This window comes from Lacerta agilis, chromosome 1, assembly GCF_009819535.1.
Source record: "Lacerta agilis isolate rLacAgi1 chromosome 1, rLacAgi1.pri, whole genome shotgun sequence".
Taxonomy (NCBI): domain Eukaryota; kingdom Metazoa; phylum Chordata; class Lepidosauria; order Squamata; family Lacertidae; genus Lacerta; species Lacerta agilis.
Window position 1 is genome coordinate 102,806,679 of NC_046312.1, and position 120,635 is coordinate 102,927,313.

Sequence of the window (120,635 nt, forward strand, 5' to 3'; positions counted from 1 at the left end):
CCCTCCACACCCCACTCCACCTCTTCTGGTACACCCCCGATGTCCGAGATTGTAAACAAAGAGAGAAGCCTCCTCCCTCTCTCCGCCCCGCGGTTGTCACCGACGGAGCTCAGACTGCTGTCAATCCATATCTCCCCTCTCTTCCTCCACTCCCGCCCCTTCGCTGCAACGCGTGTTCATTTTATCTCATAGGAAATCCTAGAAATGTAGAGTTGGAAGGGACCACGAGGGGCATCTAGTCCGACCCGCTGCAAGGCAGGAATCTTTTGCTCAGCGTGGGGCCCCAACCCACGACCCCGAGATTTAAGAGGATCTACTATGTCCATTTCGAGATTTGAGGTGGAAATCGTAGAGGCGACACATGCCTCGGAGGGAATCCCATTGAATTTAGGGGTGGTGGTTTAGGGGTGCCAACTTGGATAAAATATTCATAATCAATCACATGCTGTGGTGCACACACTATTTGAATGGCAATGCCTATCAACCTTGGGGGGGTTTCAAATATTTTATGGTGGGGGGCGAAGGGACCTCGGCCCCTAGGAGCTGGCTCCTAAGGCGGGGTTTAATTTCTGAGTGAACACACACAAAGCTGCTCTCTATCTATCTATCTATCTATCTATCTATTATCTCTGTCCATCCATCTTTAACTGACCCATCTTTCTATCAGAGACTCTGTAGCTTCTCTTATCCCGGATACGCCCTCCCCTCCCCGTGCCGCTTCTTCGAGCGGGGCATTCGACAGGTAAAGAACCAGGAATGCATTGACGCAGCCAGTCCATCCCCTTTTAAAAGCTGAGACAACGCATGCAACAAGTTGCACAATCAGTCCCTAGTCCGATTTACGTCCCGAAGCATCACTCCTTCTAGGCTACTCTTCTTTCTTTTTTTCAGCTTTGCAAAATGTATCATTTCTGAAGAAGTGTGCGCGGGCAAGGGGGCGGGGGCGGGGAGAGAGATGTGGAGAGGAGGAATCCATCGGTCTTTTGGGAAAGTTCATGCTTCAGGAACATGTGGCGTCTTTCCTGCTTACTATACAGATGGGGAACGACAAACACACGACACAATATTGTGCAGAAGAATTTACTCCAGTCCTGCGGGGGAGGGGGAGACCCGGCCGTTTGCAAATATTGCACGCACAGCGGTTGAGTTCAGAGGCAGGGCAAGGATTCACAGGAAGGTGCGTGCTTGCGTGTGTGTTTGGTGAAGGAAAAGTGGGACGACGCTCAGGATCCGGACATGCTTCCTCGGGATCGAGGCTGCAGCCCTAACTAAGCACACCCAGCTTCGCTGAAGGGAGCGCGAGTGAGCCTTACTTCTGAGGAAACACGTCTAAGGTTGCACTGGACGTACCCCAGGGAGGCTTGCTTGTGAGTAAGGGTTTCTCCAAATAGGGACTTGCTGCCTTGAAGGGTTCGGGCTTGCTTGTCACAGTGAGCCACCGGGACGGATGCTCTCCGAGTGGGCAGTGCCAACGCCCAGGGAGCAAGTACAGTATTAGCAGGGGCAGGCAGGGCTGGGGCTGAAGGAGAGGGCACAAACCATCACTTCCTGAGCTGGAAAAGTTGCTCGTCGAGAGAGCCCCGTGCCCACTCCATCTCCTGCTTTCCCAGAGCCCTAAGCAGCCAAAAAAGGGGGGGGGAGGCGTCTCCTCTTTCCTCCCTCCTGCGCCCACGGGCCCACCCACCCCCTCTCCTCAATATTCCAGGCGGAGAAAAATGGCCAAAAAGTGTCAACCCCCACACCTAACACACCCACACGCACTCCCCTACACCCCTAAGAGATAACTCAGTTGGTCATGGGTTCGAGTCCCACCTTGGGCAAAATATTCCTGCACTGCAACTGTACAATTCTATGATTCTACCCTCGTGGGCGAAGCCATGATTTTTGTTAGGGTGGGGTAGGCTTTTGTTAGGGGGCAGAACCTAAAATTCGTATTGGTTTGTATTTATTTGGGGGGGGGCAGCTGCCCTCCCTGCAGCCCCTTGCCTACGCCCATGTCTACCCTTGCCAACGGCGTAACTCCAAGGACTTGCTCCTAAACTGCCATGGATTGACCTGATCTTACACGTGGGGGTGTGTGTGTGACGATGGGGGCTTAGGAGCGCTGTGTGTGAAAACCTGGGACAAACTAAAGAGCGGGGAAGGAGGGAGAGAGTTTGTGGAAATCGGCTACTTAATGGTCACGTCTCAGGAAATATCCTGCGCAGGGTAAAGCGTCGCCTCGAGCAGATCCTCAGCTTTGGTTAAGAAGACTGACGACTTGCTCCTTTTTATTTACCTTGGGGCAATCTGGTCGCCCGATGGCTACTTCGTGCGGTCTTCCCCGCAGTTAAAAAAAATAAGAAGACGGGACATCTCCCCCCCCCCCAAAGTTGGAATTGGAAGGATATCCCCGACGGCCTGAAAATCTCCCCTCCTTGTTTTGCTGAGAGTGGGGGGTGAAGGGTATACGAGCCGAGAGGGATTCCCTTCCGGACGGGCCAAGCCTCCTTCTCCCCCCCCCCCCCACACACCCTTACCCCGTGCTATTTTTAGGAACTCTATAAATAGCACGAGGGAGTTTCGCAGGGAGGCGCGCGGGTAGCGGTGGGGGCTCCGCGGGAAGGAAGTGTGCGTGTGCGTTTGCGGGGGGAGAACGCTGACCGGCCACCTTAAGTTCTCCTCCTCCTTTTGCTGCTGCTGCTGCTACTACTGCTGGCCCGGGCGAGAGGCAGCCAGAGGGCGGGGCGGGGAGGAGGAGGAGCAGGGAGGGGGGAAAGCACGAGCTCATTAGCATGAGCCCAGCCGCGTCAGCCGCCGCCCGTGGGCTGGAGCGAACGAAAGGGAAAAAGTGAGAGTGGGGAGGGGAGAGCAGGCAGAAGGGGGCGGGGCCGCGCGTGACGCAAGGGGACGGTGCCATTGACGCAACAGGGTCGGGATGCGCCAAAAATAGCCGCGGCGGCGGCGGCGGCGGCAACAGCGCCCTGGCAGCTTGGCCCGGCGGTCGCTGATGCTCCATTGCGCGGAGAGAGAGGGGGAAGCAACAGCCTGCCAGTGGGCTGGGCTATTTTAAGGCTCCCCGAATCGGAAACTCGAAAGCAGCCAGAGAACTGGGGTATTTTTATACCTTTTCCTGGCCTCGGCTTTGAGAGACTGAGAAACCCCCCTTTCTTTCTTTTATTTTTATTTCTTTTCGGTGAGACGTTTTGCTCGCCCAAGCCCTCCCCACCCCCAAAAAACACGCGCGTGTGGTGTGTGCGCGCGTGCAAGGAGCTGGTCGCGATGGCTTTGCCCCCTTTTGAGTTAGAGTTTCCATATGGCAGGTGGGACTATAAAGACGGCAGCAGCCCTTGATGTCTGTGTGCCTATCAGCGCGAGCACTGTTTACTTACCGCTTTTGTATCATCAACTTTCTTCCAGATGTGGGGCTCGGCACATTTATCTTGGCAGTAGCAGCAGCTGGCTACCCCGGGCACCCAGGGGTAGGCTGAAGCTCAGGACTTGACCTGAACCTCAGGTCTACAACTTTATGCCTATATGGCCCTAAACTACACCGCGCTCCCTTTGGGGCAACACCTTCTCAAAAACTATGGAGATAGATACCCACCCGTCCTTCCACCTTATGACTTGGGTATCTTGTATTGGGCCAACTCTAGTCGGCGAAAGTTTTATGTTTGTTTATAGTAGAAATTATCGGTACTTGTTTTATCTTCAGCAGCCCTTTTAAAAACAGAAACAGTGTCTTTACAATTGCTTGAAGCACCTAACCCTACTGCGAAGGTTTCACAAATTAAGCATCTTCCTTCCTTCCTTCCTTCCTTCCTTCCTTCCTTCCTTCCTTCCTTCCTTCCTTCCTTCCTTTCTTTCTTTCTTTCTTTCTTGGATAGTCTGATTTTTTTTATAGCATAGGACCACACAGAATGAACCTTTTATTTTTTTTTAAGCGGGGAGGGGGGAGGGTAGTTCACCCGGAACAAACAAAAGGTCGCTAAACCTGTTCTCGCGTTTCCCTCTTAAGCCCTGCTGAAGTTGGCCAATTACAACCATTAGCTACTGCATTTCTGCAATCCTGGCGGTAGAGGGCTCGGCTTAACAATCAATACAAGCAAGTGTATTTGGAACGGCCTAATAAAATCCGAGTGAGGTTTCTAACGTGCCTTGGTAAATCTTGGAATACGTTATCCAGAAGATAAAAGCTCCACTGCATTCCATTCCTATTTTAGGGAAGGCAGTATCAAATGCCTGCATTTTGGGTCACTGAAACAGTTGGTATTATTTCCTTGGATGCTATTGACTTGTAGCTTAATCAGTTTTGGTTGAGAATACTTAATAAAAGTATCACAGAAGCATTTATTATAGTACAAAAGGGCTTGAATGGCAATAAGCGGTTTTGGATTTATGAAAACCTTGTCTACACAAGCATTTTGAAATATTTTACCATGTTATAAAAATTATTTTACTGTGTTATATCATGGAATAACCGACCATTGTCAATATACTTTATGGTATGGTATTAATTTTTAGTTTAAATGATTATTTAAAATGGGGGGGGGGGTGTATATTGCCCTGAGTAACTGTTAAGGAATGGTGTAATATTTGTGTTATAACAACAAATGCTATTATCAGCGTGACTGTGGGATCTGGCGCCTAAACATTTATGCTATCAAGGCTTCCTGTTTCACCACAAAGAAATCGCTACAACATCAGACTATCATGTTTCAGTGTAAAGACACTGCGATAGCATTTTGTGGCAGATTCATAACTATTCACATGCATTGTGGGTAATTACTAATTTTCAACCCCAACCCCGCAAATGAGACCCAGAATCAGACAGCTCATATCTCTTTACTGACAGAAAAAATGCAGTATGGGCAAACTATGGTCATACTAGTTTTTAAAATGTAAATGTACTTCTTTGTGTTGGAGACTGACTGACAATCTAGCACAGGTATTTCGAGTGTGCATGTTACATTCTTAATATTAAATATTAGAAGGAAAAATATTCCCCCATTGTTACAGAATTTACACTCCAATTCCATATATACCAAGCCTCACTGATTTCAGTGGAGCGTAACTTCCTTATCTCACAAGGGTTGTGCCTTTCTTTTATGCTAATTCTTCAGGAAATTCAAAGTGGTTTCTGGGGGGAACTGGGCAGTTTCAACCAAATACTGTGATCCTTCTGTGGCCAGCTTAACTTAAACACCAACCAACATATGCTCTCAGATCAGACCATTTTGTGGTTTTTTGTAATGGTGGATTTGATAAAGTGTGTGGCAGGGAAATTCTATGCATATTTACTCAAGCTGCATTTAATTTAGTGTGTTTACTTCTAAGTGGACTGCAAGATTAGGCAGTTTGGGTTGTATTTGACTGTCTAAGTCAGCAGACCCACTGAAATAAATGGGCTGAAACTGGCCATGGCTATTGATTTCAATGGGTCTACTCTGAGTAAGGCTGGCTGGATACAATCTCAACAAAATGGGCCTCACTGTGGCTTGGCATCCAGCTGCCAACACATTTGCTTACCATCTGAGTAACACATACTTCTTTGTATTAACTTACACTCAGATCTAAGCACCATTATTTGACCTCTGTTGTTCTATTAATTTCACTTAAAATGTAAACACTTTTAGGACTAAGGCATTAATGGGGTTATTTTTCGTACGCTGGGAAATTTCACAATGTGAAAACGAACACAAAGTGACTAGTTATTACAAGAATAAAAAACCATTTATATGCCAAATATAAATGAATCAATATGCAACTTTCCACTTGAAGTTTGTAATACATGTTTTATTTTGAATCATTCAACATAAACAAACAAACAAAAACAAAAACAAACAAACAAACAATACACTCTATTATGCTTTATGTAAAGATTTTTATGTGGTACAGTTGATACACATTACCTTATCTGCATTAGCTGCTAATACTGCATTACAAATTATGCTTTGCCCCGGGGCAGATTATGAAAAAGCAGAATTTCCATGAAGCAGAAATGCATGAGATATACAGTTAACAACACCATTGACAAATGTTAGATTTCGTGCTACTGGACTCTAAAAAAGAAAATCCAACCAAACCCCCAAAACTCTAGTTCTTTGTTATTGACAAAGCTGTATTTTCAAATTATGGTGGCTTTTTCTTTCATCTAAAGCTTTATTTGTGAGAAGCATAAACTGAGACTGATAAAAGCAGATCTTCAGAAGGAAGTTGTGTGCGATGGATGAAAATGCAGAAAGAGCTCCTGCGTCTTTAATAGTTATGTATAAAAGAGAAATTCAGTAAGTGACCCCCACCCTTTACCCCTGCAGAAAATGAGGCACCTGCCAAGATCCCTATTCTGCACATTTGAAGAGCACCATATCCTCCTTTGTATCCAAACACTCCAGGACATGGTGCATTTGCAGGGCTTGCTTCTAAAATGCAAAACTCAACTGCATTTTTTCCTGGTGCCTGGGTCTCAGTAGCACATCAAAGCTAAACACCAACAAAAAGGCAGCTAGTAAAATATCTCAAATTACTGATGCATTATATAAATTATTTAGAAGAGGAATGCTCTGTGTTTCAGTAATCCCACCTCTCTTTCCAATGAATTCCCTACATCCTAAACATCATTACTAATACGTAGGCGCTATTGATTAAATGGTGCTTCCAAGCAAAAGGCATACCTGTGCCTTTATGCTTGTTACATTGGCTATCCTATGCCCTTCTTGTGCATTTTAGAACTTACTTATAGCTGGGCCCTTATAGTGATAAGTCACATACTAATTACCATATCTTTAGAATAGATATAATATAAAATTTCATTGCTCATTTTAAAGTTCTGAAGTTAACAACATAAACTTGAAGTTGGGTAATTAAGTAATCCTTATATAGACACTTATTAAAGTATTTATACATATTATCTTAAATCTACATCTATCATTTTGCCAATTAAAATTAGGACTTTAATTGCAATTAAGTAATTTAATTGCCAATTGAACAGCAAAATTGCTAAGTGACTAATTTTAATGCCTATTTTAATTACCAATCATGACTGGGGAGGGAGCTAATCAAGCAGTATCAGAGTAATGATGTGAAAAAAAGAGGGAGAACAAACATTCATGGCTCCATGCTCAAAAAGAAGCCTATGTTAAATAAATGCAAACAGTTTTATAGATGCAGCAAAATGCTACATTTTGGTATCTAAATACTGGAACACAGGACGCAATTTAAAATATCAGCCATCTGTTGAAAGTATTAACTACTAAGTACAATTTCACATTTTGTGCCGTAGTCCAGAACTTTCCCTCACTAAAAATCCAATAATTCTATATGGGAGAGAGATTGCCTAAGCACTTGTAACGTTACAGGTCATATGTATAATGATGTTTTAGAACAACTTTAGAAGTAAAAACTACATGCAAATATATTCTGTTCTGTTGGGAGGAGGGAGAGAACACTACAACATTAGCATCTTTCACAAATGCAATCACTTATTAAGATAGCTAATATATCAACATGAAAAGCAGGAATGCTGAAATATTAATATATCAGGAAGACAGCAGCTGTGGTTGTAATGAAATCAGAGTAAGGCTTACGGGTGAACCTGTGCATTTAGAGTCCACAATACGCAACGTTCAGATTCTTTCTGGTTTGCTCTGCTTCCCTTCAGGATGAAAGGCATAAGCAATTGTGTCATCAGCATTCCTGTCTGACAGTTTAGCAGATAAAAACCATGAATGATGAAATTTCCTGGGCCAACTGAAGGTCTGTTTTGGAAGGTCCATATTAAAATTCATAACTATTTTTTCTGACGTTTCACTAAGAGCAGTTTCTGCTTCAGCTTGTTAGGATGCTTCCAACCAATAATGGTTTTCTCTTCCTTTAAATGGCTGGTTCTGCAGCCAAACACTTAATGGAGTCCAATCTTATTCTTATTTAAAGAAAAACTTCTCATTAACAAAATTCTTTATCTATGCCAGGACTGCACAACTTTGACCATGAAAGGTAAGTAGGGCTTTTGAGACAAATAATCCTGCATTGTTTGTATACATGATATCAGAGCTCTTCAAAAGGCTTTTATTGGCTCCAATTCAGTTGTAGATGTTTACCCAAAGGGGCTTCTCCACTAAACTGCATATTACACTGCAACCATGTGCAATCTGAGCCCAGTGGCTTCTTCTCCATTGCAAAGCATCCTCACTAGAGAAGGCTGGAGGGGGAGGGGTTCCAAGCCCTCCTCTGCTGCACAATTTCCTCCTGAGGGCATTTTGCAATGGAGAGGAAGCCATCAGGCTGTTGTTACACATGGATTGGGACTTAAACTCTTATGGAGCAAATAGGGAAATGATGTTTAAAGGTGTTGATACAAGTGTTGATGTGAACAGATTATGTGCTTCTAAAACCAGATCTATACTGCTATTTTTAGCAGGACAGGCATTACTATGTCCATTTTTTACACCTGTAGGTGTGAAATAATTATTTGCATAGTTCATTATGTAGGCATTGCAATCAGACTTTGAGTGACTGTAGTTGAGTGGGGCAGTTCCCATAATAGTCCGAAAGAACACCTGATTGCAAACTAAAAGGGCAACTTCATCTACTCGCCTATTGAAGTCACATAGTGGACTTTGAAAATGAAAATGACTTTCCCTTCCTTATTAAGACTAACCATTTTTGATACCAGCAGAATTCAGCATCTATGATTCTCCAAACATACTGGATATTGATTGCAGACAGGTACTGCAGTAAGCTTGAACATCCTATTTGGCAAAGTCTAATACAATACAACGTTGAACAACTTTTTTACTATTCCTTGTAATAAATTACCATGTGGAAAGGAATATAAACAATTATTTCATTTCTATATGTTGGGGCAGGAACTGTATGCATTGAAAATATAAATGGAAGGAAATGTGCAGCAACCTAAGAATAATTATAAATCATGTTAGTCCTAAAATATTCTTCTTCTTCTCTCTTATACAGTCTGTCAGGGAGAAAAATTACAATCAATTGCAGCTTTGGGTAGTATTGCCCCGGCAAGCTCGACAACCTGACTGAGTACAGCTATGCAACTCAGACGTTGAGCTCTGCAAAACCTTCATTTCAAGACTGAATAGTATTTTTCTTCTCACTGTGCGTCAATGCATAGAAGCTGTGGCGGACAAAGGCAACAAAAAACAGATATGTTAGGAATACTGTCCAAGGCAATAGGATTCTAAGGAATGTTATCCTATAAACACTGGGCAATATCCAAATAAGTAAGAGTAAACTAATGAGAATCAACCAACAATTTACTTAAGTCCATTGATTTTGATGGGTTTACTCTGAGTATGGATATCACCACTGACAAGAAATTTTTTGGAAAGGCTTAGCATACTTAATAGGCTGAGATATATTTGCTAATGAAAAAGTCTGGCTCACAAGTCTATAGATTACATACCTTTTATACTTCTATGAGGACAGTTAGCCCCTTTCTGTAAAGTTAAATTTGTATGATTAGATGAGATAAGCATATTTGTCCTTCGTAAACAAAAGATATATGTATTTTTTATTTTTAAAAACACCTTGAAAAAGTAGCTCTAAATGAAAACACAAAAGATTTGCTATCAATTTCATTTTTTAATATCCTGCTCTTGTTCTTTACTACTATTCTTTCTGCTCTTTTCCACTTTCCAGAAAACTGTAAGTGGGAAGAAATACACAGAATAGGATGGCAATAATATTGCATAGATAGTTACATTTAACATAATTATTCTTTGTACTGTCAAATTATTCTATGGAAGAGTAGGCCATGTGACGTATCTGGTAGTTCACAGGATCCCAGCTGACAAATAAGAGATGTTTACAGCATTTGGAGTCTTCCTGCATCTCAGTTCACATCCTTACTAGACAGCCTGCAAGATATGCTTACTGTCTTATAAAGTCTCAGGTCAAGGAATATAAATTGTACCAAGCAATTCATCTTCTTGTTCAGAGTCATTAAATTTCCTCCCAGAATATATTTGATTGATATTCTTGGAGGTGAAAGGCTAAAGGGACCATATGGCAACATGTTGCATTCCATATGTTATCTGCCCATCCGTGCTTAAGCTGCCATTAGCAACATCTGCACCCAGCGGAAATCCAGCTGCGCAGAAAACTATTGTCAAAATTGAACTAACTAAAGAAAAATGAGAGAGAGAGAGAGAAGTAGGAGCAGGTTGAACACTAGCAGAATACAGATAGTGCTTTACTGAGAAATGAGAAAAGGCAGAAGGAGGTGGGGGAGGGGGAGGAGGAAAGAGAACAGGTTTGTGCGCAAATTTAATTGATCCGTGGTGTGCGAAACATCCAGGGAAGAAAAGAGCACGCTCACGCCTTCCGGTGCGCAGTGGATCTTAAACGGATCCTTCGCGTGGCTGCAAAAAGCTCCCCCTCCCCCAAGAGAAAAGGCTTCCTCGATCTAAGAAATAGTGGGCTTGTTTAAGGGTGGGGACAAGGAAAGCAAGCCCCTCCTCCCTTCCTCCCCCCCCCCTTTTTTTTTGCTCTCAGAACTAAGTTCTGGTTGTTGCAACTGAGGACCGCTTCCTGCGCTCGATCTGTGCCTCCTCCGCATGCAACACTCCCCGCTTCCTTACCTGTTTCTGGCGCTTTTCCCTGCTAATTCCCGCTTCCTTCTTGTCAATCAAAGGCGCGCCGACGGGGGAGTGGGACTAAAGCTCTCTTGAGCCCGCCAGAGCCCCTGCGGGGCAAGTGGTCACCTCCAGGGGGCTCTCGCAGTCGCGCGGCGTTTCTGGGGTGCTGCTGGCAGCGAAAAGCGCGCGCGCGCCCTCGAGTGGGGGTGTGTGTATGCATGTCTGTCTGTTTCCTTCCTTCCTTCCTTCCCACCCATCTCACTCTCCTTCCTTCCTTCCTTCCGAGCCCCCTCGTCGCCGCACACAGAGCGTCCATTGTAGCCGCCCCAGCGACGCCGCAAGCCCAACTCCGCCAGCCAAGAGCGTCAGCTCCCCCGTCAGCGAAGCCGCTCTCCGTGACGCCAAGCTGTATAAATAGCCCGGCCCAGCCCGTGGAGCTGGAGGGAGGCGGCGGTGATGGAAGGTTTTTCCATTGACGCCGCCAGGAAAGGAAACAATGGCTTTAGGGCAAGAGCGAGCAAGCAAGCAAGGGCTCCTTCGCTCGCTCGCTCGCTCGCGGCAGCTTCCCCGGCCTCTTGCTTTCCCGCCACAAGCGAAGCTCGCGCTCAGGGCGCTCTTCCTCTCACGCGCGCTCGCCCCCTCTCCGTCCCGCGCAACAAGCCTCTCCTTTTCTCGTGATTTGCAAGGCCTCGTGGATTAAAGAGAAGGGAAGGGCGGAAGGGGGGGGGGGGGAGAGAACATCGAAAACATTGAAACGATCTGCTCCTAATTCCTTACTAGACATCTCTCCAATGTGTTAGAAAAGTTTGGGTAGACACGGCTCTGAACCTATTCCGACGTGCCAGGCTTCAGCACCCTGGAAGACGTGGACTGGAGAAATACAGAAAGTGCATTCAGCTTGCACAAGAGTTTCTTCCCACTTACTTTTTTTAAAAAAGGACTTTATTAGCTTTTATTATTAGAGTTTCGGTTAATCCCGCATCACCAGAGTCCATATTGGGAAGCTACACTGCATTTTTCTGCTTATAAAGGCTGTCCCTTGGGAAGGGTCAATATGGCCTTTACGTCAAACTGCATCGGATAAAAGTTTGGCAAAGACTGGATTCTTTACTTTGACAGCTGCACTGCAACAGGATTTAATAGCTAACGCAAACAAACCACCATTTGATGGTCATGTTATATTACTTCAGTTACTTCTAAATGTGTGTGTGTGGGGGGGGAACCAGCCTTACTGAGTCCCCAGCTTATTTCTGAAGAGAGACCTGAATTGTTGCTTGAAAGTGCTGCCCTCATGACAGTGTGTCACCACTGTGCACCTGAGACTGGGGCAGACAGAACTTTCAGAGATATTGAGCTGTCAGTCATCTCTAAAAATCCGTATTTCGGTTTCTTAAGAATTGTGGCAAACAACTGCATTCTGCAAGAACAGACAGCTTTTTGCTTCCACTGGAAATCCCTCCTCTTTACACCTTTCAATCATGTCTCATGAGTAGCTTGTGTTTGCAGACTTTGCTGGAGCCATTCACTTTCCCATTCTCAGTTGGAGACTATTTTGCACATATGGCCTGACTTGCTCACAGGCTGCTATTATGTGATAGATTTCACCTTCTGACTTTCATATGATGGGGGCAAATTTTTCCTCTAAAAATACTTTCTAGTCATCAAGGTGCTGTGGACTCTTATGGAAGTACTTTAATTCTGAAAAGCTCGTGAGTCAGTGTGTGAGATCAAACATTGTATGTATTTACATTATGAATGAATATTTGAGAGGGGCGTGCACGTGCACACATATATACAGTAGTACCTTGGTTCTCAAATGCCTTGGTACTCAAACAACTTGGAACCCAAACACTGCAAACCCGGAAGTAAGTGTTCCGGTTTGCAAACTTTTTTCAAAAGCCGAACGTGCTCCATTTTGAGTGCCACACTTCCGTTTTGAGTGTTACGCTGAGGTCTGTCTGTTTTTGCTATTTATTTTGCCTTTTTGTAGCGCTCTCTTTTTGTTTTTGTGACTGTGTGGAACCCAGTTCAACTACTGATTGATTGATTGATTGTGTGGCTGCAGTACATTGTTTATTGCTTTCATTTTATGGATTAATGGTCTCATTAGAGAGTAAAATTCATGTTAAATTGCTGTTTTAGGGGTTGTTTTTAAAAGTTTGGAACAGATTAATCCATTTTGAATTACTTTCTATGGGAAAACACGCCTTTGTTTTGGAATGCTTTGGTTTTGGAATGGTCTTCTGGAATGGATTAAGTTTGAGAACCAAGATATTACTGTATATATATATATATATGCTTATTGGTCAAAAGGCAACATTTATTTCCATCATGCAGTGTTATAACAACACCCACAATAATTGTTGTTTGCCTCGAACAAATACAGTATTTACCAAGATAATTATGTAAAGGTTTGGAGATAAATAAAGAGAAATTTGGAAATATGGGAAAGAATGGAATTACCATTACTGGGCGGGATTTCGGCTATTAAAATAAATGTCCTTCCAAAAATGTTATTCTTGTTGCAAAATATCCTAATAATTAACAACACTCAATGCTTCAAAGAGTGGCAGAAAAATATATCAAGGTTTATCTGGCAGGGAAGGAAGCCCAGAATAAAACAAAATCATGATTGATATAAAAGAAAGAGGTGGATTTGCTCTACCAGACTTCCAAATCTACTTTGAGGCATCATGTTTATGGTCGATAAAAGATTGGACATCGTTGGAAAATATCAGAGTGTTAAATTTGGAAGGACATGATATACAATTTAGGTGGCATGCCTGCCTATGGTATGGGAAGGCAAAAATTTATAAAAACCTTTACAAACCATGTCATCAGAAAAATATATATACAGAGTATGGGGAAAGTATAAAAAATCTGTTAGAAAAGAAAATACCAAAGTGGCTATCCAAAACTGAAGCTACTTCAAGGAAAATAACAAATATGGAGAAACAATGGTTAACATATAAAGAAATCCCAGATCTTACAGGACAGGAACCAAAGTTGAAAAACACTGAGGAATTTTTTTAAAATTATTAACGGATTGGTTACAGATATATCAGATTAACAAACTGTTTAAGATAGATGAAAAAAGATCGGATTTGCAGAACAAAAATCCCAATTTACAAGCAATTTATTAGATACAAACATAAAAGTATTATAAAAAAAATGTAATACAAACTGTGCAAGAAAATGAGATCTTCTTGAACCAGAATGGAATGAGACTGCTGGCATGTTTAAAAAAAAAACTGATCTCTGAGGGGAAAGTTGCAAATATTGGATTGGATTCATTAAAAAAGCAAAAAGGTACAATACAATAAATTGTACCTTCAGATATCCACTACTTTTTGGGAAATGCTTGCCCTTAGCCTTTGAAGAAACTCAACAATAAAAGAGAACATTTTTCTAGGGATCCCTATAATATAGCTTGAATAATGGCCTTCTTGAGACATAGGGAAATGGTGGGACACAGAAAAGGAGACAGTCTTTTAGAGCAGAGATGGTGAAAATGTGGCTCCTTTGTTAGATTGCAGCTGCCATCATTTCAACCCTAGTCAGCATAGTCAATGGTCAGGGATGTTTGGAGTGCTAGTCCTATAATATATGGAAAGCCTCAGTTTCCACACCCATGTTCTAGAATTCTATTGGGTTGGAATAATTTAATTGAGCCCCAATAAGCATTGAGGTGGGTGGCACTGTGGGTTAAACCACAGAGCCTAGGGCTTGCTGATCAGAGGTTGGCGGTTCAAATCCCCGTGACGGGGTGAGCTCCCGTTGCTCGGTCCCTGCTCCTGCCCACCTAGCAGTTCAAAAGCACGTAAAAATGCAAGTAGATAAATACGTACCGCTCCGGTGGGAAGGTAAATGGCATTTCCGTGCGCTGCTCTGGTTCGCAAGAAGCGGCTTATGCTGGCCACATGACCCAGAAGCTGTACACCAGCTCCCTCGGCCATTAACGCGAGATGAGCGCCGCAACCCCAGAGTCGGACACGACTGGACCTAATGGTCAGGGGTCCCTTTACCTTTTTAAGCATTGACATCAAGGGGATTAAATATGCTTATTAAAATGACTTCAGGATTAGGGACACAGGCTGGGTGTTTGGGTCCCCCTAAAATCTAGTGGAAATGTAGTCAAGTATATAAGCAATGGCACTTGATTGTGACTCAAGATAAAATGATATAAAGAAGATTATGGCTGGGGGCCTGTCATATATCAGAATTGTGCTGCCAAAGCTAGTTTAGAGAGAACAGACACTATTTGCAGTTAAAGAGCCCAATATCTTCAGCTACTCTTTTCAAGTTCTGTTACCTGTTTTCCATCTTATTTCTTTCCTTCTCCCGCCCTTGTTGATAACATAACCTTGCCGGCAGATTTCTTCAGTTGATGACAAGCAATTCAAACAGCAAATGGACCCTTCAAATTTCCGCAAATGTTTAGCAAGCCAACTGTAATATATCTGAAAGGGGGCATTTTCACATTGCTGATATGTATAGTTCTCTTATCTTGATGCCCCAAAAGCTAGTCATGGAAATGGCATTCTGGTAAACAAATTACAATAATTCTCGAGGTGTTGTCCATTCAGTCAAGAAAATAAAAGGGAAAAGAATCCCATTGTAAGCTGCTTGCAGAAGCTAGCTGCTTTTTCTTCCCAGTTTTCAATTGGGTGGTGGTGAAAGAATTGGGAACTTGTGACTATTCCAAAGGTAACACTACAAGACGGTGATTGTGAACTGAAACAAGAAAACCCAAGTCCAATGTTATTTTATTTTTTATTTTATAATTTTTTATACCTTTTGATTGTTAAAAAAACCCTAAAAGTGGTTTACGAAGAGAGTAAAACAATCAAATTATCAGTAAAACAGTTAAAAACAGCTATTTAAAACATTTTAAAAAAATTAAAACCAACATTTAAACTAAACACAGATTAAAACACAAACCAACTTTCAACACATCTAAGTAGGCTTGTCTAGCAGGTGGCAGAAAGAGTATGGCGAAGGTGCTTGCTTGAGATCAACAGACAGTTCCAAAATGCACTAAAGGAATGATTCCTTACAAATGCGGAACAAGTCTTATGTGGCACCTGTAAGAGTGCCAGTTCCACAGATCGAAGCAGTTGAGTGGGTAAGGCAGTCTCACAGGCAAACTGGTTCCAAGCTATTAAAGACTTTATAGACTACCGGTAATAGTAACACCTTGAACTTGGCCTGGCAGCAAATCGGCAGCCAGTGAAGACCTCGGAGCATGGCTGTGCAGGTCTCACTCCTGTCAGCAATCACGCTGCAGCATTCTGCACTAACTGCAGCTTCCGGATTAAGCATAAGGGAAGCCCCATATAGAGTGCATTGCAGCGATCCAGTCGTGAAGTAATAACCATAGCACGACCTATTGTGGCCAAGCTGTTCTGGTCCAGGAATGGTTGTAACTTTTACCAACTGCAGTTGGTAAAAGATACAGAGGCTACTTGAGTCTCCAGAGAGAGAGAGAGAGAGATGGATTCAGAAGCACCCCTTGCCCCAAACTGTGAACTTGCTCTTTCAGGGGGAGTGCAACCCCACCCAAGGTAGGCAATTGACCAATTTCTTGGATACAGGTGCTGCTCACCCACAATGTCTCTGTCTTACCAGGATTCAAGCTCTGTTTCTCCTCACCTGTCTCACCATGGGGCAGGCCTTTTGTTGGGCGGTGACCAGAACTTCAGTTTGCTATGTATTTTTATTGATGTGGGGGGGGGCATCTGCCCCTCCTTGGCCACTCCTGATTCAGATGTTATGGAGAAACAGAGCTGGGTGTCATCAGCATGCTGATGGCACCTCACCTTGAAACTCCTCATGACCACTCCCACCGGCTTTATATGGAGATTAAATAGCATTGGGAGTACGATAGCACCCTGTGAAACCGCATAACATAGCTGCCCAGGGGTTGGAAGGCACTCTCCTAATGCTATTCTCTGGACTCAGTTCTGAAGGTAGGACTGGAACCATGTAATACAGGGCCCCTAGTTCCCATTCTCCAGAGCTGATCTAGGAGGATAGCATGGGTGATGCTATCAAAAGCTGATGAAAGATCGAGGTCCTCCGTCAGGGTGACCAAGGCCGACTCAGTCCCATGGCCAGGCCTGAACCTAGATTGGAAAGATCTAAGCAATCAGTGGTATTCAAAGCAAAGCAAATTGATGTTTCCTATCAACTTGCAAACTGACAGTATGTGGGGAACACACTCATGTTTACATTTAACTGTATATGTTCTAGTGGAAATAGTACCTCTGATGTGTGGCAATTGGGCACAATATTGATTTCCCCCCTTCCTTTTGTGCATTTCTGCCTCAAATGCAAATAGGCACAAAGCTAAGAAGTTCATGTTGAACTTCTGATTGTCAAGTACTTCCTTTGACAGATTTATTTTTTCACGCATAAGCTTTCCCACACAAATGGCTCTCTCCCTGCAACAAAGGTATGGTGAAGTCAACACACATAGATTTGGTCACTTCAAAAGCAAACAGGTGAATTGGTTGTTATAAGCCTAACTATACATAATGTTAGCATGATTAGCAATCAAAATGTTTGTGTGTTTTTAAATACGTGGCGTGGGGTGTGAAGGAAGTGAACTTCACTGTCCTTGACTGCTTGTATTTGTTTTGTTTTGTTTGTTTGTTTGTTTGTTTGTTTGTTTAGTTACTTCATAAGATTTATATAAAGCTCGATTGTAAAAACCAAGCAACCAACCAACCAACCAACCTCAGAGCAGTTTACAAATGGACTGATGTGTGTTACATAGGAATGTGTTCATTTCATGTTTGTTCACAGGGGACTACAGGTTTAACTTGTAAAGCCTGATCTGTCCTGGGGCTCAAATGTGAAGGCAGTAGAACTCCATTATGCATGTGAGGGTCGGAAAATTAAAAGTTCCAAACTTCCTGGAGCCTGTATCTTAAGGAGTGGAGGATGTGGCTGTCAGGGGGCAGCTACGGTAGGTTGAGTCTATATAAAAAGGCAGCCAGCCTGGAGGAGGGTAGATCATGGTGGATCTTTGTGTGATAAGCAAAAGCTTTGTACGGCAGGGAGAGAGGCAAACAAATAAGAAAAGGCTGCTACTCAATCGTATTTCATTTATTTACATGTATGAAAAGACTGCACAGTGGAAGCAAATAAGTCTCCTATAAGCAGTTAGCACATCTTCTAGTCCTGCTTCATGTTACCGCAGAGAACTGTGCCCCAAGGATACTTCTGCTTCAGTCAACTCATAACTTGCTCTGCCTCTGCTTAAACTCTCTTTTCTCTAAATTTAGACTGCAGACTCACTTCATTTCTTAGAGCCACAAGTTGTGACATTAACGGCATGAAGCAGGAGGGGTGGGTGGGAAGGATGTGGTGGCAACGCGGAAGTGAGCAGGAGGGGACTTGCGCTGTATGCTTGTCTGTTCAGTTCAACTGCAACGGTGTGGCAGGCTTTCTTTATATGTTAATGTCTGTCCCTCAAGAGTGCTATGATACATGGTAATTACAGGGGGGAAAAGACACAAAAATATTAGTTCCTAGAGACCAAGCCTGCACAACCTGTTACTACTAATCTAGCTTGCAGCCCATTAGTTTGGTAGGGTGAGTCACAAGACGTTATAAACTCCCTGGTTTTGTTGTCTGCCTGTGACTGCAGATAAAAGAGAAGTTATTGGCCAAAATGCAATGCTGTGAAACCTTCATCCAGCTTGGTGAGTCATGAGTTGTGCAGGCCAGATGTAGGTCTTGACCAAAAGATATACAGCTGAAGGGTCAAGGTGTGCAGCTACAACACTTGTGTGTCTTTGTATATTTACTTAACATGACAGGTAGCTGCTGGTGTGAGAATGTACAGTACTGGATTGGTCACCTGTTTGAGAAGAATTGGCCAGAATGCGTTGGGGGGGGGGGGAATGCAAGAACAGTGCATGATCATCTCAGATCATGTGTGACTTGGGAAGATTAGATGTTCTGTGTCCAATAAAGCCCCATGCGGAGGCACGGCAAGTAATGTAATTTTGTTTTGACAGCAAATATTGCCACCAACGGGCCATTCTGATGGCTGTACACATTAGGGGGGAAATGTATGCAGAATTAAGCAAGAACTTTATTTCACATCTGTTATACTTCGGCTAATGAGCTCTGGCTATTCAATATGAAAAAAATAGATGAATGATGATATGAAAATTGATTCCTATTTAATATTATTAGTGAAAGCAAACATATTGCTCTTCAGACCAAAGAAGTATAATAAATGAAAAAAATGAATGACACTAAATCAAAACTGCTTGTTACATTCATCAGATAATTCAATAGAAAGCCAACAAAATTAGAGCCTATTGATATGATAAGGAAATGTGAATGCATTAGTTTGCCTATCACAAAATTTCAATACTCGAGATTATTAGAAGGCAAAAATCAAAACTGTTATTTTTTTTTTTTTACAAAAGCCAATTATAATGGGACCATATTATTCCTAATTAGGCTTCTATTAACGTATTGGAAATTAAATTCAAAATTGCATCGCTTGAAACAAAATGCAGTACTAACTGAAAACAAATATATTCAAGTTTTGCTAGCTTATCCAAATCACAGTCCTTTCACAATTGTTTTAGTCAGCAGCTGCCCTAGCAAAGTATAATCCAGATGCCCATCCCAGAATCATCTGCATATTACAGACGATTTGGGGCCCCATTCTCAACTGACACAGGAAGCCAACAAAGATGAAAGCATGGCAGCTTCCCAAGTAAACACGATGCCATTTTTCTTGCCTATAAACTTTTATCTCAGTTTCCTCCTCTATTGCCAAATTTATGGACCCATCTAATAACCTAAAGAGGAAAGGAATGGCCTGGACTACAGGTGATCCTTGGTTTGAGTGAGTCATATTGCCTATATAACTATGTGCAGCTTCCTTTGCAATTTGGCCTAAGCACCCCCAAATCCTCTGTCCCTGTTTTAACCTGCACCCCAACTGTGTATAGATGTAAGGACCTTCTCCTGAAACTTACTGTTTATCTGTGCACACTCATGGCTACTTTCCAAAGAGAGGAGAGCTTGACAGCACCACTCTCAGTGCCATTTCCCATCATACAACAGTTATGGACTTGTAAAGGTATGTGTGTCTTGTGCAAAATAGTGTAGATATAGGTATTTCATTTCAACATATAAAACGGGAGTTTGTTACCTCGTCTCTACGAATTTTTTTGTGCACCAGTGCCTGATTTGTGTACGATTTGTGAAGGATTTACTCCTTAGCCTCCCCCCCAAAAAAAAAGATGTCCCGCAAAGCAGGGGGTACAGATTTTTCCTCAAAGTTTACTCCCAAAGCCTTTCTCATGAATGAGTATAGTTGCAAGGAAGCGGAGGTATAGGACCGGGTTTCCTTCTCCTTGATGGGCTACCTTTCCCAGGTTGATGAATCCCAGCTGCCCCTTCTTTCTCTCTGCAGCACACGCACTAACCGCCTTCTTGACCATTGGACCCATGATTGGACTGGTCCAGTCACTTTGGTGCTGCTATTGCAGCAATAGCAACACGGGAGGCAGCAGTTATGAGTTGCCTGTCTCTGCAGCCAAAATAGGCGCTGTCATTCTCCAGCAGTTTGACTTCACTTTCAGGGGTGCATTTCATTGCCATACCCACCCATCTATCTATCTATCTATCTATCTATCTATCTATCTATCTATCTATCTATCTATCTATCTATCACAGGGGTCAGCAAACTTTTTCAGCAGGGGGCCGGTCCACTGTCCCTCACACCTTCTGGGGGGCCAGGCTATATTTTGTAAAAATAATAATGAACAAATTCCTATGCCCCACAAATAACCCAGAGATGCATCTATATATATAAAAATGTTCCCATTGCATGCGCGGGTGTTACCAACTTGCTCCGTAACCGCTGGACCAAACAGCATCAAATTAGGACACAGCATTCCATGACCATCAGGGAATAACATAGGATAATTAAATTTCAAAAAAAAAACACCACACCTGACATACCTAAAATAAAGAATAAACGCAAAAAAATTAGATGTCACCATCAACAGCACTAACATCACAACCAGCAACCAATAGAAAGGCGCCACTCAACTCCCGAGGCGACAACTTTCAGCCGCCGCCTCAAACGGCTGTCCGCCATTTGCGGCCTAACTTTCAGCCGCCGCCTCAAGGGGCCCGACAACGCATAACAAGCAGGCAGCTGTTCGCAGAGAGGCGGGGGGGGGGGGCGATAGAGCTGCTACTACACAACCAAACCTCAAGAGACAGGAGAGAATCCAGGCTTAGAGGCCAGGCGGCGTTGCGAGGCCAGGTTGCTATGGTAATGCAGGGCAAAAATGGAGGCCACCAACCCCCCAAGAAGCCGTCTGCGTGTGCGTGCGCGCCTTCCCAGGCCACAGCAATCGACAGCCACTTTCCAGAACGCGAGCTCCATTTGCAATTATACAGCAGTAAGCAACAGAGTTTCGGGGTGATCAGGGAAAGTGCGGGGGAGGGCAAGGTAGCAGGCAGAAACGGGGGGGAAAGACGGAGAGGAGGCAGGTGGAAATTCAACGGGAGAAGCTGTGTGGAGGCAGTCAGAAACGGAGGGAAATACGGAGAGGAGGCAGGTGGAAATTCAACGGGAGAAGCTGTGGGCATGGACAGTTTACATTTATATATATATAGATCTTCCTTTTCCATTTCACAAAAAGCCACCGCAATGCGTGGCCAGGCCAGCTGGTTTTCAATAAAAGCACACATTCTACTCATGAAAAAACACGCTGATTCCCGGACTGTCCGTGGGCCAGATTTAGAACGCTATTGGGCCGGATCTGGCCCCCGGGCCTTAGTTTGCCTACCCATGATCTATGAAATTGGTTGACTAGCTCAGTTAGTAAATGGAAAATATTATTTTAAATTGAGATGGTTATTTAAACTTTTGCACATATGCCATGTTGATGAGGTTTTTAAAAAATATGCAGTATATCTTTAAAATACTCCTTGTATAGTGGATATGCCATTTTGGGAAGATATAATTTAAGAATATCAATAAAATGAGCTGAAGGTGTTTTTTATATATAAAAATGATACCTACACATTGCAAATAATTGTATATCTTCCCTAAGATTTGTGTAAAGTGTAGCACCACGTATTTTAATTAGGTATTCTCCAATCAAATATGAAATGTCCTGTTTAACGATCTATCATAATTGGAATGCTGTGTTGACTTCCAAGTAAGCTTCTGTTTTTGCCTTCACATGTGGGATTATAAATTAAAGGCCTGTAAAAAAGCAGTATCATTTAACTGTCTGGAAACTCTTGCTTTATAATCTGTGTAAATCTGTGTAACTATACCAGCCTCTTTATATGTGACTTTTACAGCAATATTTCTGTAGATAGCTAAGACTTCAATGGTAAGAGTATTCTTTTTCATATTATCCTGTAGAGATGAATAATCAAGTTCTTTTCACTGACTTTTTTAATTGCTTTCTCTGGGTGAACTTGCCTCAGATTCTCTTTTCTTAATAGTTGCAATTCCTGATTAGCTGAGGACACTAACGTGCCATAAGAGGGGCTGAAGCATGCCTAGAAAAAGTTGGCTACCATATGAATCCATTCACTCTGCCTTGCTCCTGTCAAGCACTGATCCTTTCCATCTGTTCCACGTCTGGACAGTGAATGACATCATCCCCAATGAAAAATTATGCTTTGGGATTCCCTGATTCAGCCCATACAGATGCATGCATGGGAATCTGCGAAGCACTGTTGTGACAGGGCACTGGAGGAAAGTCGCTCCAGACTGTGGACTTAGCATCCTCCGATGCCACTGGCAAAACAACCAGATGTTGCACTTAACAAGGAAGGAAAGGACAAGAGCAGAAACCATACCCATTAGTGTTACTTGAGGACAACTGATTTTGGGCAGATCCGACAGAAGATGTCTAAGAGCCATGCAGAAGGCAGGGCCCCAAAGTAATGGTGGGGCTCCCACCTTCAAAAGGGGCAGCATGTCCCTTCTATTGATACCAGGAGATGCTGGAAGAAACTGGGGGCTGGGCTGCGGAATTTAGCCCATGCACTATCTGCAAGACAAGGCAGAAGGAATTCTAGGGCAGCTCCATTGCAGAACCAGCCTCAGAAACATCTCTCAACCTGCAGAGAGAGAGGGTTGGGGCCTCAGTGCACCTCTGGGCAAGGATAACCTTTCATGCAAAGGCTATTCCCCACCCCAGTTTGGGCATTTATTTTCTTTGGTTTTCTCCTTATTAACTGTGGGGGCTCCAATATTATAGCTGGGACTAACAGGACACATTGCTACCTGATTTGTTGGATTCAAGTAGATCCCTTCATGTAATGCTCCCTGGCACACCTCCCATGAACCCTCCTATTCCCCCATACAGTGGTACCTTGGGTTAAGAACTTAATTTGTTCTGGAGGTCCGTTCTTAACCTGAAACCGTTCTTAACCTGAGGTACCACTTTAGCTAATAGGGCCTCCCGCCGCCACTGTGCCGCCGCCGCATGATTTCTGTTCTCATCCTGAAGCAAAGTTCTTAACCCAAAGTACTATTTCTGGGTTAGTGGAGTCTGTAACCTGAAGCGTCTGTAACCCGAAGTGTCTGCCCAAGGTACTGTATTTCTTAAAATGCATGGCCCATGGCCCAACCCTCTGCATTTTATTCGCAGATCTCCATGCACTCATAATGTATCTGGAAGATAAAAACTTCACAACTTCTAACCTAGCAGCCAAACTTCAGTCTTGTAAGCACAAGTCCTCAACAGCTTAACTTTCCCAGGCATATATTATGGCAGGGGTAGGCAACTTGGCTCTCTTCATTCAGATGTTGCTGGTCTACAAACTCCCATTATCCATAACTACTGGTTATGCTGGCTGGGGCTGATGGGAGTTGTAGTCCAACAACATCTGAAGGATAACATGTTGGTTACCCCTGTGTTTGATCCTTTTGGTCTTGAGGATTGCAGAGGGAAAATGGGGTTTACAGTACCCAATGGCTTCTTCCTTTATGCCCTTAATGCTGCTCTGTAAACAGTGCTGGCTGCGCTAGCTTCCCAGGTGCAGAAATGCTCTCCTTTACTTCATGGCAGGATTTGTGATGCTCCTTAAAGCCTGCACCGGAGGACTGGATCCAGACCCTGGCCTTTGAGTTGCTAGCCATGATTTTTTTTTTTAAGTCCTACTTTCGAGGAAAACCAATATTCATTGACCATTTGTCAAATATTTTTACGGTGCCAGCCAGGAATGTGTTCATCATAGGAAGGAACTGTAGAGATTACATCTCAGTACAGAGACATAGTTTTCTTCTGATGTCAGTATCAAAACCCAGACACAAAGAGGTCAGTTTTGACCCGTAAGAACACTGTTGAGAAATCTAAATGTTAGGTTTGTGCTGTGGTATACAGAAATGTGTGTGTGTGTGTGTGTGTGTGTGTGTATGAGAGAGTAAATTGCTCATTGCTATAAAACAGTGAATTTCCTGCCAGACATCTGGAAGATGGTGATGTAGTGAGAGATATTCCAGACAATAATGACCTTGCAGCATTTGGGAGTTCTGTGTGTTATGTTAAGGAGCAACAATACTGGATAAGGGTTTCTAAAAAATATATATCTGGAAGCAGATTGAGAAATTCAGGGGTTTTTGAATTGAAAAGAATATGAACTCAGTACAACATCTATATACGTCATACAAGATTGGGTCCATCTGTGACCTTATAATACTTATATGGTTTGCCGAGACTACGGAAATTAGAAGTTTGTTGTTTTGGCCAAGTCAACTACATTTTCCTTTGTTACAAATGAACTAAGTTGAATCAAACATACATAGGAGGGAAATATTGATATAGAAGGGGCAAACCAATTAGAGGGCAGACAGTAGCAGCAGCAAGGAGTATCTGTCTTAGATCAACAAAATAATCCATCACCAAAGCTGAGTAACATGTTGCAGAAAAGAAGGGAATAAAGGAGAGGACAGCCTTATCATTAAACCACTGTAGATGACTGTCAGAGTACTACTACGTAATGGAGCAAGGAGCAAAAGTAGCAAGCTTTTCTTTTCCGGGGTTGAACTTGTGCTGTTCATGAGAAACAAGGGGCGAAAGAAAGATGGAGAGCCTGATGCAAAGAACTGGTAGATAACAAATACAGTGTCCAGTATGCCTGGGATCAAGGTTGAGGCACAGGTGGGTGAGCAGCACCAACCCTTTCAGCATGACACATGATCAGTGTTGACCAACACACAAGTTTACACAGGAAGCTTCCTCATACTGACCTCATGGTTTCCACTGCTGGGGGAGGACCAGGGCGGGAGTCAATCCATGGTTTCTGTAAGTTGGGGGCTAGGAGGATTGGGTGTAGGGCATACGAAAGAACATTGCAAGCAAAGTTTTGCCCAGTAGATTGTGATGGCATCCATAATGGCCTATGATTTCAGCTCCCTTATCCAGCAACATCAGACATTTGCTGTGGGAAATGTGTATGATGGGTCTGAGGCCAAAGGTTACCCTGTCATCTGCCTTACATCAAAACACACCCACACACAAAAGAGTGTGGTGGTCACACCTGTAGGTTTTATGTAATGTATGAATTTTCAGAATACATAACCTATTCATTTACACAAATACAGGTTAGAATGGTTTGGAACATGCTGAAGCAGATATTGCCTACATTAGGGATGAACAAGCTGCATACTGTGGGTCACTTAGCCAATCCATGAAACCATTTCGTTTTCCATTTGTGGCATCCCAGTTTTCAGTCAATTTACGCGGTGGTTACATTCCACGGCACCACGCGTTTAAGTGAAATCGTGTATATTTAAAACACCACCAAAAAAGCCTGCAAACAGCCTATATTGAGCAGTGAGGCAGAAAGTTTCCATTTCAAATCTCACATTATCTACTTGGGAGCCCAAAGGCTAGCTGCTAGACCTCAGTATAGTATACAGTATACAGAAAATAAATAATAATACTTGCAGGTTTGGATTACTCGGATAAAATATATGAAGTACTCTGAACACTCAGAAAGATCAAAAGAAATGCTAAGGGCAAATATCACAACTGGAATTAAGTGGACGCACACACAAGATGGTGGAGGGGGAAATGCTGATTACAGCGATATAAGAATGCAAACCTTAAAAATACCATTCTTATTACTGTACATGTAAGGTTTGGTATTTACAATAATTAATTTTAATTCTACTTTATGCTGAAGTAGAAACAGACCCCATGTCAACAGCGTAGGATAGACCGAATAGAGAGAAACAAGCTGATGTTATTTTGTACAAACAATATACTATACTCAGACAGGTTTTTTTATTTATTTGGTCATTGTTAAATGTCTATATAATTGTGTCTTGAATGATATAAGACTCTCTGTAAGGGGCACAGAGTCATCTAGTAAGAATAAATCTTATTGAAGCTGATTTTTTTTTTGTCATATCTAAATCACATAGTAAACAGACATCCTCTTGTGAGATAAGGCATTACAATGTCAGATCACGCTGCATTATAATGAAGGAGCAGGATGCTTTTTCCAGCTCAACTTCTTCCTGAAGATGTATTAATTTCCTTTTACAACAAAAGGGCTGTGCTACTTGCTTAAATGAAGTCTGCCCCGTAGGCTTTTCCACATGAAGATAACAGGGGGAAATTACGATGCGAAGCAAGGCAAGCTGCCCTCCCCACCCCACCCCCAAAAAACCAGTAATAAAAGTTGAAGAGCTGAAAGGGAAAAAATGTGCTAAGATGACAAATGGGAAAAAACAAAACTACACAGAACACAGTAAAACTGAAAGTGACTTTCATGTGGATAGCAAAAACTATGTTAAGTTACAAATGTAATTTTTTTGTAAATTAAAAAAAATATGCCATCGGTTTTATTTGAAATGGTTATTTATATATTTAAATTTATATTCTATACAAATTCAGCAGCCTTATATGACTTCAAACCAAACCCCACAGCAAACTGGGTTAGGTATTCTTGTTTGAAATCTTTCTGTGTCGATCGAAAAAATTCCTGGGTTGTGTGCGACAGTAGCAAATGTAATTTCAGCCTATGACAGGAGCAGAAGAGGGAGAATGCATTTGCTCAATCTCCCAAGTTTGACGCAGGACCTAACAACTTGGAAGATCCATTGTTCTTCCCCAGAAACTGCATGTTGCTTCTAACCCTGGGAAATTTAGCCATCATGACTAGTGGCCATTGTAGTGATGTGGGAGAGCAATGATGGGATTGCCTGACTTTAAAAAATCAACAACATAAAAAAGTCTGGGGTGGGGGGTGGAAGGCAGTTTTAACCCTTGCCCTCCCTGTACTGCTTTCCCAGTCTAACCCCCCCCCCCCCAACATCCCCAAGAAGCAGCTATTTGTTCCACTTTGGGAAAAGAACACAGGTACTTGTATGTTTTCTCCCAGTGAGACCAATAAAGATCAGGATGGGGAATTGATGTAGAAAATGGCGCAGAAGGATTAATCATCACTTCCCCTCTGCCACTGATCCAATCAAAATGGGAGCTTCCTCAACCTTCTTATTAAAATAAAAATTGTTGAGACAGATCACAGATATGTGGCATCATCATATCTGTTTTGGCTCCAAGTAGCTGATCTTTTAGTGGTGTTTTGTGTCTCCCCATAGCACCATACATTGTCTAACCTTTTGCATTCATAAACTTAAATAGCATCAGCAGCACAGTGCAGACTAGATTTTGAAATTAGGCTGTGCCTGCTCTCCCGTATTTCTGTATATTCATGCAAGCACGGGTGTGCTTCCCACCTGCGCCAATGACAACCTGATTCATATAGTTATTAAATAATAATTCACTTATAAAACATTCTGTGTACATCATAACTACAACCCACGATAATATTGAAAGGTAAAGGTACCCCAACCATCAGGTCCAGTTGTGTCCGACTCTGGGGTTGCAGCGCTCATCTCACTCTATAGGCTGAGGGAGCCAGCGTTTGTAGCTTCTGGGTCATGTGGCCAGCATGACAAAGCCACTTCTGGGGTACCAGAGCAGCGCACGGAAATGCCGTTTACCTTCCCGCTAGAGCGGTCCCTATTTATCTACTTGCACTTTGACGTGCTTTCGAACTGCTAGGTGGGCAGGAGCTGGGACCGAGCAACGGGAGCTCACCCCATCTCGGGGATTCGAACCGCCGAACTTCTGATCAGCAAGCCTTAGACTCTGTGGTTTAACCCACAGCGCCACCTGGGTCCCTTATTGAAAGGTAGGTCTCCCTTTATTTCACTCTTTACAAATGCCACATAGCTAAGTGGAAACCAAAGGGGGGGGGAAGAGGAGGGAAGACTGTGACAATAGAGGTGGGGGTCAATGAAGTGGAGAGGCCAGGGAGAAGTAGGGAGGCCTTAGAAAGGGGAAAGCCCTGAAGTAGAAAGGATGTGAGGCAGCTGACAAAGGGTCAAAGAAAGAAAGGGGCCAACAGAGTATATCTAGCAGGTAGACCATTAACTTGTGAACAGGGAAGCCAAGGTGATGTTTGCTAGCCAGCCGGATTGCAGAGCTATAGGCTGCCTTTAGTGCCATGCTTTCCTAGACCATGGGTCACCAAGTGGCACTGCAGGGGTACATGTGCTCTCGAAAGCCTTTCCTGGCCCCACAGGGTTCCATGACCCTGTCTCCACTGAAAGATGCAGCCAAAAGAAGGCTTTCCCCCAAGCCTAATTGTGCTCTTTGGAGTGATCTCTCTCTCTCTCTCTGGTTTGCAAATGTGCCCACAGGCCCCCTCAGGGTTGGTAACCGCCCTGCCCATGCACAGAACTGTTTCGTGGGTATTCTGGGATGTTCTGAGAGCACTTTGCCTGCTACTGGAAACAATATCTGAGTAGCAGGTGTTTTGAAAGTCTAGCTTAATTATCTGTTGTTTTTGTTTAATTAATTCTCCTGTCTTGACACTTCGATCTGACACACATTACAAAGCTCAAGCAGACAGTTACTAGATAAAATCTTTTAACAAGACGACACAGATGTTATGCAGTGATTAGATTTATTCAAGGCCTCCATTAGAACATTATATTGACACGGTTTCCTGGAAATCACAAATACCAAGCTACACCATAATAACCTCTCTCCCGTACAGGTACACCCATTTCATGTTTAACAGCTCATCAAGAGAGGTAGGCTTTTAAAGGTATCTATCCGTGTAGACAAAAATACAACAAATAGACACTGCAGAGCCCGTAGCAAAGCCTGGTTTTGCAAAGGGAACCGGCAAAACAATTGCAGCAAACGTTTACAGTAAAAATTTATCATGAGGAAAACTTGTCAGTGTGGTTTAAACTTTTTAAGGCCTACCTGTTCTGACGGTGTCCCTTAAAGCACAGTGAGAGCACAGAGGCTTATGAAACAGTTAAAGGTCAGAAACACCCTAGTCCCAGATACACTTCCTTAGGAACAACTCTTGCATTTCAGTGCAATTTAGGGCCAAGTAAGAATGTGTACAATTGCAGTGTTGTATTGCAGAGTGAAACATATTTGTTGTATAAGATGCTTATCTTATAAGTTGTATAAGATGTTTATCTGAAGATTAAGAAGTATGGTGAATGATTGTTAAACTAGTTACAAAGTTACTAAAGTAGATTAGAAATTGAACGCAGAAGAGAGAACGGGGGAAGTCCCCCTAAATAAGATTTGAAATAAGAATTTAATTAATAGATTCCTGTGTTTCTGTGTTGTGGGGTATGTATCAGTTTTTTTTATTTTATTGTTATTAGTATTGTTTATTGTATTTGTTTATATGTTGATTGAATGTTTTTATCTGTTGTTTTTATTTGTTACTTTTTATGTGGAAGCACCAATAAATTTTTAATAAAAGAAGGAAAAAAAAGAAACGTATTTTTTGAAAGTAAATTCTAATGAAATTGTGAAGGTGAAGTCCTACTGAAATCAACGTGCTTTGGGACTGGATACCAGTAATATGTATGTTTTCTGGTGGTATATTTTAACACCTGCCAACAGTGCAGTCCTATCCATGTCTGATCAGTAGTCATCCAAATTGAATTCAATTGGACTTATTCTCAGGGAAATATATATAGAATTGCAGCCTTAGAATGACAGAATGTATAATGTATAATGAATTTTCTCTCACTCTTTGTCGGAGAACTAACAGGTATATACTACTAAAAATTGAAGTTCAAAGAAGAGCCATATCTATACTAATAAAGTGCAAGTGTCTCTGCGTCCAGTCCCTGTGTCCATGGGATTGCGCTACTGCGCATGTGCCCCACGGACAGCCGTTGGGACTTGGAATGCAGAGACTTCAGGCGGCCGGGCGATGCTGTTGAAGCAGGTGCGCGCTCGCGTGGACGTACTTCTAAGCGGCAGCGGCTGTTACAAGTGGCGGCGGGTGAGCAGTCTGTTTTTATAAATGTTTCACCACATATGTTCTAGCGCCCGTTAATTTAACGGGTTTAAAGCACTAGTACATTAATACACTGCTTAAAATGTTACTATTGACATTCTCTATGCAATTGCTTTTGTAGTTCTATCAGGAAAACACACACCAAAGATTCACTGAATGGACACTGGGATTTCCTTATTCTGATTTATTTTTAGCTGCATCGTGCTGTAAAGCTAAAGGTCACGAAAAAGAAATTGTCAAGAAGCATAAAATATTTGTTTTAGGTAGTTTTAGACAGGCTGTGTATTTTTGTGCGTGCTAAAACAACAAATAAAGTCTCTATCAAGACAGCCTAAATTAGGTGCTGATTAATGTTAAATTTCCATGGGTTAGGTTAGGCTATGGTTGTGGTGACCAGAAGGAAAGAAGGCTGGTCTAAAACAGCTAAGTAGGAGAGGGATTTGGGTATGTGCAACTTGTGATGCAGCCATGTGAAAAGGACTGGCAAAATAGCATTTTACATTAAACGATTAAATAACTGCAGCTTCTTTTTATTTTCATCTTGTGATTCTTGGTGCAATTCCTTTTTAAAGGAATTTCCTTTTTAAATGGGTCCATTCTTCAATCAACTCTGTGTTGCAGCACAATCCTAAGATAACACTCAAAGTTAAGTCCTACTGAGATCAATGGGGTTTACTCCCAGGTATATGGACATTGGGTTTCAGTCCTAAGATCTTAAAGTCTATTTCTAAAGCAGCAACAATGGTTTGTACAAACAAGATCTGCATAGCTCAGGTTCATTAGCCAAAAACAGGTCACAAAGCAGGACTGATATAATAAGCACATTCTGCCAGAAGTGCTGCTGCCACTTAAACCAAACAAGGATATTAGAGCTGCTTGTGGAATTTTAGATACGGGGTGCTCTAAACACACTGGTTTGTGGTTGCATGTGGATCTGGGGCTGATAAATTAATATTTACAGTATCATGAAAAATTGTTTCCACAAACTCTTATTGTATAACAAGATGTTGACAGAAGCCAAGCCTCCCATTTCTCTTTCTCGTAATATTTTGTAATACAAAAACATTTCCTGGTTGCTGGCTAGATACCATGTTTTAGTTCAGGGCTGATGGTGAAATAAAAACAAAATGATTATATGGATGGAAAGGGAGGGAATCGTAATTATCACCCCACATATCTGCATTGCTTAATGTCTTGCACACAGACGTAGAGAAATCTGTTAATCTAAGGGTGGAATATCTTGTATACAAATTCCACTGTATATCTGAAGGAGTTCTCCACCCCCCATTGTTCAGCACAGACACTGAGATCCAGCTCTGAGGGCCTTCTGGTGGTTTTCCCTCATTGTGAGAAGTGAGGCTGCAGGGAACCAGGCAGAGGGCCTTCTCAGTAGTTGTGGCTGCCCTGTTGAACTCCCTCTTGTCAGATGTCAAGGAAATAAACAATTATCTGACTTTTAGAAGACATCTGAAGGCAGCCCTGTATAGGGAAGTTTGTAATGTTTGATGTCTTACTGTGTTTTAATTTGTTGGAAGCCACTCAGTGTGGCTGAGGCCATGCTGTCAGATGGGTCAAAAAACAAACAAACAAACAAACAAACAAACAAACAATATAGGAACTTCTGAATGTGGAGCACATCCCTCCTGCTGCCTTTCTGTTATGCTTTCCTGCCTTTTTTGAAATAGGATTGTTGATATTGGGATTATCATGCACCTATGCATGTAAGCCTTACCCAAACTCTGCTCCCGACCATGGTGGCAAGTGCACAGGAAGGTCTATGCTACATTCCATCCAGAAGATGTGAACATTTCTGAATGTTCAAGCTCTATATTGGCTTGAACCAAGCCTCAACTAACTTTTGTTCTGTGACACCATTAGCTGTATCATAAAATGGTGCTATTTTGAGCATATTGGAATTCTTTATCCAAGTTATGTGCTGTTTAGTACAGGGGTCGGCAATTTTTTTAGCCGTGGGCTGGTCCACTATCCCGCAGACCTTGTGGCGGGCCGGAGAAGCGGCACCGCGGGGGGGGGGGGAGCTAGAAGAAGAGGCAAGGGGGGGGAAGTAGTCCTCCTCCTCACCCCCCAGCCCCAGCGCTTACCTTCCCAGGGGCTGCCGCCGCCGCCACTGCTTCTCGTGGGTAGGCAGAGCGAGCTCGTCCGCTCTGCTCTCTGGCCCACAAGAGCACCAGGGCGGCGGTGGAGGGAAGATGAGTGGCGTGAAAGGGTTGGCTCCGGAGAGGGGCTGCTTAAAATGGCACTCAGCCATCTCGGCCCAGCCCCCTTCCTCCTCTAGGCAGGGCGGGGAGAAACCAGGAGGAGGGAGGGAGGAGGCGCCACCACGGTGTGTGTGTGTGTGTGGGAGAATGGAAAGGCACAACCCAAACAGAATCCCCACACCAATCCACGGACAGTCTGTGGGCCGGATCCTGAAGGCAATTGGGCCTGATCCGGCCTGTGGGCCTTAGTTTGCTGACCCTTGGTTTAGTAGCTAGGGATGGGGGAGAAACCTGATTTAATACACATTTAAGGCAAAGCTACATAACTCACACTTTTGGAAACAGCAAGTGCACTGAAACACAGCCATCCTCTGAAATTCACACTTCTCCATTAAGTAAGCTCCCATTTGGGTGGGGCAAGGCTTGTTGATCAGCACTGACTGTGCACTCTGTCAGTATCTTCCTAGTGCAGCTGAACAGGCTCACTGTCTGTGCCCGTCAGCTGATTGGCGATGAGAGCAAGCCCCACTGGACTTTAAATGGGCTCACTGTAACCACTGATCAGCTGACTGGCAGCTCCAGAGACCCAGGTTGAACTCTTGACAGGTGGGCATAGCTGCTCACCTGCCAAAGGTGGTGCATGGAGCTGGGGGCATTAAGGCTCTGTTCCGCCGGTCAGTTCCAGTTCCTCACCCTCCATGTAGTGGATAGCACTTCAGATGTAGGCTTGTGAGGGCCAGGTTCACACCTGTACTAAGCCATGAAGGTCGCTGGCTGAGCTTCGGCCAATCACTCCCTCTTACCCTGATTTAATCCCCTCTCACGATGTTGCAAGGGCAGAATAGGGTAGTACTGATACGAGCACCTCAAGCTCAAGAGCGGCGACTGATTTCAGCACGTCATTTGGTTCAACGTCCTTGAGATCCAGGTCACTGGAGACTTAACGGAATTTCTACAATATAAGGTTATTTTTACAATGTATATGCTGAATGTAAGATGGAAGGCTCATAACACTGGCACTCCCAACAGATTCTGATTCCTTGTTACCGGTAGGTTTCTCTGGAGCCATAGCTTATGATGCTGTGCAGAGAAAAAGCCAGGCCTCTGTGTCTTTTTTTGAGTCCCGGCCCCAAGACTGGCACTTTTTTCCTTCTTACACACTTGAACAACCCCCTCCCCACACACCTTGATGTCATAACCTCTAGCTGGACAAGAGGAGTGGAAGAAAGAAATACTCCCTTATACTGGGCTTTTAGAAATGTCTCCAGCTCTTTAATTCCGGTGAACTCACTACCCCAGCAGCCCTGTTTTTCTGCATAATCTGACCGTACCACTATAAAATCATGGGAGTAGAGGGGATTCCCCAAAAAACATTTAGTCCAACCCCCAAGGGGATTACAATACCCTTGGAGGAAAGGAAGGACACAAATATACTTAGTGTCTAGAAGCTATTTGTTCGTATTTAAATACCGCAGCCCTCCTCAAGAGGTCAAGCCAGTGTGGTGTAGTGGTCAAGAGTGGTAGACTTGTAATCTGGTGAACCGGGTTCGCGTCTCCGCTCCTCCACATGTAGCTGCTGGGTGACCTTGGGCTAGTCACACTTCTTTGAAGTCTCTCAGCCTCACTCACCTCACAGAGTGTTTGTTGTGGGGGAGGAAGGGAAAGGAGAATGTTAGCCGCTTTGAGACTCCTTCGGGTAGTGATAAAGCGGGATATCAAATCCAAACTCTTCTACTTCTTCAAGCCCAAGAACATTTACCTGGTTTAGCTTTGGAGCAGCTCAGAGAGTTTGGAGACAGGTGTGTGTGTGTGTATATATATATAATTTTCTTATGAAAAGAGCTGGTTTGGTTTAGGGACTCCCTGACCTCAAGTCATTGCTCCTGGGACGTGCTATTTATGCGTGCTTTCAGCAGTGCTCCCAGGATACAACCTACACATTATTTTTTTAAAAAGCAAAACAGATTGCTATAGACACATCAGAAGTCTCCAGGGCTTTCCCCCCTGCTCCAAAGGGAACTGGCCTTTTAAAGGTGGCCTTGAATATCCCATGGTATTACCTGCTCTTGGATTTTCTACTGTTCTGAAAAACACTCCATTACTTTCCCCCTCCCCTTCTCTCTAAGAAGGCATGCTGGGGACCGAGGCATGATGTCTTGCCTCCTTTTTTAGGGATGTTATTGAGTAGCTTGCTCATATATAGCAAGTGGCCCATGGGCAGCCACTGAACTGCTTTGGCCAGGGAAGATAGAAGAGTTGATAGAGAATCAGTCTCTTAATCTCAGGATCTGAGCCCTACGCTGGGCAAATATCCCTGCATTGCAGGGGGCTGGACTACATGATGACCCTCATGGTCCCTTCCAACTCTAGTATTCTCTTATGACCTGGTCGTAGTCTGACACTCTAACCACTACTCGACACTGTCCTCGTTCCATTTTCCCATTCTTTCAAACATTAAAAAGAAAAAGGAGTGGGGGGGGGGGATAAACAGAATTGCACATTTAAAGAAAGACACCCTGATCCTTGGTTGGCCGAGGAACCGTTTCTGTGCGTCTCTATCCCCTTGCCAGTGCCTTGCCATTTCTGAAAACCTCCGAGTCCCATCTCTCTCTCTCTCTCTCTCTCTCTCTCTCTCTCTCTCTGGGGGGGGGGGGGGCTAGACTTGGCAGGCGAACCTGTAAGAGGAGAGGCCTCGGAGGAGGGCACGTTTCCAAAAAAGAAGCGCTTCTTCTGGTGTCTCCCTCGGGACTTCCACACGTGTTTGCAAAGGAAGGCGACGTCTGTCCTCTCCTCTCTTTCTCCCGCGCCAAGCCCAGCCGGGACCTTACGGGAACCTGCTTCCTCGCTAGCCGGTTAGTGGAGACACGCCTTAAGGAAGCGGAGAGAGAGGGAGGGAGGGAGAAGCAGCAGCAGCAGAGTAGCAATAGCAGCAGCAGCAGCGAAGGGAGTCAGCCGCTGGGGCCTCTCGTCTCGGCGCCTTGGCAAGAAGACGTCGCCCCGGGGAAAGAGGCGCCGCGCCAGGAAGGCAAACCCATGCGGACTCACTAAACAGGTGCCGGGCTGGAAAATAAGCCAGGTAAGGGCGGCGCGCAGCTCAGGTGGCGGCGGGGGTCGCCCCTGCGGGCAGCGCACGCGAAGCGCGGAGAGGCCCCCGTGCTGCGCGCAGGGAAGGCGGACACTCTGCGCGCAGGCTGGCGGCGCCTGGGCCTAGCGGAGCCGCGGGTTCGCGTGCGGGGTCTGCCCGATGCGAGGCCGTAGCTGAGCAGCGCCGGAGCCGGCGGTGGTTGCGGTGGCGGCGCTTTTTCCCCGCTCGCCATGAGGCTTCCTCCGCCACAGGGCCCGGTGCGCGCCAGGCTGCCTCGGAGCCGAGCGCCTTTCTCCTGGGGCTTCCGCGCTCGGCTGCGGGCTCCTGGGAAGCCCGGGGGCGTCATCGTCGTGCTTGGCAGGGGGAAGGGGGAGCCCGGTCCAGGCCTCGGGGAGGTGCTGCCGCGGGGACTCCTCCTCCTGCTCCACACCGGACGCCTCCCTCTTCAGGCCAGAGATTCCCCGGGAAAGCAGCGCCGGCGTGGCTGAGCCTCGGAGGAGAAGCAGGGTCTCTCTCTCGGCCGAGAAACTGTGAGTCTCCTCCTGGAACTCCTTAGGGCCTCATGGCCCTGATAGGGACCTAAGAGGCAGGGGGCTTTATTAGGGTTCTCTCTCGACCCCCCCACCCACCCCGAGCCTGGTTCAGTCCCAGATCCTGTTGTCGATGCAAGGGGCTCATGTGGTACAGGTGTGAAGAAGGCGAGGCCGCCTCCGATCATGTGCAGAAGGCTTTGTCCTCGTGGTGTGGCTGATGCTGAGCACCCCTCGCATTTTCTTTGTCTGGGAGCTAACCCACAGGTCTCCACTGGCATCTATAGATGGGACTAGTGGGGCAGGAGAAGTACTGGCCCTTCCTCATATGTTGCTGTGTGAGCCACAATCTGTTTTGATACTTGGGGGTCAGCTTACCCGCCACATGTGATGTTGCGGTGAACTCAGAAGTGCTGTGAGCATGGGCTAAGTGCTCTCTCCCCAATTGAATAATCCCAGCATGTCTCAGCATATCTGGGTCAAGGGGAAATTCAGCAAGGGTGAGCCTTAGCACTTCTCCTTTTAGAAATGAGAGGCCCCTTAACAGTATAGCCTTATAGGGAAAATTGTGAAGTGGTTGACTTACTTATTTTATTAATTAACTTTGATTAGGACTCTTTTTTTAAGTGTTCCTTTGGGTCCTTCCCAAATCAGTTGTCTGGGTGTTCTTTCTAGATTCCAGTTTGTAAATAGTAGCTAATTCTCTTCCTCCTCCTCCTCCTCCTCTTCCTCCTCCTTATTATTGATTTAATGCAGGCAGTATAAAATGGGAGTGCTATGGAAGAGTATGAATGGAATGCAGGGCTGGCCCTACTGTTAGGCACAGTGAGGACTACATCTCTGAAAGCACATGTTGTGGTTGCCATGGGAACACTGGCAGCAAAGGTATTTCAGTGACAGTCTGTTTCCTGGTCTGACCATGTACGTTTACTTACGTTGTGAGTTTCTCCACACTCCCTGCCCACCAGCTTTCAGGAACTTGCCACTCAGTGGTTGCAAGTCATAAGGTTAATACTGTAATTGTTTATGCTAGAACCAGCACTTGCATGTGGGTGGGTGTAGGAACTACAGAGAAGCTATTTCCAGTTGTATTCTTGAGGTGAGAGTAACATGTGCTCTGGCCTTGAGTATTTATATCTGCCTGTTGCCAAGGCTGGCCTCTATTGGGGCAACTGAGGCATCCCTCACATCGTTTTATCGTGTTTTTAATATTCTGTTGGGAGCTGCCCAGAGTGGTCGGGGAGGGGCGGGGTATAAGTAGTATATTATTATTATATTTATTATCATCCGTTGCATCTGCCATCCATCCGGAACTCTAGCCTGCTAGTTAAAATTCTGCTGCATCTCCTGTCACCATGGCAATGATGTTTGAGGTCATTGAAGCTGGCATGAAGGAATAATACTGCTATAGCAATGGGACCATGGATCCTTGTTTAACCTCAACAGGAAACCACAGGAGAAGCAATACAGGAAGTGAGAGGATGCAAGGTTTACCTGTAGGTATCTAATGGTCGGCTAGCCAAGCTAGACTTCTGTGTGGTTCCTGGTGCACTCATGGTTGGAACATGTATATGTGCATGTTTGTGCACTCCCACAGAAGGAGCGATTGTTCATCAAGCCTCACTCACCTGAGACCTGGAGCAGCAAGAGGTCAGGTCCTCAGCCTGGAAGCGGTAGTAATAGATATGCTGCTCTTTGAAGATAGATTCGTGACCCTGTGCAGTGGCGTCTTAAAAACCTTTTACCCTGTTCCAGCTCAAACTGTATGTTGAGCCAGCTACATATCAGCCTTTAACCACGTGCTTAGCAGAGTATCATGATATTTTCACAACCCCTTATAGGGGAGCAGAGAGTGAAAGAGTGTTCTGTTTGTTTGTAGCCTGTGTTACAAGTGGCCAGAGTTTTAAGCATTCAAAGGCAGAACTGGCTAGGTTTTTGTATGACTGGTCACCGGATTTTGTATGATTTGTATGACTAGTCATCAAATTTCACCATGTATTTCACAAATAATGATTCATTTTAGTTTTTGCTTTCTAAATCTTGGAATAAGCCCAAAGTATGGTACTGTACATGAGATTCTTTCACATTAGTCATTAAGACCCTTTCCCTTCCCTCTTTTTTTAAACCAGTGCTTAGGATTGAATCTCAACCTATCTACTTTTATAGAAGCAGTCTTTAAGTTATCACTCGAGCAGAAAGTTTTGTGTTACTGCAAACAGATTGGTTAACAGCTGCCTCCTTGTGTCCTTTCCTAGTTCAAACATTCTCTGCACGCTGAGGTTTTTCTGATATACTGATCCTCTTCAAAGAGCTATCAAAAATAAGGTTAAGGTTTCTGGGTGGGTGATTTTTTTTTGCCATTAATGGGTTCTTTTAAGCTCAATGCACTTACTGTATTTGTGTGTGTTGAGAATTGTTAACCAACACATAGAATGAAAACTGCTAATGACGCCTTATGAAGCATTGATCTGGGTTGTTGGATAGGTAGTACTGTACTGTATAGATAAGTACATGTGAATGTTGTGCCCTTGTAGACTCCCTATACCAAAATGGGGGTGGGGTGTAACAGGGCACACTGTTTTGTATGATGCAGCAAGCCAAATGATAGCTAATCAGGCCTGCATGTTCATGCAGTCCTAGTAAACTCATAGTTTGACTTACTGTGTCGTGTGAACCAGATGCTACCTTTAAAAATCCTTAACCTTTCTGTCTTCCATCTAATGGTTCTGTGTCTACAAAACTTGATGCAAAACTTTCTTGATAGGCTTTTTTTTTTAAACTACAGGGAGGTACATTTAGAAAGGATATACCTCCTAATATTCCAAGCTGCTTAGGGACAAAGGTGCAAAATGCCCAAACTTATTTTAGCTACTTAATTAAGTAGTTTGAATTGTGCTGTTTTCTCATATATTATGCTTAAAATCTCAGAAGCAGCTAGACATGTTGCTACTAGTTCGTAATCCTATTTAAGTGCACCCATGATACCTAGAAGCAACTTCTATCTTCATCCTACCGTGCATGCATAGAAGGAGTGGCCTACAAGTGGTTGTGTATTGTTAAACTTGACTTCCTTAGTGGCAGTAAGAGGGATGCAGGTCATCTTCAGCATGTCTAGTCCTGTTTCAGTGTATTGACAAATGTGCTTGGTACTTCTGTAGAGCTTTACAGAAGGCACTTCTTGCAGATACTTGTTAATAATGTTATGCTGTGCCTGATCCCTTTAGATTTAACATGGCTCACTGTAGAAAAAACACAACTTACAAATGCATTGCAATGTCATTGAAGGGATAAAACTGGCAGTGACCAAGAAGTAATAGAAAGTTATATGTCTTGCATTGTTTCTTCAAGTCAGTAGGGAAAAGCATTTTGGTACCTTTGAACAGTGTTCCTTAACCTGTGGTTCCCATCCTGGGTCATGAAGCTTGCCCAGGTGGGTTACAGTCTTTATAAGTAAACCCGAAATAAGCATTGGTTTTAATTTGTAGCTGCATCCTAATTGAATTGCAGCCTGGCAGCAGCACCACCGACCTCTGCCCATTAACCAGTTGCTGGAACCCATGATGCAAACATCCTTGCTGAATGTAAGCACACTCTTGTTTGTTTCAACTTCCTCCTACCCAGCTGGAGAGGCATTGTAATTCCTCAGTGCCAGCCATGGCTTGCATCCACTTTCTTTCCTTGCCGAAGCAACTATGGGAAAGAGAAGCAGAGAAGGCTTTTGAGGAGCTCCTGTGGGAGAGATGGAGGAGGGTGGAGGAAAAAAGGGGATGTTGGGGAGTGATGAAAGGTGTAGCTGTGACAATCTTGTTTAGGATTGCAGTCTGTTAGTGCTGTGAACCTATATAGAGTAACTCTAGTGGAACTCAGTGGAAATTACCACACTGAGCAGGGTGGATTTGATTTAAATCACTAGTCAGTAAGGCTCAGGGCCGATTTAAAAAAAATAAATGGATTTTTTAAAATTTAAATCGGATTTTTAAAATTTAAATTGGCCCTGAGCCTTACTGACTAGTGATTCAAATCGTGATTTAAATCAAATCCACCCTGCCACTGAGTAGATGTTAGCCAGGGCTTGCTGATCAGAAGGTTGGTGGTTTGAATCCCTGTGACGGGGTGAGCTCCCGTTGCTCGGTCCCTGTTCCTGCTCACCTAGCAGTTCAAAAGCATGTCAAGTGCAAGTAGATAAATAGGTACCGCTCCTGCAGGAAGGTAAACGGCATTTCTGAGGGCTGCTCTGGTTCGCCAGAAGCGGCTTAGTCATGCTGGCCACATGACCCGGAAGCTGTACGCCGGCTCCCTTGGCCAGTAAAGCGAGATGAGCGCCGCAACCCCAGAGTCGTCTGCGACTGGACCTAATGGTCAGGGGTAGCTTTACCTTTACCTTTAGATGTTAGTATAGGACTGCCAACCTAAACACCAGTGCAGCCCTAACCATGTCTACACAGAAATAAAGCCTTACTGAATCCAGTGAGGCTCACTTCAAGATAAGTGGGCTTGTTTTCCAGCCTTACTAAGCAATACAGCCTACTAAAAATAATGAGAGTTACTTCTAAGTGAGCATGTTTAAGGTTATGCCTCAAGGATGCAATCCAATGCACAATTACCTGGAAATCAGTCCCTTCAAATCTACTTCGAGTCATAAAACCAAGCTATGGGTGGTGATGCTTAAATATTACTGTTCAATTGATTTGTGGATTTCACCGTTTTATCTGTTGCCCCAGAATAAATAAATTCATGTTGCAAAATGGGAAGGGGGAGAGGTGTTTAGCACCTGGCAGCTCTTTCCACATGTTACATGAGCTGTAATTAAGGTTTGGCACATGGTTTATGGTTTGTGCAGGAGATCGAAACCATGAGCCTGGGGTTTGTATGGCACATTAAGACAAACCATGCTATAGTTTAGCACAGTGCAGCATCAGAACAATTGGGGTAGAGCAGAGCAGCTGCAATCTTCTCTCTAGGTGCCTGTGCATTCACACTAAACTTGTGTATTTGCACTAAGTCATGCAATACATGCTGTTTGGTCTGATTTATCTCTGAAGAAATCCGGGTGCCATAAGGAGGATGGCTTGCTTGACGCATTAATGTGTCTGGGGGAAAATATTGATGCTGAAAAATCCTAGACCCTCTTATCTGGGAGTAATGCCCTTTAAATTTGGTGGGATTCATTTTCAGTAGATGTGTACAAACTTAAACTGTGAACCAGCAGAAAATAAGAAGGAACACAAAACAACCACAACAGATTAGAAAAAAGACACATTGTTTGAACTGTAGAATGCAGTGAATAGTATTAAATGACATATTGATGCAAAAACCTGGGATGCTTGTAAATTTGGGACAGTTTTTCCGTTAAATACTCTACATATTACGACTCGAGAAACATTACCTGCTTATATCTAGCCTTAACCAAAGTGAGGGTGGGAGGGAAGAAAGAAAGAAAAATCTAAAAAGCTTGGTCCTTTTCTTTTTAGAGTCAAATGTCAAGCTGCTTCCCTCCCTGGTGTCCAAATGCAATCTCTTTTTAATTAAAAAGGAGGGGAAAAGCCAATTGCTTGGCTTGCGCCCCTGGTTGATAGCAACGAAGAATACAACTTGACTCCCTGTGAACAACTCAGCTTCAAAAAAATACCAAGCACCACTGCCTTGCAGAACAGACACTGTTACCGTTATTATTGGCCAGTTGTCTTTGTGGTCACCTAACCTGAGTTTTCCTGTAGCCACCAACTAAATATTTTAGTCTTTAAGAAAAGCATACTGGGCATATGCCTCAGTTCTTCCACACGAAGAACCTCTACCATGGTTTAAAATCACCATTTTCCTTTCAGTTTCCTCTATCTCTGCTTTACTCGAACTTCTGATGTTGTCTTAAGCTGCCATTTCCACCTTCTCAGTAACCGTTCTCGTTTCCATGCCATGGCCAACGCCATGATGCAGTCTATCTTCGCTTTTCGCTCTATCCAGCTCTGACTTCATGCAACTCCAGGATTGTGATGCAGCACTACAGATCCTCGAGTGGGGGCTGCATGATGACATTCTTACATTTTTATATAGCGAAATATAATGCTAAGAGAACCTTGTGCAGTATTAACGCCTGCAGCAATCGGATATGGAGGAACCAACCTTGTGCAGTATGGGAAAAAATACAAGTTAAGTGACTAGGAACCTAGGAAGCTGCCTCATACCTTTAGACCAGCTGGGCCCTACAGCTGTTTTTGGCCCTACAGCTGGTTTTGGACTACAACTCCTATCATCCCTAGCTAACAGGACCAGTAGTCAGGGATGATGGGAATCGTAGTCCAAAAACAGCTGGAGGGCCAAGTTTGGCCATGGCTGCTTTAGACCGTAGGTTCATCTATGTCAGTATTGGCTGCAGTGCCTGGATGGCAGTGGGTCTCCAGGGTTTGAAGTGGGTGACTTTCCCAGCCTTACCTGGAGATGCTGGGGATTGAATCTGTGGCTTCCTTCTCTGCTATTGATCTACAGCCCTTCCCCTGGGACTTAACCCAGCTGTTAACTATGTACAGAGTTCACTCTGACTTGATAGTGGCTATAATAGTATAGTTAGTTTTATTATTGTTTTATCTACAGTGGTAATGCTCACAAGACTGCTTCTTTCTGCTGAAACAGTTTTAAGTAGTGCACATGTTCTAGCCAGTTATTCTGATGTCCCAAAGAGTTATATTAAAAGGAGGATGCATGCATACCTAATTTGAAGATTGATATGGGTGTGCTGAGCCACTCTTGCAATCTTGGCAGGCACAGGTCTTCCTGGGAGAAAAATGAAAGCTGCAGTGATCAGTCAGTTAATCAGTTAATCAATTTAAAACATTTTAATTGACTGAAAAGTGTTGCAATTTAATTTTTTTATTAGCTGAGTTTAACAAAAGTTAATGGATTGTATCTACTGGTAAGCCATACTCAGAGCAGGCCCATTGAAATCATTGGTAATGTCTGTAGAAGGCAGCCCTGTTTAGGGAAGTTTCTAATGTGTGACATTTTAATGTATTTTAATCTTTGTTGGAAGCCGCCCAGAGTGGCTGGGAAAACCCAGCCGGATGGGCGGGGTACAAATAATAAATTATTACTATTACTATTATATTATTATTTCAATGGGTCTGCAGTTTCAAACCATTTATTACAATACAAGGCATTGCAAGAACAACCTCCCCCTTTCCTGTTTTACATGAAGAAATGCCTCTTGGAAATAATGTGAGTACAACATTTTTAAAAACGAGGAGCAGGGCTTTTTTCAGCAGGAGCTCACCAGAACTCTCAAGTGGGCACCATAAGAGAACAAGGGAGGTGTTCCTGGTGAGTTCTGGCACCTCTTTTTCTAGAAAAATAGCACTGACAAGGAGTATATTTCCCCCACAAAAAACCTATTGTTTTCTTCTTATTGTTTAAATATCTTGTAAATAATTAAGGCTTACTTGGGTGCAAGCCCAATTGAACAGTGGGATTTTCTCTTCTAAACATTCATAAACTTGTATGATCAGTCAACTGAGATTTCTTATGACAGGCATTGTTTGCTTGTTAGAGTGGGGAACCTGTGGCCCAGGGGCCAAATGCAGCCCTCCAATCTTCTCTGTCTCACCCTTGGGACTCTCTCCACTCTGCACTCCCTCCTGAGCCACACACCCTCTCCCCTTGTCATGTCCTCCTTCACTGGCTCTGCTTTGTTCCTTCCTCAGGTGTTTTTGCCTGGCTAGAATGTGTCCTTGGATAATCCCATTTGCTTTCCTGGCTGGAGAATTGAGTGGTGTGCGTGTGTGCGTAGAACCTACCTAGAAGGTAAAATATTCATTTGTTGCTCTGGCCCTATCCATCACTGCCATGTGGCCCCTGGAAGGTCACTCAGAGAATAATGTGGCCCTTGGGGTGAACAGGATTCCCCAACCATGTGCTAGAAGTTCAGATGTACACTTTAATAGCCACATGACTTGAATGCATGGTCAGAGACTGTTTTTTGGGTTTTTTTGGAGAAGAGTTTTGATTTTGAAAGAAATAACTGGCAGCAGATGGTGTCTCGGAGGTGAACAATAATTTATTTACAGTCGTACCTCGTGTTGCGTTTGCTGCGGGTTACAAACTCGCCAAACCTGGAAGTAACGGAACGGATTACTTCTGGGTTCGGCGGGTCGTGCATGCGCGCCGAATCGCGACCCACGTGTGCGCAGAAGCAGCACTGAGGGTTGTCAACTGCTCAGGATGCGAATGGGGCTCTGAAACAGATCCTGTTCGCATCTAGAGGTACCAGTGTTGGAGTGCACAAACAGGATTTCACTCTAGCTCACCCCATCCCTGGCTCTTACATCTGTTCTGGGAACTTCAGCCTTTGCTTTCATAAAGCTCGTCTCACATGGGTCGGAGCAGCATATGCACCAAGGTTGTAAATAGCTGGCATTACCTGTGGAGCTTTACCTGTGGGTCGCAGGAGTAGTTTCTTGGTGGTCAAGCAGAGACATTTGTGGAAATGGGAAAAGAAGTGTCTCTCTTTTAAAAAGCATGTATTTGTTTTATTTCAGGCCACATGTGAGGCAGCAAGTAGATTGTCTAGTAAAGATTCCTGGATGGTAATCGTTTTTGTAGGTTTATTGGCAAGGCAAGCTGCAGAAAAAGAAAGAAAAGGGGGGGAAAGGCTACATTGTAACAGGCCTGTGCACTTTGGGAAGGGATGGGGGAGGGAATTCCATATGGCTCTTCAATGCCTTTTGAACAAAGCTCATCAAAGAGAGGGTGTAATTATAATTGAATTTGGTGAAAGGCTGAACGCCTTTCCATCTAGCACCTACAAACAATGGGTTATCAGGGTGCAACTGATGATCGCATTTGATAAGCTTGTCTTTCTCATTCCACAGCTAATCTTCTGCTAGCACGCAAAGCCGCACCTGTTGGCAGCTGCTTCTTAATTTACAGACTTTGATACTCATAGTGCTGTGCTGGTACAACCGCCCTTGAAACGAGTGGTTTAAAAAACAAAAGAAAAAAGAAAAAAGAACAGTGGATTGGTTGGTACTGGCAACATAAGGAACAAGAGGATGCACAAAAGGGTTAATGGGATTATGCTTGGGGAGACCATAGTTCAGTGGAAGAGCACATGATTTGCATGGGTGAAATCCTTGGCCTCTCCTATTCAGATGTTGCGGGGAAATTCAGATAGCTGCGTTATCATCAGCATACCAGTGACAGGGGGCACCTTGCCCCAAATCTCCTTTAACAGCTGAATCCTGACAAGATGGGTGGTGGTTTCCAGGCCTGGAAATTGGGTTATGTGCCAGCTCTGAGTAAAGTTGTTCTCCTTCTGAAGGAGCTGTTGTGTAGTGTGGGGACTGGATCCAGGTGATGATAAATCTCATTAGATTACTGCAATGCATGGTATGTGGGGCTACCCTCGTGCCTGGTTCTGAATGCAATTGCTTGAGTGCTCAGCAGGACACTCAACTTCACACATACCATTTTGTTGTTTAGTCGTTTAGTCGTGTCTGACTCTTCGTGACCCCATGGACCAGAGCATGCCAGGCACTCTTATCTTCCACTGCCTCTCGCAGTTTGGTCAAACTCTTGTTGGTAGCTTCGAGAACACTGTCCATCTTGTCCTCTGTCGTCCCCTTCTCCTTGTGCCCTCCATCTTTCCCAACATCAGGGTCTTTTCCAGGGAGTCTTCTCTTCTCATGAGGTGGCCAAAGTATTGGAGCTTCAGCTTCAGGATCTGTCCTTCCAGTGAGCACTCAGGGCTGATTTCCTTCAGAATGGATGCAGTCCATTGGACTCTCAAGAGTCTCCTCCAGCACCATAATTCAAAAGCATCAATTCTTCGGCGCTCAGCCTTCTTTATGGTCATGTTGAAAGCTCTGCGCTGCCTGCCTGTTAGCTACTATGCCAAGTTCAAGCCGAATGTTTTTGACATTTAATGCTCTAAACAACACGGGAGCCAGATACCTCGTAGGCCACCTCCCCTATATAGACCAAGCTGACTCTGCGTGATACTACTATAGTACTGACACATTGGCTTGTTTACATTCCCCTTTGTCTCTGCTGCAAGCACACCGCAAAGTTGTTTAGCAATCCAGGGTTCTTCTTTGCCGCTGAGCTAGCTTCCTCGTATGCTTCCATCTTAAATATTTATTTAATTAAATTTATATCCTATTATCCCCCCCCCCCCCAAGGAGTCCAGGTAGTTTTTAATATAAGTTTATAGGTGTGTGGTTTTCTGGATTTTGAAGCTTGGAAAGGCCACAGCGGATGGGGGGGGGGTAAATGACCAGAGAAGGGAGCTAGTCCTTACTGTTAACAGAGAATTTTGTCCCCATGTCCTTTTCTTCTTTCACTGCCCCCAAAGGTTCAATCACTTGAAAACCAACAACACCTGGCTCATGAAGATGGGGTAAATGAAGGAAAGTCACATCATGTAGCTAATAATAGTAGTTTTTCCTTTTGCAGAGTTTAGTTTTGGGATGGGTAGAAGATGGATGCAACCACGGCTAGTGTTGGAGTTGTTTGGTGGTGCTTTTAACTATTCCTTAGTCTCATCTAGTGTTGCAAGTCTCTCACTTGTTTTCTTTTGATTTTGCTCCTAAAATCTTCCTGTGAACCTCACGAAATCACTATCGGAACTTCCTTCTACCCCGGCAACACCCTCTTTTCTTTCTACAGCGAGTAGCTCTAGGTAGCATTCATTTTTCCTTTGGTATCTCCCTTCTCTTAGTCTTCACTAGTGTCCTTTCTTCTCTTTTTCTCTCTATGGCTTCCTATCTTTGCTACCGGTATGTATACTAGTAGAGCTTGTATACTTTAACCCTTCCATTAGTTAAACATGCTTTGAAATGTGCCTGTTAGTGTGTTTCTTGTGAAAGCCGGCGCCAATTTGATTTTTTGTTTTACTAAATTCGGTAATTCCCTTTTGATACAATGGCATTGTTTGGGATTTTCTCTTTGTTGTCTTTGGGCTACATTAATCCCTAATGTGTTGTTTCCAGGGTGTGTTCGAGTTCAAGGTGAAAAGTTCCCGAAATGGATTGCATGTGAGAACTGCATGCTTGCATGCATGCAGGCTGCATGCTTCTTAACAAGTCTCCCCTACTATGTCCCTTTGCTGCCACTCAGGTGCTTATGCTGGGGGGGTGGTGGTGGTGGGAATTTATAGATCAATGTTCTCTTAGGGCCACCAACAGCTATTGCCTCAGAAGTTGTAAGGGCTGAAAACTGCTGAGACAATTTTTTCAAAGCAGCAAGAGCACTTGATAGATTGGGGAGAGGACTCCCCACAGTACCCCTCTCGTTTGCTACCTGTTGGGGAACCAGAGCCAGGGGTCACATGATCCCATTGACTGGCATTCTGGATCTGTTGTTGTGAGGATAACTACCATCTGCCTGAAAATCTATTTTTATTACTGCAAACTGCTTTGAGAACCACTGTGGCTGAGAAGTTGCATACAGATCACTTTATCATATTTGTATGTATTCTTTCTTCTTCTTCTTCTGAGGACAGCTACTTCCTCAAGTGTTCTTCCCTGACTTAGTACGGTTGTGAACATTCTTGTTTTCTTTCTTTTCTAGGAGTAAAAAATGGCTTTTCGGAGGGTCTTGAAAGGGACTTTACTCATTGGAGGCGGTGCTGTAGCGACTGTGTTTGGCCTCTCCCAGTTTTCTCAGTATAGAAACAAGCATGTAAGTAGAAACTGATTTATGCATTTTAAAAAATTGTGCAGAAGTTTATAAACTGAACCTTTGAAATATGTGACTCCCTCGTTCTAATGGCACACCCCCACCAGCAGCAGGAAAGGAGCAGTAGCTGGGTCAACTGCAAAGCAGGTAGAACTTTTTTTTTATCATCTTCCTGCTTTGCTTTGCTGCTGCTTCCCCCTGAAGGGAGAGGAGAGTTGCTGGACCATCCCTGGAGGACACTGGACCCACCCACCGCAGATTTGCAACAGCTGGCCTTGACCCCAGACTTCTGGGTGGAGGGGAAGATTAAAGGGGGGGGATGTTGTTTCAATGCGAGTGATTTTTGCACTGGGGGAGATTGAGGTTTTGTTCATTTGCTAATTAATGGGTTTATTATTTGTTGTTTGCTACTTTTATACAGCTGGTATGCCCCCCAATGAATGTTACATTACATGAAATATTGATGTATTAGAATGGTAATATGTATTGTATATTTTTCTTCGCTGTAAGTTGCTTGAAAACCATTGGGTGATAAGCAACTAGTAAGATGAATGAATGAATGAGACTATTCACATTGTACTGGGATGGTGCTGTGTTAAGCAAAGTGGGAGAAGCTTCAGTCGAGAATGGACTAAATACCTGCCTCTTTTCTGGCCTTGCAGCCCTCCGTTCTCTTCTTGCAGTTATCACACTGAGGGCTGTGCTCAACTAAATAGTTGCATTAGTGGAAGCCAGCACAATGATTCCTTTTGGAGCATCAGGATTTCCCTGCTCTCCTCTTCCCACACCGTCCCCAAATTTGTTCCAGAGGGTCAGGTGAAACCCAGGACAGTGGGTCATGGGAGGAGAGGGGAGATCATTCAGTCCAGCAAGCAGAGATGCTCGTGCTGTTGGAACAATCTTCATAGCCCTACGTTGAATATACAACTCTGAGATTCCTTTATTTTGTATTTCCCACAGTACAAAATATATAAATTGTGCATCAAATGTGAAGTGCACATTTGTGTATTCTTATCCCCATTTCTTCTTTAAAAACTTGTCTGTGGAGGCCTGTGCTTCTGTGTGCTTTGTACGTCTAAGATACATTCTATACTTGCATACTGACTCTAAATAAATATCATTTGTTCATAGTGGGTTTCTTCTATAGCTGCTTAGAGAAAACCTTATCCATTTCCTTATTCTGCAAGGAGAAGGGGAAATAATACAAAGAGCTCCAGGCTTATAAAGTGTACCTCCCTTGTGGCAGGGACCTGCCCTCTCACTCTTTGTAAAGTACTATGTAGATGGATGGCTTTATATTTGTTTTTATCATTCAGCTGTTGTTGAAGCAGCTGATGTGTTTATGTCTAAAGGTTCATTTGCATAATCAGGGCTTTTTGGAAATGTGCTGGAGATGAGGTTGTTTCTTCCTAGTTACTTTCAGTGCTTTTTTCAAGGGGGTACTCAAGGGCACGCAGTACTGGCACCTCTTTTTCGTGTTGTTAAAAAGTGTAACACTTACTATAACAACTGGCACCTATTTTTCTAGAAAAAAAGCACTGGTTACTTTATCAATGTAATCAATCTACACCCATCCAAAGGGCTCCTTATCTATTTTAGATGCTACTGAGAAGCTTCATACAGGAGTCATGATATATTAGTGTGTGGAAAGTCTCTCTGTCAGTTCCATGCAAACCATGGTTTGTTGTTGCCTTACTGACCTTAACTGTGGCTTAGCATTAGATGCACACTCAGGCACCTCCTTAACTATGCTGTAAATGTGGTATGTTTCAGCATTCCACCCAAATTGTCTCTTGTAGCAGCTTTGCTTTTTCCCATTTTTTGTTTACTACTACAGTGAACTAAGGCAAAATTTTGCTTAGCGTGTTGTCTCAACCAGGGCTTGTGGTTATCTTCCGTTCTCACTAACCAGGAGCTTATGCTTGTTCTTGACTAGAGCTCGTGGCTGGTGATGAGAGAGTTAAACTGTGAGCCCCATTTTGAATGACATGGTAAGACAAACTTTAGCTCAGTGCAGCATGGCATGGCAGTAAAAAAGGACTAGAGCAACTGTGAGCTCCTGGCATTTGAAATTTGCCAGGCACCCAGTTGCCAGCATGGCGCCTAACATCTCCACCATCTGGAGGTGCATGCCTGGGGATCCTTGGATTTTTACTGTTTTCACACACTAGCAGCACATCTTGTAGCACATTATATTTTATCTGCACAATCAGAATGAATTTCAGGAACCATAAAGTCGTATTGAAAGCTATGACTTTTGGGTCGTTTGGCAACTGGGCATTCAGTTTTGGCGACTGTAACCCTGGTTTAAGGAGCCATTTGGCGCCTAGCTTATATACCTGAGTTTCTATCACTGCGAGCTCCTATCTGGGATCCCTCATATTTGCAGAAACCAGGCCACTATCCAGGCCAGGTCCACAGGTTCCTATCTCAAGCAGAAGGGCTGTTGAGGTAGTAGTGCTTCAGTGGAGCTGGAGTTGGTCTGCCTTCTTTTCCAGCCATCGGGCTCTGCCTTGAGCAAGAGAGCTGTGCCAACACCAGAAAGAGAAGTGGAAAGTGTGGATGGGTGCAAGAGAGGGAGGGGGAAAGAAGGTACACTTTCTCTTCCTCCCCTCTCCCACGTGGCTCCATCATAACAACTGATTCTGGAAAGCCACACTGTACATTGTCTGTGAAGGCTTGAGACAAAGGGCCTGACAAGAGAGCAGCATATGATTTTTACGCTTCCACATTATTCTAACTTGCACATCCATTGTGCCGTGCTGTCCCCCTTGCAGCTATTGCCTACATGCACCCGATAAAGGACAGCAGGTGGGATATAACTGGGGGGATTGACGCAAAGGAGGACAGCCCATTTACGGTGTTGACATATCTAAGCTGTGGGCATGTCTGGCAGCCGAACTGTCCTCTTTTTAATAATGCCTGCCAATCACGCAGATGACAGGGCGAAAGACCTCTGTGCCTGCAAGATGCAAGAAGGGATGTTGCCCCAAGACGCGCTCTAATTGGCTACCCGGTGCAGGAGGTCTCTTGGCTTTTTCTAAATGAGTCTTTTCAATGCTCCCCAGCACCGAGAGAAGACATAATTCAATTAGCATGCACACAGATTGTACCGTACATCCCCTAGACGCATCTCATTTCCTTTGTAACAAGACGGCTTTCTGCAAGTGTGCCAGTCGCCCATCTCTTTCGGGCTTGGTATTGTTTGGTTGCCACTGTATTCACTTGAAAATGAAGCCTTTAAAAGCTTTTATCAACACTTTAAAATAATATTAGTAATGAACTCCAGAAGTCAAGGAGTGAACTTCTATGGAGCGATTAGAAGATTTGGTATGAATCTGCTTGGCTAGCTTATTATATTTATATAACTCTTCATGCATCCTAAAGATTCAGTTAAGTTACATAGCTTAATTTTTGGCTCAGGGCACAGGAAGTGGTAATGCATCTGTGCAATGGCGAAGGAGACAATTACCACCCCTCTTAAGATAGGGAGCAATCTGGACTTGCTCTGCCTCATTTACTATGCTGCCACTGGTAAAATGGCCTTGTTACTGCCATTCTCTCCCATATATTTTTAGGTTGGTTTAAGTAACATGAGAAGCAAAATGCTGCTAGCAGAGAGGAGAGATTTTGTGGTGATGTCGCACGTAGACACAGGCAGCCGTTGTGAGTAGGTAGTTAACAGGAAATTGTTTGTCCTGTCAAGATTTTGGGATTAGGTTACAGGACTACCATCCTATTTTGAAGGTAATGATGTTTCATACCATATGCCTGGATGATGTTGGGATATACAGTGGTACCTCGGGTTAAATATGCTTCAGATTAAGTACACTTCACGTTAAGAACTCCGCTTAAGAACAGAAATCGTGCTCTGGCGGCACAGCGGCAGCAGGAGGTCCCATTAGCTAAAGTGGTGCTTCAGGTTAAGTATGCTTCAGGTTAAGAACGGACCGCCGGAACGAATTAGGCATTTAACCCGAGGTACCACTGTAATGCTCTGATATTTCATAAGATGGAAACAGGAAGATTTTCTGGTGTGGTTCTCCCCCACCTCCACATTTAACACATTCTAGTTGGTGGGTCTAGAAGAAGCCTGGATGAGCACCTTTTTTTTAAGAGCTAAGAGCCTGGCCCAGTTTATGCACTAATCATTCCCAGGGACGCAGCACCATAAAAGGCATAATGCCTGGCCAGAGCTACTGTGTTGATGGGTAAACAGCATGGTGGGCAATAAAACTGAGCCCTTGTACTCAGGCACATCTTTGCTGCAAGACTTCAACATTACACAGCTTAGCTCAGTTGGTTAGAGCATGCTGCTAAAGATTGCAGGTTCGATCCCCATATGGGACAGCTGCATATTCCTGCATTGCAGGGGGTTTGGACTAGATGATCATTAGAGTCCCTTCCAACTCTATAATCCTGATCCTGATTCTGACTGCAGTTTCCATGTCCATTCCATTATTTTCTCCATACCCCCCCCCCCCAATCTCAGGCTGACATTCAGCATGGAGGATTTAATAGTTACTAAACCAGCCCCTAGTCTTGGGAATATTCTTCAGGGCTCATTTGTGGTGCATGTAAAGAAAAATGATGCTGTGATACATCACCTGTAAAAGTAGGGTGGGCTCCCATTACTATTCCCAGGTGTTGCAGTTCCAGAAGAATATGTAGGAGCGTCTACCTTGCCCAGATAACATGAGACTCTTAATCTCAGGGTGGCGGGTTTGAGTCTCACATTGGGCAAAAAGTTTCCTGCATTGAAGAGGGTTGGAGTTGATGACCCTCGTGGTCCCTTCCAACTCTACAATTCTGTGATTTGTTATATAGATTTAGGTGCCAGGTAGAAACATTCCTCTTCTACTATCCTTTTGTCTAATTGAACAATCTATGGCCTTTTAAACTGTGTGTGGGAGACAGGGTGTTGTTTTTGTTTGTTACTATGTTATGTATTTTGTGTTTTTATATTGTAAACAACCTTGTGATCCTTGGATGAAGAAGTGAGTCACATTGCATTTGATGAGACTTACTTCCAGGTAAATATTGCATCCCCCATCAGATTTCTTTTATCTGTTCCCTTTCATGGCTAGAAGCAGAGAATAGGAGTTTGTATAAGCGAATAATATAACATTGCAAAATATCAAAAATGTCTTGAATATCACTGATGTGAGTTGAAGCTTGGTCAATGGATTGATTCAAAGCAGCTGAAATGTGCATGTGGTTTGCCACCTGTCCCCCATGTCTGCCTTTTAATATCATCTTCCGTACAAATAGTAAGCAAGGTATCATATTCAGTCTACACAGTTGAAAATGCAGTCGTGACTTTTTGGGAGTTGCTCATCTCTTTGGCTTGGCGTACAGCCACTAATGCTGCAGCTTCCAAACATGAAGTCAGCTTTATGAAAATATATTGTAGAGCACATTTTAATAGGATTTAAGCCTTCCTATTTACTTCTACCACTGTGGAGAAGCATGGCAAAATGGAATTCAAATTGGCCCATATTCACCACTACAAGATAAATAGAATAGGGGAGGAGGTGAAAATGTAGAATATGACCAACGGATTCTTGAGGATCACACTTGCTTTTTTGTGAAAGAGACAGTTATGGTTTGCTCTCCTGCTCCGAAAACAAGAGCTTGGAAAGTTTAAAGGAATTTAAATAAGTTTTATTGTAATAGGGATGGGGGAGAAATTCAGTTCACATTTAAGGGTGACCCTATCTAGTTCTCGCTTTACGAGACAGTATGAGAACCGAAACGCAGCCATCTTTCAAAATTCACACTTCTCTGTATTTTGCAATACAGAACTCAAGCCAAGTAATGTGTATACTAGGGTAAAATATGCATAAAATGCATATATTTGTGAATCGTACAAAAACAAATTATATTAGAGAAAATTGTTTTGCAATAATGTGTATGTGAAGAGAAAATTTCATGAGGACTTAAAAAAAAAATCACAACTGCTTATGGAAGCCTGGCCATTAAAGTGTGCATGTGCTAATCCAATTGACGGTATCACATGTGTATTTTACAGCAGCTTCTAAAAAGTGAAGTATGAGTTGCTTCGCTGTTAGTATGCTGGACAACCTTCGTAAATTTATAGTAATCTGATTGACAGTCTTAATTCCCCCAGTTAGTTCAGATTAATATTAATAACACCTGGCATTATATAGCACTGTTTAAGCGTACGAAACAAATGCACACATGAATTTAACTGACATTACAACAAGCCTAGTGATGTTATACCTATATTGTTGGCAGAGGGCCGAGGCTCCAAAGTTAGTAGGTTGCAATAAACTACCTGGTGAGTTTGTGGTACACGAGGGATTTGAACTAGCGGCTTCAGTTTAAAATCCCAGCATTGTGCTATTCCAGGGCTTGCTCCAATTGTGACCGCTTTGCTTTCTTACCTTTGCAGGGTGCTCTAGCATCTGTCGAAGCTTTGGACTGTCGGCCCTTGCATATGCTCAGCACCCTTCCCTGCAGAGAAAGTCAGCTGGAGGCCCTGCGAGAAACCTGCGAATTTGACATTCTTATCATAGGCGGAGGTGCTACGGGAAGTGGTTGTGCTTTAGATGCTGTTACGAGAGGTGAGTCCTGCACACCGAGGTCAGCTGTGCCACGCGTGGGCATCCCTTTATCCCCGAGACCTGAACAAGCGTTTTGAATGTACTTAAAGCCATCCAGCAAATGTCAGGGTGTTGTTGTCAGAGGGTGTGGGAAACTCGGAGGCAGGAATCTGCAGAAATAATAATCCGCATGCAGAATATGCTTTGTCGAGGTGGAGTTTCGTGACCCGGATTCTTCCCACCCCCACAGCCACAAGTAGGCCGTGTTAGCTAGTTGTGATAAAAATATATGCCTTACAAAAATGAAAAAGGTCCCAGCCAAAAAAGAATGGTAACTTAAGAATATGTGCAGCTTGCAGACTTTAATGTATAGAATAAGAGAACAAGAAGAACATACGTTTAGAGAAGATTGGAAAACGTTTATTGAACATCTGGGAAATAATTGTGGACGGCTGAAAACGCTGGCAGCATTAAGTTAAATTCAACAGTGTAAATAAGTTTTGATGGATGCAATAATTATGGAATGCTGAATGGTATAGTCTTTGTAAAATATGCAGGGATTTATGGTATGTAAAATGAACCACAGAAAGAAAAGAAGGGAAGTCATTGATATCTTAAGGATGTAAAAATGAGTACTTCGAAGTGTAAAACAGAAAATTATATATATTACATTAAAGATAGAACAGAATAACCTCCCAACTGGCAGTTGCCAACTGCCACCTTCTTTTCCCAACTCTATTTATTCTTTGTGAAATACATTTCCAATGAAATTACATTACAGATACTAGCAGACCACTGTTCTTTCCAGAACCCCCCTTGTCTTTCCGGCATGGTGTAAATCCTGGGATGGGATGGTCTGTAATTAACCCAGGACCTTTTGAAATACTGGCTTTGGCCAAGGAATAGATCTGTCACAACCAGCACAGTGACCAGACTTAAAATGGGCCCATGACTTCTTGGTACCCCCACAAATGCATGTCATAGACGTGGAGGATGTAGCAAAGTGCCCATTGTTAAAGGGTCAGAAAATAATAAGATTGGGGAGTTAGTTCGGTTATGAAGCAGGTGTGGGGAACTTGTTCTCCAGATGTTGTTGTGTTACAGCACCAGTTATCCCTGATCATCGGCTGCGTTAATGGGCTGATGGGTTCATTTTCTGTTGCAAAGATAACCCCAGTAACATTTTCCCCCCCAGAGAAAAGAATTAAACAAAATTCTGGTTGCCACGTGCTACTAGTCTATTGACAGGAACCATTAATTGCCTTTGACAAGAGTCAGTGGTTCAGCCACAAGTCGTTAATTCTGGCTTTTGCTGCCAACCTGCCCACATTCCAACACAATACCCAGGTAGTCTGGAAGTGTGGTATCTAAGCCTACTGATAGTATATTAGATTAACCTTAAATGGAGGCAGTTTTCCCTCTCCCCCCCACCACTTGAATCATTTTATTTTATTTTATTTTATTGTAAATCAAGCTTCCCAATGTATTTTAAGATTTGGGGTGTTTCTTTTTGGCCATGTTGGTAGAACTAGATGTGAAAACAACACCGAACTAATCTGTATTTATCCTTTTCCTCCTATATATTTTGATTGTATTGGTAGTTTTCTGAAGTGTGAAATAATCATAGGCATTTGGTTAATGAATTGTGTATTGTTGCTCTTCATTCACGGGATTTGCACTCATATTAAGTTTAATGCTTCACTTAATAAATTCTGCTTTCTCTGTGTTTTGATACGTTTTTGCCAAATTATTCCTGATTGTATCCATTAATCTTCAGTCACATTTGACAAAAATAAATTGCTCTGATCTTCTAAAGTTGCTGGGAATAATTAGTTTTTTTTTTTTTTAAGGACATGAAAGTTTAGGGAGACCAAGAGAGGCTAATGTAGTTGTTATGCTAGACTTTTGCAATAAAGCTCTGCAAAATCCTTAAGGTGATGCTGGTGAAAGGAGAGCTCACAGTGTTGGATCATCTGCATTTCCTCCTTGGATATGCACAGTCATGCTGCTCTCTTCAGCAACCTCTGCAAGAATCTTGTTGTACTTGTTTTCATTCATTCTTCCTTCCTGTTTTCTTTCTTGCGCTCTTTTGAGAAACTGCCACAGGGAAGAGAGAGCACTGACTGTTCAAAAGTTGCAACATCAGCAGAACTTTCTTTTAGTTTTAAAAGGATTGCTATATATAAAAAAAGATCCCTACATCGCTATGATTTACCTCCCCCGGAGACTGCAGTTTCTAGTCCTCTAGGTGCTTATCTTAATTGGATTTATTTTGTGAATTACTACATTTTATGAAACAGGCAAGTAATGGTCTGTGTTTGTCTGCCTGTTGCTGATCGTCATCTCCTGATAATTCATGTATTTCACACTGCAGTTACTAATGGTTCAGCTTTTTCTTTTCTTTTTCCAGGGAGTTAACAATTGGTGTGAATGGTAGTTATGTGCAACTTATTCCTCAGTGTTTATTTAAGTCAACATTATTGGTTTTTGAAAATATACCTGAAAGTTAAACTGATCTTGGCACCAAAGTTACCTGTTAGCAAATTGCCCTTTTGGATCTTGGGGTGCAGTTCATTTCATCCAGTAACCTGTTGTCTGTAATGTATACATTTTCACTTTTAGCTAATCCATGTTAGAATCTGAAGGAGCAACATATCAGTTTCAATGTTGCAATAAACCCCTTAACATTTTTTTCTTTAGACTGTGGAATTTTCTTAGCACCAAACTAAATGATTGGATCTCATGACATCCCCCCTTATTTTTGCTTAAATCAGTTGAAGGACCTGAAGGAACCAGACCTGAAGGAATCAGAGCTACATCATTTGGCGCTGGGGGGTAGTGTTGACTCTTTCCCTCTGCAACATTTTTCTTATTGTACCCAAAAATCCTGAAGCAGGAAAAACACAAGTATGTTGTCTCTCTTCTCCCCCCAGCCACTCCCATGACTAATTGGAGCTTTAGGAGGGGGGAATTTAAATGGGGAAATGGCACCTTCTAAAGTTTCAATTTCCACATCTCCCAGTACAGTGGTCCTGATCATAGCTGTCAACTTTTCCCTTTTCTTGTGAGGAATCTTATTCGGAATAAGGGAATTTCCCTTAAAAAAAGGAAAAAGTTGACAGCTATGGTCCAGATTCAAATAATAATAATAATAATAATAATAATAATAATAGTTTGGATTTGATATCCCACTTTATCACTACCCGAAGGAGTCTCAAAGCGGCTAACGTTCTCCTTTCCCTTCCCCCCCCCAACAAACACTCTGTGAGGTGAGTGTGGCTGAGAGACTTCAGAGAAGTGTGACTAGCCCAAGGTCACCTAGTAGCTGCATGTGGAGGAGCGGGAAAGCGAACCCGGTTCACCAGATTACAAGTTCACCGCTCTTAACCACTACACCACGCTGGCTCACATCTCCCCATGACTGCTTTTAGGGAAAAGATGTCCCATGTCCTTTTAAATTGATTTTTTTTATTTTCAATAGTTATATCCCGCCCTTTAAGACCCCAGGGTGGCATACAATAAACAATAAAACCATCGGCAACAATTTCATGAAATTGGCCTTTGAGTTTTATTCATAAATCTCAGCTACTGCTAATGGTCACTTCCGCTTATAACTGGTTTTCTTACTTGTGATTGTCCACTGTCGTGTTTTCCTCTGGAAGTAGGAATGAGGTGATTAGCCTTTTTTATTTATGCACTGTAAGCAAGCCTTCAATCATTGCCCAATTTGTAGTGTACTATGTAAGCTGCTGGTTCGCTCAGATTCTTGGAAATAATATAATTGGACCGTAAACTAGCAGGGCACTTGGGCAAGAATGTGTAGTCGGGATTCTGTGGCATAAAGTATGTCTATTGCAAAGCTTTCCATACTTTTTATGTTGGCGGCACACTTTTCAGACATGCATCATTTGGCGACACAGTAATTCAGTTTCACTAGCTCAATAATTCATCGGCTCAATAATTTCTGTTTGCACAACAGATCTCCCACCCCCTTCTCCCTGGGTGTCCCCTGTACTGTACCCAAATCTGCTCTGGAAAGTTAGGGCAGTCCTCAGAATGGATTTAGGGTGGTGCTGTGGTCTAAACCACTGAGCCTATGGCTTGCTGATCAGAAGGTCGGTGGTTTGAATCCCCGCGACGGGGTGAGCTCCCATTGCTTGGTCCCTGCTCCTGCCAACCTAGCAGTTTGAAAGCACGTCAAAGTGAAAGTAGATAAATAGGTACCGCTCCGGCGGGAAGGTAAACACAGTTTCCGTGCGCTGCTCTGGCTTTGCCAGAAGTGGCTTAGTCATGCTGGCCACATGACCCGGAAGCTGTACCCTGGCTCCCTCAGCCAGTAAAGCAAGATGAGTGCCACAACCCCAGAGTTGTCCGCGACTGGACCTAATGGTCAGGGGTCCCATTACCTTTTAGAGGGAGGAAAGTTCTACTGTGCAAGTGGAAATTCTTGCGCTGACAGAACAAGTTAGCTGAATACCCTTGTTCTGCAGATTGAGCATATGTTTCTCCACTACTAGAAAAGGAAAAAAAAAGTAGGCTGCATAGGTCTGAAATCAGCCCACCTCTGACCTTAAATATTCAGGATAACCCTCTTCTCCTTAAAGTGGAATCCATTCCTCCTCCATGTGTGTATGGCAGGAAAAAAAGAGAGGAACCCTGGTTTTGCCTTCATCTTTTTCTTTTCATTCACTTTTGCTACTTTTATTGTGTATACAAAAAGGTAGATGAGGTGCATTGCAGGATAACTAATCTCTGTGATAATAACTGTCGAGTGATAGTAGGATTTTTATTGATTAATCCATTGGATTTTAAATTATAAAGATGTAAATAACATATTTCATGTTACTGAAACTTTTAAACAGGTGCCTTTTTGATATATTGAAGGAAGAGTAAAATAGATGTTTGTTAACTTCATTGTATTAATTTAATAATCACTCATTGCTAAAAGGAAAGGCCACCATTAAAATCTGTCATTTCCATTCCTTCTTGCAGTAAAGCAAATAATCCAAGCAGCCTAAAAACAAACAAATAACTCTTGTCCTTAATTTTGATATCTTAAAATTTGGCCTCAACTAAAGCTGAAGTTGATTGGTTATTTCAGCTAATTAAATCTAGCTGCCCTCATAGTTAGCGGTTTTAAGTATGCGAACATAATGATAAACTGGGGTCCTGGCTGGACTGCTGTGCACAGTCCAACTTTAATCTTATTTAGAGTGCAGTCCTGTGAGCACCTGCTCAGAAGTAAGCCCTACTGAGTTCAGTGGGACTTACTTCTAGGGAAATGCCTACAGCAGTGGTTTTCAACCAGTGTGCCATGGCACCCTGGGGCGTCTTGAATGATGGTCAGGGGTGCCACGGGCAACACCAGCCTCTGTCCCTCTTTCCTTCCCTCCCTCCTCTGATGCCCTCTGGCATCATTGCCTTCCAAAGGCTTGTGTGGCTCTTTGTTACAGCAGCCCTGGCTTTAAGCTCCCCAGGCGAATGGTGCCTCTGGAGCTGGCCAGGGGAGAGAAGAGAAGAGGAGGCTGAGGGAACACTCTACAAGGGAGGGTGTCCGAAAAGTGGCGAGGGGCTGCTCGCTCTGAAGGCAAGGGGTGATAAAATTGTGCTTCTGAGGCTCGGAGCGTGTTTCCCCATGGGGAGCCGCAGAAAGAATGTACTTGGTCAAGGGAGCTGTGGACTCAAAAAGGTTGAAAACCTCTGGCCTATAGGATTGTAGCCTTAGCATTGTGCTAAGGTGTTTCGGTATTCTTGTGTATTAGGGAAATGAGAAAGAAGAAATTAGGTTTTGGTTTGTTTACAGAACCCTTGGTGCTCTTCACACACTTTCCTCTAACTAATATAGTACTTACTTTCATAAGTACTAATGCAGTACTTATTTTCCTGTATCACTTCTTTTCCCAAAGATTTCCCTGAAGAAGCAGCTACTCTTCATTGCCAAAGAGCTGGCACTATGCACGTTGAATACAAATTCATCCATGTTCAGTGTAATTTTTCTTGCGGTTGTCTCTACCCTAGAGAAGGGTCTTTAATGAATTACATACAAATTGTGTAATTTAAGAAGTTAATTTGGTTTTCTGGTTACGCAGGCCTAACAACAGCCCTTGTAGAAAGAGATGATTTCTCATCGGGGACCAGCAGCAGAAGCACTAAATTGATCCATGGCGGAGTGAGATATCTTCAGACGGCCATCATGAAGTTGGATTTTGACCAGGTAATTGTTTTATGGTGGTAGCTGTAAAGCAAAGACCTGTCTAGCTGATTTCCCTCCTCCTCTTCTAATTAAATTTGTTCTCACATTTATGGTTTTTAATATTCCTCGGGTTTTGAATACATTCTTCTGTTGCTTGCCACAGACATTAGGCAAAGCATTCTGTATGCAGGGTGGATTCAGAATAAAAATGCCAGCACTTAATATCTAATTTATGGCAAATCTAAATGGGACTATTTCTCTTAAAACACGGGGGAACCAAACTATACATTTTTTAAAAATGCATTTTTGGTGGTCTTTGTAGAGTTTGCAGTTACCTCCAGTCAGAATCTAAAGATAAATGGAGACATTTACACGCTGAGATTTCTATAATGAAAAAGAATATATTGGTGTAAAATCTCAATATGAATGAAGAATATTTTCTTTTGGGCTTTTGTAACTGTAGCAAACCTGTCTTTATAAGCAGAGAACACACAGCTGGAATTGCAGAGCTGGGGGAGCAATACATGGGGGTGGGGGGGAAGGTGAGAAAATCATCATCGTCGTCTTAAACTAGAGCAACAAACTTTTAGAATCATCTACAGTAAAATTCAGGTCCCCCAGCCTAGCCCATAGTTCATAGTGCATTTGAAATGAGTGTCTAGTATTCCTGGAAGTGATGGTACATTTAGAATCCTTCTTCTCATCAGAGTAGCTTTCTGCATGCAAGAAATGTTTTGGCAGTTTTGCGTAATCTAAGAAATAATTCATCTTCTGCATTCTGAAGTGCTACAGTTCTAGTAGGAATGTACTGGTACATTTAGGTTCCCACAGACTATGCAGATCAAGGCACGGTGATTACTTTGACGATTTAAAATAATTTCATCTTGATTACTTTGGTAGGATTGTAAAGGGGCAGAGAAAAGTTTCTAAGGCCTTCATCATTGGAACTATAGACACGGTGCATTTATTTGTTTCAGGGGAATCAGTTGATATGCAGCACATCTAATCCCCTTCGACCTATCTGTGCAATGGGCTCTATCCTGCATGCTTCCTATACCCATCCGTATGGCTGACATCGATTATTGAGGGATCAATACGTGTTACAATTCCACGATTCGTACTTGCCATTGCGGTATATGTCTAAAGGGGTATCTTCACAACAGAATAGGTGTTGTGTAGCTCAAGCAGAAGGCGACAGAGGAGTTAGCTGAGAACCCTCAGTTCCTCGGTGGGTGTCCTGTCCAAAAACAGGAAGCCATAAGACTTCACATTTTGTGCTGCTCCTCAATGCGCCTCTATCATTCATGTCAGGGATCACCAGCCAGCAGACTGAAACAACTCTTTTGTCGCTGGTGGTCCCTTACCAAATTGTCATCAGTGGGTAGTAAAAAATGTTTGATCAGTTTTTCCTGTGCAGAAATGAACCCACACGTGTATTTGGCTGCCAGTTTGCCCCTTGAGGGAACCTGCCAGGAAGCCCAGTTATTCTCAGACTCCCTACCCGCCCTAGTTGACATGCACCTACCATCTGAGTGCACATGCTCCATATCTGTGAAGTTGTTGCCGTTTGCCAACTTTATTTATAGAACCTGAGCATCTGTAAGGAGAGGTCAGATTGCTCCTTTCCTGAAGAATCAGGTGGCTGCTATCTTTTGATACACATGCTAGGGTTAAGGTCAGTGGTGTAGGATGGGCACAGACAGGCCTCAAGCTTGGGACAAGCGTGCACTATGCTTCCCTGTCAAAATGGGGATTGACAGATTTTAATTTTAAGCACCGTGTCATTGATTTGTTTGAGCTATATGCTTTTGAGCACAGGAGACTAAAAGACACTTCCTTTTAGCATCTCGTTTTCAGTGCCAATAATGTTTTTAGGTCCTCTATATCATCATGCAGGGTATGATAATCGCTGATAGGTTTCCTTGTTGGTTGGGGTAGCTGGGAACACTTGGGTAACATAACTTGCTCTTTACACCCCAGAGAAAGATTTTCCTAATGTTATCTCAGGTGTTCTAAATTTTTACAGATTGCAAGTTCAGAATGCAAAGAAGGGCTCTCCCTACAGTATAACATTGGTTTGCTGAATCGTTGCTGTTTTTTTAAAAAAAAAAAATTAAAAATTGTTTCCACAATTTTTACACTAATATCCCATGTCACATTTTTACTATTTAACTTAGATCACCAGACTTCCCTCTCTCCCTTCATGGGTTTCTATTTTAATAAAAATTGACTGCATACTTTTGTATTACCAACTCCTAATTATTCAGAAATAAAAGAAAAAGCATATAATAAACATTTCACATTACAAGCTCTTCACATTCTTGCCAGTAATTTTAAGTGTTTACAGTGGTCTTTTAGATAATATAAAAATTTATTCCAATCTTTTTCAAATACATGGTCTTCCTGGTTTCTGATCTTTGCTGTCAATTTTGCCATCTCTGCACAATCCATCAGTTTCATCTGCCATTCTTCTTTCGAAGGTAATTCTTGCTGTATCATTGCTGTTAATTTGCTCGCCTGCTTAGGTAATATCTCTCTGAACACATCTGCAAACTACTTCATTGTGTTAAGGGAATAAGCCCTTCCGGGACACAAACAACAGGGGGAATTAGCTTAAATGTTTGATTATATTCAATCAATCAATCACTTTATTTCAGCTTTAAGCTCATATAAAACAATACTAAGACAATACACACATTAAATTTAAAAATTAATGACAATAAAAGCCTTAATATATGATTACATTGTTGTAGCCCATCCTGGATCCTTTCTTCCAGTTTGCTAGATCCTTACTAGTTTACGTTCCTAGAGAAAATGTAGTCTTGAGCTAAGGTGCTTGTGAGAGGATAGACAGAATTGCCGTGGAAGAATGCTCTCTGGCAACATGATCAAGAATGGATTCTGTGTTGTTATTATTTTAGTACAGAATGGTTAAAGAAGCTCTCCATGAACGTGCCAACCTGCTTGAGATCGCACCTCATTTATCTTCTCCTCTGCCTATAATGCTTCCTGTTTACAAGTAAGTCACTTGATGTTTGTTCTGAATTTGCTTCATTTAGGGTGGTTGTTCAGTCTGGGTCACTGGGAATGAATTTTAACATGTTTCCCCCTTAATTATGTTCTTCGGTTTGTGACAGGCTTGCATCCTTGATTGTGGAGGTAAAAAATTCACCATTGCAGATGTCTCACCTTTTAAGAATACAAATTCCAGAGGGAAGTTTTTTAAAAGGACCTTTGTCCAATTTTGCAGGACAGAGGGGATGGAGATGTAACTGGGGAGACCCTCTCAGTCAGAGGAAGGTAGAAGGGCCATTAAGTCTGAGAGGGACATGAGAGGGGATGCTGAAACTCTGTTCCTGAATTGGGCAGCTGGTGTCCTTCTTCATGTCTTACTTTGGCTAGTGCAAGGGGACCAGGTTTGGGATCATGATGTGAGGCTGAAAGAAAAATGAGTTGCCTAAGGCCACCTAATAAGTGTGTGGTTCATGTGAGAATTGGAGTGGATATATTCTGGTTTATAATTCACAGTCCTGATTTTTTAAAAAAAACCCAGCCACCTTACAGAAGTTCAAGGTGGTTCAGAATAAGGACCAAAACAACCACAAAACCAAACAGAGCAGCAGCCCAAGAAATAAAACGTCCTGCAGTGTCCTCATGTAGTGTTTTGTCCTTGTACTAACCCTCTAAGATACGTTAGGCTTCAGAATTGACCTGAAGAAGTTACACACTTCGCTTCATGGAAGCGGAGAGACGAGAATGGGACTTCTCCCACACACATCAAACCCACTCTGGTTCTTTTGACTCTTGAGAAATATAGTTGTGGTTTGCAGTATCCTTTTTGAAAGATTATTCAGTAGAAACCAGGCATGTGAAATGGTGCTCCTTGATTTATCTCCCTCCCTCTGTCTCCTCTCGTAGGTGGTGGCAGCTGCCGTACTACTGGGTGGGAATTAAACTCTATGACCTTGTAGCAGGAAGCCAGTGTCTGAAAAGCAGCTACGTACTTAGCAAATCAAAAGCCCTGGAACTCTTTCCTATGTTGCGGAAGGACAAACTCGTAGGTGCCATTGTCTACTATGATGGTATGTTCTCTTAACTATCTAACAGCTTTTTTTTTTTTTAAACTAAAACATTAGTCTGAAACAAAGACCGTTGCATCTTCTTTAATTGGTTTGCTTGCTTGCTTCACTTGTGTGCGGCTAGTTCCTATGCAGCTACTCTCCAGCAGCATACCTTCTTCTAGGTTGAGTCACGGGTGGTTGATGGCCCTTCATCATCCACTAGGAAGTGTACCAAGGAATTGGACCAAATGGCTCTTCTAAAGTATTTTATTTCTGTGATTCCATGGCATGTTCATATGTACATGTTCTTAACTCATGGACAGATATACTGTGTATGTTTATAACTGGCATCTGTGGGTGATGGGGCCACCACAGATCTAATATTTCCTGTCAGAACTTTCCATATCTTCCAGCGTCAACTCAAATGCGGTGTGGATGTTCGTAATACTTCCAGCTTCTAGGCATCAAACACAGAGTAACTGCATTTAATTGCATGCATATATGAACCAGCCCTGTGATTCTAATGGAAAGAGGACAGTATGCGTCGCATTTCTACCGCCTGTAGAGTAAAAATGTGCTTTCTGAGTTTTGTGGCTCTCCAAGTCTGCTCCCCTGTGAGTGGACTTCTTTGTGTTTCCATCCACAAAGCCTCCACATCTGCCATAGGTTTTGGAAATATGTTTGTTCGCTATGCATTTGGACACTTCTTTACAATATTGTGACCGCATTTTGTATGATGGTGCCTGAGGTGAAGGGACAGGTTTCCATTTGTTTGGAAACATTTGGACATCATTTTGAGTCAATATGGCAGACTGAACCTTTCGAAACTGCAGTGATTTTAACCCCTGCACCAATTTTTAGGTTTGTCAGAATTCCTGAGCGACGCCACGTATGAGGGCACCAGTAGTAAATGTGTGGCAGTTATGGTAGATGTGTCAGCCCAACAGTCAGGATCAAGGAGGTACAGTTAGCCAGCCGCCAGTGAGTTTCTTGAGCAAAGAACTCTTCAGTAGCTTCTTTCGCTAAACTTGGATGACTCTTCAAGAGCATCCCATCTGCATTTTTGGGCACGAAATGAAATGTTACATGCACATTGAATTGGAGTTGAACCTGCATACATTTTAATAAAGCAATGGGGGGAAGCAGCCTCTACCAAATGTGTTCAGAGATTACTAAAAGCCAAGAAATTGAGTTTGTGATGTTGGAATGCAACTATTTCCACAGCAGGGTGCCCACATAACTACTTTCTTAAAGCTCCCTGTCATTCCTACATACTAAAGGCCAGCCTTGACTGTGAATTTCCTGTCTTTGTAAGACCCACAAAATGCTTTTTTATTATCAGTTTTTCCTCACTGGGTGTTTTTATGGGAACTTCCCCCGCCCCCCCCCTCCGCCACACTGTTAGGGGTAAGAGTGTATAACCTTGCATTTTATTTCTTTTAAAAAGCCCCTCATGTAGCCAGCAAGCCATCTTTGCACTAGCAGGATGTCTCTCCGAATGTTCATGAATAAGATGCACACACATTTAAGCACGAAGGCTGCCTGATGCTTCACTATGCAGCCAGATCCCACTCTCCACAAATCTGGTGCTGTATTGCCAACCTCCTTTCGGGAAGCTTTGCAATGGCACATTCAATGTGGGATGAGCTGTGATTTGGCTGCGTAGTGAAACAGTCATACAATGGCTTCATTGTGGACTGAGCAGAAATGCAAATTGGGTCAATCTGTGCTTCTCCATCTGACTTGAGTTATCCCCAGTTTGCACCTAAACTGTAGAGTAGTTCTGTAATGGATACTATGAATTTTCAGTGAGAAGCATTGCAGCATCAGTTATCTGAAATAAGCAGTGATGTTTCTTGGTTTGTTCTGTTTAAGAGTACCAACCTTTCCCTTGCTTCTCTCTTTCTTACCAGAAAGAACTTGAATTAAGAGCAGTCCCCTTTCCTTTCCTTTTGGGCAATTAAATTTTTCTATTTCCCTATGAAAGAGTTAAGGAAATTGTGGGGGCTCACAGCATGAATTCAAAACTTGAACACTAGTTTTCTCCTAACTAAAATAGCCTGTGCCAAATCTCATTTTATAAACAAGGAGTCTGAAATGCTTATCAAAGTATGAGTCTCTTAAGCCACAAGAACAGCATTGGCTGCTGTGTGCTCTTTGTTTGGGCAGTCAGAGGTCTAATAAGATTGTTGTCATGTCAATAATGAGCAAGCAAAATCCGTTTTGAGGCTAGATTTTTCATCAAATGGTTGGAAGCTCAGTTTGGTTGGTGAGTTGAAGTGATTTACAAGCAGAGCAGAGACCCAGTATTGCATCTCTGTGTGGTTTCATAGCAAATGTCTGATATTACTTAACTATAGAAACTGGGAAGTTAATTTTTTCCCCAGGATTTGATTGCTCATTAAGAGCAAGATAACCTCTAATATTGGGCAGGGGCTATTAGCTCAATGGTAATGAGAAATGCTTTGTCCACAAAAAGTCCCTTGGCATCTCTGGTTAAAATAACCTTAAATACCGTAATAGGCCTAGAAAATCCTGCTCTTTGGTTTTATTATACTTCAATCTGACTTTTGGCCTGATTTTGTTTCCTGGATGGATGACTTTCACTGGGCATCTCCCTGACCACTCAGCATCTTATCACTATCATTAGGAGGTGGCTGTGGTCCTCTCTGATGGGATAAATAGACCAGACAGTGCTGGAAGACTTCTGTTCCATTTTCATGGCCACTACTAGCCTTTGCGGCATCTCAAAAGTCCAAATCATCCATCTTGCTCTTTAATATCTACATAAAATTGCTAGAAGAAGTCATTCAGAGATTTGAACAGAAATGTTGTTGGTATGCAGGCGACACTCGGTTCTTCCTCTTCTTCCATAGAGGCTGTGGAAACCCTGAACAGATGTCTGTTGGCAGTTTTGGGATAGATGAGGGCAAGCAAGCTGTTGCTCTTTCCCCTAAAAGACCAGGTTTTGCAACTGGCTGGATTGCCAGATGTGATCCTTTTTTTAGAGAAAGCATGCGCTGCCTCATATCTTAGTAAGCCAACATTGAACCACAGTTCCAAATTTAGGAGGAGCCAGGATCAAAGTGCTGAAGCCAGGGGACCAGAGGAGAGAAAGGAAGAAGCGTGCTTGGTCCATGCTTGTTCTGACCTTTGTAAACCATGCTTGGATTTTCTGAATTTCTGCCTTGTCTGCTGAACTGGTTGAGTGCTGTAGATGCGCACGTTCCTACAAGCTACACGTAGCTGCTGATCATATGAATCTAGCCACCCCCACACTCACCCCGACCAGCAAAAAATAATGTCTAGATATTGATAGTCGTTATTCTCCTGCACAATGCATGGGATCTTGGCTCTGAAATTTGTTGATCATCTAGGCCTGGACTGTTGCCTCAGGAGGGAATAACTTCTGAATCTTGATTAGTGTGAACCGAGACATTAGCTGCTTATCAGTGGGGCAGCAGCAACTGGTAGGAACCTATGCCTTCCTGCTTTGATGCCCTTTTCTTTTGACCCTAGCTCTAACACCCTTGGACCTTGGTCTATCCCTGTTTCCTCTTTCTGTTTGTCTCGGCTCCCTGTTTATTGCATCCCTCTCTTCTGATCTACCTTCTGCTATCTGTTGCCTTCTGTAAACCTGGACCATGAGTGTATTTCCCAAAGTTTACTATTAACATTCAGAACAGGGGTGGGGACTCTCTACCTGGCCTCTGGTACTGCCCCCGGGCTACATCTCACCAGTTTGGTTCTGTGCCCCTACTTTTTTGCATGGCTGCAGTGTTTCTGCTGTTGGCATTGGTTTCTTCATGAACTTTCGGCTCTGGCCTCACCCACCCAACCACAGGCATGTAGCCCCCAGAAACTTCCCCACTAGACAGTGTGGCCCTTGAGTTGAGAAAATTTCAGGATTGCTCTGTGGGTGGCCAGCCATCCCTTCCCCCCACAGCCTGGCTTGTGAGCATAGGAAGCGGGACATACGAATTGTTTGTGATGCGTGCAAATTGCCACAGCCGTGGGTTGAGTGTGGTGTGCTAAGTGATTCAGCAAACTTATTGGCTCTATGCCCAGGCGGAAACAAATAAATAAAAGAAGCTACTTTTTACTAAAACCACACACCACTTTCGATTTTAGCTATCCTGGAAGGTTTTGTTGAAGATAAAAGAAGATTATTTTAAATAAAAAATAAAGGTCATGCAAACTCGACTCTGTTTGCCCATTGGTTATGCTGGGACAGCGGGAGGGCATTGTGCTGGCACTCTTCAAACCTGGCAGTTGCGTTTAGCATGCCCCAGCCACGTTATCATGATTTGGTACTGAGAGCTAGACGCTTGCTCAAATAAAATGTGGAATTTTAGAAAGTGCAAATGAAGTGAAAAGGTGTTTGGTAACCAGCTTCCCTGGAGGGTTGCTTTGAGAGTGAAGTTAGGAGTGGGCCAAGGCCCTGACTGCTTCCCACACCCTTATATTACCTGGTGTCATAGAATTGTAGAGTTGGAAGGGACCCTGAGGATCATCTGGTCCAATGCGGGAATATGCAGCAGTCCCATACGAGGATCGAACTTGCAACCTTGGCACTATCAGCATCATGCTGTAACCAAGTGAGCTATCCAAGCTGGTGTCCAATACTGTTGCTGCAGATCACACTCCACAGTCTCTCTTGCCCCTCATGGTCACCTAGGGAATCTGCAGGGGCTAGATTTGGTCCAGAGGCCTTCAGTTTCTGATTACCTGAGAGTGGACCCTTCCAGTCTTTATATGGTGATGGACACCTTTGTGCCTCCTCTCTATTCTATTCTCTTCCATCTGTTCCAGCTTCTTAGAAGTTATAAGACACAAGTTATAATTTGTGTTGTTAGTAGCATCTACTGGCTGCAAAGAGAAGTGCCTCGCAGCAGCTATTGCCCCCTTCTTTTACATTGGGTAGATTCAGGCCACTAAAGGGTTTATTCTCCCCCCCCCCCACCCCTGGCCAGATCATTTGCTCAAACACTTTTATGCCTGCCTTTAAAAAACGAACTTAAATGCAAAATTGGGTACCAGATCTCCGTTCCTTCCCCTCCCCCTCTTAATTCCCTAATTATTTATCAAACCAGTGACCTGCCAGGTGTTTCATTTTCTACCATATATTCCCGCTTTGTAGGCTGTTGCTGCTCTAGCCTTCTTTAATTGCATTTTAAATTTGTTTATACAGGCAACAACAACAGCAGCAAAAAAAGCTACATTATAAATGTTGGATGTACCAGCAACAGCAAATCGCAGACTTTACCAGGGGCTATTCTTGGTCTGTAGCAGCATCAGGAAACCTAAGCATATGTTGGATGTTAGCCTGGGTGTACACAATGTGTCCTATTTATTCAAGGTTTCCTTTGAAGCTGCAACTTACAAGTTTGTTTCTTAGGGGTACATGTCAGACTTCATTTAGCATTTGTTGGTATTCAGATACTGCTGAATAGCAAAAAGGCAACATTTTGGGGGAGGAATGCGGCTGCTATCTGAGCAGTGATCTGTCAGTTTCATTTATGTAGCTCAAGGAAAATTAGTAAAGAGGCACTATGGAAAAACCAACACTGAGATTTCTAGAGAAATTTCTAAGCGGTTTTCTTCTTTGAAGCAGAGAGAATTTGATTTCAACGTGGGATGCTAGGGAAACAATGCACAGCTTGGTTATTAGAAATAAAAATTACCTCTTAAAAATAAATGCTAAGCGTTCACACAAAGCACTTGCTGATTTAAATGGCAAGGGTCTTGCTTAGATACTTGATTATGCTTCTATTACAAGACTCCCTTTAAAGATTCTAGTTGAAGCATAGGCATGCATGTTTGAAGACATTAATTTTAGACAATACAGCATGTATATAACATCTTTTAAAATCTTGGGAACGTTTTGTAAACAGTTCTAATTTGCTATACTAAGGCTGCAATTCTATACACACTTACCAGGGAGTAAGTACTAAAGAAACCAATGGGGCTTACTTCTGAGTAGGCACACATATGAACTGTTATATGTGTCTTTTAAGAAATAAGTTCCATTGGGTAAATTCAGTGGTGTTTGTGTGCCAGCGGAACAGACTTCTACTTGGGGGGGCTGTGGGGGGAGGAGAGGAAAACACTGTTGCATGAGAGGATGTCCATTCTGATCACATGCAGACACCATTTTATTTCAGCCAATTCAACTTACTATTATTATTAATCCATGAATCACTTCCCATGAAGCACCCCAAAATGATTTACAATTTAATATAAAATAAATGAAAACAGTTCAAACTCCTTTAGTAAGCTCTTCCCCGCACATTCTTAAAGAAATAAGAATTAGAAGAAGCATATATTTGAGACTTAAGGGGTTTAGTTTAGATATACTAACAAATACAAAACATTTGCATGTATCTGTTTAGAACAGGAGAAAGTTTCTTAATTATTGTCGGGGGGTGGGGAGTGGTCATGTCACTTTTGAAAAGTGAGACTCTCGCTCATTGTAAACCCGACAATATTTTTTTTGATTTTTTTTTTAATGTAGGGGGACAAAAGCACCAAAAATCAATGGAAAAAACCTGAAGAACATTCATTAAGCTGTCAGCGGTGGAATAAGTACTTTCCCCCTTCTAGCCTCCTATGGTTGTCTTTCCAGCGTGCGCTGAATTATGAAAAGTTACAGGTTTATAATTTTACTTTTGACTAATTTATAATTTCGAGGCCATCAAGGTATATAATTGGGGGCGCGCAGCTCAGTAGAGAACTTGCGCAGACCTAAAACTTCATACGCTTAATTTCCAGCATTTTTCTCATTTGGAAACGAAAACAGTGTGACAAGCTGCCATTGAAAAGGTTCCTTGCAGCACGCTCCTCACAATGGAAATATGACAACCTCTTTGGCGGTGCAAATCCACGGGTGGCAAGAAGCAGCAAACCGAGGGAACTGTTATGGGTAGTTAAAGGCAGTGCTGAGACTCAGAATTATTTTGAATATTTCCTATAAACTGGAACTCTTTAGGGGGAAACCTGCACTTACCTGCAGCGAGGATGGCTGTAGATGTGGAGAGCTGATTTCCTGTTTGTGGCGGAATATATGGGAAATGAATCATTTACCCTTGGATTGTGGCATCTTTATTTTTAATTGAAGGGCTCTTACTAATGTGGTTTAGTGTAAATAGTATGTGGAAGAAGGAAGTCTTAAAATTTCAAGTATCCTGATGAATTACGACTGATATTCTGCTTGGTGCAGAGTGTTATGAGATCCCTGTTCTTTGCAGTTGTTGTTTCCAGTACCTTTTTGTGGCATTTCATCCCTAAGAAGAAGAAGAAGAATGAAGATTAATTTAATTTAATTTAATTTAATTTAATTTAATAAAATGGACTTGATGCCCCTCAATCACGAATGCCCTCATAAACACCGTGTAGCCTCCCTTCCGTGTTTGAACTACTTTTCTCTCTCTCACCCTCTCCTTGCCCCCCAAAGTCATAGAGGGCAGCCACACATATAAACATACCTACTGGACTCCTTGTTTTTTATTCCTAACAAAAGGCTGGCTCTACATTCCATAGCACTGAGGTTGCTGGAGGCGCCGTTCCCAAAAGCATGCAGATGATAACTGCATCTCCTGCTGTACCTGTAACAATTTAATTGTATAAGTCAGCCCAGTCAAGCATCCCCAGCACATGACTGGGAGACATGAAATTCATTGTCATTATTGTCCCTGTCATTTTGGATCATTATATCCTGCTGTAGAATTTTCCTCACTTCAGTGCTTTTTTTTTTCCTCCAGGAACCAGGGATTATGGCTGAGGTTGGGGTGGGGGCAGGACTGTGAACTACATTTACCTCAGGGGAGCCACAGATTAAATTGGCTTTGCTCTCTGACTTGCTGGATTCATCTATTTGTATGCTGTGAGTTTAAGGTTGGAAATTTATGTGTACCTAAGTGAATTTCCATGGTCCTGGCTTTATTTTGTTTATGCGTTGTTGTTGTTGTTGTTGTTGTTGTTACTATTATTAGTGGAGAACTGAACAGTAATGCTTGCTCCTCTTCACAAGAATAAAAATGCGGGTTGGTTCTTCTTAACCCAGTTTACCCTTAAAAGATCCCACGTTATTCTATAGGAAAGGGACATTATTTGCACATTACACCACAAATACATCTGTATTCCCCAGCTTGTCATGGCTTTTCAGAGGCAAGATTCCATTGAAGCATGTAATTTATATGTGTGTGTTTTATGCGAACTTAATGGTAGGCCATTAGTTAATATGTATCTTGTTCCATAATGTAAGCATGGTGGTGTCATGGATACTGCTAAGAAAAGAAAAATGCTGTTGTGGGAGGCAGATTTTTATCTTTTTTCTTTTCTTTTTTGGTGCATGAAACTTTGAAAGATTCGTAGCTGTTTCCTATTTTTTTAAAAATACGAATTGAATAAAAGCCAGCTGGGTGACTTTGTTTTCTTTCTTCATTGTGGTACATGGATAAAACTTGATTGGGGTAGGGTAGGGCTGAAATACTGCCTCAAGGCCCCCCAACCCGGATGCCCCTCTGATTTGATTTATTATATTTCTAGGCCACTTTTCATTCAAAAGAACCTCAAAGCGACTTACGAACAATAAATGGCAATAACCTGATGGAACATAATGGAACATCACAAACACAGTGTAAATCAGGCACCCCCAAACTCGGCCCTCCAGCTGTTTTGGGACTACAATTCCCATCATCCCTAGCTAACAGGACCAGTGGTTAGGGATGATGGGAACTGTAGTCCAACAACAGCTGGAGGGCCGAGTTTGGGGATGCCTGGCGTAAATAATATAGAATAATTAACAAATCACCAGTGAAACAATTACCAATCTATAAAACACTGTTAACAAAGCAAGAAATAAAAAATAAGCTAAAACCTCAGGATTGGAACAAATGTCAATACGATTTAACAAATCAATACAGCATTTAGAATCTATAAAACAATAATAGCAGTATTAAGAAAATAGCTGAAAAATAAACTCTGCACTGTTAAGTTCATACACACCCTCTCCACACCCCATGACTCATAATCTTTCACTCTGTTCAGCTCATTAAGACCCATATACACCTAATGCCCACGGCAGCAACTCCTTTCTGAAGGTTCCTCGGGGTGGAGGGTGGAGCAAGGCGGGTGGAAAAAGGCACTACTCTACTGGCCAACCCAGTGTCTCTCTTCCCTCTCTGCCTCCACCATGTGCCTGGCCAAGTGACTACACTCATCTTTGCCCTGATGAGCAGAGTTGGGGTGGTAGTTGTATCTGTAAGATGCAGGAGTTCCCATTGGTGGTAGAAACTGCTGCCTGCAACAGCTGCCTTTAAAGAGCCAGGTCTGGGTTCTGGAAGTGAGAAATAAAAGGAAGGTGCTGGAATGGCTTCACGTATTGATTGGAACTCCCCTTCCTCAATCCCGCCTTGCCCGGCCTGCATTTTTCCCAGGCATTCCAGTGGAAATTAAGATATCTAATCATCCTGATTTTACCTGATTATATATGTAGCCTTTTTGTGTGTGGGAGAATTCACCCTTCAGGAACATGGCTAGCACTGGCCAGTACCAACACAAATAAAGTTGCTTTGATGTGTATTAGACCTACTTGACCCATAGTGCGGAGGAAGTTAGTATAATAAATGCTCCAGTTGTATATAATCGCTGTTCTCTCTTTTTGATGTGGAATTGGCTCTTGCAGATTTGATGAAAAGCCTGACAGGGAGACCTCCTGTCGGGGACCCTAACTGAAGTGGCTACGAAGAAGGCCAAGACTTTAAAATCTCAGGTGTTTATTGAACTTTGAGCATGAAAGGTTTTGCTGTTTGGGATACCATATGTCAGAAGCCTTTTAAAAACCTCCCCTCCCCATCACCTCAAAAACTGATTGCATTTAATGGTTGCTACTTATTTAAAGTTCAGTCCCCTGCCACGAGTTTATTTTTGAGCAATTGACGTTATTTGACTGTATCTTCTGGGCTGCTGCACACCAGATAGATAAATAGATAGATGTTTATTCGGCATTTGCGCCCATCTTACAATACAAAACAGAACAAACAAAAGAGAATCAAATAAAACAACGGCACCGTACAAGCCGCAAATAAGAACACAACTCACAAGGACCAATATTAATATTTCCAAAAAAGCATATCTCAGAGAAATTTTAAAGTTACAATTTAAGCATCAAACTAAAATCAGTGATTAATTTCATTTTGGAAAACATATTTATAATTTCATTAATCAGCTAACATCCCATTTCGTCTCTTATATGAAATAATGGCTGTTAGGAATCTAGCAACCTCTAGGGTTATGTAAGGGTCCACATCTTATAGAACCCAAGCAAGACGTAGGTCAACTGGCTTATCAGCAATAGACTGAATTATCGGATTTAATATACTGGCACGGATCAAACTGTACATAGGGCAATTGAACATTACATGCTATAGAGATTCAGTTGATTTATTTTCACAGGCACACATGGGGGAAACTTGGCCCTTAGTAAATCTGTGACTCAGCACGTTTGATGGGAAAGCATTAAACCTAGCTTTGATGAAGGCGTATCGATGAGAAGCAACTGTGAGTGATGCTAAATAAGATGGAACTTGGTAAATAGGGGTAATGCCAATATTTAACGGCGAACAAACTCCCCCACCAGTTAAGAGATTTTGATATAGCTCCACATCTTCCAGACTTTGATTTATGCACCTTTTTGCCGCCGTAAGATCCAATTTGAGCAATTCGGAAGGAGAAATCTCATAAGCCAGCAATTTGGCATGGATTTTTCCAGTCCACAAATTTGTGAAATCATCCTGCCACATGCATTGAATAAGATAGTGGTTCGGGAGTTTATGCCAAAGGGTTAGCCAGTAAATCAAAACTCTCCTCCACAAAACTGACTCAACTGAGGGGATCTTCATTTCTAAGCGAATGGCTGCATTACTTACGCATGATGGTAGTTTTAAGAGTTGGCGTAAGAATTGGCTTTGGACTGACTCTAAAGGTGCGAGATTTGCAAAAGCAGCCCATAATGGGGCAGCGTAAGCCATTGTGGCCATCACTTTAATGCTGTACACTTTCAGAGCTGCAGGGACGTATAAGGCCCCCTCAGAAAAGAAAAAACGGAGGAGAGAGTGAGACAGGGCTTTTGTCTTATTGTATAAGTATTCGACTTGTGATTTCCACCCCATATTGTACTGAAAATAAATTCCTAAATATTTGAATTTATACACTTGTTCAATTTTCGTTCCCTCCAGTTTCCATGGATAGAGTTTCCGACTCCTTGAAAATATCAATACTTTAGACTTGGAATGGTTAATATACAGGTGATTTAAATGGCAGTAGGTCACAAGAATCTTTAGTGCCCTCCTTAAACCCACTCTAGAGTAGGAGAGTAGCACCGCATTGTCTGCATAAAGAAGTAATGGGTGGGGTACGAATAAATTATTATTATTATTATTATTATTATTATTATTATTATTATTATTATTATTATTAATATTTATTGGCTCTGAGTACCTGAGTGTTCTTCTTGCAGCTAGCCTGACAGGCACACACCAATAACCTCCTTTGTATATATCCAGAGCCTCCCTTGGTTTGTAGCTCCTTCACATGTATATGTAGGCATTTAAAGCTACATATGCATGTTCTGTGAAGCGCAAATATAACATCAGTGTACGCATGGCCATCACACTGCCATGTTATGTATGGAATTGCCCTCAGTTTTTGGCGCTGCTGTGGCTGGTTCTATTTAAGTTGAGGTAAAAATATTTCTACCACCCTTAAGCGCTTTCAGTCTCTGCTGGCTAAATTCAATTATTGTTTTGTCATTTCAGATATGTGCCATTCTCTTTGGAAGTAGATCTTCTATAATTGTAATGAATGCATACTCTGCTTAAGGTGTCTCCCCCCTTCTTTTTGTTGCTCCCTCTTCCTGCAGCGAACAGGGATTCCTCATTATTTATTTAGAAACTACCACATGTCTCCAGTGAGTGATGAAGTCACTCTGTTTCATGAAGAGTAATTCTGCATCTTCCATATATCTCTGACATATTACCTCCTGTCTCTTTTTATACCCTTAGATCATAATTCTGTTTTTAGTTGGTTTAGATAAGGTCACGTAAGAGGAAGTAATTTCCTTGAAGTCCTATGAAGTGGGCAATAGTTCATAAAACTATTGACTGGGCTCCACTTGAGCAATTGTGATATGATATGAGATGAGATACGAAAAATAGCTATTGGCCAATTCCAGCGGAAAGAAAATGCTTGCACCTGTGTGTGTGTGTTTGCGGCGTGTGTGTGATGCACACATAAAAATGCAACTTTTGTCCTCACTGATGCTTCTCACAGAGAATTAGAAAGCTGTAATTTGGTATGCATGTAGGCTGACAGACTGGTTGTTTGAAAAGTCTGCAAATGGGACATTTAAAATGGAGTGGCGCCTTTATGTGGCCAACAACACAGTCCAAGCCGAGTTTCCCATGGGCTCAACAGGGTTCTCAGAGTTTGCATTGGAGAGAGCTGGGGGAGCTTTTGCAGCAGCCACAAATTCATGTCCGCTCGAGGCAGGCAGTTGGGTAGAAGAGGATGGGACTTCTCTCCTCACAGTCTTCCAGAATCTCCAAGTTGCATCAGAATAGAATTTTAATGGCAGCCGGGATTGTATCTCTAGTTGCAGAATTCAAACTGTGCTGTGCCTTTTCGTCTATACCAGCCTTTGTCCGCCCGATGCCCCCTGGATGCACTGACCTGCAGCTCCCATCAGTCCCAGCCAGAATGGCCAGGTTGGCAAAGACTGGTCTGCATGTGTGCATATGTGCGCGCACACAAACACACAAAATTTATATAAAGATTTCTATACACGCAAGATGTGTTAATTATCCCTTGTTTAATAATGTGCACTGACATCGCCACATTTGTCCAACATTGTAGCATGGCCACAGAAAGGCTGTCAAGACATTTTTCATTGTGACATTTTAGCGTGCCTTCCCTAAACTGGCACTGACAACATTTTGCTTTCATTTTAACACTATGCGTTTACTTGCCCTGACACTGCAATAAGATGTCTTTGACAAGTTGAAGGCTGATACAAAGGAAGTGGGGTAACAACATAATTAAAAGCCAACACCACCAAGTAAATCCTAATTCTGATCTGCCCCTCACAACTCGCCCCCCTCTCCATGAAAAGAAATTCATTATCTGGGAAGGCCTCTGGCATTGCACTTCTAAGTGCCTGAGCAGTGATTCACACCTGGTGTCATGCTAGTCATTCCTCTCTGACTAGATACCACTAGAATATCATTATTTTTACCTTTGATACAAACGAAGATAATACCTTTTTCATTGGATCAGTTTCCAGTTATTAAAGCTTTCAAAGTACATTGAATTCCCCATCAGCAAACCAATATCACGTGCATCCGTAGAATACATTTAAAGCCCTCTTAAAATTGTGGCTCTGTGAAAAGTCTCGTAACAACCCGCAGCTCCCTTAACAATTTACAGTTTGATCAGTAAGAGCAGTGTTTTTCAACCACTGTTCCGCGGCACACTAGTGTGCCGCGAGATGTTGCCTGGTGTGCCGTGGGAAAAATTGAAAAATTCAAGAGAATTACTTTATATATAGTCAATATAGGCACAGAGTTAATTTTTTTAACATTTTCTAATGGTGGTGTGCCTCGTGATTTTTTTCATGAAACAAGTGTGCCTTTGCCCAAAAAAGGTTGAAAAACACTGAGTAAGAGCATGAGGCTCTTGGTCTCAGGTTTGTGGGTTCGAAACCCACGTTAGGCAAAAATAATCCTGGATTGTAGGGGTTTGGACTAGATTGCCCTCGTCATCTCTTCCAACACTACAATTCTATGATTCTATTATTATTTGAGGGAAACCATGACTGTGAACGTGTATAAGAGTGTTTTTAAGTGTATGGTGTGGATCTGACCTTTGTTTTTGTATAAAGCTCTTTTCATTTTACCATAGAACTTGCCAAACTTCTCCAGTAACATGCTGGTTTTTGTTTTTGTATTTTTTGGGGGGGGGGTGTTCACATTTTGTCACTCTTTTTGCATGGAAGTCCACAGTTGAAGTTCCCAAATCTTGTGATGCTACTAGGCTAAAGGAGGAGCAGGAGGATTGTCTGAGTCTCCCTATTAGGCTAACAGGCGGAGACATAATTGACAAGTCAGTGACAGAAGATTAGGGAAATAAAATGCTACTGAGCTGTGTGTAGAACTGCTGAGTGGCTAGCAAAAAGGCAGTGCTCCTCTTGACAGAGTCAAGACATGCATTCTTTCCTACATTTATGAGAGATTGGAAATGAACTAGTAACAGCCAATGCTCCTTTTGCTAGACCAGTCTCTGGTGACTCTAAGGAAACTGAGACATTACAGGGTCTTAGAGGAGGGCAGGAAGGCTCCGTGGGTGTGTGAATGTTGGGTTTCTTTTGTTTAGAACCAAAGGGAGTGTGGAGCTGGGTTAGACGTTTGTGAGTTATATAAAGAAGAACATGAGCCGTGATAGAAAGTGTTGCCATTGTTGGTCAGCGGAATGCTGATCTCAAGAATTCCCATTTACACTGTTTGGCCCCTTCTGCCTTAAAAGGTAAAGGGACCCCTGACCATTAGGTCCAGTCGTGGACGACTCTAGGGTTGCCGCGCTCATCTCGCTTTACTGGCCGAGGGAGCCAGCATACAAGCTTCCAGGTCATGTGGCCAGCATGAATAAGCCACTTCTGGCAAACCAGAGCAGCGCACGGAAACACCGTTACTTTTGCCTTACTAAGCTATAAAAAAGCTATACTAAGCTAGGACTCTGCGGGTTGCTGTGCATTTTATCTTTTTAATAGGTTCACTATGCACTTTATTCTGATGAATATGTACCCTGTAAATCAATCTATCTATCTATCTATCTATCTATCTAATCTATCTAGATACAGATAGGCTGCTTCTGCCTTCAGTTGCTCCAGTGTAAATCAGCAATGAGATTTACATCATAATCGCAGATAGAATTCAAAACGGAATCAAACCAAGATTGTCCTGATGATCCTGACTGAAAACTTATGTGAATTGCAGCCTGGTCAATACACAGCAAAGGCTAAAAATGGAGCTGGTTGGGAAGGAAGGTTGAATGAGAAGCTACAGTTATGTTGGCCACAATTATTAAGAGGTTCCCCCCCCCCGCAACTCTGTACTACTCGGCTCACAACATTTTGCTGAGTCCTGCTGGAGAGGCTTTCTGGTGGGGGGGGGCGCAGTTCCTGGAGGCTTCGGTGGGGAGGATGAGGAAAGAGAGGTTCATTGCACAATATTGCATTCTGCATGTGCAGTGTTGGATAGCACAAAAAGTTATTTAAAGAGACAGTATTTTAATTTTTAAAGATCGAAATGGTAATTCCCCCCTTTAAAAAGTATTCCCCCCTCCACCCTGTTTTATGTAATCCCCCCCCCACAAGATGGCTTTTGTTTGTATTGCCCAGTCACTCGCAAGCTTTTGTTCCAAATGGTTTTGGGTTGTTCAGATCTCTTTGGGACAAATTTAAGCCTTCTGTGCAGTGATTTTTTGATATAAAAAATCTGGCCAATCTTTTCCTGAGAGGTGACAGAGCTAAAAGAAGAAGAAGAAGAAAAAGAAGAGGAGGTGAGGGAGGGCATAGACAAGAGCAGCAGCTAGCAGAGGGTAGAGTGTTAAGTGGACATGTGTTCAGGGCAAGTGCTGTGCTTTTACAATTCCTGCTACTTTGCCCACAGGTTAGCGGCTGTAGGCTTGAAGACAGCTGACTCAGCTCTTTACTATGAAAGAACACTGAATTATTTTGACAGCCCTGTTCTTTTATTTGTATATCTTCTTTCAGACCTGATGGCAATTTAAAAAAAGACTTTCTGAATCTAAGAGTTATTACTGAAAGCAAAACAAAAACAAAATTGTCTGCAACCACAAAACATTTATCTTAGTCTTACCTACAATCCCATTGGTACACGAAAACTATATCTTTCCATCTATTCTATCTATCTTTCTGTATTTTTTTTAAAAAACAGACTCTTCTGCTTCTCTTCTCAACTTGTCATCTCCCATAATATTTTGGTGCCAATTAATACTAATGGACCATTTGCTTTATTTTCTCGGTTGCATGGCCTATATCTCCTTTCTGAGTAGCCCAGTGGGGAACTCAGGAGATACAGAAGCACCATTTTATTGTTTTACGTTATTTATTTAATATTTATATGTGCTTCTCGTTAACAAAGCTTGCCTCCAAACAGTGTACAAGGATAACATTTAAAATACATTAAAACAAATTAAGTACAAAAAAAAACACAGAATCGCGGATGCCAAAGACATTTGGTCATTGCTGATAGTTGGGGAAAGTCTGAGCAAACAGGGTGAGCTTTCAGTAACAGCGGAAAGCTCCCAATGACCCATTCCACCCATATTGCAGAAAAGGAGGGCATTTCAGAGGGTAGGAGCCGCTAAGGAGAAGGCTAACTTTTGTCCTGCAGGTTGCAGCACTATCAGTAAGGTCTCTTGAGGATCTCTGTGATCTACTGAGTCTCTATAGGGAAGGTAGTCTTTTCAGGAAACCAAGTTGCTTAGGGTATACATTAACAACAACACCTCTAAGGGAATGGCTAGTGAAGTGTCTTCAATTAGTCGACATGAACAAATTGATTCATGCATTTGCTTTTATAGGAGGAACAGTATGTTTTATAGATCAACATTTGTTAAGAGACACAACTATTTTGTGAATTACTGTAATGCAAATTTTCAAAAAAAGGCAGACTTGAAATAAATTTATTTGTGTAAATTATGGTTTTTTTTATTTAATCCAGCCTCAAAAGAAGCAGAGGGGTTTGTAGCTAATAGTTCCTTCAACACAGGTGTGATATGTGTGCTGTCACCAGTCTACTCAGTATCCTGGCTGCCCAATTGTGCAGTTTCTGAACCAACCTTAAGGGTTGTCCTACAGAGGGAGCACAGTATAGCCATGCATTGCATATTAAGGGGAACTGTGGGCAGGGTGATGCCATGGCTCCCCTCTCTTGTTCCCCTCTGAGGAGAGCTTGAATTTGTAGCCACATACTTTGAATCTACATAATTTGGATCTACATACTGAGGCTGCAACCTTATGCATGCTTACCTACAGTGAGTGCTACTTCCAAGTAAACAGCAGGACCAACTGTTATAAGCCCTGTGCTTTTTAAACTTCCCTCAGGGAATCCTTTCCACAGCGAACCACATCTGTCAGGGCTAGGGCAGGCCCAACACTCCGAGGTTGCAGATCATCTATTTCAAGAACAATTAAATAGGGCTGTCAGTCAGGTATACATGGCAAATATCTAAACCCTTTTGCTGTCTCTCTAACTGGCCGTCCTGTCTGTCTCTCTGGATGTGTTAGCATTATTGTGTAGCCTAAAAACGTAAGCACAACAAATGCTCCTGGAGTATAGTGCTGCTTTTATTTATTTATTTTTCCTTCCTGTGTTTGTAGGCTGCCTTTCAGGGTTGTCCCTCGTAAGAGTTCTCAACACTTTAGGAAAAATAGCAGTGATTGATGACATTGCAAGTCATAAAATAATTAAAGGAACAGCTGAAGCCCCATTAATACATCTGAAAATTACCATGGCAGCAGATAAAAACAGTATTGACAGACCTAAAACAAGCGTAAAAGCAGGCAACAACAACAAAACCCCCACAAAAAAGACTAGTGACTGGAAATCACCAGCATAAATCTCCCATTAGAAGCAGTACGGAATAATAAGCAAAGCCTTCAGTGCCTGCTTAAAAGTAAACATTGATGCGCCATACATACCGACCTAGGAAGGGAATTCCATAGGCATGGGGCCACCACTGAAAATGCTCTGTCTCTTGTGCCCATGTATCTGTCCATTATTGGTATCAAAACCACATTCAGAATCCTGGGTGCCTGTTTTAGGGTTATACTGTTTTGGCCTATAATGTTAAGATACATATATGTGTGGTGGCCTTCATACCTTGAGGAGAATCTCTTGTCTTCTGTGATAGCATCTTTTGCCTTTTCTGTACTGAAATGGCACCCCAGGTTATTCTGGTTGACATGGAAGGGCAGCTGCTTTACACAGATAGCAGTGAACAAGAGGGATGAAGGGGAGGATCAGAATTGCTTGGCCTCATCAACAGAGAGAAGCGTTGGCTATTGAAATACTTGGGCACCCAGCATTCTTCATGTGTGGGGACTTGGGGCAGTGTATCACATCACCTCAGTATAGGGGTGGGGAACTGGATCTGAGCCAGTATGCAGTATCCTTATCTTCTCCACCCCTGCAGGCCAAGTTTGACAGGTGGGTGGGCCCCACTTCTGCCATCCTGGTTTAACGTTAAGCTAGCTGATAGTGCTTTCAAAGTCTCGCGCACAACACTTTGCCATCTGCAATGCTGCAGCTTGCAAAGGGCTGTTGACAGAGCCTGCAAACCCCAACTGTTTCTTTATCTGCCTTGCACCTGGCGCCATATGTGATGTTGGGTGTAGGACTGGTGGGCCTGACCTGGCCAAAAGTCCTCACGAGCCAAATGGGGAGGCCTGGCAGGGCTGTTTAGGGCTGGAGGTTCCCCACCGCTCCCTCAATACATAAAACCTGTGTTCTAAGCTTGTATCAGAAGAAGTGTGCACATGGCTGGTGGCGATTGCATGCTTTGTTATGATTTCCTTGGGATTTGCGGCTTAACTGCTTCCGAGCAGAATTCTCCCTGTCTCCCAGCAGAAACCCTGTCCATGCTCCCCACCCCATTTCCTTTTAACTTGTCTGTCCAGAGGAGGAAACCGGTCTTTCCTCCTTCTCACTGTCAACAGAGATAGAAGAGGCTCCTGTCTGTAACAGGGCAGCGCTCCTAAGAAGAAAAGTTTCTGCAGGGCTTTGCTGGCCAGCCAGACCTCTAGAGGGCACCACTGAGAGGAGAAAGTAAGCCACAAATGTCACTGAAAGCAATTTAGCAGCTATTGCCCCCAGAATAGATACTCCCGCAGATTTGCCATCAGTAATGAATTTTCACCTGCTACTTGGCCAGCTCTGTAGTGGACACCATTCAGAGGAGAAAGGAAACACACCATGGGAAGGGTGTTTTAAGCCACTGGCTGCATTTGGAAATCTTGCAAGTTGCTGCAGAAGAGGGACTGTGAGCAACATCATGGGATGGGTTTTTCTAGGGCCAAGGTGAAACTGTAAAGCTCCCTTGTTGTTTTTTTTGTTATTGGGTGTTACAATTGAAATGTTACAATTTTTGGTACTGTTATTGTGCTGTTTTGCTATGTTATTAGGCAATTCTTTTTGTATTGTTTGGTTTCGAAGTGTGTTGTTTTCTCTGTTGTAAGCCCCTGTGAGCTGCTGCGGAATACAAATAAAATGAATGAATGGATTTATTAACTCCTTCAATTATTTGATGCCAGAGCTTACTTGAATTCTGGTGTGGGAGAGGGATTCTTGGAAGAATAAAGTAGGGTCATGCTGGAGTTTGAAGAACACCTGTAAGACTTAGGGCCCAGTTTAACAGGTCTCCTGGTTCTATTTGGTGTAACTAGCAAAGATTACAGCACCCTTAAGGGATGGATGCACACATTTCATGTTTTTCCTATGTGTCCTTCCATGGCGAGACATGGATCTGGGTCATGTCTTTATGCACTCTGCTATGGTATGGCCATGCCAAAATCACCATTGATTTTCGTAGCACTGCTGAATTTGTGGTGGTTGGTAACTTCTGTTACAATAACTTTTGTTTTAAAAAATCTCGCTGAGATTGGCAGTTTGAAGAAAAGTCTTCTTGTGGCAGGAGAGGAAAGCAGAGTTCCTTGTTTGTAACCACAGTGATCCAAATGCCACAACAATCCGAGCAAAAGACTAGTTATGAAACACAAAGGGGATCCAAGCTATTGGGGTGGGGGTGGGGGGAATCCCTTTGATTTATCCCTTTCCCAGTTGCATCTGCTTGTCTCTTTTGAGAAACTTTGCTGCCCTTTTACCTAAACAGGACCATAGTAAGAAATCCACAAGACTCTTTATTCCCTGACTACGTCTTGCTATTTTAAAAAGCTATATTTCCAGTAAGTGGGTTACAGGTTCCTTGTTAAATAGCATTTCACCAGTGAGAATATAACCATAGTAGTTGCTGTAATTTACCATTGCTGAAATGTCCTCCACCTATTTTGAAAATCCTTTGGTATGTTAGAAGACTTGTTTGTAGTTGTGTGTATAATTTGGCTTTCAAAGAACTAAAGAGCAGCTCTTCATACAGATTTCTAATTGTTCAGAGCAGGCATCCCCAAACTCGGCCCTCCAGTTGTTTTGGGACTACAACTCCCATGATCCCTAGCTAACAGGACCAGTGGTCAGGGATGGTGGGAATTGTAGTCCCAAAACATCTGGAGTGCCGAGTTTGGGGATGCCTGGTTCAGAGGCTACACACCCAAAGGGAGAATTTTAGCCCCTTTAAAAAACAAAACAAAACTTGCATGCTACCAATCTGCCATTTTTATTTAATTTATTTATAGTTTCTGATCTTAATCTGACTGTCTCCAGGCAGCTGAAGTGACAAGCAATTTTTTTAATATACATGTAATGGAAAAAGATCGAAATAAAATCAAAAACTTCTGGTTTTTAAACAAAAGCTATTGTTCCCAGCTCCCTTGATTATTATTATTTGTACGCTTTGGGGTTTTGTTTTCCCTAGGCCCTATTTAGCTTGCTTAAGCTTCCCTCAGCAGACTTCTTCCATACTGGAATGAGAAGTTTTGAAGCCGCGTAAGAGTTCTAGGAGCCATTGATCCTCCTTCTACGTTTTTGCCCTTTTGGTTTTCGAAACGGATTGCTCGCATAGCGGCTGGGTGTTGCTCAGGCAGAATCGGAAGGGGCCGAACTTTACATAAATCATTTATACTGAACGCTTGGTATGCTGGCAACATAAATCAACAGCAGTATCCATTACCATTCATTCACCCCCTCCATTTTTTTTATCAGTATTATCTTGATAGAACCGATCCCAACTCGTGGGCATGCTGAACTCTGCCGTCGGAACTCCAGCCCTTTGTAATTAATTATTCTGGGCACACAGAGCTTGGCCCTTGCTACGCAGAATAATTGCTCCCAGCCAACATCCAGGGTTTTAACTTCAGTGGCAATAATAATAGAAAGTCTCAGGTGATGCCACTATTTTAAAGTAATTAATCATTTCCATTCTTCTTGCTCTCCCCTCCCTCCCCCCTCCGTTCCCCCTGCCAATGCTCTCTCTTCCATGTTGATTTCCCCCCCTCTCTCCTCCCCAACTAGGAAGATTCTGTAATAAATCTTTAATGATATATATGTTAAGAGTGATCTGTTAACTAAACCTCATTTGGTTCTTTTTTTATTTGTATGTGTTCAAATATATATATATATATATAATATATATATATATATATATATATATTATATATATATATAAAACCCCAAACCCTGTGAATGCTATTAGTTGCGAACTTAAAATGTGTATAAAATGAATGTCTTTTTCACTGGCAGCAGAGGCTTAGCAGTGGAATCTCTGAAAGATCATTGCTTGCTTCCTTTAAAAAAAAAATGTCATGCAGCGTGTGTGTGCTATTAGAGATTGTTAATTAGCACCAGTGGGGCCGTCAAAAAACAAATTCTTCGAAGATGCTGTATTAATGCCGGATTTGGGGGTGGCGGGGTTGGGGGTTGGTTTTAGAATCCTCCTCCTTCTGAAACAGAAAGCGTGTGGTTTGTTTTCATGTCAGGTCCTTGACTGAACAAATACAAATCGTTCATTTTGCAACGTATAAAAAAACACATTGCTTGGACAGTAATCCCAGCTATTTGCAATTGTTGTTTAAAAAATAATAATCGTACAAACATGCTGTTTAGAACAATTGAGATGAATGCCCTGCCTTGCCAAGAGAAGACATTACTCTAAACAATTCTTGGTAGACCTGACCAGCCATCACATAGATTCGGTGTGACAGGGACAGATGTGACAGATCCGTTCTGACACACTTCCATACCACAAGTCAGTGGCTTGAGGTGACTCATGTCCTTCCCTTGATTCTGCCCCCTGCTGCAGGACAACACAACGATGCACGAATGAACCTTGCCATTGCCCTCACCGCTGCCAGGTATGGGGCTGCCACAGCCAATTACACTGAAGTGGTGCGCTTGCTGAAGAAGACGGATCCAAAGAGCGGGGCGAGCCGCGTGTGCGGAGCAAGGTGCAGGGATGTTCTAACAGGTAAGCAGCCTTCGCCCCCCTGTGGTATTATAGAGCCCCCTTGCTTCCTTTTACCTAACAACAGGTAACTTGCGTTGGCCACACACACACACACACAAGGCACCTTGCTTCAACAGTACTTTCAGAGACGGCGTTTCTAACGCTTGTCTCCTATGGTTTGGTGGATTCTGGCATTCCACTGGCATTCTTCCACTTCCCTTAATGCATGCGGTTTAGAGGACACAGTTGTTTTCCTGGATGAAGCACAGCTCTCCACAGATGCTGTGGTCCCCCCCCCCCCATTTCCCTTTCTGTTTAAGGAGACAGAATTATTATTATTATTATTATTATTATTATTATTATTATTATTATTATTATTATTATTATTATTATTAATTTATTTTCCTTTATGTTAGAAAGAAGAAGTTAAGGAGGGGGGAGTGCAGTGGGAGGCTGGAGTTTGTAAATATCACTTAACTTACAAAGGAGGCAGATTTCCAAAGTGCAGTGGCATGTCATTAATGCCAATCATCTTTAACTTCTGTCAGGTTTTCATTCAATCCTGGTGCTTTGGCAAGCTAAGCCATGCTTTACATCCAAGCCCTTCTGTCAAGAAAAGCTGACGTCGTAAAATAACCGTGTGGTGTGCGTTCAGTCATAGTACCATTAAACAAATTTCAGGGTTTAAGAATGCCATTAAACAGAGAACTTGATAAATAAAGTAAAATCTGGAGAGGGGAATCTTCTGCCACTCTTTTTTCTTTTCTTTTCTTTTCATTAAAATTATCCTCAAAACTATTTTCTAATTTTTGGTAACAATACTAGCTGCTAAGCTTTTGCAGTGTGCTCTTTCTCTCTCTGTGTGTGTGTTATGTGCATGTGTGTGTAGATAAATACACACACTTCACAATAGGTTAACTTCATAGATAAATTAATAATCCAGAGAGTCAGTGAACAGGGAAACAAATGGAGTATGTGATTGATGCTGTTTTCTTTCACAGGGCAGGAATTTGATGTCAGAGCCAAATGTGTTATCAATGCTACAGGACCTTTCACAGACTCCGTGCGGAAAATGGATGAGCAGACAGTACCAAACATCTGTCAGCCAAGCGCAGGCGTTCATATTGTGATGCCTGGCTATTACAGGTAACGATATTCAGAAGCTGGATCATTTATAACAATCGGAAGAAGTGTGTCCAGTGTAGAAAATGAAGTTGTAGAGAGAGACTTGCTGCTGTTAATAGTGCAGGGTGAACGCAAGCTTTTATTTCCCCTTCTCTTCCCCCCCCCCTCCTCATTTTGGTTTAGCTCAGAGGGGGGAAATTCTTTTACTGAGGACACATGGTACAGCCCTTCCTGTAACTCTATGTCACCTTTTGAATGCTCTAAGAGCATTGCTTGTGTGTTGCCGTGCCAAAATCTGCCTCTGGAAGTGGAATGCTTTCATATCAAGGAGAAGGCTTGACTGGTTCAAACTAAAGTGAGTAAGGAAGATGCTTTCTCCCCTGCCTAATCTACTTCGCCCCTGCTTCCAGCTTAATACTGGAGCATTTTATTTGTGTGACTTTGGCAGCAAGCGCCTTGGAAGAACAGAAATTGGGCAACTTTTTGCAGGGATTTCTTTATTTGGCATGCCTCAGTCGATCTTTTACCTCTATCCACTGCTGTGTCCTCCTGCTCCTCCCTGAGTCTAGTGGCGGAGCAAGCCGATTGGGTGCCTGGGGTGGCACGCATGCCCTGTGCCCAGGGGCGGGGCCATCCGGGGCAGGACACTCCGCGGGCCTCTGAGGAGTCTGGCCTGTCTCCTCCCACTCAGTCGCCCTACAGCTGAGGGGGAAGTGCAGCGGGCGGACTGTTAGGGGCAGCACGGAGCCTTCAGATGCCCAAGCCCCACGTCACTCCCAGGAGAGACCGTGGTGGCTTGGGCGCGCTGCAGGCCCCGCAGTGAGTGCTGCCTGGCATTTTTGTCACCCCCCCTCAGTGGTGACACCTGGGGCGTCCGCCCCCTTCCTCCGCCCCTGCCCTCAGTATCATTTATTTGTTTATTAAATTTCATCTGAGGATCATAGGGTGGCTTACAATATAAAAACAAAATACATAACACAGTAAACAAGCAATAACAATTCCCACCCCAGTTTTAAAAGGCATCAATTGTTTAATAAGCCAAAGGCCTGGGAGAAGAGGATGTTTTTGACGGTGCCAAAAGATATGTATTGAAGGCACCAGGCCTAGCTTCCCTGAGTTTCGTGTAAGGAAAACTAACATGGGTATGTGAGCTGATTCATAAAGCGTTTTATGGCATAACAGCTAAAAAGGTAGTCTTAAGCAAGTTGACTCCAGGCCTGCGGCTGCTATATCAGCCTGCATTACCGTGACTGTCCTAAAGAAGTGCTTTGAATACTTGAGACGTCCTACATAATGTTAAGTATTAATAGTAGTGGATTCAAAGATGTCCCTCCACATGTGGACAAGGGATCTTCAGCTCATGGGAAACGTCGCTGGAACATCATGCAAGGAAAGTGTGTCGGCGATGGGGAATCCGAAATATGTTCCTTTCCACTTTCATGGGAGGTTGTGTATGCATAGAGCTCAAGAAGAAGCATGAGAACTGCTGTAGAACCTCTTGTTATAGCCCTGCACAAACTCATGTGCATCAACTGCAGAACAGTACTCCTCTTCTTCCACTTGGGTCTCTTGCTTTAGGCTACAAATCCCATTGAACCATGGCATCATCTCTTCCTGCATTTCATCTGCAGTATGGCTAACTGGAAGAGAACACATAGTTTAAAACAGGATCTAGCCAACAGCTGAGTAAGGGGTGTGGCATCTCAGCCCACCCTTTACCAAGGGCCATAGGGCTTGTTTCCTCTGTATATCACTTTACCTGGCCTTGCCAGAGCACAGCAAGGTACAGGAACTGGCTGCTTAATTCACAGCTTTGTTGGATTGCTCCAGCTCTCAAGTGGTGCGGGATTAGCGTTCCAGCTCCTATCATTTATGGTGGGTAGCCAACATGGTGCCGTTTTGGACTACAACTCCCATGAGCCCTAGCCAGTATGGCTCTATGGTCAGAGAAGATGGCATTTGTAGTCCACTAAACCAGAGGGCACCATGTTGGCTACCCCTGCTTGATGGTATCCTTTTTTTGGTAGCGGGATCCCCGTACTAAATCCAGCTCAGAGGTTCCGTCTTGTCAAAGTCTAGGGCATCAATTATTCACCTATAAAGTGACAGAACTCTCAGACAAGGATATCTTTATTACACTCTGCAGTTAATACATGCTTAAAACTGGACAGCTGGGGCAATTACTCGCAGCTATTTGCATGGTTGCTACGGCTACAGCCCACATCATCCACCTACTATAATGAACAAAACAAGTACACTCAAAAGCATTCAGTAGAGATGGAAGGCGGGGAGCAGCTGAAAAGCAAATATTTTGGCCTTTTCTTTTGCTACGGGAGAGCTGGGGAGTAGTTAATGCTGGTTACCCTGAGCTATTACACCTTCAGTCCTAGATGGAGCCCAGGATTGTGTGTGCAATCTGGTTTATATACTGTATAATAAACTCAGGGTCAGTCTCTCCCTTTGCCTTATTCCTCAGCATCTCTCAATATGCAACTGACTTTGTTTCAGTGACAACTCCTGCCTGTGCAGATCATTTGCTCTGCTGCTGAGTGAAAAGTAGATTGATCTCATCCTAAACATAGTTAAGCCGAGGAATTTGTCTGTATAATAAATAATACACGCCATGCAGAAATAAACAAACAAACGTGTGTATTAATTGAGCAACAGGTTTTTGCCCCCAGTGCCAACTAAATCCTGTTTAGCAGGAAAATGTGTGTTGTTTCATTACAGCTACTGGTCTCTTTGGGAAAGTACTTTGACATGATCTTGGGAAAATGGTAAATAGTTTAAAGGCTTTTTATGTGTAAATGTAGATAAGATTTAATTAATTTAATGTTAATACAATGCAAGCGTTTCCCAGTAGGTTCTTACATTTTTATATTCTTCATTAATAGTCCCTGTGTCCCTCTGCTCTCGTTAATTCTGTTCTTCAGATACATGTCCTCATATAAGTACCTCCTGCATGACTTTCTCACACTCTGATGATGTTAGTGTGACTAATCTCATATAAATTTCAACCCTTAATCCAGTTGATGTCGCCTGTAGTTTTGGCTATGTGTTGGCTGCAGCACTGGCTCTGGTTCTGGCTCTTAGAAGATGTAAAAACAGATCCCTGATCCGAAGATGAGCTTTCCTGTTTTCTTTGAGAACAGTGTTAACATAGATTCTGCCTGCAGCAGTTACATCATTGGATGTAACATTCAAAAGGATATAAACTATCCAACACCGTAGCTAAAGGGGCTTTCCCTTGAATTCAAAAATTAAAGGTAGACATGTTGGCCGTAAGGAAAAAAAATCCACATTAGGGTAATACCTTTATTGCACCAACCAGTACTCTTACTCAGGCTAGATGTAAAACAAAGCAAGGCAAGGGTTGGGGCATTGGCTGGTGGTAACATCATGAATCTGTATCTGTTGAGAGCCGTAAGGAAGAAAGTAATAGGAGGCAGCAAACATTTTTCACACTGTTTAGGTGCAGTGTGGGCATCAGGTTGCATCAAGGCCTACTGGGAAGAAGAAATAAAGCAATGGCAGATTTCAAATGAATTAAAAAAAACACCAATTGAAACATGCAGATTTATTGAAAATGAGAATAAAAAGAAACTATAGTTTATATATCTGAAGATCTTATACAGCTGTACCTTGGTTTTGAACAGCTTAGTTCTTTAGCTCCTGAACGCTGCAAACCCAGAAGTGACTGTTCCGGTTTGCGAACTATTTTTTGGAAGCTGAACATCCGATAGGGCTTCCACGGCTTCCGATTGGCTGCAGGACCTTCCTGCAGCCAATAAGAAGCCATGCTTTGTTTTCCGAACGTTTTGGAAGTGGAACGGACTTCCGGAATGGATTCCATTCGACTTCCGAGGTATGACTGTATATCTGAAGTCTTTATATATCTGAAGATCACAGGGCAGTTTACAATATAAAAACACAATAATATATAGCATAATAACAAACAAAAACAATAACCCCACTACCACCACCATTTAAAAGGCCATTGTTGTTGTTGTTTAGTCGTTTAGTGACCCCATGGACTAGAGCATGTCAGGCACTCCTGTCTATAGATAATTTAATTATTAACCCAAGGCCTGGGAGAAAAGGAATGTTTTTGCCTGGTGCCTAAAGATACGTAATGAAGCTCCAATTGAGCCTCCCAGGGGAGAGCATGCCACAAACAGGGTGCCACTGCAGAAAAGGCCTATTTTCATGTTGCCACCTTTTGGACCTCTCGTGGAGGAGGCACATGAAGAAGGGCCTCAAAAGATGATTGCAGGGTCCAGGTAGGTTCATAAGGAGAGAGGCGGTCCTTGATGTATTGCAGGCCTGCACCGTTTAAGGCTGTATAGGTCAAAACCAGCACTTTGAATTGGATATTTGTGTTTCAGTGTGCACCATCCTGGAATCCATATCTAGATGTAGGTGTGGTTCAGAAATTGACTTACCTTAACGCCAGGTGGGTTAAGGTAAGTCAATCTTTGTCATAGGCCTTCAGTCCCACCTGGAACATGGAGTTAATAAAAGTGCTCTATTTTACGCCATTGTTTTGTGATGTAGGTGAAGCTCTGTGGGTGTCCTAAAATGCTTTATAAATGTTAAATAGCATTACTGTATCCTAGAATCTCACCCTGATTGTATTCTGGAATTTTCTGTTATTTGTCATAGTAATTATTGAAAGAAGATTGAACAGGCAGTGATAGAAATGGGCAGAGAGTGGGATTTGAAATCATTTACCAATTTCCCCCAATTTAGGTTCTTCTAGCGATTCCATGACATTAAAAAAGAACATAAATGATATCCCAGCAATCTTTGCAAAGAATACACTCCGCTGTAGTTCTGCTTATTTATGCCAATTTAGAAAACCTTATTTGAAAACTTACCGAAAGTTTTTGAAGATTCTGAGTCCGTATATTAAATTTCTAAGTTTTCCTGCCTCTCTAAATCAATAGTGAATTCATTTTGAAAAGTAATTACTTGTCTGCCATGGTTTTACCTTACAAGTCCATGTTGACACCTACTTTTTAAGCTCTGCTTCTCCAAATGTATTCTTAAGCTGTATATAAATATCATCTCAAAGACTTCTTAGTTGTAGAACTTACACTTGAAGTGTATGGTAATTGTCATCTTCTCTTGGAGGGGCACTTCACATATGACATTTTTCCTTCAACAGGAAATATCTGCAGGAAAAAACACGTGCACAGTCATGTATGAGAGTGAATGTAGTTTTTGTTTGGATGCGGCTATATGGGTCTTTTATATTATCAAGCTTAGAAGCTAATTCACAACAACCTTTGATTTGACTGCTGCTTGAGTTACTATACTTTGCATTAAAACAGGTCTATCTTACTCAGATGCAGTTATTATTATTATTATTATTATTATTCTTATTACTACACTTATATCTCACTTTTCCTCCAAGGAGCTCAAGGTAGCATGCATGGTTCTCCCCTCTCCAGTTTATCCTCACGTCAACCCTGTGAGGTAGGTTAGAATGAGAGATGGTGACAGGCTCAAGGTCACCCAGTGAGCTTCATGCCTATGTGCCATTTTGATCCTTGTCTCCGAAGTTCAACACTCCAACCATTGCACCACACTCCAGTGTGGGTTTGGTTGTTCCTCCCCATTGTCCTCTTCATTACGACTTCTGCCTCCTTAAAGTGGGGGGCTTACAATCCCTGTCCAACTACTGCATGGACCAGCTGCCAGGTTAAAGGCTGAGATACACACACACCACACAACACACACACACCACACTTTTAAAACCCCCACACTTTTTACATCTAAGATAAAAACCACTATTGCCTGTCCTTTTATGTTCCCTACTACCAAACAACACCACCCTTCCATGAGATTAGGTCACTTTCAGCTGTGCTGCAAACTAATGTAGAGAGCAGATACCCAAAGACAGCAAGTTGAGCCAGAGAATACAGGCAATGTAGAAAACATATTTAAAAGGATATTCCTGTTTTTAGAGATTGTGAAACATAATACGACTGCACATATAACTTTCTCTCTTATTTGCATGGTTGTGCCTTGTGTGCCACTTAACACTCTTTCTTTCTCAGAATAACAGATGCTGGAAGGGAAACGAGAATCTGCGTGTGAGCTTTCAAAAGCTTTCCTTTGAACCCTAATTGTGCTCTGTATAAGTTCTGCAACAAGTGTCCCCAGTGTTATTCTTATGTCTCCTAAACAAGTGCTTTTTAGTATCTTATTTCTGCCTTTTTTCTTTTGGCTCTGAATGTTTTAAGGTATATATATATTAAAAAAACAATTTGCTTTATTCCAGCCCCGATAATATGGGACTCCTTGACCCATCCACTAGTGATGGCAGAGTGATTTTCTTCTTGCCATGGCAAAAGATGACTATTGCTGGTACCACGGATACTGCAACCGAAGTCACAAGTCACCCAATTCCTACAGAAGAAGATATCAATTTCATTTTGACGGAAGTGCGCAACTATCTTAGTTGTGATGTTGAAGGTAATTTCGGTGGAAATTGGCTCCAAGAATACTTCTGAGTCTATGAACCATGTTCTTTCCATAAACTGCGAAAAGCCATGCAGCACTTTTAAATTCCAGCAAATGTATCATGGCATAAGCATTTGTGGCTATAGGTGCCAGAAATGTTATCTTGAGTTCCAGGTATATACAGTGGTACCTCGGGTTACATATGCTTCAGGTTACAGACTCCGCTAACCCAGAAATAACGCTTCAGGTTAAGAACTTTGCTTCAGGATAAGAACAGAAATCGTGCTTTGGCGGCACAGCAGCAGCGGGAGGCCCCATTAGCTAAAGTGGTGCTTCAGGTTAAGAACAGTTTCAGGTTAAGAATGGACCTCCAGAACGAATTAAGTACTAACCAGAGGTACCACTGTACTGTATGCACACAGTTGCGGGATGGAGGAACAGACTTTAAATAAACTAGTTGGATGGGAATGAAATGCTGGAGGTACAGTGATATTTGCACCAAGGTGTGCTTAGACTGACGCATGGTGTTGCTTGTGATATGAGGCAGAAATGCACCATGAAAAAGCGTAGTTTGGTGAGTATGTCCTACAGTGGTGATATCCAACCCATCCAGTTAGATGAGCTCTGAGTGGCAGTGGAGCATCATTGGAACAGTTTCGGTAAAGTAGGTTAGGCTGAAAATAGGATCACCTACGGATCTCCATGACTGAAGCTGATTGCTGCGTTCCTTTGCGTTTTTCACACACAATGCAAAGGGCAGGTGTGCCTCCCTAAATCTGCAGTGAGCAAACGCTAAAGATCCACACCTGCCCTTTGTACTGCAGCAAGCATCAGTGTTGCTTAGCTGTTGTATAAAAAGTATGAAACAGTTTTGTCTAATGATCTGAATATGGATTTGTTACATCTAATTCCACCTCCCCCCCCCCGACTATGGCACCACATCATATGATAGTCACATCTGTTTTTACCTTCCTGGGAAAGTTATTCAGAGTTATGTGACTTTTGCTCGACGTACCTTTAGAGTAATAGGGTATGTAAGAAGGGTAAATGCCTAATGTCAATTATTCCAGCACAAACTACTGTTCATGGCCTGGCACAATCACAAACATAAATAAGAAATTTCTAATTAGTATTTTAAATGATAAATCAGACACTGATTATATTATATAATAGTATAATGGACTACTGTATTTGCATTTCAATATCACCCCAGATGTGCAAGCTCACCATATAGTTAGAGATGCATTGAAAGCACCTGCTGGGGGAATTTGTATAGCAACATTCAGCAAGAAGAAGAAAAAAAATCATCATCATCATTAGTTATTATTTATTGAATTTATATACCACCCTATACCCAGAGGTCTCATTATAAATATTCAGAATTTGGAAACCCAATATAAAAATAGGAGATCTTCAGCAATTTTATCAATGTGTGGAATTCTAATAATTGTATTTATACCTTCAGAGTATTTAACCCACATTAAGTGGTAGGATTTGTAAGAGGTGGGTGTAGCTGCTAGCTTTCAATAGATCCTTAGGCATTAGAGAAATAGAAAGTCTCTACTTTAGCTGTGATTCACTTTCACCCTGCATAGCTTGATTTTTTTTTTTTTTAAAAAAAGTTAAGAAATCTGCCAGCAACAACTTCCTGCTGTATTCAGCTTCTTTAGAATGATCTAAAACTAGGAAAGTTATTTCCCCCCACCCATCTCAACAAGGGGAACACTGGGAAGCTAAAATGGCACACTGTTTGTTTAATATAGGTCAGAGGTAGCCAATATGGCACCATCCAGATGTTTTGGATTCAATCCCCATTGTCCCTGACTGTTGACCAAATTTCACAACGTCTAATGGGTACCATATTGGCTATCCCTGTTATAGGACATTGAAGAGTCTTTTGATAATCAGCCAACTGGAGTCTGATTTGAGTATTGAGATACACAAGAAGCTTCAGATTTCATTACCAAGCCCCTGAATCATCTATTCCTTTTAAAACGATTGTATAAAAAGGCATGAACTCTAAGTTGCCCTTTGTAGGTGTTGACAGAGGCTGAATATTCATATTCGGCAACCTCCTCTCCACAGACTGAAAATTCTAGATTGCTTGTTTGTTCTTCCTTGAAATGGGTAATTGATAGTTCTGTTATTGTTGTAGCCATTAAAGAAAAATGGTCTACCGGAGAAGGGGGAAAAAACCCCTATCATTAGGTCCCTCGTGCAGAAATTAATAAAGAGCTGTGGTTTGTCAGGCAAGGTGGTTGGTTACACTAAGCTGCAGCTTGGAGAATTGATTAAGACAGAATTTTTTGCAGGGCAGTTCTGCCGAAGTAGTTTTCTTGAGCGTTTTAATTCTTTTGAAAGTAACCAACCTGGGTTGCACACTGTTTTTCCACATGTGTAATTAGTCGTATTATAGATTGTCTGTTAGAGAATTAACAATTGTGCTGGCCGTATCAACTCACTGCAGACCTGCCTTTTTTGCTGCCAAAGACAGTGGCAGGGTTATCAACTTACACAGGCTTGGATGTGTTCCAGCTGTTTAATTATAGTGTCACACATGCTGCTTTTTTCTAGTTTCATTAATTTATAAATGTAATATGGTATCTTATTTCTGTGATTAGCACTTCATTCTGGTGGGTTAAACATGCTGGCAGAACAACATTGATTTCTCTGATCTCTTCTCTGTTCTTTCGGGATATTTTTACAAGGAACTATTGATTTTTCTGTAACACTCCTGTGAAGCAGTATCTTAAAATATGTAACCCTCCCCCCCCCAGACCCTGACACACAAGCCTTTGTGTAAGATTGCTTTTATCCATCGTTAAGTAAGAGGATGAAATTAGTTTTACAGACTTTCGCAGCTCTGCTTTCATTTAGGGGAGGTTAATAGTAAAACATCTGCTCTGTGAGTGAGAAGGGAGTCTTGAGGTAACATTATGGTCTTTATCGTGGCCAGGTCCTTTTCGCTTTTTAAAGGGTCACTTGGGTGCTGTTGTTGGATAAACAAGATTCCGGTTTTTGCTTTGGAAGGTGGCACTTGTCATGATTATCACCCGAGCAGTGGTTTGTGACAACTGCACCAAAATGTACACCACTTCTAGTATAGCGCTGCTGATTGCGTCTCAGAGGGCTAGTTTAGGCCTTTTTCAAAGTACAAATTGAAACATTATGAGAAGCTGTGTAACTGTGGACCAAAGACCGTAAAAGTACTTTGATATTTAAAGTTTGTCCAATAGACCTTCATGCAGCACATAGTTAAACTATTATTAGTATTAGTATTATTTATTCATTATATAGTGCCCTTCATCTGAAGTTCCAGCTGTGTACAATTTTAAAACATAATTAAGATAGCATAGTAATTAAAAAAAAACCCCACAGAAAAATAGTAATAGCAGTCTCCCCACTTTTAAAATGCCATAGATTATTCAGTAGCCTACTCTCACATGAGTCATGACCACCAACTCAGATGAATGGATAAATTCATGGAGGAGAAAGCTTATCAATGTCTACTGGCCATGATAGCTATGCTTTGCTTCCACAGCTGGAGACAGTAATGCTTACAAATGCCAGTTTGCTGGAGACCACAGAAAAGGGAGAGCGCTCTTGTGCTCAGGTCCTGCTTGTGTGTTTCCCACAGGCATCTGGTCGGCCACTGTGACAACAGGATGTTGGACTAGATGGGCCAATGGCTGGATCCAGCAGGATCTACTTAGATTCTTATGACCTCTCCAGGACTCTGTGTGCTTGATTTTGAGGACAGGGCTCCTACAAGATTTGTTAATGTCCACATGGATATAGCAACTAGCCTCCTTGGGTGTTGTTCACAGAAAGGCAGAATATAAATTTGACTCGTAGGTACCAGTAACAGTTTTAAAGCTGATACGAGCTGAGCAAAGTGCAATATAACTGCTGATCAGCAGACTGTCATGCTTAGTGGCCTAAAATATTAATATTTTCTTCCTGTTTTGAGATCCAGCAGTGTTCCTTTCTTCATAATCATGGTCTTTCAATATTGCGTTAGTTGCACATACTTGGTTTTCTTCATTGTAAAACACATACATTTTATCCCGACTTTCCTCCAAGGAGAATAGGGCAGCTGAAGATTTCACACCCATTTTATCTGTACAACAGCCCTGTGGCATACATTAAGCTTGAGACTGGGAAAGTGACCGACTCAAGGACACACAGTTTCATAATAGAGCAGGGATTTGAGTTGTCTTATGTCCAACACCCATTTTCACTTTGCTGCCCTGGCTCTAGTGACATTTCTGTTGTGTGTTTGTTGGGTTTGTTCAGACCTTCAAACCATTGCATCAGTATCCTTCAGATTAGGGACATGGGCCGTTGGAGGAATACACATTTATATTATATATTATATTATATTATATAATTATATATATATTATATATATATATTTTATTGAATTTTTACACTGCCCTATACCTGGAGATTCTCAGGGGGGTCACATGCAGGGTGGTTCATAGGAAGAGGCAATATGCAAAAGGAACCTTCATAAAATTGCCAAACTTCTGCATTTCTTTCTTCCCTTTTTGGAAGGGAAAGGCTCTTTTCAGTTAGGTGAACTGTGTATATATTTGTATGTGCATGGGGCAGAGTTTTGTATTAACTACCGGTACATATGGTGTGAATGCTTACAGTGGCAAAGCTGTTCCCTCACCCCACTCACCTTGTATATTATATTGCCATAGCAGTCATTCTGTGAACTGGCCCTTGGATGGTTGTGCTTTGATATGATTTATTATTTTATGAAAATTCTTACAGCGTTTTACAGCCTGCCTCTGCTGAAAAAATACCTTATGTGGGGGGACGCTGGACCATACTGTCAAAACTATATATTGAAACTACCTCAATTATATTGTCAAATAAATGACACCTTCTGTGATATTAAGTACGAGGCTCTACAGTTGATCATTTAATCTGTGTTTCTCATCTTCCATTGGGAGATTTTCCTTTTAAATTTGGCAGAAGGAAAGACTGTGCGCTCACTCGCCTGACTGCGATCCTAGGTTGGAAAACACTGAAACAAATTTGTTGAGGGTTGTTATGCCTTAGTCCTTCCTGAAGCACATTGAGGGTAACAACAACAACACTTGCTGTGTGCTGCTTCATTTTGTGTTTTTCATTTGGACCAGTGACATCAGGTTATGTAGTCTCATAGAATATACTTCCTGTTCACATTCCTGTCCCACTTTACAGTATACTGTAGGCTTGCAAACCTGTTTTCAGTAGAAGCGCTAAGAAAAATACTTTTGTAATTAGAGGCCCTAGCAGTGAATGTTGAGTTATATTAAACGTTTTCCAGGAAATAAACAAAAGAAGGGAAGTGTGCTCTAAAAAGAGGATAGATGCAATGATAGTAAAACTATGGTGCACATAAAACACTTTGCTATAAGTTTAAAACTTCTGTGGCAATAGTCTATTCACTGGACATAGCTACCAGAAGGCAATGAGAGGTTGTCATTCTGTGTCCCCCCCATCCCCCCATATATATTTTCACATTTGCTGCACTTTGGGTAAAGTTCAGTTTACATTTGTGTGACAGTGCTTACCTGTTTTTATCCCTAGTGCCACCAGTGGTCATAATCTAATGATCCTGTGGAGTTTATAGCTGTATTGATAAATGGATAAAGAATTTTTATTTATTAGTCTCTCCCCCCCCCCCCCCGAGTGACTCAAAGCGACTTACATTAAAACCAGTGAAGAAGAACCATTAAAAAACCTAAAAACACACCCATACAAATAAAAGGCATGGCTTACAGATCCCATCTCACTAAAATGAGGCCATAATGCCACCTTCCAAATTAAGGGCCAAAAGCTGGGTAAAGAGAAAAGTCTTTTCCGGGGTACCTAAAAATAGATGGCACCAGGCTTGTAATATTTACACAAGAGGGGAGTCCCCAGTGAAAAGGCCTAATCTTGTGTCTCTAGCCTCTGAACCTTCCATGGAAGGGGGCACATGAATTATCACAGAGTCTGGGGTGGTTCATTTAAGGGAGAGGCAGCCCTTGAGGATCTGGGCTCCTGAACAGCGTAATTGGTCAAATGCTTGTTAGGAAGATAGAGCAATTATAGCCAGTAAATGTAGAAGCAGCCAGAGTATTTATTTTCATTTTATTTGTTACATTAATTCCCCTTTAAGAAACTGATGAGTGGCATTGTAGTCGCACTGGATCAGTTGAGACATATTATTCCCCCATCCACCAAAACATGGCTTCAAGGGTTGGGATCATGCTGCAAGCTTGCAGACTTCCTCTGGCTAAAAAAAAAGTATTAACACATAATTTTAAAAATGCAATGAAGCAATCTAAAGGAAATGATGTGCAGAATGCAAAATTAAAGGAGAAAGTAGCTCATTACTGACTTGGTTCGGGAAGGTAAGGTGTCATGTTGTTTTCAAGAGAAGTATCAGATAAGACCCACTTATGGAGGAGGTTCCTTGGCTCTATTCCATCTTCATGACAAGTGGATAAGTAAAGTGTTTTGGTGCTTGCCGCAGTGACATTTTCCTGACCCTTTTAAGGTGGTCCAAAAGGAAACAGCGTAACCTGAGTACTAAAAGAAATAATAAATCCAAACAGAGGGCCATAAGTGTGAAAACTGATAAATTTTAAATTTCCTTGACCTCCTTCACCTATGCAGAGCCACTCAGAAAATCTGCCTTCCACAAAATGCATGCAGTGAATGACTACAGTGTTCTTTCCCAATGTTTGACCAGATTAAAATATGATGAAACTTTTGGAGCCACTCAACACAGTCATTCTGTGTGTGGCTGGCCAAGCTTGGATTGTATGATGCGTGTGACATGTGGTTTGTCTGAATAGTTCCGGGCATATTGTGTTTTTGCACTTGGCTACTTAAGCCACAGTACTAAAAACACAGTAACTTTGAGGTTTGCCCAAGCATGTACCTAGATTATCTGTTCTTCATTAGCATGGTGCAATTTGGAGTGAAAAATGAGCAGTTGGATTACTTGGAGTAGATGTGTTAACTGCTGTATTTTTTGCTTGCTATGTCAAAAAGCAAGTTAGAGGCAGGCTTGTTATCATTCTGCTCCTAGGAAGATAAGCAAGTTGTGGTTCCAGATATTCACCCTCTATCCAACGATGTGAATAGTGATGATACCAGCAGCATGGCTTACCATGCTATCCAAGTATGGCCATTGTCTATATGTTTCTAGGAGGACCAGAATCTTAAAAATGATCATGGGTGTTCTCAATATTCTATTGAGCTTGAAGGTAATAAGACACATGTATTGTGCTACATGTTGTCGTGCTGAGATCTAAAGTTAACTTTCTAATGCCCTTTGGGGTGTGTCAGCATAAATTGCATGTGTACTTAGCTGCTTGTCTGTTGTAGCATTGTATGGCAGAAAATGCATGCTTTTGAACGGCTGTGGGAACAGATTTTTATAATGCCTTTGTGATCAAAAGGTTTCATGACGTTAAGACATTGGTGGTGGTTAAATTTTGACATCCAGGAAATGTTTCTATGTGATTTCCATTGATGCATACTTTCATTTTGGGTAAATTAGACTATGTTTTCTTGACACCCCCCTTTTCCAAAATGAGTATATACTGCTTAAACATTAGGCGTTACTGAATCAAAAGATGCAATGGCATTGGATTTGTACCTCTTTTTTCTTTCTTTTTACCTTTCTGTCATTAACATTTGTGGAACTGGCAATATTATTTCTCCAAGGTTATATTGTTGGCATATTTTTAAAATTGTTGTTACTTTCCCGAGGAAGCACTTCTGATGGGATTTCTTTTTTTTTTTTCCTTTTCAACCACAGTGAGGAGAGGAGATGTCTTGGCAGCATGGAGTGGGATTCGTCCCCTAGTAACAGACCCCAATTCGAAAGACACCCAATCCATATCTCGGAATCACGTGGTGCATGTTAGTGACAGCGGCCTTGTGACTATAGCAGGTACCAGACCTTCACTTTCAACCTGAGATGCTTGGGCGGGGGGGAGGGGGGGTGAAATGGGTGAAGTGGCTGGGTGCTGCACTTGAAAGAAGCGATAAGTGGAAGGGCTATGCCACCCTCTTCCAGCACAACACTTGCTTTGTTTCAGATGGCATCCTCCCATTACCTCTTGGTAACAGAAAATATTTGTAGACTAAGGTTTGTTAGCTCAGTTGTCATAGCTTGATGGAAGACCCCGTGAGTGCATTTTTAGAGAGGAACAGGCACTGGCCTACAAGTGACTTAAATACAAAGGACTATGCACACTGCACACCTCAAGTCATTAGTAGCAGTACCAGTAATACCCCTGGTGTATCAGAGAACCACCCTCATCTTTCCCTGCCAGCTACTGATGTGAGCAACAATCAGGTATGGGTCAAGGCACAGGAACATTCTTCTAGCAAGACAGTAAGCAATAGAGGTGCTTCATAAAGCAATAGGCAATCAAAACAGCTGTGTGGCATATTTGCTGGTCCCGGGCACTTAATTCTCCCAATTATAGAGCCTTTTCAACTCAGCGGTTGCACTGGCTGAAGCCAATGCAAAGATTCCCACTTGCGCAATGGGGCTTTCCCTCTACATGCACCCAACGCCCCCCCCCCCCCCCGATCTGCTCTGAACAGTCAGGAGAACCCCCAGAACAGCACATGGGGAGAGGAGAGGAGAGATTGTTCTGTTGTGCAAGTGGAAATGCTTGTGCCGATGGAACAATTTCCTTAGCACTAAGTTGAATGCAACACCAAGCCAACATGAAAGAGCCTTTGCTCTGACCTTAATAAACTGGCAGGCTTTTTTAGTCATTGAATTCTTTATTAGTTAATCGATCATTAACTTTAATGGTCTAGCACCTGGTGCCGAGTGAAGTTAGTCAGATGCGTAGACTGCAATTCTCAGTTCTGAAACAATGGGACTTTTCGAGGGAGAATAGTTTTAAGGGTTGTTACATGGGATTTGTATTGGATTGTAGCTTGATTTTGTAATTTAGAAACCCCAAACCGCAAATTATAGGAGGTGGCAGATGCAGGGTGCCTTCAGTATCTTTTAACATTAATGTTTCCAGGTGGGAAATGGACAACCTATCGCTCGATGGCAGAGGATACAATTGATGCTGCAATACGTACTCACGGCCTGCGCGCGGGTCCCTGTAAGACAGTGGGTCTCTTCTTACAGGGTGGAGAGGGTTGGAGCCCGACTCTTTATATTCGACTGGTTCAAGATTATGGACTTGAGAGTGAGGTGAGGCTTGTGGTGTGATTTCTTTTAAATCTTAAAACTTTGCCATAAAGAATACAACATCTTGGATCCGAAGAACTGTGAGCAGAGGGGAACGTTATTTTTATTTCACAATACTTTTGCAGCTTGATTGTACTAAAACCTCAAAGCAGTTTACAAAAAAAAGGATATTTCCCAGTCCGCTGTAGCTTCCTGCAGCCGGCCCCCAACCTTTCTCGAGGGTTTTGAAGGCCACTATTGAACAGTGTGGGCTGGGTTAACTGCGGAGGGGCTGTGGGAGGAAGCACCTTCTATGAGCAGAGGAGTGTGTGACTTTCATCTCACTCGTCCTCTGGGTACTGGTGTTGGTAGGGACTATTGCCCTGCCCTACTAACTGATCCAGGTGTTGGCACTACAACCAGCCTACGAATGTTCAGAGGGGCCACACAGGAAGCAAAGAAAGATGGAAGAGGCTGGCATGAAGGCCGGGAATGAAGGAGAAGAGGGAGAAGCTAGAATGAGTCAAAAGGTTGGGAATTGCTGGGCAAGCGGTAGTGGAAGAAAGGGAATGGGGCTTCCCTTCTCTCACTCAAAATGCCTCTTATTTTGGCCCTTATCTAATTCAAAGTTCTTTGTTTAGATTAATGATTTTTTTAAAAAGTATATGCATCAAATGATTAAAAGGCAACTATAAATGTTGTTTAACTGGGCTAAATTGAGCCCTAACCCATTATTACTACTACTATCATTTCTGTTGTTGTTGTTATTCAGGGGCTCTGTGCTCTGTAAGCCCAATTTACACAATCCCAATTTTGATCAGTGTGCGCACGCGCACACGTCCTGTCTCCTGACCGTGACAGTCGAAGAAGCCTCTTGGCTTCTTGGTCCCAAGTGAAGCTATTCTTCAAATGTGACGACAGTAGCAGAAACCTTGAAGCGTCATTAGTCACTGTTCCATTGATACATGCATAGCCGTGTTAGTGCTAGCCTAAGCGTTCGCAGCATGAGCTGTTTTCCTCCCACCCAGCCCTCATCGGTTGCCGCCTTTGACCTATTAGTTAACAGGCCACAGGAAAACTGTCAAGAGCAGTTCTGTCTATATGGAGCTGTATTCCAGGAAGTGCCGGCTGATGAAACAGTTCTTTTTTAAACCCGCTCTTGATCCCGTAGGTGGCTCAACATCTCTCAAATACATTTGGGGACAAGGCCTTTGAAGTGGCAAAGTTGGCCCAGGTGACCGGGAAGAGGTGGCCTATTGTTGGAAATCGCCTGGTTTCTGAGTTTCCTTACATTGAGTCTGAGGTATGACGGTGAGACCCTTTGTTGTCATATTGCTTCTTTTCTTCTCCTCCGCACCCCAGTTGTGTTTAAATGCTCTGCTCTCTCGAAGATGCCATAGCTTAGCTTATTCTGCCTACTACCTGGTGAAACCAACTAACAGAGGTAGCGCTATACACAGCGAAGTTCCCCCTGCCTCATTCTATCCTCCCCACACTTCCCCAGTTTAAATCTTGGCTCTGCCATTAGGCAAGCCAATATCTCTCAGCCTTGGATACAGTCTCCATCTGCGACACCAGCGTGATAAATACTGATCTACCTTACAGGGTTGTCGTTATTATAGGCAAAGTGTGTTTAACATTCTAAGGCGTTATAAATGTTTGCTGTTATCCAGGTAATTCAGATTGTCCTTCCCATTCCCCATAGGGGGGAAAGCAGAACAGGGCTGCCGGTAGGAACTGAAGAGGGTGGTATGCTTAAGGAGAAGCAAACAGCAGGTGGAATTCTGTGCACGCGTATGAGCTAGAAAGGATGTAAAGCAGGACAGGTTTTACACTGCAGTGAGATAAGCATGCGTTACCTGCTCTTGTGTCTGCACATCAAGCTGCTGTCAAAGGCATGGCTGCAGTGGCCAGTCAAAACGCTGGCAATCGTATTAGGATCCTGGGAATATTGGGAGGAACAGGCACAGGGCATGTAGCAGTGTGCAGAGAGTACCTTGTAAAGTGCCGATGGTGGAAGATCTACTAAGGCCAGGAAGGGATTGCAGTTCTCTAAAGAATATTTATACCTATGGATGAATCTCTCCTTCCCTGCCCAAGAGAACGTGAAGTATAACCCCTCAATTTCTGGGTGAAGTGTGTTTTGATCAAATGCGATACCAAATGCACCTCTTTTTAATCTGAGAAAACAAAAGGACAGAGGACCATTGTAGTGTAACCAAAGTTCATCTCAGTAGCCCAGAATGTATGCTTTCGAATCAGGGTGATGGTGGGTGACTCCATCTTGAATCACAGTCTGTATACATTACATTACACCACCTCTTTCCCTTTTCTTTTTAGTATTGTAATCTCTCTGTCCAGAGCCAGGCTATCGAACTGAAACAGATCTTTGAGCATTCTCTCTCTGTGTCTCTGTCCAAATATTGTAGATTGAGTATGCAATCCAAGAGTATGCCTGCACTGCGGTGGATGTGATTGCTCGCCGCACACGCCTGGCCTTCCTGAACGTGCAGGCTGCCGACGAAGCCTTGCCAAAGATAATTGAGATAATGGGGAAGAAGCTCAAATGGAACGAACAGAAGAAAAAGGTACAAGGGCGGGCCTCTAGGTTCACAGCAAAAGGATTGCAAGATCCTTCCTCAAGAAACTCTTGGGCGAATGACCCATAGTTGCTTTGGATGTTATTTTTGTCAGGGTTGTTAGAGTTGTTGGCCTGTGGAGGTTCAAATCCCCACTAAGCCAAGATGCTCCCTGGGTGACTTCACACCTGTCGCTTTCTCTCAGCCAGACCCTCCTTGCGGGGTTGTTGCAAGATAAACGGTGAAAGAGACATATGTACTCCCTTGAACTCCTTGGAGGTTGTGTGTGTGTGTGTGTGTGTGTGTGCATACACACATGCACATATATGCACAGACATGCATGGGTGCACACACCCTATTCTGGTTGGGCCCAAACCACATGCTACGTTTACTCAAGCAATGCTGCCTCCCTTTGGGGACTGATCACCCTCCCTGCTTTGACATTTGGAGGTACTCACCATCTTCCCAGAGTTCCCTTTCCCCCAAAAGCCATGGTGGAGAGAGAGGAGATAAAAAAAACATGGCAACCCCAATCCACATGGTGAGTACTGCAACTCTTGCCGTAACAACTTAGACCTGTTACTGAGGGCAGGCCGGTTCCTGCCCCCATGTGCCTTCCTGTGGTGCATGTAGTTTGCACAGGAAAAAAGAACGTATTTCATAAATGGGCTCCCCCCTGCCCCCCCCCCCCAGTAGCTGTACTGCATGTTCTCAGGGAGTTCCAGTATCTTGTTTTCAGGCCTTTTGAAGCCAACTTACTTGCTATGGAAAACGTTGTTTTGCCAAAGCAGGATAGCTGGTTTCATCTGTAAGCCCCTACTTCCTCAAAGGAGCAGAGCCTGGAAAACACTGAAAGTGGTCAGGCACATTGAATACAGGAGCAGAACAGCAAGGAGCTGAAAACAGTGCAAAATGAAGTTTTGGAATGGAAGAGGGGATTTGAAGATTCCCAACTAGGGGCTGCCTCGTTGTCCTGCTGTCTGAAGAGAGTAATCACAGCAAATGCCAGAAGCCCTCAAAAATTGGATGCGTTGAAGCCTGTGTCTCGCCATTTAGTGTATTTATTGTAGCTATAAGATGCCAGCATTAAATTTAAAGGCCATCTCTCGTCCCTTTCTCATCCCTGCAAGCACAAGTCTTGCTGACATCGCTGCTAGTTGCATGTGTGGATTGAGGGCACGTTAGAGCCTTTAAAATCTTTACATTGCACGTCTCCCGGAGTAATTATCGCTTGATAATCAACACTTGTACAACCAAACCAGTGATCTAGCTGAAGCATGAAATGCTGCCTAATCTTAATTACCTTGTTCACCTTTAAGCACTTTTTGGTCATCAACTGCTGATATTCCTCTAAGGACCAGCAATTATAATTAAGTGAAAGGAGCCAGTAAAACATTACAGCAAAGAAGGAATTCGGAATGTAAATATTTGCTGTTACCCTAGAGTTGAGACACTGTGTGCTGCTCTCTCTCCGTATAGGAGCAGCTTGCAGAGGCGAAGAAGTTTTTGTACTACGAAATGGGCTACAAGGCACGATCAGAGCAACTGACGGATCGCAGCGAAATCACTTTGTCCCCAGCAGATATTGAGAGGTAAATACATTGTGCAAGCTAGTAGTTGCTATTCTCGGGGGTCTAGATAGAACTGCAGTGAGTAGGTGGCGAGTGTTAAGAACAAAACCTCCAGCTGTGCAAGCTGGGCTGAGATGGCAGATCCTTATATTTAATTTTGCTGCCATTGTACGTGATGTCTCTTTGTGTTTATTTGCCACGTTTGAGGCTGGCTTGAGGGGTGTATGGGGTGTTAGGAGATGAGTAGGACCTCTGGTGGGGGATACATATTGCTCCTTCTGGGGTACTTCTTGATCCCCACCCTGCACTCAGCTCTCACCCGTGACTCCTAGAAGCTGTAAGCATGTGCCAGTGCCCACACTCTTGGAAATGGTTTTGACTGGCCTTCCCTCCTCCATGCGAAGACAGGATCTAGCAGATTAAGTGGATGAGACCAATAGTGGGTCCAGTGGTCAAGAAGGTGGTTTCTGCATGAGCTGTAGAGGGAAATGATGGGCAGATGGGACTTGGCAACCTGGGAAGGTTTCCCATCTAGGAGACGGAAAACTCTGATCCTAAACCACCATTGCCTTGTGGGATATCTTTGGGAGAAGGAAGACTAAAGAGTAAGCCCTACATAAATCAGGAGTGGAGTCCCTAAGATGGTTGGATGGCATCATATACACCTCTTCCTGGCAACTCCTGGTGCCTAACATAGTGCTCTGCTTTCCTTTGGACCACATCAGCAAGGCTGAGAAGGGAGGGTCTTGTCATCTGGGCAGCCCAGGACACTGCCCAGACTTGCGCCTAAGGGAGGTCACTTCGGCTTGATCTCACCCCTAGAGTACTCCATTGTCTCTCAAGACAGACAGATGCTGTTAGGTTGCCTTGAGCGACTGTTTGACATTCCCTGATTGGTTGAGAGCATTGGGCATAATTATATCTCTGTCTTGGCTCAACATCTGTTGGGTGCGTGTATGATACTGCCTTATGTACTCAGATGATTAATCCATCTAGTCCGTTAACACACTCTCTCTACACTGACTTGTAGTGGCTCTCCTGAGCTTTCAGGCCAGGGATGAGGAACCTGTATGGCCCTCCAGATATTGTTGGGTTCCCACTTCCCATCAGCCCCAGCCAGCAGTCAGGGATGATAGGGCTTGTAGTCTATCAACATCTGGAGAGCCACAGATGTTTCTCATCCCTGCTTTAGGCAGACATTTCCCCCACTTCTGCTACCAAGATTATTTAACTGGAGATGTCAGGGACCGAATCTGTGTGCTTGTGTGCAAAAGTGTGTGCTCTACTATTGAGCTGCATCTCCTTCCCCAAGATGACTGAATCCTGGCAGTACTTTGTATGGTAGAAGGTGATATGTTATGGCATTGAAATGAGGAAAGTTGAGTAGTGTTGGTGACAATAACCGTGGCACTGGTGGTGGAGATTTTGCAAGGAAGGAGGAGAACATCCCATAGATTTAGGTTGGGCTTCGTTATAAAACTGCTTTTGCTGTTTGGCATTATATAGCTGTTTCCTGAATTATCCAATTTTGCAGATATAAAAAGAGATTCCACATGTTTGATAAAGATGGCAAAGGCTTTATTACCATAGTGGATGTGCAGCGTGTGTTGGAGGTAACATTTTACTTACTTTAAAAAAATACTATCAGAATTGCCCGACGTGCTATTAATAGTGCTTTGTTAATCCAGGATTGTGGTTTTTTTTCTTTCATAAACTTTTATAGAGCATCAACTTTCAGATTAATGAAAGAGCGCTCCATGAGATTTTGAATGAAGTGGATTTGAACAAGAATGGGCAGGTTGAACTCAATGAGTTTTTGCAGGTGAGTTGGTTCCTTTTAAATATGTGTGATTGTTTTTATGCATATATTTTATAATATATGTAAAGTATAGCATGACAAGAAGGGGGGTGGGCAGGCAGCCCAAGCGAGCTTGAGGGAGTGGGTAGCTAAAACAGGCTGTAACAGCCCACCAGCTCCGCTGGATTCTTTATCTGCCATCCAGATCCCCAGGCCACTTGGCGCCACCACAGTGGCATCTCGGAAGTCAAATGAAATCCGTTCAGCTTCCAAAACGTTTGGAAACCAAGGCGCAGCTTCCGATTGGCTGCAGGAAGCTCCTGCAGCCAATTGGAGGCTGCAGAAACCCCGTTGGACATTCAGATTCCAAAGAATGTTCGCAAACCGGAACACTCACTTCCGGGGTTGTGGCGTTCGAGACCCAAAACGGACGAGTACCAAGGTGTTCGGGTCCAAGGTACGGCTGTACTGGCTGCTCTCCTCCTCTGAGGCTGGCCTCGTAATCCACTGCTGCCACTGCTTGATTACCATGAATGCAGAATGCAGTTTTAGCCTATGATCTGGCTGTTACATAGTGCAGGCAGGTAGGCCTTGAAGTGAAGGTCTCTGAAAAGCATTTAATACTTACCTTTTCATCTTAGATTTTTGTCAGCAAATTGGTAATGGGAATGGTGTTCCTTGGTTGGGCAAAACATTAAATCCTTTGTTTCAAACTCAGTTGTGATGACTCCTTAGGTTTCTTCCTACTCACCCCTGCGGTTTCTCCCTTTTAAAAAATTGATCTCTGGCCTACTTTCTGACTTAACCAATTCTTGTAGACTTGGCTTAAATATAAGCAGGCAAATATTCATGCTCAAAGTTTGTCCTTTCCATGCTCATAACACTGACTTGTATGGAGACTGATTAAATATTGATTTAATATTTCTCCTGATTTTTTTTAATTAATGAATTTACAGGATGTTAATTTATTTTGTGCATCGGCAACATGTTAGATGGCACTTAGTCTAGTGGTGAATCAGCACAGTGTTGCTCACATTGTCCAACATAAGGGCCAATGGCCCAGGACATGATTTCTTCTTAGTGGTCCAATGCTGAATATAAATTCAGATTTATTTATTTTTTGCTCTTTTCAGAGGCTAGCTGTATCTGTGATTTTGTAAACCATTTAAATGCAGGTTGGAAGGATTTTTGCTGCATAGTTGCCAATGATTTGACAGACGGATTTTCCATTTTTAAAACACAAGCATTCTTTTTTTTTGTTTTGTTCCAGCTGTATGATAGGGATAGAATATCTTGCATATTCTCTTCCCATCTCATTATTAAACATATTTGAAAACTGAAATTCAAAAAGAGGGGAGGAGCAAAACAATATACCCCCTTCCTAGGGTAAAAATACTAAATTTGTGCTATTGGGCTATAATTAATTTGACATCTGCTTGACACATGGATTACTCCAGGATCACATTCATGCCACATTCAGTCTCCAAGCACACCTGCATTGTTAAAATCTGTGCACTCCATCTTTCAGTTCTCTCCCCATGTATTTATTTTAGGGGGGGGCGCCCACCCACCCAGACTTATAGCAAAGTATGAGAGGCAGCTTGAGATGGGGTGGGGGTAGTGTATTGCTCCAGACAACAGCAAGTAAATCACTGCAATCTCTCAATCAGCGTTCATCTTGCTGCATGTTTCTTTGCTTGATGAATCCTTTAGCACATGGTATAGCCTTTTCCTTAGCCAGATCCGCCCGTGGGGTTTGATAAGTGAAGGGAGAAGCTTGTGTGCATCGCCCCCTCCTTCCTTCGCACGGCCGATTCCCTCCCCTGTTGTAGTTAGAAGTATCCATATCCTGCCCGCAAGCAGAATTGGAACCCCAGTTTTTGAAGTCTGTTCTCATTCTTGCTAGCAAGCAAAGTTAGCGGTAACCGGAGTTTTGCCGAGTTCTAGACATTGTGGCAGTTCTTGACATTGTTGCCACGAATCAGAAAGTGCGGGAGAGTATCAGCACACAGGAGGTGGAGGAGAAATTGGCTAACACGAGCCTCAAGCGGGTTCCTGACTGCCACGTTGTGTGTTTGCCTTGATGTTTATACTCGGCCACTTGCATATCAATTGGCCTGTGAATTGCTCCCTTATCCTATAAAACCAGAGGGGAGAAAATTGGTCTGTGGTTTTGTGAGTGCAGAAAGTGGAACGTAGGAACACGTGTCTTTAATTCCAGTGCTGCAAAATACACAAGCTCTAAAGAGGCTTCTGAAATGCGTCTGGGCATCCATTTGACTCCTTTCATACAATCAGCAGCTTATTTGTTTTCCATTGCCAGCCAGGTTTGTTTTTGTAGAGCCTTCCTTGGTCAGGTTTTTCAAATGACTGCCAGGTCCTTCCTGCGCGGTGGCAATGATGAATGCAGAACATGAGATAAATTAATGCTGGGGATTTTGGTCAATGTCAGCCCTTTCTTCACTGTGTCAAGTTAAACAAACAAGATCAAGGCAAAGGAAAATGGTAATTGTCTCTCTCAAGATGGGTTGCAGATAAGAGCACTGTTGAATCTAAATGTGGAAATTTTCACAGGTTGAGTCTAGCATATTATATATATTTGTGTGTGTATATTCCCCCCTTCCACACATAGTAGAATAAGTTATGTGAGTAAATTTATTTATACAGAGGTTTAAAATAGAAAATTTGCCTGTAATATAAATCACGTTAAGGCATTCTTTTTTAAAAAGAAAATCTACTCCCCACTCCCATCCCAACTAACATTACAGTTTCCCCTTTCTCATTTATTCTCAGGCTCCAAAATTAGCAGGATTTAATTTTAAATTTTAAAAGTCTTATTCTGTATTGGTAGCACTTTGATTTCATGATTGTATTTGTTTGAAATTTGGCTTGTTTGTCAGTGCTATCGTGTTAAGATGAAATAGCTTATCCTGCTGTATGTTATTTGTGATTATTTTGTTTAAAGGGACCAGCTTTATTGTGCTTTGCACACTTCAGATATTTACAGGTGCATACTTAAAACCATTTAACACAGATTTGCATTTTTATTTAAATTTCCAACCTATTTTATCCCAAGTACTTGGGGCAGATAATAATGCCAAACAATCCAATAAAACTAATAATGCCTATTTAAAATATAAAATGCAATGCTTAATTTATATTGTTCTATACCAGTTTCTCTCCTGCCATCCAGAGCCTGTAAAAAACAAGATCTGGTTGCATTTTTGGAAAATACTCATAATTCAGGACTATACCAGTTTAGAATACAGAGTAGGGGGTCTCTTGTTTGACATTGCCTCTATGTCAGGCAGAAGGCTTTTTGTCTAGCCCTCCCTGGTGTGCTATCTTTGTAGGTAAGGGGTGCTTTTCATATACAAACACTTTGGGACAGGTGATTTCACACCGCATGTATTCCTCAGTTGGCATTGACCCACGTGGGTATAATGTATTATCATCACAAGCAGGCGAGTAAAAAGGAGAACTTCTGCTCCTCTGAAGGAGTGGGTCTTTTCATTTATTAGATACACATGATGATTCTTTGAATAAATAGGATGATGAGTGGCCTATTTCTGTTTTCTTCTTTGATACCTGTTTTCTAGATTTTTAAATCTCCAGGGCAGGGATCTATCCTTCTGTTCTTTGAAAGTACCATGCTCATGAGTGATGTTGTTACTGTTGCTGTTGGATCCATTTGTGTTAGTCTAGTCTTTCAGATGCTTCAACCTGCTTAAACATAATGGCTTTTCTCAAGTAGCCAGAAGGGCTCCAATGAATACTTGACTGTTCTTGTTTAGGCAGTCCAATGAGTTAACATAAAAGTCAGAAATATTAATATCTATAGCCAGTGTGGTGTAGTGGTTAAGAGTGGTAGACTCGTAATCTGGTGAACCGGGTTCGTGTCTCCGCTCCTCCACATGCGTGACCTTGGGCTAGTCACACTTCTTTGAAATCTCTCGGCCCCACTCACCTCACAGAGTGTTTGTTGTGGGGGAGGAAGGGAAAGGAAAATGTTAGCTGCTTCGAGACTCCTTCGGGTAGTGAAAAGCGGGGTAGCAAATCCAAACTCTTCTTTCTTTCTTTCTTTCTTTCTATCTATCTATCTATCTATCTATCTATCTATCTATCTATCTATCTACACACACACACACAGAGAGAGAGAGAGAGAGAGAGAGAGAGAGAGAGAGAGAGAGAGAGAGAGAGAGATATGAATATCCTGGAGGAATTTCTGATTGCTCAGAAAAAGGAAAATTGGCCAAATAATGCCTTGCACATTGTTCATTCATCTCTGCTTTGGCCCTAAAGGAAAAAAAGTCAGAGAAGTAAAACGAGAGTGTGGCTTGTAGCATTTGCTGTCAGGTTGATAATTGTGCGATGCAAGCCCAGCATAACAAATAGGGCAGGAAGAGCAGTTTTCCAATTGTTCCGTTGGCTTTCTCATTGGAGTAGCAACAACATGGAATCAGAACACTATTAAGAGAGCATGCCCATCAGTGGTAATATTGAAGATGCTGTGCTCATCTTCTGAGGTGTGGAGGGTAGTGACACAAGAGCAGTGCTTCTCAGTGGTCTTCCATTCTGGATTTTGATAGTGAAGTCTGGCTCTGCTTCACCACAGAGTTTTGTAATGTCTTAACGTTTGCTCATGTGTTAAGACGTCATCATCATCATCATCATCACCATCATAATCTACATTTCTAAATGAATGAGTCTTCTCAATCCTGGTGTTTGTTTGTTTGTTTGTTTTAGCTCATGACTGCTATTCAGAAAGGATTTGTCTCTGGAAGCCGTCTAGCTGTACTTATGAAAGCTGCAGAAGAGAACATCCACCAGCGCAATAGGATTTCAGTAGATCGGAGTGGTGGCGGTCTGTGAGTTTTGGGAACCCTTGGCTGCAAAATGGTGGATCTCGTGTTGCTGCTGAAAAACATTCCAGTGCTTTCAGATGTGCCCTGCTTCCTCTGCTTGATCTGTCTGGCATTGAGCAACCATATGGAAAAAAAACACTGTTGCAGTCTGCTTACTTAACAGTCTACTATTGCAGTCCTTAAAGTTCTACTACCATTTTGACTTTTGGCCTCCTTAACTGGGTATATGTTTCTGCTTTCTGAAGAATCAGTGGTGGACATGCATTTGGAGTGAGGGAACTCTGCCCCCAGTGCCTTTTTCTGGGCAACTCCTGGGGGATCTGCACTACACCTTGGCTGCCCTTGGGGCCCACGGCAGGAGATCCAGGTGCAGTTTCATTGTGCCACCTGAACTGTAACAAGAAAAAATCATTTTCTACCTTAGTAAGGTGGCCCCTGGCTCTCTTCTCCTATCTTGCTGCTTTGATTTGGCAGAAGTGGGAGGTGCCAGCATGCCTTTAGTGTCTTATATGTCGGCTTGTTTTTTAAACTTCTGCATTGCTTTTTTTCTTTGTTTTAGGAGAAGTGTGTTGTGCTAAATATTCATCTTGTTGCCTAGAACTTTGGGGATGATTGTATTATTATTATTACTATTACTATTAATATTATTATTACTACTACTGGTATTGCAAAGCTATTAAAGCATGTGTGTCATTTTTTAAAAAAATGGAGTGATTTGTTGTTGGGGAGAATAAGAGTTCTCACATCTGGATTTTCCATTGTATGTCACAGAAAATATAAATGTATGTCCTGATAATCGCCATGATAATTGTGTCCAGGTTGGAGGACATATTGAGTTCAACATATTTAAGTCTCATTGAAACTAGTGGGGCTTGCTTAATTATGTCCTGCATCTGTGATTTACAGGTGAATTTCTGAAATCACTTTAAGACTAGCATACCGGTAAGTTTAGAAGCACACCACATTATGATGATCATTATTTAAATGTTGCCTATTATGCCACCATGGGAAAACACAACATTATGGATGGAAGTTTCATCCCTGTTATTTCTTCTATAGCAAGTGGTAAAGTTTGTGGTGCATATAGTTGGGTTTCTTGTGATATTTCTATAGTGTTTTTAATGCCAGCATCTCAATTTATTGTTCATTTATGGAGAATGCACAAAACAAAGCACAACCCGAAACTATTCTAGCATCTCAGCATGTTTTGCTAGAGAAAAAGGGATTTCATTTAAATATTATTAAGGTAGCCTGTTCAATTTTGGGCCCGCTTTTGAAGCATGGGTTTTCATTTATCTTTTGCCTAAAATCCTTCCAATTAAGCGGGATTGTGCCACTTAGGTCACTTGGAAGCTTTCTCTTTGCAGTCTGCAAAATAAAGAAATGGTATGCAGCAAAGAGAAAAGTTGACATCCGGTGGGCCTTTATTTTGATATCTCTTATCTACAAGGGCTTTTACCCTCATGCCAGTTTTTTGTTTAAGGGATACTCCTGTAAGAATTGACATGGGAAAGTTCTGCACTATTTTAACGCCATGTCGAAATAATTTCCATCATCATCATTACTCTTATTATCATTATTTATTATTGTTAGTTTCATCCCTTGAGTGATGCAAAGAGGGCATCCCAGGGAACAAAATGTAATAGCATGTAGATGTAAGAAGGGTTTCTGTGCACAGGGCTTTCAGTTCTGGCATGTACCACAGGATCCTTCTAATGGACCATGGAACTATCTTAATATTCCTGCAGTGCCATCCCCAAACCTCTCCCTTGGCAAAAACACTTTATATGCACTTTTTGAAGGTGTAGAGGGCGTTTACTCCTAGGAATAGCTGCAAGTGTATTAAAAGTAACACGGCAACTAACTTTTAGAAGGATGCATTCACATTTTTGCATGTAGAATTTTTTTTTTTCATTCTCAAGATGAAGGCGAAGAGCCACAATCTAGTAAAAGATATTTGAGGGCAACATTCTCAAAAGCCTGCCGTGAAATTCCATTCAGACATTTCCCCTTCTTTTTGCTACTGTCAAGGTCCCTCAGACTTACTGTTTTATATGTTGGCAGTAGCAGGAAGGAAATGGAGAAGAAACAGATTTCTCTTGCTTTTAGACCCTGAGCATTTCAGATATAATTGAAACACGTGACTAAAGCCTTGTGTATATTTGGATATTTGAGACTTCTGTCTCTGAGCACAAAGGGTTATATTTTGTACTGATGGCTGCTTCCCCTCCACACCACCAACACACATTGGGCTGGTTTTTTCATATCTGTTTTCATTCCCTTATATATGTGTATGTGCATCTAGTTTGGGGGACATGAAAAAGCACCACCAACGATTAATTGAAAACTTGCTATCCCACATATTGTAGAATGTGGAGAAATGACTACCGTATTTTTCCATGTATAAGATGCCCCTTATTTTTTGGGACTCAAAATTAAGAAAATGCACCATGCACTCTCTGTGTAGAAGACGACGCCTTATTTTAAACTTCAGAAATTTAGGAAAAAATATAGTCTTATACACAGAAAAATACTGTATTTCCTCTATTTGTACCCCTGAAAGGGTGTGTGTGCCAATATTTGTATATAATCAAAGTAGCATTTTAAAATTTCACACCTTCAGACAAAAGAACATCTGCTATCATGTTCTCTCTCTCTCTCTCTCTCTCTCTCTCTCTCTCTCTCTCTCTCTCTCTCTCTCCATTTATCCACACCGAAGTTAGCTTAGCAGTAGGGCTTTTAGCATTGAAGAGCAATGGGTATCCAAGCCATGTTACTTAAGACAACCTCTCATAAACCTTTATGTGCCCATTGTCAGAAGGCAACACAGGATTTCCAGCAGTGTCTAGTTATGCCAATAACTTTAGCCCTATCGGGGAACCAGGAGCTCCTGTTTCCAGCCACACAGGAGCAAGGAGCAGGCAGCACCATGTAGATTTGCATCTGATGTCATGTGCTTCCCCCCAAGGTCTGTACATACAGCACAAGACTTGTGAGAACTTCCCCAGAACCTTGATTATGATGGGGTGACTTTCATGCGCACCACTATGTTCCTGAATGGCCCTTCCCTACAGACGTCGGTGGGACTCCTTGGTGTGGTTCCATTCCCTGCTCCCGTAGCTCTTTAGCCTAGCGCAGGCATTACTCTCCTCACCGTTTGCTACCAACACGTTCACACCACGAGCATGCATGTGTAGTGGAGGTTCTTTTCCATTCTTCTGTAGTTTTATAGTATGCCCGTTCCCCCATTTTGGGTTGGATCTCTCTGAATGTCTTTTGCTTTGTGACGCGAGAGTCACATGTGCGCCACTGTTTTGTACAGGAAGCGAAAAGTTATGCGCACCATACTTGCTTGATTTAGTCAAATGATAGGTGGAGACTTACTTGATGGGCATGACGTTCTGGATTTTTTGTTGTTGTAGCAAGTTTGGAAGATGGTCACTTGTGGGAAATTGAAAGCACGTGCCGGGTTTTTTCTTTTCCTAGATAATAATTCTGTATAATGCCACAGTGTTCCAAAAAGAAAGCCAAAACAATTAACAGCAAAGCAGCCCTGTGGTTTGGTGTGTGTGTATACGTACCTATATGCATACATATACATATATACTTTGCCGCATGTTTTTCCATCTGGCACTTTTATGTATTGTGACGGGTTATTGTTCAGGATTGGACTGTTAAATACTGTGTTTGAGGCTGGGTTGTCATTTTTATAACTGTCTCTGTGTTTTATTGTCATTATTTATTACTTTTGATATACAGAATGAGCTGCATGCATTTATAGAGCAATAAGAGGATGTATTTAATGTGCCTTGTTTTTAACTGAATAAGAACTGAACACATGAATCAATAAAACTGATTAAAATGGTCCACTCGCTGGCATTTTGATGTTACCAGCAGTTACGGAAATAAAGTTGATTAGTCTTGAACTCTACCCTCCCTCCTCTTGCGCCTTGGCCCCCCCCCCCCCCCGTGGTTAAAAGTTTAAAACTGAGACTTCTTAAACCTCCAGTTTTAAGGGATAATATAAATTACTGGCCTTAACTCTGTGTATCTGGTTGGGCAAATTAGGAGTTGAAATCCAAAGAAGCTTGTCATGAGGTATTAACGGTAGATTTCTCTGTTGGAATACAGTAGAATATATTTTCATTGCTACCATGGAGGGCTTTCCCCCTCCTTTTTTTCTCTCCCCTCCCCACACTGTGAGATCAGAAAATGGCAACAGCCCACAAATTGTTACCAGGGTGGACTTATTTATTTATTTTGTTTCATTCAACCCAAAGCTCTTCAGGCGCCATGTCCCCAGCCCACACTGATGAATTTTATCATGACTAAAATCAATAGGAATAAATGGAAAAGATTACATAATCCATTTTGATCATCTTGCATGTCAGGTTAGTCCAGAGTTGCCAAGTGCTGATAAATGTTCTGAAAAGAGAGGGAGGGGGGGAAGCTATATATTTTCATTGACAGCAAATCAGCTAAGCTGTTTATAAGTTTTTAACACATTAAAAGTAAGAATCATTCTCATATTCTTTTATAGTCCCAAATTTACGTTTGGTGCATGGGCTTTTCCAGATTATGGTTTTGTTTCTTAACGTTTGCCATCAGAATGCATTTGTTTTGCTTTGTCATGTGAATGATCTATGGTTGGAAGCTGGAACATTATGAAATGTTTAGAATCAATGCATCTTGAGCACATAACTACAGACCCCACCCCCATTTTTTTTTAAAATATGGTTGTGTAGGTGATGTTTTGGGGGACACATTATTCCACCAAAAACCTCAGAGCCTGCTACCTTCCTTATGCTCAAGAGCGTTAATGCTCCTCCACCCCAGATCCTTGCATGCGCTTTTAGAGGCATAGTTGCCCTCTCCACAGAGATAGATAAATGAATTCACAATAAACCTAGTGAAATGGATGGGCCGTGGCCAAGGTTTCAGGCTCCAAACACATAGGAAAAGGAGGACGCACATTTTAGCAGCGAGCCTGGAAAATACCAAGTGCTCAGAGTGAATTCCCACATCAAATTTGAACTGATTGCATTTGATTGGGGAAGATTATAAAAGAGAGCAACATCTTCAGTGATGTGCGTTTTGCCGGTTAAATGAGTTCCGTTTCTCACCCGCTGAAAATGAAGGGCCTCTCAAGTTTGCCCATCTCCTCCTGCCTTTTTAGTCTCATTCCTTCCCACCTCCCAATTATCCACTGGAGGTATGAAACGTATACAGAGGCGCAAGAGCATTCATGCTGTACAATATTTGCACAGGTGCTGTGATCAGGAGGCTGCTGCGGGCTTCAGTCCAGAATCAATACTTCACTCAATCTGTGTGAGACACAACTAATTTAGGAGAATTCCTGCTCTTCTCTCCCTGCGAGTATCTCTGCTTTCCATAAACTGTCAGTGGGTAATTCCTTGCTAAATGGTGCTGTGCTTATTTTTAATTCACCTGGAGTTTTTCTTTTTCCCCCTTTTTCTGAAGACATGAGCATACATTAGGTTATTGAGATGGATTTGTACTGAAGTGCAGAGAGATTTGCTATTAAATCTGCCCCCCCCGCCCCGAAATACTGTTAAGCTGTTACATTTTGGTATGTATAACTGAAGCTTTAATTTGGCCCTCATTGGGTGTTAATTCAAACTCGTTAATTCCTTAAAAGTGTTTTTTTTTCCTTTTTAAGCGGGTGCAATATCTTGAATTATCTGTTATTCAACAGCTGCACCATCTGAAGAACATCTGTTCTTCACATGATGCAGAGCTACTTGCTTTCTGTGGTGTACTTTCTTGGTTTAAGCACAGTCTATGACAATAAAATCACTAGCTGCAATCTAGTTAAAAAATATACCCACAAATGCATTGTGTCTTCCTTCGTTCAGTGAGAAGGAATATCCAACTTTGACTTGCTCTCTCCTGTCACCTGAACAAGACATTTGGTCCTATCTTACCAAGGCACCCTAATCTGTTTGTCTAAGTAGTGTAGATGTAATTAACTCGAGCATTAAAACTGAGGCTACTGAAGTGAACTGAATCAGTGTAAACTGATTTGAAGCACTTTTTAAAAAATATACCAGGTTCTCTCTTGGTTTTTCCTAACTAGTAACCTCTGGACATAAATGGAGAATTGCTCCCTCCTAATCTGTTCAGCCGAATTTATTTTACTGAACCGCTGAGATGCTTTTAGTTTTGCATCTCTACAATTAACTGATTTGCAATTCATTTTTATGCATGCTGAGTTTCCCCTGTCCGAGTCAAGAAGCTGTAAATCTCTGATCTATTGAACTGACAGGGAAATATATTTCATTTCCCCCCCATGAATCATTTGCCACTCTTATTGCAGAAAAATGGCAAAATTATGGTGTACCACGTTTTAATAAATTACTGCTTTAAAAAAAATGTTCTATAGCCTGTTTGGAGAAGAATATGCGTTTGTTTGGTTTTTTTAAAAAAAGAATGTTTCTGAATGGCTTGGCAAACAGATTGCTTTTTTTCAAATGAAGCCCAACAATAAGATACCTAGATTATGTTAAAAGGCTGTAAGGTTGTCAACAGTTCATGTGTTTT

At 42.6% G+C, this 120,635-nt stretch overlaps 1 protein-coding gene across 1 annotated transcript; it reads left to right on the forward strand.

Moving 5' to 3' along the window:
* Positions 1-35,112: 35,112 nt before the first annotated feature.
* On the forward strand, positions 35,113-114,698 carry GPD2 (glycerol-3-phosphate dehydrogenase 2). Its single transcript, XM_033165222.1, has 17 exons — positions 35,113-35,252; positions 47,348-47,458; positions 53,871-54,042; positions 60,111-60,235; positions 63,136-63,233; positions 64,133-64,296; positions 86,326-86,490; positions 87,471-87,615; positions 93,881-94,074; positions 101,876-102,010; positions 103,110-103,285; positions 104,433-104,564; positions 105,691-105,849; positions 107,320-107,432; positions 108,946-109,024; positions 109,135-109,233; positions 113,956-114,698. The coding sequence occupies exons 2-17, from the start codon at positions 47,357-47,359 to the stop codon at positions 114,079-114,081; spliced, it is 2,184 nt and encodes a 727-aa protein (XP_033021113.1). The 5' UTR covers positions 35,113-35,252; positions 47,348-47,356; the 3' UTR covers positions 114,082-114,698.
* The last annotated feature ends 5,937 nt before the right edge of the window (positions 114,699-120,635 follow it).

Excerpts from the sequence above, each read along its gene's own strand:
- GPD2 (XM_033165222.1), top strand. The coding sequence starts at position 47,357 with ATGGCTTTTCGGAGGGTCTTGAAAGGGACTTTACTCATTGGAGGCGGT. Across the intron at positions 102,011-103,109 it reads CGGCCTTGTGACTATAGCAG|GTGGGAAATGGACAACCTAT; the intron begins GTACCAGACCTT and ends TAATGTTTCCAG. Across the intron at positions 105,850-107,319 it reads GGAACGAACAGAAGAAAAAG|GAGCAGCTTGCAGAGGCGAA; the intron begins GTACAAGGGCGG and ends CTCTCCGTATAG.